The 119,175-nt window shown below is 26.3% G+C and overlaps 4 protein-coding genes across 7 annotated transcripts; 3 read left to right on the forward strand and 1 right to left on the reverse strand.

Annotated features, from left to right (window-relative positions):
* The first annotated feature begins 25,228 nt into the window (after positions 1-25,228).
* LOC145849748 (pancreatic secretory granule membrane major glycoprotein GP2-like) lies at positions 25,229-46,311 on the forward strand. 3 transcript variants are annotated; one of them, XM_082954795.1, is made up of 13 exons: positions 25,229-25,331; positions 29,174-29,212; positions 29,533-29,570; positions 31,127-31,191; positions 31,595-31,822; positions 35,279-35,484; positions 36,955-37,121; positions 40,276-40,402; positions 41,272-41,390; positions 43,069-43,131; positions 43,471-43,576; positions 44,980-45,163; positions 45,571-46,311. In XM_082954795.1, the coding sequence occupies exons 4-13, from the start codon at positions 31,128-31,130 to the stop codon at positions 45,750-45,752; spliced, it is 1,446 nt and encodes a 481-aa protein (XP_082810921.1). In that variant the 5' UTR covers positions 25,229-25,331; positions 29,174-29,212; positions 29,533-29,570; position 31,127; the 3' UTR covers positions 45,753-46,311. The 3 variants fall into 3 exon arrangements, with proteins under 3 accessions (XP_082810921.1, XP_082810920.1, XP_082810919.1); XM_082954794.1 differs by lacking the exon at positions 29,533-29,570; XM_082954793.1 differs by lacking the exons at positions 25,229-25,331; positions 29,533-29,570 and adding an exon at positions 28,842-29,053.
* Positions 46,312-57,563: 11,252 nt separating this feature from the next.
* LOC145829402 (uncharacterized) lies at positions 57,564-65,239 on the forward strand. Its single transcript, XM_082937182.1, has 7 exons — positions 57,564-57,746; positions 57,899-58,022; positions 61,642-61,868; positions 62,032-62,163; positions 62,691-62,816; positions 62,929-63,115; positions 64,674-65,239. Exons 1-7 carry the CDS (start codon positions 57,579-57,581, stop codon positions 64,817-64,819), a joined length of 1,110 nt encoding a protein of 369 aa, XP_082793308.1. The 5' UTR covers positions 57,564-57,578; the 3' UTR covers positions 64,820-65,239.
* A 12,595-nt stretch (positions 65,240-77,834) lies between these two features.
* Positions 77,835-91,804, reverse strand: LOC145830296 (adenylyl cyclase-associated protein 2-like). 2 transcript variants are annotated; one of them, XM_082938256.1, is made up of 11 exons: positions 91,679-91,804; positions 89,968-90,071; positions 89,639-89,713; positions 88,130-88,347; positions 85,888-86,005; positions 83,263-83,440; positions 82,026-82,207; positions 81,707-81,827; positions 79,914-79,996; positions 78,704-78,847; positions 77,835-78,299 (listed from the first exon to the last, which is right to left on the reverse strand). In XM_082938256.1, the coding sequence occupies exons 1-11, from the start codon at positions 91,785-91,787 to the stop codon at positions 78,210-78,212; spliced, it is 1,422 nt and encodes a 473-aa protein (XP_082794382.1). In that variant the 5' UTR covers positions 91,788-91,804; the 3' UTR covers positions 77,835-78,209. The 2 variants fall into 2 exon arrangements, with proteins under 2 accessions (XP_082794382.1, XP_082794381.1); XM_082938255.1 differs by lacking the exon at positions 83,263-83,440 and adding an exon at positions 84,767-84,947.
* A 15,670-nt stretch (positions 91,805-107,474) lies between these two features.
* On the forward strand, positions 107,475-115,045 carry LOC145829328 (gap junction delta-2 protein-like). Its single transcript, XM_082937093.1, has 8 exons — positions 107,475-107,623; positions 107,864-107,992; positions 108,534-108,670; positions 112,059-112,190; positions 112,653-112,833; positions 113,485-113,623; positions 113,780-114,045; positions 114,279-115,045. The coding sequence occupies exons 1-8, from the start codon at positions 107,529-107,531 to the stop codon at positions 114,424-114,426; spliced, it is 1,227 nt and encodes a 408-aa protein (XP_082793219.1). The 5' UTR covers positions 107,475-107,528; the 3' UTR covers positions 114,427-115,045.
* Positions 115,046-119,175: the final 4,130 nt, after the last annotated feature.

The raw sequence follows: 119,175 nt of genomic DNA on the forward strand, positions 1-119,175 counted from the left end.
TTAACAATTAGAAGGAAAACGTGCTCTGGATTCCCTCCTTGACGTGTCACTGGAGACGTGTCACTGGTCTCCGGTCGCTCAGTTTCTGGCACTCGACGTTGGTCCGTCTCGTTTACAGAATCTTGATGTACGTGGCTTGATCTTCTTCCGTTTCCTTCCCGTAATCGGAGCGTGGCGATAAAATACAATATAAATAGGCACGATGATATAAATATGTATAAATATTACAATACAAGTACAATAGTAATTAGATACGATAATATAAATATGTATAAATATTACGACAGAATTATTTAAAAGTGCGAAAACAACTTGTTCGTAGAAGTGTAGCTAAGGTTGACGCCACAATCTGTGTGGGCTTGCTCAATAAGATGAATGTTCAAGTTTGTTTCTTTGAACGCTGTGGACTCAATCGTGGAATTCAGTGTTCAAATTGATCCAAAGAAGTTGTCTGCTACAGTATGCGTAGGCTTATGATTATGGCACGTTAACAACTCAAATCGAGTTGTTCGCCCCGTCGACGTTGTTGTATAAGAAGGTTTTCTCGGGTGTCATCTAGCTTTTTCAAGATGGCGGCTAACGCTTAAATTTGCGAGCAGCAGAGTGTCGCTTCGTGCTTGTTTCGAGGTAAATGACCTGCTTCACGCTCTGATTGGGCGTATTTATAGTTTTTCGATTCTTTTTCTAGAATTTTCAATAATCACGCGATCTCTCATTTGATTCTCTCATTTTCCTCGACTTTGGACTGTAGATCACTTGATCTATCATTTGATTCTCTCATTTTCCCTTAGCCACACCCATAAACAAGCTATTTCCAGTTCAATCAAGAAATCAAAGACAAAAATCATTTTAACTAGCACTTATTTTGTTTGTGAAAAATAGTTTTTTTGGGAATTAGTTTTACTATATTTATTTGTTGTTTTTTTTAAAGGAAAAATATAATATCAAGTGATTAACATTAATTTCTTTAAGTTATCAAAATTTGGACACAAGGCAAAATAAGATTTTGCATAAGTGTCCTACATCGACTATTGTCTATTTTATTTTTCTTTTTTTACCAAAAATTTTTTTTTTTTTTTTTGTTTTTAAATTGTAGAAAAATAAAAAAATGAATGGATAAGAAAAAAATTATTAGGTAGACGAATATTAACTTATAAATTCCAAGTTTGAAACAGCTTGTGAAATAAATAAAAATAAAGCGATATCATGTTTAGAAGAAAAAAAAATAAATCGGAAGTTTTAACCAATCCAAAAATTAATTATACATAAATTCATCGACACATAAAAATGAAAATTACAGTTTAGTATATAGTGTAAATAAAAAGTCTAACGATATTTCTAATTTTTAGAGTTCAAAAAAAAAAAAATATTAATAGTTAATGAAAAACCAATAATTCAAACACTTAAATATCAAGATCCAAGACATCGCGTAAGAATAAAGCAAGAAAAAAAAATACAGGTTTACAACGACAATAGTAAAAACAATGTCAAAAGAAAACTAGAATTTGTTTTTAACTCTTACCTAATTATCCGTATACAAGACATGTACTTATCCAAAGAAAAAAAATTAAAAAAAGTTAATTCTAATTAGTATGACACGTTATCATATCAAAGTTATAATATTTTTTATGAATGAATTAGTTAAATTAAAAAAAAAATTAAGAACATCTGAAGTAAGAATTCGAAAAAGTCTAAATTGATAATTGGTTTGATTTTTTAATTTTTTAAGGTTAGAAGAGAAAAAATCGACTTTTACTTAATTGATATAAGATATTAATAAAAGTTTATTAAGTTTAAAGAAAACAAGAGAAAAAAATGTATATATAGATAAATAAATTAATAGAATGTGTTTTTTTTTTTGTTTTATAATTTTGTTTTTATTTTAGTTTTATTTTTTTTTTCGAAAAATATACATATTTTTGAAAAACTAACATGCTATAAACTCACTTCCACACTGTCAGTGAATAACTTGAAATTAGAGATAGGTGGAAAAGCGACATTTCAAACTATTTAGATTAAGCAATTTGATTGAAGGAACATTTTAATAAGTTTGTTTAGTGGCAAAAAAAGTTAGCTTAACAGCTGGAAGTTATTTATACTTCAAGTTTTTTGTGAACTGCAAAAGTGATAAAACAAAAATACGGGAAATTAATTTGATTGTCAGAAGCTTTTTATAAAGTTATTTAAGTTAGCTTAGCGCAATAGTTAAACTCTTGGGAGTTAATTTTGACTGCGCATATTTCGAACTTTAATAACACGTGTGTCGTAAAAAATTGAGGGTTGAAAACAAAATATCACCTGTTATATACGAACTTCATTGCTGCAAACTTCACGTGCCACTGTACGAGAGTGACTAACAGTTAAAGTTGTAAAAAGGCAAACCATTATCATCTTAGAGTTCAGTAAGTTTGCTGCATTCAGTTTAGTTGATTGTACTAGTCGGCAAAAAAATCATTTGAAAGGGAGAAGATTTGAGCAGTTTAATTTTATTTGAATAGATGTTCAAGAAAAACAATGTTTTCTTTTCAAAGATTTTTACTTAAAATAGACCAGCTTGTAATATAAAAAATACTTCTTTTTTGCTTCCAACATATAAGTTCAATAAGTATATAATTATTAATTTTTGGTTTCAGGTTAGTGAGTTTACGCACTCTTTTTAGAGCACGATTTAAATAATTAAATTCTTAAAGTTATAAAGAGAAAAAGACCAAGTGCTTATTTGGAATTGAATTCTTATTAATCTGGGGTCAAATTCATACCGGAAAAAAAATGTCAATGATTTAGAAAAATTATAATTTGAACGCTTCCGGAATTTAATTTAAAACGAACAGAAGAATCATTTATTCTCTTTTTTTTTATCGTACAGCTGCGCGAGAAAAAAAAAAAAAATTTGTAAAATTCCAAGAACAGATAATTTAATTATTAAATTGTAAACTTGCAGTATTTAGTTTGGTTATTGTGTAAGCGAAAAAAAAAAAAATGTTAGAAAGAGGGAAAAAAAGTGTGTTTTGTTTTAAGTCTCATGTTAGGAAAAGAATAAAATTAGTATATACACATGTATACATTACATATATAAATATATAAAAGAACTAGAATGAGTTTATAGCTCGTTATTCACTGATAAAAGAAACTTGAAAAAATGAACGTAGATGTGACAGAATTAAGAAATTATTCCAGTTGACAGAACTTATGTTGTCTTAATATCGTTAAGTGACGAGATGCGTGTAGTCTTTAAGGTCATTTTTTTTGTTGGAGATAAAAGTTGTCTCTTGTAATTTTCTTTGTTTCTATTAAACAACTAAGAGATCGATTACTATGTAAAGAAATTACTTTCTGAGTACTGTTCCACTTTTTAGAAAACAAAATTACAGCTTTAGTTAATTTAATTGTTTTGTTTACACACTTTTTGACGGTTGGTAAAAATGATATTGGGAGGTTATTTTTATCATTATCAATTGTTTTTGGAATGCTTCCTTTTGACAACTTGTTGAAGATGTTTTCTTTTGTTTTTGATATTATTGCAATCGGTGCTATAGCTTTTTTATGACGAGGCAAGACTTCGTTTTTGAGTTTCATATCAAGAACATGGTTATGTTGTGGTTTTTCTCTGTTACTTGATTCTTTTGCGATTACGGGAAAAGTTTCTAAATAATTTTTTACTTCTTTTCTAATGGTTTTTTTACGAGAAGGATCTGACAGTTCGAGTTTAAGTTTAACTCCTGTTTCTGTTTGTGTTATCGTTTTTTCCTTTGCATTGATTGTTAAATTTCTCTTTACTATAAAATTTGAGCCAAGAATAGCAAAAGGGTTGTTTGATTCTATTACATAAAACTTGTGAGGTAAACTTTGTTGTAAACCAATGTTGACCTTTAGAGTTGTATATCCTAGAGCTTTCATATCATTTCCCCCGACGTTCCAAATTTCAGGTACTAAATCATCTTCTTCATATGAACTAATTAATCCCTTAGAAATAATCGAATGTTGTGCATTGATATCAAACAAATAAGGTATTTTATTATATTTATCTGTAATAACTAGTAGTTTGGTACTTATATTTGACTTTGTTTCACAGAGTACTCTATTTTCTCGAAATTTGCTATATTTTCTTTTTGGTTCAGTTGACTTTTGTTTAAGTTTTTCGTTAAGTGTTTTATAGGTTGAGCACGAACTTGCTTCTTTGTTTCTTATTGATTTATCTTCACATATGCACTTCAATTTTTCTCTTTCCAACCTTTCTTCGATAAATAGTTCTTTTTTTACCATTGTTGATTTTTGCTTAAAATATTTTACTTTATTTTCTACAAATTTTTTGTACATTTTACATTGCGAGCCTTCACAATTTTTAGCTTTCTCACCAAAACGAACATGATAGCGACATCTGTTAAGTTTTTTATTACTAAAATTACTTTGATGTTGTCTATAGTCTTTTGAGTAGTTGTTTATGTTTTGATTAGGTTGCGAATAATTTTCATTTCGGTTTTGATGAAATGTCTTTTTAAATTTATTATTCAACTTATATTGGTTATTTGATTTTTTACTATTATAACTCATTTTCAAATCAGTTGGGCCTTGTTCGAGAATCCACATAAGACGGTTCTTAAACTTCTTGATAGGAAGTTCAAGGTCTTTTATTAGAATTTTACTCGCCCATTTGGGACTATAATTAATAGTAAGATGTTTGTAGAGGTCATCTGGAGAGCAAGTAAGACTTTTCGATACCAACTGATGAATGTCTTTAAAAGTTGGGGTATGACTCCAAATAGGTGGAGGTTTGTGTATATCCGGTAAGCATGGTGTCAAGCTTAAGATTTCTTGTTTGAAACAGACATAGCTAGATGGTTTACCAATTTTTACATAGTAAAGTATATCATCAATTGGCCATATTCTGATTATAATTTCAAACTGAGTTGTATCATCAAAAATGCCCTGGCTTTCACACTGAAGCTCAAACAATTTGAACTCCTCTCTCGGATTTTTTCCTTTAATTTTCCTAAACATTCGCTCGGGAAAACGCCTTGAATTTGTTGCTTTGTGGAAGTTTTGATTCTCGGGCGAAGATTCTTGATTGAAAGAGATATGATTGCCATTAGTCTGATTCGAATCTGTATAACAATTAAGAATTTTGTTCACTTTATTTTGTAGAATGTCGAACTGTCGTTTAAGCTGCTCGATATTTGAATTACTGCCGTAAAAGTGACTTAAACTTTTCTCATTTGATTGATCAAACTTTAGGTTAGAATTTAGTTTTTCTTGATGGGAATGTGGTCGTGAAAAACTGTCTAACGAATTTGTTGGACTCATGGATGTAGTAGGGAGTGTTTGTGTTACAGCTGTGACTTGGTAACTGGATATTTGTGATGTTCTTGTGTTTAGGGAGTCTTGAAGGAACGTAGGATTGTTGGCAGCCGTTGTTTTGGTCATCATATATTTACTGGCTGAGGGCGAGTCTGTCAAGTTTATATGTGAATTAAAACAACTAACTGAACTTACCACACTTCTTGCAGGGGTGTTGATTGATTGAGAATTCTGTAAAGAAATTGTTTTTAAAATAGTACTAAATCTATTTTCTATTAGTTTGTTATTATTTTCTACTAATTTAGTTAATTCGCTTATTTTTTTAGTGTTGTCTTCAGTGGTTGGCAGATGGTTGCTGCGGAGGACGCCATTATTGTTACCCAGACTAGGAGCCTCACTGATTTCCTTCGAAATTGCCTCGGTCTCAGGCTCGACAATCTCATCAGATTCCAGGTTAGCAGTAGTCTCGGAACAACTCATTTCGGTGCACGTTTGTGTGCGTGGCACTTTCAAGACTAATGTCTTTTTTAGGGGTTTTAAGAACATAACTATATAATCTATATAACCAAATATAATAAAACTAAGTAATGTTGTTTTATTATGTACAAATAAACGCAATGACAGCTCACAATAAGTCTAAACACTTAAAATTAACAATTAGAAGGAAAACGTGCTCTGGATTCCCTCCTTGACGTGTCACTGGAGACGTGTCACTGGTCTCCGGTCGCTCAGTTTCTGGCACTCGACGTTGGTCCGTCTCGTTTACAGAATCTTGATGTACGTGGCTTGATCTTCTTCCGTTTCCTTCCCGTAATCGGAGCGTGGCGATAAAATACAATATAAATAGGCACGATGATATAAATATGTATAAATATTACAATACAAGTACAATAGTAATTAGATACGATAATATAAATATGTATAAATATTACGACAGAATTATTTAAAAGTGCGAAAACAACTTGTTCGTAGAAGTGTAGCTAAGGTTGACGCCACAATCTGTGTGGGCTTGCTCAATAAGATGAATGTTCAAGTTTGTTTCTTTGAACGCTGTGGACTCAATCGTGGAATTCAGTGTTCAAATTGATCCAAAGAAGTTGTCTGCTACAGTATGCGTAGGCTTATGATTATGGCACGTTAACAACTCAAATCGAGTTGTTCGCCCCGTCGACGTTGTTGTATAAGAAGGTTTTCTCGGGTGTCATCTAGCTTTTTCAAGATGGCGGCTAACGCTTAAATTTGCGAGCAGCAGAGTGTCGCTTCGTGCTTGTTTCGAGGTAAATGACCTGCTTCACGCTCTGATTGGGCGTATTTATAGTTTTTCGATTCTTTTTCTAGAATTTTCAATAATCACGCGATCTCTCATTTGATTCTCTCATTTTCCTCGACTTTGGACTGTAGATCACTTGATCTATCATTTGATTCTCTCATTTTCCCTTAGCCACACCCATAAACAAGCTATTTCCAGTTCAATCAAGAAATCAAAGACAAAAATCATTTTAACTAGCACTTATTTTGTTTGTGAAAAATAGTTTTTTTGGGAATTAGTTTTACTATATTTATTTGTTGTTTTTTTTAAAGGAAAAATATAATATCAAGTGATTAACATTAATTTCTTTAAGTTATCAAAATTTGGACACAAGGCAAAATAAGATTTTGCATAAGTGTCCTACACAAGGACTATTGTAAGCTTGGGCATTGTTAGAGAGAGTAGTCTGAGTTCTGAGGAAAGAATTGGAGTGAAGTTTATTGTCTTCCAGTAGAATCACCTTTTCCAGTGTGCTAGTGACTAATTTTATTGACTTTTTTTATAAGCAAGATACTTAAATTGTTTTTAGACAAATTTAAGTATTTTCTTGAATTTTGTTAACATTGTATAAAATTTTATAACAGTTTATAAAATTTTATTGATTTTTTCATACCTGAGTTTTTTTATTGTAATTTTTGCCTAATTTTAACTACTTTATTCATTTTAAGTTTTTATATTTTGTTACAAATTGGTTTACTATTAAGTTTTTAGTATATAAATTTATCTCAACTGCTTTGTATTTTATATTATTAAATAATTTTTATAAAAGTAAATTTAAACTATGTCACGGGTCAGTCCAAATCCAGAGTGTCTTCCAGACACTAGGATTCAAACTCGGGCTAAGAGTGCTCGCATTCAGAGCCAAAGATCTCTTAGCCATGAGTCAACCATTGACCCTCCTACCCTCCTAAACAAACCCTTGGAAGTTGGCATACCAACCTCCTCTGGTTTCATTGGCGTCCTCGAGAACAAGAATAACGACCTTTCGGTCAGTTAAACACATCAGCCTAACATAAGTTTAAGTGGGTCTTACCATACCAGTCAAATTGATCCATGTTTTTCACCAAATTCAGATTTGGCCATCACAACTCAGAACAATTTGTTATTTACTAAAAATGATATTAACAATGTACAAACAATAGTAGGGGAAAGTAAGTCACATCTGACACAAAAAGACAACTTACCAAACCCCAGCATAAGTTGTAAAGACCCTCAACATTTTCACACAGATCATACCATGGCTAGCTTTATGCATGATACCCATAATGATTATATACCACATACCATTAATAGTAATACTAAAATAAATCACAATCAAAATTACAGTCAACAAGCCACAGTGGGCCAGTTTCAGCCTGACATCAAGGTTAATTCAAGCATGCATAATATAGGTGGGTATCACAACACATCTAATTCTCCCCACTTAGGTACTAAGGTCTGTCTACCCTACCAAGTGTCCAGTGAGGTACGAGACAGTAGTCACGCCTGAACTCAGACAACTTAGCATCTGCAACAACTGAGCAAGAATTACAGATGGTTGAGTTAGAAATTGAGCGTCAAGCTAAACGTCTCAAAGAGTTAAAGTTACAAAAAAGAAGAAAAAATTTACTGTCAATAAACAAAGAAGCACATGAACTTGAGCTTGACATGCAAGCCAGTTGCAGAGATCCTCTACAGCAGACCTGTCCTAGTAGAACTAAAATAATCAATGGGTTAATGAATGCCAGGGGTGAATATAATCATATTGATAATAACTCAATGAGGACAACTTCCAAGCCTGACTCAAATTACAATAACATTGTTGACTTTAACTTGCCAGGGGGTGGTTATAGGGGATTCAATTTAAGCAATAGGATCTCTGAACTTAAATCTATTATTAAGATAGATATTACCGCTAACCCTAGAGATGAAATAAGCTATTTTGAAGATATGTGCCGAAGTCTTGAAATTTTTGACTCTCAATTGCGCTACCAAATTTTGACTTCAGTCTGGCCACATAAAGATATAAGAAATTTTTACACTACTGTCGAGTATGGGAGACGTTGTTACAAGAGTCTTATTGATTACTTGTCAAATAGGGATGGTCAGCTTGGTAGAGTTCTTCTGCCTAGACCTGATTTCAACAATCTAAACGGCCAAGCTTTGGAACTAGAAGTCACGAAGTGGGAGGCAGAAATGAAAGACTCTAACACTTTAAGAAAGTTTTTATACATTCACCTAGCTCCTGAACACTTAAAAGGTAAAATGAGAGAAATCTTAAGCTTAGATATAGAACATTTTAAGCGTCGTTGTAGGGACATTTGTGATGCAAACCACCAACGTAGTATAGAGGCATCAAGAAATATTAATTACAATGTTAATAGACCAAGTCAAAGAAAGAGTAAATCTAACTATCACATGAATAGCTATAGACATATAGACCGAAACTCTGGTTACCAAAATAATGCAAACAACTATTTTGGCCATCAAGATTGTAATTTTATTCCTGATACTAGAGTCATTGGCCAACCTATAGATAATTTCCAGGGTCGGACACACCAAAACAATACCCCTGTTGCCAATGGGTATCAAGGCAGACAAAATAGCAATCACAACAATACAGGCAACAATGGGACTTTAAGTACTCTCTGTCACAGACATAGAAAGTTTGGGAATAACGCCTATGAATGCGCTGCCCCGGGGACGTGTGAAATGGCAGGTATCAGAGCTCAACGTCCAACAAAAAACGACTTCCCGTCTTCGTCGCAGTGAGAGGATCAGATGGCGGGATTAAAAGTCCTCTTACAGAGACTGTTAAACAGTCTCCCGAGCGTCCATTGCGCTGGAATTTCAAATTGGTCAAAAACTCTTTTGTTGACCCTAATAATTTGCCACAAAATCTTCAGTTTGTTGCAGACTTGAATACTAATGTTTTATTTTTAATTGATTCTGGAAGTGAGATATCACTTTTACCGAAATCTTTAACTAATGGTATTAACAAATATTTTCTCCCTAATAGCAAGAGTATCCAAGCAATAGGCGACTCAGTAATTCACCCAGTTGGGAGTGCAGATATAGAAGTTAATGTTAGTGAACTAGGTAATTTCACACATACCTTTTGGATAACTCCAGAGTCAAGGGGTTATGGTATCATTGGACTTGATTTTCTAAAAGCGAATGAATTAGAAATACTGCCAGCCAAGTCACAATTACGCTCAGCAATTTCAGGCCAGAAGACAAAACTCCTTGTGGCTTCAGACTTTCCCAGCCCTGTAGTTGCATCAATCAACAGTGTCGAACTGATAAACTCAGGCAAAAATTCTTTAGAAGAAAGATGTAAGGCCTTACTTGCTAAATTTCCAGAAATTACTAAGAAACCTGACTATACTGTACCACCAAAGCACAATCATTCCCTAGAGATAATAGTCGATAATTATTGTCCTAAAATGACCAAGGCCAGGAGATGCGGTGGTACAAGAGAAGTAATTAAAGATCATTTCTTTGATCTATTAGAGAGAGGTGCTGTAGTCCGGGGTAGTGGGGATACATGTGCTTCTCCAGTTACTTGTGTACCCAAGAAAGATAAGACTTATCGTGTCTGCATTGACTACACTATTCTAAATTCACATACACGTCCTTTATCTTATCCGCTACCTCGTATAGACGAACTGTCTGAAATCATTCCAGGAGGTACATGTGTTTTCTCTACCCTGGATCTAAAAGAAGCTTATTACAGCTTGCCAATAGAAATAAGTTCTCAAAAGTATGCTGCAATAATCACGCATAAAGGAGTTTTCATTCCAAAACGTTGCACGTTTGGCTTGAAAAATGCCCCTACCAGATTTCAGCAGATGATGGAAAGTATTTTTATTTCTTGTCAAACTTTTACATTTATTTATCTGGATGACATATTGATTTTTTCCAAAACTGAGGAAGATCATATCTCTCATTTGAAGACAGTTTTTAAGATATTGTCTGACAATGGATTATATCTAAATACAAACAAATGCAATCTTGCTAAAACAAAACTAGATTTTTTAGGTCATTCTGTTAGCATTGAAGGACTTAATGTCTTAGACTCAAAGGTTGAGGCTATTCGGGAATACCCTATTCCCACCACACGAAGAGACCTAAAACGTTTTTTAGGTCTTGCGAATTACTATCATCGTTTTGTTCCAAAGATTGCTGAAATAACTGCACCTCTCAATGAGTTATCTGGAGGTCCAAAATCTACTAATCGTGCTAAAATTAACCTTAAAGATAGGCATATTCAAGCCTTTGAAAACACAAAGGCTATTTTAGCACATACGACTACCTTGTCTTATGAAGATCATAACAAACCACTTATGCTATTTTCAGATGCATCTGATACCCATGTTGGCGCAGTCCTCGAGCAGGAAGGCAAGAATGGGGAGATGCGTCCTTTGGCATTTTTTTCAAAGAAATTGCCACCACTTAAGACTGTTAGGTCAACTTTTTATAAGGAACTTCGTGCCCTTTATTTAAGCTTGAAACACTTTCAATATAGAATTCTTGGCAGGAGGTTGTTGATAAGGACGGATAACAAGGCATTGGTTGGGGCCATTAACAATAATCTAAAAGATCAGTCACCTATGGAACAACGGTACATCATGCTGATAAAAGAGTTTGATCCAGAAGTAGCACACATAGCCGGATCCAACAACACAGTTGCAGATGCTCTAAGCAGGCCGCCTCAGATTACAGCCATGCATGTTAGAGCACACCAAGAGGATCCGGATTACTTGTGTAGTTCGGAATCTGATTCTAGTGACAGTGAGCTGGACATAGATGATTTTGATAACAGTGAGCAATTAATAACTCCAGAAGTTTATGATTTGGATATTTCAAGCTCAGATGTAGAATCTGTTAGCCCTAAAACTTTGGATAGGGAGGCAATTGCAATTTTCCAAAGGAGGGAGCCAGGCCTTATTGACCAAGCACGCCTCTTAAAGAAAGAAGTCCAGTTCACAACAAACGAAAACATGGCTTTCTTTATAGAAGATGGAATTAAACGTGTCATATTGCCTGAGTCGTTGCGTCTGACTGCGTACAACGCAGCCCATAACAGGCTTCACTTGGGTATTGAGAAGTCCATAGAAGCCATAGCAAGAACTTTCTGGTGGCCTAAGTTAAGGAATGACATCAGTCACTGGGTTAATAACTGCGCCACGTGTCAGCAGACAAAAGTTTCTAGACATAACAGGCCAAACATAGGTTTTTTTCCAATAACACGCAACGTTTCCAATTTTTACATTTAGACCTTATAGGTCCATTGGATAAGTCAGTTGACTATCAATATGTTCTAATGATAAAAGATAGAGCAACTGGGTTATTGGTAACGGCTCCCATACCAGATAAAACAGCAATAACTGTTAGGAATGCCTTTATACAAAACTGGGTAGGGCATTATGGAGTACCTCAGGTTGTTCTTTCAGATAACGGTAAAGAATTTAAAAAATTTTTATTGCAAGAGGCGTGTAAACAATTGGGAATTGAGCAAAGGTTTACCTCTTCAAGAACGCCTCAGACAAATGGTTATGTTGAAAGACAGAATAGAACAATCAATGTGGCTTTTCGTTCACTTGAAGACAAAACAAATTGGGCTCTTCACCTCCCATTAATTACTTGCACCATTAACAACTCATTTATTGAAGGTTCCCCTTACACCCCGGCCCAGTATGCATTTGGATGCTCTTTAAATTTAAGTGGCCGACTTCTTTTTGATGAAGTCGATGAAATTCATCAAATCACCAGACCATCTCCTTTTGAATGTGCGGTCTTTGTAAATTCCATGGCAGATGTCAGCCGCAAGTTCAGAAAAACTAAAAATGATGCACCTTTTTATCAGCCAGGCCTTTTTAATTGTAGATATGTTTGGTTGAAAAAGAATAACAGAAAGAAATTAGATAAGTTGTATGAAGGACCATACAAAGTGGTAAGAAATAAATCAACAGAACATTCTTTGTACATAATAAAAAATTCTCAGGTTGTGAAAGTATCAATTGGAAATACTAAAGCTTATGTTGGTCCGTTAAATCTTACTGATGAATTGGAAGGTATTAATAGTTATAATTTAAGACCACATGGGCCAGTTAATTATGCAGAGACCCATAGTTCAGAGGAGTAGGACATGGTCAATGGTATGGTGGATTATTTTGGGTTTGGACTGTAACAATTATTTTTTTTTATTTAATATCCAAAATTATTAATATTTCTTTTTGAGCTATTTTATCCTTATAATTATTTTAAAAATTTTAAACTAGTTATATGTAATTTGGGATAAAAAAATTTCTGTGTTTTAAATGTGCTTTGTTTTTGAGTTGATTTGTTTATCTAAATATAAACTAACTTATAACAAGATAATAAGATTTTTTTACTTTTATTTTATTTATTCTTACTTTTTTGTATCTAAGTTGAACTATTAAATACAATTATTGCTTGTTAAATTTATGACAATTTTTGAAACAAAATCTTAAATTTTGGCTTTAAGATTATTTTATTAACACACAAAAAAAAAAACATATCAAAAATAAAGATTTTTTTCTAACATTTTATTTTATAAAAAAACTAATTTTTTGTTTGCTTTTATTGTGTTGGGAAGTTTTAATAAATAATGAAATCTTGCTTGTGTAACTTACAGTAACCAAGCAAATTTAACAACAACTGTAAACATTGAAAAAATTCCCTAAAAAACAACAAAAAAAAATGAAAACTTTATTAATTGCTGTTCTATGGAATTTATTGATTTATGTTCAGAAGTTTGACATTTTACATGACCGTAATGTTATGTGTAACTGTATTTGATTTTATGGGTTTTGTCGCCATGATTGTTATTTTGGTTTATTTATTTTGTCGATAATCTTAGTATGACGTTATTTATACATATTTTGTTTTTTGTTACCTATGTATTCTTTTCTTTTCTTAAAGAGAGTGAGGAAGGAAAGCGGGATGTTACTGCACATCTTTACTAGCGTGTTTTTATATGTTTTACTGTTTTGAGAACAATACTTCATTAGATAGGTGCAAAGCTAAAAACAACAACAAATGAGATGTTGACAAGTGATAGTATAAGAAATTTGAAATTGTTGCTATAACAATAGGCTTTTTAGTCAAGGCAAGGACTATTGTAAGCTTGGGCATTGTTAGAGAGAGTAGTCTGAGTTCTGAGGAAAGAATTGGAGTGAAGTTTATTGTCTTCCAGTAGAATCACCTTTTCCAGTGTGCTAGTGACTAATTTTATTGACTTTTTTTATAAGCAAGATACTTAAATTGTTTTTAGACAAATTTAAGTATTTTCTTGAATTTTGTTAACATTGTATAAAATTTTATAACAGTTTATAAAATTTTATTGATTTTTTCATACCTGAGTTTTTTTATTGTAATTTTTGCCTAATTTTAACTACTTTATTCATTTTAAGTTTTTTATATTTTGTTACAAATTGGTTTACTATTAAATTTTTAGTATATAAATTTATCTCAACTGCTTTGTATTTTATATTATTAAATAATTTTTATAAAAGTAAATTTAAACTATGTCACGGGTCAGTCCAAATCCAGAGTGTCTTCCAGACACTAGGATTCAAACTCGGGCTAAGAGTGCTCGCATTCAGAGCCAAAGATCTCTTAGCCATGAGTCAACCATTGACCCTCCTACCCTCCTAAACAAACCCTTGGAAGTTGGCATGCCAACCTCCTCTGGTTTCAGTACAACCATATTAGTGACTTTAAAAAGTATAAAGAGAACGGAACAGAAATATCGAAGTATATATGGAAGCTTAAAAATAAGAACATTGAATACAAAATAGATTGGGAAATTATCCACCACATTGGCAAAGCAAAAAACCCACAAAGCATTTGCAGTACTTGCATATTAGAAAAGGTCGCGATCGCTAAAGCAGACAGAAGGGATAATGTAAACAAACGGTACGAACTCTTTTATTCCTGCCCGCACTTCCGAAAACTCCACTTCAAAACTTAAATTACTCGTAATACAGGTTTTATGCATGCTTTTTAATTTTTGTAACTATAATTTTCTTAAAGTTAAAAGTTTTTTTTTTTCTAAATTATTCAAGCACAATTTTCAAATTTTGGTAACTATTACAAGCACAAAATTACTTAAATTTACAATATTCAAGTCACAATAAAATTTAGCTTGATTAAAATGCATCTTAACTTAAGCCCACTTATTATTATTAACCTTATTCTTATTTATTTGTGTTGTTCTTTGATTTTTAAATTTAACTAGAATTTAAACTTTGCCAAAAATTCAAACTTAGTACCATAATTTAACTTGTTTTGTTTTAAGGTAAAAATTTGTTTTAACTGTAAGCTTTCATATAAAGCATTTGAGCGGAAATTTAAATTTTAATAACGATTAAAAGCACAAGATTGTTCAAATTTTCAATAATTACGTCACAATTAAAATAAGCTACACCAATTTCAATTAAATTTTAAGCTCATTTCATTAATTACACTTTTACTTAAGCAATGTTTAGTCTGTAAATTATCTAGAAGAAAAAAGAAAGCTACATACAGCTTTGATTATTATTATTATTGTTGTTATATTGATTTTGAAATTTAGCTAAAAATTTAAACTTCTACTAAAACTCAGTCTTAATATTAAAATTTGATTTGTTTAGTTTCTTAAGTAAAAATTTTCAGTAATAATTTGTTTTTAATTTAATTGTCTAAATGCTATTTTCCATGACTGTCACATATCTTTTTTTTTTAGATTTATTTAAGCACTGACGAGGTCTTTGACCGAAACTTAGTTTGCAAAATAAATTTTTGAAAGAATAAATATATTACTTCTCCTCCAGCAGTTGAGACCTCTCTATTTGTTTTCTTAAAACCAAAGCATATAATAAAATCAAGTACAACTAATTCAATACTTCAAAGTAAAATATAATTTAAAACATAAATATCCATAGAAATTTCCCGAAAAATATGCATTTTGCACCGTGCTCTGCACAGTAAAGTGTATCTATTTCAAAATAATGTGCGTCTTTGCACAAGTTTTGGGAATTATTTTTTTTTAGTATGCTTTTTATAAACTTGTACAAAAACCAAAACATTGTATCTAAATTGTTTTAATTTTTTATAAGAGTTTAAGGTTAAACTTTTAAACTCATTAGCAGTTTATTTACTCAATTTAACTATATACTTCGTATACATTTATGTACAGTTATTAAAACAAACAAAATGTAAAGAAAATTATGTTTTTGTTCAAAAATACTTACACTTTTTTCTTTTCAGCTTAACAGTTTTCGGAAAACAACATTTTATTTTTTATTATCAGAACCTGTTGTAACCTTATGTTGTTACATAACTATCACAAGTTTTATTAATAAAAACTTGATGAAAAAACTTAAAAAAAAAAAAGCTAAAAAAAAAAACTCCGACCAAGGGTAAGGGTTAGGGGTAACAGTGATAGTAAAAATAAAATAAATAAAATATCAGAAATAAAATTCTTGAAAAAATAAAAAACCGATCAAGGGTTAGGGATAGAAAAAAAAGTGCTAACAATAAAAATTACCGATTAAAGGTAAATGTTAGGGGATAATAGTGATAGCTTAGAAAAAATAAATATAAAAAAATAAATATAAAACACAAAGAAAAAACAAATTACTAACCAAGGGTATGGGCTAGGCGTAAAAGGTTAAGTTCATATAGCAAAAGAAATGGTATATTTCTGCCCATGTACTGACAGGTTTTTTCTTTCAACAAATGCCGGCATAAAACTTGGTATAATAAGGCGTGATTTTCCTCGCATTGGTGCGACCATTGAGTTTTGCACTGTTCATGAAGAATTTCAAACTTGTGATAGTATACCTAGAACTAGGTTCAATGAGCGTATCATTGCAAGTAATCAAGTAGGTGACGATTTTCAAGCTGTGACTTTTGACTGAGTTGAAGAAGAAACCTTGAAAGATAAACAATTAATGAAGCTTATTCATTATACTCAAGCTTGTTTTCCAGAGACCAAAAACCACCTACCATTAGAATTGCATGAATTTTGGATAGTTAGCTATTCTTTTTTTATGATGGATGAGGTCATCATGTGTGGTGATTGTAAAAGAGAACTTGATCATAATAGGCTTCTATCATAGCAGTGTATTTTAGGATGATGTGTGTAGAATTGTTATTCCTCCATCATTAAAAATAGAGGTTTTTAGAGTGCTGCATTCTGCTCATCAAGGGGTCACTGCAATGAACGAGCGAGTAAAATCAATTGTTTATTGGCCGGGAATAACAAATAACATTCAAGGTTGTCGGGAAAATTGCTATAGTTGTAACTTAATTGCACCAAGCAATCCTCGCCTACCTCTAATTGAACCATTGGTTCTAAAGGTTTCTTTTGAATCAATTGTTTGTGATATTTTCATTTCAAGGGGTGGTATTATTTTTTAGCTGATGACAGACTTTCAGGTTGGACAGAACAACAAAGAATCAAATTAGGTACAAATTATTCTGCTTCAAAAAGGCTATGTAAAGTTTTGCGTCGTTTTTTTGTCACTTTTGGTGTTCCAGTTGAAGTATTTTTAGATGGAGGTCCAGATTTTTTTGCAAAAGTTACCTATGTTTTTCTAAAACGATGGGGTACACACCATCATATGTCATCTGCATATCATCCTATGTCAAACGGTAGGGTGAAATTAGTAGTAAAGGCCACTAAGCGATTGTTAATGGAAAATTTTGGTTTAAATGTTGAACTAAATAACGACAAAATGGTACAAGCTTTACTTACGCAGAGAAATACACCTGATTTAGTATGCAAAGTATCCCCTGCACAGATTCTTTTATGACGAAATTTAAAGGACTCCTTATCTTGCATTAGAAAGAGTGTTATGGCTTACAATAACCCGCAGATCTTAAATATGTGGCGTAACACACGGAGTAAATAGGAAGAAGCTCTTAGGTCTCGTTATGTTAAGTTTATCGAAAATTTAAGTGAGCACACAAAACCTTTGCCACCACTGAATTGCGGTGATCATGTCATGATACAAAACCAAACAGGTCACTTTCCTAACAAGTGGGGGAAAAGTGGAAATAAAAGACTATCATCAATATGTTGTCAAGATTGATGGATCAGGTCGCTTAACTGTACGAAATCGCAAGTTTCTAAGAAAATTCAATCCTCCTGGTTACAAATCTCGAAGTGGTATCTCTTATCTGAGAAAAGCAAACATACCACTGCAGAAGTTTGTCTTTTCTGGTAATGATGAGAAAAGAGATTCTAAAGAAAATTTTGATGTCGTGCGCTCCCAGAAAGTAATATGTTTCAAAGCTTGAGATAACTTTGAAAAAATTTGCAACGCAAAACCAGCTACCTTCCTTTCACCTGAGGACTTAATTTGCATGGATGAATGTCAATCTTCTACAAAGCATAGAAATAGTGTATTGTCTCGTTTAGATCCTAATAATAAATCTAGGTTATCTGAAAGAAATTTTGTTGACGATGGAGTGTCGCCAGATAATGAACTGCGTCGTTCCGGTCGTGTAAGAACCCGGAATAGGATTTACGATGCCGAAAGTAGTACATATAAACCTGTTTAAACTGCAGTTTAAATTAATTATTTATTCAATCATAAAAAAGTTAATTGTAACATTTTAGTGGTTTGTGTTCTTTTTGAGTTTAACTTCGTTGATTTTACCACTTAAAACTGTATTTAAGTTTACAGTTTTTGTAAATGATTTATTTTGCTAGCTAAATGTGTCGTCTCATCTGCTTTATGGATAAAATCTGGGAGGAGATGTATAAGTATTTACCTAGCTTTCATTATTTTTTGTTGTACAGGTTTTATCATTCTTGTAATTAGTTCGTTTAAAAACTCAACCAAGAAAGATATTTATAGAAATTTGAAAAAATAAAAAGGAAGAACCAAATGCTTAAACATACGCAAAACTTCTGACTCAAAAACGTTTAAAGTTATAATTTTTTTTTTCTGGAGCAGCCTCCGGGAGACCAGTGTAAAATTACTCCAAAAGTAAAGCAATAAAAAACGCTAGATCAAACAGTTACAGTTAGAGGGATTTTATTTCTGTTTAGTATGGTTTTTGGTTGCCGTAGTGGCGATGTGTATGTAGAAAAAGTTACTCGAGTATGATGTTAAAAATTAAATCAAACAAAAACTTTCAAGTACTCAAAGGTTCTGAGTATGTACATAAAACTTTTTTTTTTTAATTTTGGCTGCCTTGGGTGGTGCTTAGCTCGAATGCTCGAATACCAAAGGTTTTTATATCCATCTTCTAGGTCTTTTGACCAGATTTTTGAGCGCTTGCTTAGGGCAATATAAGTACTCTGTATACATAATATTTTTTTTAACTTAAAGCTTCACTCTAGAGTTGAATTAAGCGTTTTAGCGAATTTTGCTACGTTAAACTAAATTTTATTAACTAGATTATTCTGCCAATATTGCGAGTATTCAAGAATACTTAACGAAAGGTCACTTAAAATGACAGACTTGAGTAATTTTTTGAAACCAAACAAATTCAAAAAGCTACGGCCCAAAATTCAAAATGCTAAGGACAAAGTTTTAAATCATCTGTCTAGTCGACTAAACATGTTGCGCACCCCTATCTTAAACAAATTTAGTCGATGTTTGTTTTATAAGTTTTTCAAAAAGAAAGTTAATTAAGTAGACCGTAATAAGCTTGTATTTCAAATATACTAATATCATCTACAAGCTGTTAGATACAAAAATAACTAAAAATTGTTCAATATACTTAAATATTTAGTATACAAACAGTAACATGTTAATATAAAAAGTAAAAAGTAAACGTTTTGTAGAAAGATACTGCTTTAAGTCTGACATCTATTTTTGTTCTATATTTATAGTTTTTGATAATTTTTTTTTAAATTTAGGCTACACTAAATTTTATCAAAGTTATTAAATTAATTTTCTAGATCAACGCGAATTAGGTCCACTGTGTAATTAGCAGTCTGTTTTTTTTAAATAAAAGTGTGCGATAATATTTCTATAAATCCTTATGTTTCATATAAGCTTCACATAGTTGAATTTTTTTTAAGTGTTATTAAACTGCAAATTGTTAATACCACATGATTTGTTTGATCGTAATTACTAGTTTTTTGAATTTAATATTAATTTGTTTATTAAGTTTCAAATGCTATTTCTTGATGTTTTAAATTTAATCAGCTAGTTTGTGATGGTTACTAATTTGCTAATTCATTATTATTCCAACTAGTATTTGATTTATTGTTTATAGGTTTTATTTTGTATTTTGATTTAAAGTTATTTTATAGACTGAAACCGATTATTTCCAGCTTTTTAGTTTATTCTAATCAGTTCCACAAACGAACTTATTAGAAATTTTATTGCAATTTTTTTAATGTTAAATTATTATGCTTATAAGATTAAGTTTAAATAGAGTTTTTATGTAGTTTCATCAAAAAAAACTTAACAAGTACAGTAAGCTCTCGCTTATTTACGCACATTGTGTCCATAGAAAAAATGCGTAAAGATACGAAAGATCGTAAATATACGAGAGGTACCAAATATCCTTACTATAATGGCTGTTTTTTAATATTGCTTCTAGTAAAATTAGACTGGGGATTTTCCCACTTTAAACAAATTGTTTACTTTATTTATAAGTATGAAAACAAAAGATAAAACTATACATGTATTGAAAAAAAGGACTTAAATTATATAAGATAATAATACGAGTAGAAAAATTTTACAACTTTTAATACAAAGTAGATTTTATCTTTATCTTTATTTATATGTGACTTACTTGATACTTAACATTTATATTCTACTTAGCAAATTTAATTTAATTAACAATAATATAGATATGATAAACCATTATATAGGGCAAGAGACCTGTATTATTTATTTGTGTATAAACTCTCATAATTTCATTATACTTTCATTATTTAACACAGTCGTATTTCTTTCATAAATTTAATTTAATCTCTTATTGTTAACAAAATTTCTGATATACTGAGGTATAAGTAAATGTTTATAAATTAGTCAAGAAACATAAGTTTACAAAGTCTCAAGATATAGAGAGGTGAGTTAGCATTTAAAAACATATTTTAAATAAAAATATACAATAAACCTAAATTGTGCAATATTAAGAAAAATTAAAATTCTCTTTTTTAGAATTCTAAAATGCGTAACTAAACGAGAGTGCGTAACGTCACGAGTGCGTAAAGATGCGAGAGGTTACTGTAGTTGTGAGTTAGTATTACTTAAAAGAACATGTTTACTTACACACCCTCCAATTACATTCTTTCTAAAACCTCTAATAATGAGTATGTCAAGTTTTTACATATAAAATAGTAAAATTTTCTGTCTAATATAAAAAGTTTGTCACGTACTGTCAGTCTTGCACTAAATTCTAATAAAAATAAAGTAATCATTAGCGTAAAGTTAAGAGTCGCAAAATTTTTATAGCTTAACTCAGGCTGACTCAGATTGGCAAGTACTAGCCAAGCTTTGTTTGTTCCTCAAACGCGATACCCCTGTATTTAATGACTTTCATATGAAGCAAAGTATGAATAAAATAGTCAAATTCTTGGCCTTAGATAGGAAATGCGTACAAGGATAATCGTTATGAAGGGCGTTTAAAAATACTCTAAATAAACTCAAATAAAAATCAAACTAAAACAAACTCAGCGTTAATGTCGTAGTGTTTTTAAAAACTACTTTTAAAAAATCACGATCGTGGTAAAGAAAAATTAGTTAGACAGTATTTAGCGACGTCTTAATCATTTTTACATTTGGTTTTAGAGCTAAAACAATAAGTATATATATACATAAAAAATATGTCTAGACTTACATAACTGATTTTAGTACAAGAATATTATTAATATAAAATACATCATTAAGTTTACTAATTTGTTTTATACGAAGTATATTCCATATTAAATTTTTGTTTTAATAGACCTGTACTGGTTAAAAAGTTTGTACCTGAATTGTTTAGCATCGGCTCTAAGTAATTTCCTTACAGTGTTGCAAACTTTTAGGATTATAAAAATAATTTAAGAATGCTTCCTCTAAAGTCGTTATTGAATAAAGAGCTTGATTTACAACTTTACAAAAGCTTTTTTACTGTACAGTTAACGTTCGAAATTATTTTTTTTAATCGAGCAATTTTCTATAACTAGTTAAAAACTTTTACCACCTAGAAAAAGAAGCTTGAAACTTTTTGATTTAAATTGCTTACGTATTAAAGTAAATATTTTTTAAAGCTGTACCAGTAAATCAAAAATAAATTAAACACTTTAGTATAAAAACTACAAAAGTTGAACATTACTTTCAACTAAAATAAAAAAAAAATTATAAAAATCGCTAGTCTTGCTTTTTTTCTTTAACTATAAAAAAATCAGAACGTTTTTATCGAGAGAAATGAGTTAAATAAGCATTTTATTACACTTTTTAAAAATAAAAATAAGATACTATTTAAAAATGTACGCTTTTTACATATTTAACTGCATTTTGTTAGAAAAACTACAAGATAGTTTTAGAAAAAGAATCCTCCAAAAGTTTTCGTAAAAATTTTAGTGCTAAAGGTCAACACTATAAATATATTTCGTTTGGATTTTTTCGTTATTGATCAGAATGTCAAAAAAGTATTTTAATTTTATTTAATAACATATTTTATGTGAAAAATGTACAAGTCATAGCCTGGACTTTAAGGTGTGTAAAAGATTAAAAACAAAATCAAAGAAACATCAAGTAAATAAAAATAAAGTATCAAGGTTGAAAATTTTTTCCCAGTGTTCTCATTCTATAAATTAAAAATCTTTTCGGAAAAATGTCTTTTTTAAAGTTTGTTATACTTTATTAAAAAAAAGACTTACAAAAATAATACATAAGGGAATATTTCAGCATTACTACTTACTAAGCATCATCGCTTTTAAACTAATTGATACTATTTAAAATCAAAAACAACATACAAAATACAGGCGCATTAAGTAATTAATTAAATAAACAAGGACTTTTGCACGCATAAAAATAGTTTACACAAAGTAAATAATAGAAAATATGTTAATGTTTATTGAATGGAAAGTTGAACTTGCCCCGCGGCGCAACTTCAAATTTCACACTGAAGTAGAAAGCGGCAGTTCAACTTTCATGGAAGTTATCAGGTTACCTGGTGATGGTTGCTGGAATTTAAAAAGTTTTGTTCAACAAGATAATAGTTTTCCACACTGATATGATGTAATGTGTGCATTGAAATAATTAGTGATTTTACACAGGTTTTAGATAGACTTGTTTTCGATTAGTTTTGGTTATACTACATATATTTTCCAGTGTTATCTTTTTAAGCTTTTTTCGTTTTCAAAAAAATTAAAGTAAACTTTTGCGTACCAGCTCTAATCAATTTCAGTTGATGCAACTGTAGTTGTTTTTTATTTGAGCCTATAGTCAATACAAGCAGTGTTGTATTCAATTAATATAAACATTTTGTGTATGAGCTTTAATTTTTATTTTTTATTTTTAGCCAGTAGTAAAATCATTAAAGAAAATTGGGTACGATATCAGACTTTGTAGCAAAAAAAAACTTTCGCAGATAAGTTTTTTACGGAAATTCTTTTTTTCGATTCTATGATAGTTCTTGTACGTTTTTAACTAAAATAAGGATAAAATAAAAATGGTTGATCATAGATGTAGTTTATATAACTTTTATACAAATTGCATGTATACAAGTTTTTTCTATAGTTAAAATTTTATTAATGTTGTTTTTATACAAGTTGCTTATACTTTTATTAGAAAATTAACTTATACTAAAGTTTAACATCCAGTTAAGTTTTTTTTTAACGTTTGTTGAACAACTTGTTTGTTAATAACTTATCAAAAGTTCGTAACTATAACCAATCACATATACCGACAGTAGTATGAATTTCACTTAAAGATAGTGCATAGAAACTTTTTTTCAAATAAAAAGAAAACTAAAAAGCACATTAGAGTGTAGGTCAATTAAGCCACAAAAATGAAACTAAATATCTCAACACGGGTATGAATTATCAAGTTTCATGCTGATGGAAATTTAATTCTCAATTCCTTACAAGTTTGTGTATCAAATTAATCGGGTCGTGGTTTCCTTGAAATTACTCTTGTTTTAAACGGCCAGGTCAAAATTTGTTCTTTTAAAAGTTTTGAATAAAATTAGTCACATGGATAAACGTTGGATTAGTGACCTCTTAGTTTTTATTCGTCCTTTTTTACTAAGCAAATCATAAAGTAAGATTTCTTCGAATTACTATAAGCTTATATACAGTAAACTTAAAAAAATTAAATAGTATTAAAACTTTTTTTAAGTTAGAATAAATGTTGTTTATACCTAGGCTGTTAAAATTACAATAAGCTAATGAAATTTAAGCTTAAATATCTTTATAGATTTTATAAGTAAATAACAATGTTCATAAAAGGTTTTTAGGTAACAACACTATAATCTTAAGCTAAAAAATAAGAAAGATAAATAAAAAAAAAAGTTTTTTAATAACTATTGACTATTAGATTTTTATTATTCGTAATCTAGCTAATATCATGATAATTTAGTTTACTCAAATCTTCACAAATAAAATTCTTTTTTTTAATGTTTATATGAGATCATAGTTTACATATAAATTTGCCAAGTTTAATCTTAACTTTTATTTGTATTAGTTTGACTTACTTGTCATAATAGCTCACTTTTATAAACTTGTTACAACAAAGTTTACTTGCAGCAACTTTTGTGTGACTGATTTTTTCCAAATCGCAGTAGTTATCAAAAAAAAAGTGAAGTAGTAAGGAATGCCATACTTAAAAAACTAGTACAGGATTAAAATATCAAAGGTCATCATTTAATAATTGTCACTAAATTATAAGCACACTATTTAATATGTTTCAAAAATACTCATATTCATCAAGTATAAAGATATAAAATACTTTTAAGGTTGATTGTATTAAAATAAAACCTTTTGAGTTTTAGCCATATGAAGTAGCTCATTGCGTAGAATTCACAGAACGTTGCAACACTGAATATTTCTTTAAGCTAAAAAATATTATCATGTAGAAAACGAAAATATTAAAAATCTATCTCACAAAGAATTCATTGTGTTAGCCACAAAATACGTCAAAACTATCGTAAAAGTTATTATAGATTAAAGTTTGTTCGCTCTTAAATATCATCATCATTCAAAAATTTTGAAATATTAATATTTTTTCCGATAATTAATGTAATTATTTACACATTCTTCAAGATTAAAACCACGTTTAAATGTATGCTTGTATGTATAAAGAGTAAAAAAAATATTTTGTAAGTATTAATTTCAGAAAGCTCTTTTTTAACATATACCGTTTAAATATAGAAAATATTAAAAACCAAAGAATATAAAAAATTCAAAAACACACTTTTGAAATACATAACAACTAAACGTATCTAGTAATGTTTGGTAAAAGTACAATGTTTTCCAAAGATTGTTTGTAAGTTTTAGTAGCTAAGTAAAATGTTTTTAGTTTTGTGAAGTGTTGTTAGACGTATCTTATGCTGTTTAAAAAGATTTAACTAACGTATTCGTAGTGTTTTTTTTCATTTAAAACTTATTATTTCAAATTAAGAGGCTGTTTGTTTGCTTCTACTCTGTGTAAAATAAGAGCCTGATGAAATTTTTATAGATATAATTAACAATGAACTAACTGTTGCACAATGAAAATTACCCAACATTTTGTTCAATATTCGATATTCAAAGATTCATTAAACTTGTAGACGAGAGGAGGTTAGTTTCATTGATCGTTTAACACTTTTAAATGTTTGTTAGTAAAGTAGATTAATATTTTTTAAATAAACTTGAATATGTACGGACGTATTATTTACGTTAGGCGCAAAAATATTTAATTAAAAATACTCTATTTGTAAATAAATATACACTTAAATAAAATATTTTACAACGTATAGTTACAACATTTGTACCAGTCTAAAGTCAACGAACTTATTAATAAATTTTGTTTAGCTTTTGGCAATGCTTTGATATTTTTTACTAAACAAAAAGATTTAACAAGTTAGTAGTGCTTTAAAAATTACTTGTAAATTTATTAAGGTAAATAATATTTATGCTATCATTATCAAAATGTAAAACTATTGAAACTAATAGACGCAACTTTTATGTTTGTAGTCGAAACAACATAATAAACCTTAAAACCAAAGTTTGTTGTAGCTCACGCTTATAATGTTGCTATAATAGTGTGATAAGCATTTTCTAATCAGCTTAAATATAGTTTTTATGTAGTTTTGGCAAGCTTTAAAGTTCTTCAAAAACAAAAAAAAAATCAGTTAAGATACCAATATATACGGAAACACAGTAATTTGTTATTATTTATTACCTAATAGAGTTGATGGTTCAACTTTAAATTTTGTTTGAGAGTGTTAAAATGCTTTGTAAAAGTAGTAAGGTAGCAACAAAAACTTAAGTTCAAAAACTTGATTAGTGATTTTTTGAATGTAAAACTTTTCAAGTAAATAAAAACATTAAAAAAAAATTATCACCACAATTTTACTTTTTTTTTTTGCAAAAAACTGTTCCAAAGAGTCTATATTTTGACTAAGATTTATTTTTTAACAGCTTTTGTAAAATAATTATTTTAATAACCGATAAGTGAAAAACAAAAAGTATTTTTAGTTTTTGAATATTTAGATGTAGACGTCTTAGTTTGAAATATTTGCTGTATTTATTTTGTATCTGTTTTAAAGGTTTAAAAAAAAATAACGCTTTGATTTAACTTTTCTTGCAAGTAAAAAAATGATAAGGTATAAACTTTTATAACTGATTATAAATATAATCAATTATCCAGAGAAAAACTTGTCTTTTTTTATAATTATATTTTTTAAGCACGCTAAATGTGTCGCTAAAATATAAACTTACCTCTTGTATTGACTAGTTTTTATTAAGAAGGAACTTGCCTAGCAGCACAAAATAAACGAAAACAAGTAAACATTTGATGCTGTATTGCTAAAGTTCAGCCTAAAGCTCAAACTAAAGTTAATAAAAAAGAGATATTTTATCAATTATTTTTCTCTATAATAGGTAGTAAAATATGAAATCTATAGTTACGTTTTAAGCGTTTAAGATAAATATTCTTAAACTTGAAACAATTTGTTTCTAAAACTGTTTCAAATTATAAATATAATGACAAAAAAATTAATAGAATTCATGTCACGCTTATTTAAAAAAATTCTGAAAAATTAGGTTTCAAAACATCAAAGTAGTGACTTAGACTATTCAACTAATAACCAATTTTTCTTGTGGTTTTAAGTTACGTAGAATATTAAATAACAAGTTCTAGAAACGTTCTCGTCCATAAGTGTTGCATGGAATTTATCAATAAATTGGAAAGTGACATTTATTAATCTTTAATTTTTCATGATTAATTGTTTTAATACAGAGACAAGCTACTTACAAATAACTAGCAGTTCAACAAATTGTTGTTTTTCCCGAAGGCTAAATTTTTGTGGGAACGTTTTGCCTTGTTTATTTTGATTAACGGCTTAAACAATTTTCTACTTTTATGTAGCTAGCAAACATAACGTATTTATGTTGTTTTCACTTTTGCTACTATAATTATAATACTACTAAAGAAAAAAAAAGTATTATTACAATTATTATTATTGTTTATTTAACGAACAAAATCACTAAAAAGTTTGGTTCAAACAACTGGTGTACAAAAAAAAAACTTTTGTTTATCAAGTCATACACCATGGATACAGTTTAATGTCTTGTCCAGGACTTTATTAGTAACAACTAATAAATTCTAACTAAAACAACTTTTTTAGTTTAAAAAAATGGTCTTCAAAGTATTTAAAAAAGTATAAATATGCATTTGTTTATTGAAGGACAAATAAAGTCCCAGGACCTCGTGCACAAAAAAAACTTTCTGTTATCGAGTTGTACACCACTTGGATATCTTAAAAGGTCTTGTCCAGGACATAAATTGGTCATTTAAAGTAACAAATATGTATTGTACGCACTAGACTAGACTGTTCATAAGTTACATTTACTGTAACTCATACTGGTGTGTTAAAAAGTTTAAAACTATTAAAACACTTGAAAAAATATGGAAAATATCAAAATGTAACAATCTATAATATGTATATATATATATTTGTATATGATTCCAATATTCTTCCAGTTTTTTGTGCTCACAACAATGCAAACTTTGAAATAAAACAACTAGTTTAAAAGGATGAACAGACAGTTGTATAAAGTTGTATAGAGTAAAAATTTAGATTTATAAATTTGTTAATTACACTGGTTGATAAAAATATTAAAAAACTTACGAGAATTTACAAAATAACTAAAAACTACAAAAGTTTGTAAAAATAATATATAACGTAATTATAACAGTTTTAAAACTTAAGTTTGAAAGATTATATTTTAGGTGAGGTTAGTACAAGTTGTCACTTGTAAATTGTTTACAAACTCGTATCAGTGTTTGACACTAAAACTTGCTCGATTGCTTTCCATCTAAATTTGATTAACGCGTTTTCGTGAAAACTTTTCTATTAGTTTGAAGTGATTTTTATTGTTATTTTTGAACCACAAGGAATTTTTCGGAGTTGTTTTAATTTTGTGTGACTTAAGAAAACTTGTTCGATACAAAAAAATGTTTTAAATGCTTTATTAAGCTAAGATACGTAGTAGATAAAACTTTAAAATAATCATTGTTTGAAAGTTTTGTGTTCGGTTTCATTGTATCATTAAAAAAATTACAAAATGATACAATTTCATAATTTTGTAACGTTATTTGTTAAAGCTGTAAGAAAATGTAAACAAGAATTTAAGTACGACATTTTTTAAAACTACAAAGTAAACTAAGCAATTTCTGATCTTTTTACTGCGTTTAAGTTTAATTTTTAAAATTAATTTCAATTATTTCTTACAGATATGAAAATGGGAAAAAAAATAACAAAATATATCACAGACTTAAGATTTAATTAAGTTTTTTTTCAATTGGACCGGGTAAAATTGTATATTGCACAATTTAAATTTAGGCATGTTGAATGGTTGCGGTAAAATTGTGTATTAAGATTATATCAGCTGTTTTAAGTGTCAGCTAGCGGTTTACTCTGACAACACATAAAAATAAAGAAGTTTAATTTTCTTTTGTTTATTCTACTGTACTCATTGTTTTTAATTACCACTTGGGTTCCGTATCTTAAATTTTTTTTAAATACTCAAAGTTTAGAAAAAGTTGCAACTTTGAATTAAATTTCTAATCATGGTAGACTTTGGGTGAATGTAGTGATAGAAGTTTTTTAATAAGTAATTTATAAAAAAGTTGATTATTAAACGTTTATACTTTTATATTCTTTTAAAAAAGAAAAAGCTGTTTGATTCTTTAAATAAAGTTATTAGAAAACTAAAAGGATATACTGGTAAAAGATAACAGATTACAAAGAAGTACAATATATATTTTTGATTCTAACAATGTATTCAAACCAAAGGTTTTTAGTTTGTTTGTTAGTCTACTACCTTAAACTTAGAAAATTTTTTTGTTTTTTGTTCTAAAATTTATCTAAAGCTAAAAAATATAAGAACTTAAACTTTTTACTAATAAACAACAGAACTCTACCAACTCGCTACGAAAAAGCTGAATTTCAAAGGTTAGTGTAAATTTTAAAACTTTAGTAAAACTATTTAACAGTTTACTAATATTAAAAAAAAAGTTAAACTAAGTTTTTGACATTCTTTTTAAACTTTTTGTAAAAGTTAGTTTAACGAAATAAAATATCTTTAATCAACATAATTTAAGATTGATCTTTACTAAGTACTCCAAAATACTTTCTTAATAGTTTTTAAACTGTTTTGAATTTGATAAAAAATCCTATACTTATAAAAACAGCCTTATTTTGCAAAGTTTTAACTTTTAGTAATAACAACAAACTTGTTTATTTGTTATTAATTTTTTGCTTTTTACTTACAGATATACGCCATTTTGGATTTAAACACATATATTTAAAAGTAAATTGTTAGTTTTAATTAACCTTAAATTTAGAAATTTTGTACAGCTAACTGAAGTTTAATTTTTTCCACTTGTTTTAAGTCTCTTGACAACCTTGTAGTCACGTTTTAAATATGTTAAAAAATTTATATGAAGCATTTAACAACAAGTTCTGTCTAAAACAAAATTTTATCAACTTTTGTTACAATAAATAGAACTATAAGTCTAGTTTCGGTTAAAGTTTCAGTAAAACATAAAAAGTTACACCAAGAAAAAATTCGTTTTAAAGTATTGGTATACCCTCGAAAAATGATATAATTTTATGTTCTAGAATATTTTTAGAAGGTAAGGATTAAGATTAAACTAGAACATCAGTTTTCGTATAAAACTAGGCAAAAGTTTACTTTAAAAATAGTTTTATGCAAAACGGACACTTATTTATACATGTAATTTTGGTTGACAAAACTACGACTACCTTTTTATTCTTTATGATTTAACAAACTATTTTCTGCAAATAGTACATTGTTTTATTTTTGTATTTGCGAAATAAAAAGTACTTTATATCGTTTATTGATTTAAATAAATTCTTTCAAACTATATAAATGAGACTCAATTTTTAGAACAAGATATATTTCATGCTTCTTTCATCAGTTGTATACTAAGCAATAAAAATAAAGTTTGAAATTTAACTTATATAGTGGAAATGCAATCAACGTAATTAATAATAATAAAGCAAAGAGTAATTAACAATACATAAGTACTTATAATTACAATGCAACTAAAAAAATAATAATAAAACAGAGCAACAACTTATAAAACAATTTAAGAAAACAACGAAACAGTATAATCAAAATCTTTATGTTTACATAACTTAGGTTTTCTTAATAAAATACAAATAGCCTCAAGTTTAATTAAATCCGAAATGTGAAAACAATTTTTTAACAATTTTAAATCTTTTTAAATTATAATTACTAGCACAATCAAGGTTATTTACTAAGGTTATTTATTTTTATTGCTTAGTATACAACTGATGAAAGAAGCATGAAATATATCTTGTTCTAAAAATTGAGTCTCATTTATATAGTTTGAAAGAAATTATTCTAATGTCAAATAATGTTTGATTTAAATAAAGTAAAAATCTTTTTCTAAGCTTATAAAAAGAAATTTGTTAAAAAAGTAAGAATGCAACACTAGAATAACAAAAATTATACTGATCAAAATATTTGAAAACGTACTGGTTTTTATGAATTTTCAATCTTAGTATCGATAACTGATTAAAAAGTTACAATTCTGGTTAGTAAAACGTTTGCATATAATAATAATTTTGTACAAAACTTTAGTGATAGCAAAAATGTACCTTTAAATTGAAAATAGGTATGTAGTACTCTAACATACAAAAAAAAAACCGTTTAGTCTAAGAAAATTGTTTCACGTTCTGAATATTTTCAAAACAAATACCAACAATTACACTTATCATCTTTCATTCATTTATTCCCATAAAATGTAACAACTGTTAAAGACGATTTGTGTTTTGATTATACTTAATGCAAATTTATTAATGGATTTGTTTTTACAGAATGATAAGAGGATCCTTTCTGGTTATATTTTGTTTTTCCTTTTTGTTCACTTCAACCACAACAGGTATGTTTGATTTTTGTAAAGTTATTTATTTCTATTTATTATTCTACTATTTAGTTTTTTTTACTTAATTGATTAAGTACACATTTTTTAATTTTATATTTGTTTATAAAAAAGTAAACATTTACAGGCTACGATTGTACTTTAGTTTTTTAACTTTTATCTTCTACTAATTTCAAAAATATTTATACGACAAACTAAACAGAGGCTTATATTACTAAATCAAATATTTGAATTAAAAAACATAAAAGTATGCTTTGATAAATTTTAATTTATAATTGCAGACTATTTGTCTAACTTCTATAAAAGATAAACTACTTTTTAAAAAGAACATTTTCATTTAAGTACTTTTAAGTATAAAAAATATTTTAAACTCAGTGACCTTAAAACCCACTTCTACAAACAGCACAAAATTCACTGGTAAAAAACGACCATCTCGGGTTCGAGGACATCGAAATCAGGCCGTTAGACGAGACCAACTTCAACCAGCCGTCCACGGAGAGGGAGCCGGACGAGGACGCATGCTTGGGAGTTTCTTGTTCGAACAGGGGACTGTGCATCGTCAACAACATTTACTCCAGGGGTTACTGGTGCGAGTGCGACGAAGGGTGGGCCGGTCAGGACTGCCTCCATGGTTTGTAAACTTTTAAGAACTGAAATGAAACTTTTTTTTTTAATTTATAAAACCTAATGAAATTATTAACTTAACACGCTCGATTGAGTTACTTTAGTGTCATGACGTTTAGTTTTGACTTTGTTCTAAAATCTAAAAGTATGTTTTTCAATATGTTTTGTACAGGCTTTTTTATAATTAAGTATATGACTGACTATTTTGTATGGCCCTTACTTCAAGTAAAACACGTTTGAAGGTTATTTTCGAGTAAGCGAATGCTTTCAAAACTTAAAGGCTATGACGATAAAAAAAATTACTACTTTAGTTGGCGTTGATAATAATGTAGATTTTTTTTTCAAAGATTGCGCTATACTTGAATAAGCTTGCTTTACTTTATCACGACAGTTAAAATACAAAGGGCAAATGTACTCCTTTGTAACAAGTCCTAATAGTTTGTCTAATAATGTTAATTTTGATTATTATTTTTTAAACAATTTTTAACGTAAACTAAATGAAAATGAATCTAATTAAAATCACGCTAAGCATTAGACCTAAAAACTATAGCGTAACTTCACAGTTTTGCACAAATTTAAACTCTCTGAATACATATACGATTATTTCGGTATTTATGCAAGGGAAGCAAATCTAAAAAAAATAATTTACCATAAAGCCATAATTATTCTAAACATTTTAATTGTTTATGAAAATGTGATGGAATTTTTGGTGTTTATCAATTGTAATTGTTACAAAAAATGGTAAGTTTACATTTAGGTAGTAAATTTTTGAAAAACGATTAACTTTATAGAAGTTTTTATTAATTAAACATGCTCATTAAAATAAAAACTGAAAGAAGCTTAAGTTTTAAAGGACGACCTAAAGTCATAAGGCTGCTCTGAATAGTTTCAAATAGTCACAAGTGCAATGTAGTCATGATCAATTTAAGACTTTTTTTCAAAAAATTTTTTTTAACTGTTTAATAACAGCACGTAAAGTTTTTAACGTCTAAATCGGATTTCATAAACAACTTTAAAACTTAATTAGAATTTCAAATAAAGATATTTGAAGTAAGCAATAGTTTCTAAATAAAAAACTTACCTTGGAAGTTTTAAAAATTATTTTGTTAACATGAACAACGTATTAACTCAAAACACAATCAGTAGCATCTAACGCCACAGCAAAGTTTTTTAGAATGCCTTGTGCTTGAAATAATTGTAAGTGTTACCAACTAACTATCAAATTACTTGTTTATGATAAAATTAAAATCATGTAAAAAATATTTGTAGTCAACTCCAGGATTTTTAATAAAATGTTATTTTCTAATAGTAAAACATTATTTCGTTTTCTACGCTTTTTACAGATAAACTCATTGATACAATAAGTCTTTTGTGTTTAGTCAATAATTTTTCATAATTTTATGTACTTTGTTCTATATTACATAAAAATAATTGAAGTTTTTAATTTTTTATAGTACTCTTATCAATACTGACTTTAAGCTTATCTAAATAAAGGGGTTTGAGAAAAAATATGTAATTTTGTATGTTTTTATATGAAAACAGTAATACCAGTGGTTTCTGTCACACCTATTCGGCTTCTTATTAAAATAGCCTTAAGCTTACGATTTTAACAAAAACTTAATTCATCATTTGTTTTAATATCCGCTCAAAATAACAAAGTTATGTTTTTATCTAATTATATATTTGTACCGTCTGAAGAAATGCTACATTACTCAGAGAAAATTAAAGACTTTAACCTTATGGTAGTCAAAATTAAATACAGCTAAAACTATAAAAGTTATAAAAAAGTGTTCAAAGTGGTATTCAAAGAAGCTAACTAAATCTAGCCTAAACCTGTTGGTGTATATGTGTTTATAATTATTTTTTTACAACTTTAAGTTTTGTAAGCATAAGCTAATAAAAGAAAAAAAAACCTTTTTGCTTTTATTTTTGAAAACTTGATGATTAAAAATAAATTACAAAGTTTAAGCTTAAATAAAACTGTTAAGTATTTATAATTAAAAAAATACTCTTAATAATGCTTTAAAAGCAATTTATAACAAACAAAGATGTAAAAACAAACGGTATATTACTATTAAAAAAATTGACAAAGCACATTTTATAAAAAACTTGAATTTTTTGCTTTTAAGTACATTTTAGTTGCTGAGATCTGAGTTTTTTGTCTATACCAATGAAAATAACCAAAAATTTTAAAATTAATCAATTTTCTGATATATTTTTTATTATCATACAGAACATTAATTCTTATATTTAAAATCTTAAAAAAAGATATAAATTTAATCTAAAACATTTTTATTTTAAAATTACTTTTTTGTTTAGTTTAAAAGTATTAAATATAGTATGCGTGATCTTAACACATTTATAGGTCTTTACTATGTGGTAAGTAACCAACTTACTTTGAAAAACTCATCTGGCACTAGATATTACATATTGGTTATTTTTTGTTATAAGCTATTACGCGGAAATTTGAATATTGAAATTTAATGCAATTAATAAAAAAAAAGGTTTATGTTTCAAGCTAAGCAAAATTAAAGTTTAACAAATTTTAGATATAACTATGAAGGTATTTTTTAAACAAAGTAGTTTTACACATACATTACAAACAGTGTAATAAAAGTAATTTAACTATAAAAAAAATCTAACTTTTTTATTTCAGAAGTTTTAAAAGGTTGTAACATCAAAGCAAAAAAGAAAAACTTATGAACAAAACAGAAAATACATCTTTAAGAAATTTAAATTATAAATAGTTAAATAAATAAATAATTTCTAAAAATATTAGCTAAAGTTTCATACTGTTATAGTTTCAATATTATCAACAACATTTTTAATATATAACTATAAGTTATAATATTAATAACAAAATTTCAAAAAGTCTAAGTTTTAGATCAATCTAAAAAAAAATACTTTGGTATATATATTTTGTTGTTGTTTATAATTAAGATATAAAAGGATTTTAACAATATTGATAAAAATGTTATACAAGTAACTTATCTGAGCATACTTGATGTTTATCATCTATGCTTTTGACTGTAAAAATTTTAATTTGCGAAAAAAATTACAAAGATAAATTTTAACAAAAATTAGTTTTTCTTATATAGATCAAAAATTTAAAGAATGAACCTTATTGATTTATAGTATAAACTGTTAAGCTCATGGTCGGTTCTTCAATTAACAATCAACTAATCTTATAAATATTACATATGAGTTAATTTACGAATAAACTAAACTTGGTCAAAATGATAAAATAACAGATTACTACAACAGTACCTAACTTGTATATAAATTAAAAAATACTAATTATTAAAAACTCTTGGTAATGTTAACACTATAGTATCATTGAAAACAAGACTAAATGTAATAACTCAAAAATCAGAGTTCATAGAATGTTTGTATAAATCTATTTGAGAATGAAATTCAAAAGTAATTTAATAAAATGTATATCTCAATAAAAAATAATAATCAGCTGAACCAACTGTTGAATGCGGTGACCGGCGCATTGATGTGGTGATCGACAAAGGGTTGGTGCAGGAGCTGGGCATCGAAGACGATGTTGACTTTGTCTTCTTCGGAAGATCTACCGCAGGAGCGAATTGCAGGGCGGAGGAGGAGGACAACTTGTACAAGCTGTCGATACAAGCTCCATTTTCAAACTGTGGCACCAAAGTTGTGGTTAGTTTGAAATTTGTCTACGAGCAGTTTATTAACTTATTAAAAAGTGATTTGAAATCTAAACGTCTGCAACTTTTAAGCGTACATTCAGATGTACAACTACTTTGTCCTTTTTGAAGTTTATATTAGAAAAAACTACTAAGAAAATTCTTTGTTCGTAACTTATACTGTATATGAACCGAATAAGCATAAAAACTATTACACATATCGAAGTAAAAATTTTAGATGCTTGTCTACGTTTCCTTTCCTTAGAACTAGCAAACTAATTAATTATTTTAATATTTTGATAAATTTAGTCTGTTATTAAATTTGTTCAATTAACTTAAAAAATAAATTTTATCCTAATTATTGTTTATGAAAAAATCTAATATTTATAGTAATATATGAAACTATGTTTTACAAATTCGCAAACTTAAAAAGTTTTTGTGTTCTAAAGATAGTTTTATAAAAAAATCTTGTAAGCTTTTAGTTGATGTGATAAAAGTTTCGTTTCTCTTCTAAATTTTACAAGCGAGAGTATTGAACTTTAGTTTAAGATGAAAAAAATAACACAAGTTTATCTTAGTTAAATTCTATAATTTCAAAGTCTTAAAAAAACTATTTATTTCTGTTTTGAAATTTAACTATTAATTTTTTTACTGAGGCCTTTTATTTCATACTCACAAAATAGTTTACACTTTTTACAGACTTTGTTATCTTTTTCTTTAAATATATATAAAGAAAATATGTATATGTTATATATTCAACTTATTAAAATAAGTGTCAATTTCTCTAAAAATATCTTACGTTTTTATGTTTCTATAGAAAGTTAAGTATTACACACATTTTTCTTTTTAAGATAAACAAATAAACGAAAACTGTGAAAGTGTTTAAAATTGAAATAAAAAAGATAGCTTTGCATTTATCATTTCTATACACAAAACGGTTTAAAAACAAATACAGTTATTGCTATACAGTTTTTTTTTCTAACCTAAATTACATATAATTTATTAAAACGCATCACAGTATATTAATAGTTGCTTACAATATTAATACAAAGTTATTTTTAAACATTTGTTGATGCGATAAGTTTAAATGTTCAAAGAAATTTATATAGTTAAGTAGTTTTTTATCAATGTTCTAAAAATTTTACCTACAGTAAGTTTTTCAATGGGAAAGATTTATTATTTTATTATTTTTTCATAAAGTTCTCGTGATTAAAATGTTGTGTGTTTTATTAACAACAAAGAAACGTGTCATATGTTTAAAATTTTGTGTTTGAATTTTTTTTTTTTTAATCATGACTGAAATGTATTATTTTATTACTGTTTTTTGTACTAAACACTTTAATTAAAAAACCATTACATACGTGTTAACTCTAATCTCCAAAAATTTATTTCTGTCGTGTTTGAAATAAGTTTACAACTCTAACAGGAATGCTTAGCATTTTAAGCCGACAAAATTTGTTTTAATTATTAACATTTTAAACAGCAAGAGCAAGCAGGGGATGACTACACATTTTCAAACACTGTAGTTTGGAACAGAGAAGTGAACAATACGAAGAACTTGATAGACAGGGAGCTTGTACTGCTGGATTTCAAGTGCATATACGAAGACACTTATACGGTGTCTGGTCCCTCAATATCTCCTACTATTAAGTATGTTGCTTCAATTAATTTTGTTAAAATTATTGAACTTTATTTGAAATTATTATGTAAATAGTATGTAGATTTTTATTACAAATAACCATGTTTTACATATTTCTATCTATTTCCAAGCATCATAAAAATCAAAACTGCTTTGTGTCTGTAAATATGTATTGTTTTAAAATATTAGCATATCAAATTGAAATCTAAGACAATTATTCAAAATCAATATTACTAATATAAAAAATAATTAAAACTATCAACTAAATTAAAACAATCAAATATATATCACAAAACCAAACATCTTATTATTATTTTAGATGAGCTGCTTGTAATGATTATACATTAAAGACGGAGTATATTTGTTTTTCTTTATTTAATCAAAACTCTTTTTAAAATATTTGGTTATAATTTTAATAAATACCAAATTTATTAAAATAAAAACTATTTAATTTCATAAAATGTGTTCGGAACTTTGCAATAGACCAAACTCTTAATTTGCAGAAATATTTTAAAACGTCAATTTTTAAATGATTTTATAGTCGTGCAAAAATTTAATTCAAGATTAAAATTTTGTAATCTAACAAGTCTGCCGCAACGTTAAATTTTTAAATAAGCTTACAGCTGATGTCAAACAAGTTTAATCTTGGTGTAAAGGCTACTAGAAAAAAGCTCAAACTTGTTTACTTAAACAGTTTTTTATGAAACAATATATGTTTAATTAATTTGCATTATAACTAAAATCATCGACGTTTCATTAAGGCATCGGTGTTATTTTTACACTAAGCTTACTTAATGTTCCATATAAGTAACTTTACACGTTGAAATTAAGTTTGTACACTAGTCAACTTAAAAAGAGTAAAAAAAAAACACTTTTTAGAGATTATAGTTCGACGTTTTTACTTTGAAATTTTTATTTCTTGCCTATAAAAACGTTGTTTGAAAACTCAAAAGTTTATAATTTTACCGACAATCTTTACTTCGGAATGCAGAATTTCAGGCATAATAAAGTTTTTTTTTGTTTTTGCTAGATAATTTTGAGTTTTTTATACTAAACATTAAACATTTTAAACATTTTAAGATTTTGATGTGTAGCCAACTAATGCTTTAATAGTTGTATAAAATACATACAAACTTTTATTTTAAATACATTTTTAATTCTAACATAAAAGCTTATTGTTTTTGATATTCAATAATGAAATGGAGTGGTTTTATCTTTATTTAAATTTAAAGTATTCCTTTTTTAGTTTTTTTTTTTAATTAATTTTGTTATAGCTTATATTGTTTTTTGTTTAAATTAAACTTTTCAAATTTAATTTTTACTGTTTTTTAAACAAGCGAATATTGAAATTAAAAAAAAAACTAATTCATCGATTTTTTGTTTTGTAGAATGACATATGAAAATATTATTAGCATCTAAAGAAATAAACTTATTTACCAAAAACAATTTGGAAGTACCGTTTTACTTACTATAACAAAAAAAAAAGAGTTTCATGCTGTTATGACTTCTATAAGTTTTAATCTGTTTTAGTCACAAGTCACTAATACAATTGTATAAAAAGTAATTTAATCAACTATTTTTTAATATGTTTTTTTTATTGTTTTTTCATTTGCATATTTGTTAGCATAACGAAAAATGTTTTATCCTTTATTTTATAAAAAGCTATAAAAATCTTAAAATTCTATGAAAAGTACCGATACAAATACTGACATTGATCCTTCTAGTACTAAGATGTTGTGTGGTTTTACTCAACAACGAACTGTTTGTATGTTGAAATATCTAAGCTTTTTAAATCTTGTTTTAAATTTCAAAATAAAACGCATGGCTTTTATAAAACAATGCCTGCCAATAGTGATGTTTTTATAGCACCAGTAAAAATTATCTTTGTTATTAAGTCTAAAAGTATGTAAATTTTAGATATATAAAAGGTAAAAATTTCAATTAATTTACATCAAAAGTTTTGATTAAAAATAGAGTATGATTAAATAAATTTTCAAGACCAATTATACATAATTAAAGCCTTATGTTATATCTTAACACATACTATTTAAATAATTTTTTGACTTACTGTACGTATACTAACTGTTACTGTAGCTTTTGTACCAAAGTTATTTTGACGACAATAAATTTCTAAAACAATTTATTTTCATGCTTAATTATAACGGTTTCATGACTTAACACAATACATTTTTTTAAAGATTTAAGTTTTGTTAATATTTAGGTTTGAAAAAACCTGTTTGATTTTATGATTAAGCTAAAGAACTTTATGTAAAGACTTGTTACAAAAAAAAAGAAAACTAATTTAAGACTCATCGGATATTATACTGTCACTAGTCTATTTGTAAGCGGATGAGCGACTGAGAATTTATGACTAGCTGGAATATAAACGCGATTAGCGACAAATTTTGTGTTTTATCTCGAACTTCATCGGTACATTTAACTTAAAATAAAGTAGTCTTATCTGTCTATGATTGTCAAAATAACTGAGATAAAAATTTGGCTACGACGCAACACTTTTTAAAGATTGTTTAAAAACGGTTATAGTTATAAATTATAATTCGTACATTCTAACATATTTAGATTTTAGTTATCAAATGTTTTTATTTATACTTTCAAAAGACGTTGTTATTTTTTACCGATTTACAAATTCTATAAGTTGAATTTACTTTTTGTATTTGTTTATAAACACCAATTTTAACCTAAGGTCTTCGTATCAAAAAAATCTTTTATTTTATTACTTTTAGTAAAAAATTAAAGTTAGAGCTGTATATAACAAAATTATTAACCTTTAAATAAAAAACCACAATAAAACATTTTTATAAGGAAAGTTAAAAAAAAACAAAAGCTTAGTTTTATTTTGTACTTTAGAAGCTACATATCGAACTTCAGTTTCTAACTTGAAAAATATTTTAGTCTTTTTGTATGACTGAAGGTTTTAAGTATACTTTTTGTGTCGAACTTTTTGATACTTAAAAAAAATATTGCAATTTTATGCAAAACAAATGGTTCTGTTTTGTTAAAACTACTCGTGATATCTTTCAAAGTGTTAATTTTTTCAAAAATCAAAACAGAACTAGTTTTAAGATACCTAATAAACTATGATGAATAGAGTTTATAATGTTGCTTATTTTTATAAGATAGTTGCTTTAATGAAACAAATAACAGCGTGATAAAATTTGCGAACGAGAAAGGACAATTCGAGGTTTCAATGCAGTTGTTCAGAGATGACCAGTTTAACAAACAATACTCATCAAGTCCCACCGTCATAGTCGGCGCTTATGTCTATGTCCAGGTAAGTCTGAAACTGTATTTTGTACTCCTGAAGCTGATTTTCAAATAAGATTTTTTATACTTTATGTGATTATTCCTTACTTATAGAGGGTACATTTTTACATTATTTTACTTAGTTTTCTTAAACAAGTCTATATAAAAAGTTTTCAAACGAAGTAGAATTATATTATTTAACCTATATAAACGAAAAGAAGACACTATAACATTTTTTCAATGATAGTTAATCAGATAACTAAAGTCGGTGCAAATGATATTTTAAAGAACGAGCGTTAGAATTTATAAAAAATATTTCTTTTCTAGATAATGCTTTGTAAAACTCCGTAAATGCGGCTCATAACAAAATGTTGACTTGTTTGTTTATGTTTATACAAAAGCGTAAAAGTAAAATTAGCCACGGTCAAATTCTATATTTAAAAAACCCTCGAGTTTTAGTTTTCTTAAGTATAGATAGCAGTAAAAATTAGTTAAATAACCTAAATTCAGTAGTAACTTAATGTGATTATTATCGTTTTTGGTTTTAATTAAAATTAACTTTAGTTTTTTCAAATATATTTCTAATGATATCTTAATTATTTTTACTGCATTAATATACCAAAATTAATATTTTTTTAACATTTGAGTTTAACTTATATTTATAACAAACTTGTTTTAAGTGATTATGCACAACTTATCTGGTTTAATATTTATATCTAAGCTACAATTTATTTAGAGAACTTAACTATTTTAAGGGAAAAAAAGGTTTAATATTTAAAAAAAAAATTTTAACCACAATTGAAGTGTAAAGTTAAAAAAATAGCTGGAAAATTAAAGTATAGACGATGTTATTTATTTTCTCACCTGAATACTTTTTAACTTTACTTAATTTACTAGGTTGAGCTGGCACACATCCAAGGGGCATATTTAGCTGTTTCCTTGGACAAATGCTTCGCATCACAGTCGAGCGATCCTAGTGACCCAGTATCTACAAAACACGTGTTAATCGATAACAGGTGTTTTGAAATTAAATGATTGAAAATAAATATTCCTTTAAGTAATAAACATCAAACAGCTGTCTTTATGGTTCGAAATTATTAAGACTCTGTTTATAAAACTATGCAGTCATCATGTTCAGTAAATTAGTTCAAAATATACACTGTATAAAACAGACACTAATTAAAACGTGTTTCGGACTTGATGTTTTATGCTCTAAATTTTCTTTGTGTTAAAACAAAAACATATAGTTTGTTGTATTGTCAAAAAACTTAATTTTTTTTGTAAGTGGAAAGAAAGTATAAATTATCTATTTTATGTATTTTTACTTTGGTTTTGTTGTTTTTTTGCGTACTATACAAAAACTTCTGCACTTTTAATAGTGATCGATTCTAAATCTTTATCTGATAAATCTCCATTAAGTTTAAGTTGGCTATGGCTTAGGTTTTGATTAACCAAATTTAATTTACACAGTTATGTTTTTTTATAAAATATTTATTGTTATAATACTTATCTAAATATCGTTTGTAATGTTTGAATTTCTGATTTTCCGGGACTTTAAAAAGTTTATAGAAACTTTGGATTCTTTGAAAAAGTATCAAAATTTTACTTATAGCTTAACATATAATGTGTTTTTGTTATAAATTTTATTGTTTTTATCTAACTTAGATATTTTATTAATTACAAAGTTTTTAATAAAAATAGTTTTAATTTATTATAAGATCTACATAAAACAATAAGAAAACTTTGAAACTACTAACTTTTGTTTATATTAAAAGCTACTGTATTTTTTCTATTTAGTATTTATTTTTTGCTTTGTAAGACTAAACTATAAGCCGATTGTGGGAGATGTTTGGTAAAAACGGTAGGGTTTTAATTTTATTGCGTTCATGCTTCTTTTGGTATTTGTTTAATTGTTAGAGCTTCATTAGCTATAATAATTTGTGGTTTTGTCTAGTGCAATTTTAATTAAATTAGTGTCTGATATATTATGTAATCAACAGAAATTGGGTATTTTGTTTTAAATATTAAAATATGAGTACAACTTGAGTTTTTAATGAGACCTTTATTTTTAATTACGGTATGAAGTACAAGGTCATAAATAAGCAGCAAACTACGTGTTTTAAAAATATTCTTCAGTATTTATTGTGGTTAAATGACAATTCATATTTCAACAACTCAAATTATTAAATATATGCTTAATAACATATCTCTAAAAGTATTAAGTTTTTTTTTAAATAAAAAAAGCAGTTGTAAATATCTTAAATAAAACTATGATATTGAGAAACAAACTGAAAATACAAACTATTAGAAAATAAATATAAAAATTACTAAAAATAAGTATGTTTTAAAACTTATTGTAGCCATATCTTTAAAAATATTCAAAACTTTGCAAAATAAAAAAAATGGTGAGTAGGTATTAACTCTACCTACATACGTTTTTTTTTTATAAGTCTTATTTTATAAGTTGTTTCCTTTTATGAAAGAATTTAAGAACTTGAACTGTCAGAATTTGAATCGTCGTGCACCTACTTAATAGTGTATCTTCTAATTTAACAACTACTTTTACTAATTTAAACAATTTGTAGTTTTCTTTGGTTAATTAACAAAATAATTTTTTTTTTTAATTTTTAGGACTTTTTAAAAAGTTATCTAAGAACAGAATGATGTCAGTATATGCATAAAATAAATAAACAGGTGTGTCAATGAAAACGATACTACTATACGAATCATTACGAATGGAGTAAACGAAAAATCTAGGTAGCTTCTTAAGTAAAAATAAATATTTTTTTAATTCAAAACTGAAAACTTTTTGATAGACTGTTTTATTGTATGTGTTTTTTAAGTTTTGTGAGGTTTAAAATGAAATAAAATACTTCAAAATTGTTTGCTTTTTTAAATAGGCTAAGTAAAAGACATTGAAAAAAAAATTTTGTTTTAAAAGTAAATTTTTTTTGTAGGGAAAAAATTTGTTTTTAAAATTAAAATATTTCTTTTGGATACCTTTTAGAATTTTAAACTTCTTACTGTATATATTTTTGTTTATCGTAGACTACTTAAGAAAAGGCACATAAAGTATAAAAAGTGAAAATTATTCAGGTTTATGTTCCAGATGTTTAGATGGAGGTACTCTGCTGATGACGTGTACATACATTGTGACGTAGACATATGTAACTTAAATACCGAAGTCTGCACTGGTGAAGCTGTATGTTTTTTATGATATTGACTAAATTTATCAATTTTTTTATAAGACTATTATATTGAAATAAAAAAAAAGTTATTTTGTTTTTATTTATTGACAATTTTAGTCTAATATATTTTTTATTACTTTAACTTAAAAACATATTATTATCTAAAACCTTGAACTAAAACTCTAAAATATATTTCGAACATTATTATTTTAAATCTAAATAAGTGAAGTAGTCTTCTAAATGGCGGTTTTTTATATCTACTAAGATATCATAATTATTCCCGTTCACCGCATGTGTTGAGCATTTTAAATTTTTGTTCAGTTAGATACTTTTATTGTCTACTAAGATACCTAAGCTTTTATTTTTTGAAATTACTTTCTAAGTTTTAAAACTGTGATTCATTTTATAAACTCTATTTTAATTTCTAATCTTTATACAAAAGTTTATTAATACTTACTACATGTTCTAATACAAAAAAAAACTTTTGATTTATAAAATCACAGTAGAATATATAAGAAAAACAAAATGATAGAATCCGAAAAGAATTCTTTTTTTAAACATAGTTACTAATCTATTTTAAAAGTGTTTCTGAATGTAGAACTAGTGTTTTATTCAGCGATAGTTGAGCTAACCGCGATCTATATGATGAAGATGTAAAGTAGTTAATTTTTTGGTTTTTTGGTTTATTTAGTAAATAAGTATTTAGAATAAAACTATTTGTAGTATTCAAAAGTTTAAAAGAGTGCACGTTTAAAAGTATTTGGTACTTCTGAAATATATCTAAAAACTTTATAACATTTTGCAAATTGTTTGACTAAACAAACCAAATTTAACTTAAATTGAGAATTTCAAAGTGTGCTATAATGCTTTACTGTACTTTTGATTTAATAATTACAATAAGTTACAATTGTAGTTTTTGATACTTCAATTCAGTTATAAAAATTTTAATTTTTTTTGTAAATATTTTTGCTTAGTTCTACTTTGTTTAAAGTTTTTGTTAAGTGTAAATAACAACTACATTTGTTAACCATATTTAAATAAACAAACAACTAAACAAATTATTATTTTTTAGTTACGTTACTGATTAAATAATTGATAAGATTAAGCCTTTGTAATTTGTTACTTCTTAAATAGCGTTACAAAATTAATTAGCTTTTTAAGTAACTTTTTTATAAAAAATACTAACATAAATACTTACCTTACAAAAAAAGTTATATAATAACAACAAATATTTACAAAAAATACAGATATAAAAATTAATAAAAGCTAAAAACTATACAAATCACATATAAAATCATATTAATAAACCTTAATTTTTTTTAAAGTAAAAGAGTATGTTATAACTTGTAAAAATTTATTTGAGAATTTATTTTTGTGTAATTTTGTGATTTTATTAAATTTTTATACAAAAATATAGGACGGATGCAACGGGGACATTTCAAACCGTGTGAGAAGAAGTGTCGTTGACAACACAAGAGAAGGTGCGTATGAAGCAGGAGGAAATCAGCATTTCAGTCACGTGGTGTCGCAAGGACCAATTAGAGTCAGTGTTGATCATTCAAATAAAAACATATCAGATGAAGATGAAGAGCTTATAATTGGTAAATTTAGTTCCTATTTTCTTATAAATAACACTCTTTTTTTTAAACTTTGTGTTCAAAAAATGCATTGTGATAATCTGTTAATTTAGATAAATTTGAATTTATTTGTTTTACAAATAAGTAATTTCAAAATTCTTCTAAACGTTTCCTAGAACGATGAAGGATCTTTACATTTGATTTATATTGCAAAGATTTATGAATGTATTAAAAGTTTCGCTAAGCTTTATTTTTACGAATACTTTAATTAAGTGAACTATGTTATAAATCTTAATAAGCTAAGATAAAGTTTACAGTTTAAAGAAATTATAATACTAACCTTTTAAATAGAATTTTTTTATTTAAAGATAAATAAAATAAATTAGGTATATAAAGAACGGTTTTAACAAAAACTTATACTTTATTAACAGAGGACAAATTAGTAATAGCTGGCCTTATCGGTACTTTTATAGTCGTAGTCATCCTCGGTATTGTTGGAGGAGCATTTGGAAGAAAGAAATTAAAAATGAAGAAAAAGATGAAAGATATACAAGAACAGGAAATAAGAAGGAAACACTTAACTTCTCTTAGTTTTAATAAGATAAATTTATAAAAAAAAACTCGAACTTTAGATAATATTTTACGAAAAGCTTCTTCAACTTAAGTTTTTATTGAAATTTGATACTATGATAAAAGTTGTTGATCTGAAAAATTTATTTAATGGTGATTGTACAACAGTGAATCATTCTGAAAAGACATATATCAAATAATTCTTTTTATATCACTTTTTCTTTCAACTATTTTATCTAATTTAACAAAAAAAAAAGTTATATTTTTAGTTCCTGTTGTTCTTGAAACACAAAAAAGTAGCAGTAATAAGCGATGTGTAATCAGCACTTAAAAATTGATATAATTTCAAAATATTACTTTTTATATTTATATTTTCATATTTTTTCTTTCATATTAATAAGCTATAAGAACTAAAGGACTCTTACACACGCCTTGAAATTTTTAAACCTCAATTTTCTTACACGGTTATCCACAATAGTATAACTTCAAAAAATAAATTTTGTTTAATTAAGTTTAAAAAAAATATTACTGAATTGTTAAGATTTCTTGGTGGCTTTTAACTTTGAATTACGCTGAATAAATGCTACATTCTGTTTTTGTTACGTAACTAAACCATTTTTATCAATAAAGTAGTTAAGGTTTATGCACTAATTTAACTAAAGAACAATTACATTGAGTCTACTCAACAAAAATGATGCATTCTTTTTTCAGAAGTTTTTTCAAAAAAAAAAGTTTTAACCTACAAAGAATAAAATACTACAAAAAACTAACTGAATTGTATTTTCCGAAATAAAGATTAGAGCATAAAAATTTCAAACTTCACAAGGCTAGATAATTCCATTGAAAATACTGCCGGAGACTTATGTAAAACATTAGAAACGAAATTATTACGCATTGGATTTTTTAAATGTATTAAAACTACCAAAAAAGTACTTATAAAGTTATTTATTTGCAAAGTTTGAGGTTCTAGTGAAATAGCTCTTTTTTTAACTTATTGACTATAACCGGTACATTAAACGCATATAACATTTTAGTATTTGATATATTTTTATTGATCGTTTATGCTGAGTATGTTTGAATATGGCTTGTTTTACAAAAATAAAATGCTTGAAACAAAACATTAAGAGTGTGCCAGAGTTTTACGGCTTATAAAATACAGCTTAGCATCATCAGTTGTCGTCTCAGCGTTGGTTACGTTACAATTTAAGTTCGGACATTTCTAATTCTTGAAAATTTTTATGAGACCATATCTAAAAACATATATTAAAAAAAAGCGGTTGTAGATCTAACTCATAAGATTATGACAGCAAAAAAAAAAATAAAATAAAAGAGAATTCTAAAAACTATTAAAAATTAATACACGTAGCTATATATCAAGAATCATTTTAAAAAATTCAAAAAAAAAAGTCTGTAGGTATAAATTAGACCTATAAAAAATGTTTATTTATTTTTCACAAACATACTTTATACTTTGTTTTGAGGACTTTTAAAAAACTTTTTGAAATTTGAATTATTGTGCACCTTAATGTTAAGGTTAGAGATATATTTATTAAAAGAAAACTACAAATAGTGAAAGGCTAACCTTATACCAAAATAATAAAATTATCTATTATATTCAAATGTCGAAATCAGATGTGACAGCCTTTAATAAGTAACAAGTAAAGCTCATTAAAAAAATTGTGCAGACCTAACCTATTGGAAATAAGTATTTTCTTGTGGCTACAACTTTCAAAATTTGGAAATACGTTTAAAACAAATTACTTTTTAATTGATATTGTAAATATTCTCACTTAATAAGCTTTAGTTTAGTTCAATATCAAACTAGGGGCCCATTTTTAAATAACAGTCATTAAAGTATCAATTTTTCATGTTTTACACAAAGACACGTTGGGGAATATAACTGCTTTTATTTATTATTAAACAAAAAAAATTGGTCCTTTGACCTGGTGCACGAAAAACTTTTTAGTTATCGAGTCGCACTTTACTTGGATATCTTTTAACGTCTCGTCCAGGACAACTTGGCTAACAACTTGCTTTTCTAACTGCATTTGTCTAACTAGTCGTAATAACCCGACCTCTGCTTCAGTTCAAAGAACTAATACTTAGTGATATTTAAAAACAAATATCAAGCTAACAAAATAGCAGTTTTTATCAAACAAATAAAAAAAAAATTTTTCAGTATGATTTTCTACTATGAATTTATTTTTAACAAACAATTTGAATTAAGTTTATATCTTTATTCAATTAATAAAAATAAGATATGTAGAATAATATATAATCTAAAAGTATATATTTAATTTTTTTTTAAGTGTACAATATTGATTTTATAAATTTATAGGTTTTGTAAGTTAAAAAACTAATTTGTCAATACCTTTTTGTGAATATTTTTTTTTATCGAGTTTTTATTAACATACAGGGTTGCCACTCGGTCAGGAAAAGTCAGGAAATCAGGAAAAATTTTTTAAAATGACAAAAGTCAGGAAAAGTCAGGAAAAAATTGGGGGTTTTGAAAAAAAGTCAGGAAAAGTCAGGAAATTTGATAAAATTTAAAAAAAAATTCAGATTTTATCAGATTAAATTTACAAAATTCCTTGTTTTCCAAAGCCTTTAAATGGTAAAAATTAATTAAAGGTGCTTTAAAGTCAGAAAAAAATTCCAAAATTTTCCTAGAAATTTAAAAAAATATTTAATTTTATTTCCAATGCCTTCATCTGGTATAAATTAGTAAAATATCCTTTATAAAACTGCAAAAATTTTCTATTAACATATTGAACAAGTACCCTACTTGAACAAGAAGGTTTTGTAAGCTTTTTAGTATTGATGATCTGTAGCAAGGACACTTCCATAGTGAAACTGTGATATATAAACAAAAGTTTATCTAGCATAATTTTAGAATCAAAGTGTTTTTTGTTTAAGTAAATAATTGAGTTCTTTATAACTAAGCAGTTAGTTTAGTATTTTATGTAACAAGTTAATGTGTACACTGAACCGGAATGCAGACCTAATGAAGGAAACCATATCTTCATTAGATGAAGAGGTTGAAGTGCTAATAAAAAAACGAAGAAAATAAATTTTAGTACATACATAAAAAAAAACAGTATTTGATTAAGATCTTAATTGTTTTAATGTTTTAACTGTAAAAGTTCGTTATTGTTTTAAGGTTTGTGTTGTAAAAGTTCGTTATTGATTTAAGGTTTTAATTGTAAAAGTTCCTTATATGTCGGTTGTTTTTTCTAGATACATTTATGCTAGGAAATGCTAAAAAATTGTGTCTTTTTTCAGACAGGCTGTGTTTATAAGGTAATAATACAAGTATTTTGCTGATAGAGCTGTTTATTACAAACATCAATCATACACAGATGGTTTAAGTGATGTACTGGAAATTTGATGATAGAATTCAGCAAAAAACTGTTGTTTTTAACCTGTATTAAAATTAGATTGAAAGCTTTATATAGTTTTAAGTGTTAGGTTATGTATTTTAGAATAAGTTTAGTTTAAGAGTTTGATGTAGAAAAGTCAGGAAAATTTTTGTAAAAAGTCAGGAAAAAGTCAGGAAATTTTTCTCAGCTTGAACAGTGGCAACCATGAACATGTCAAAGTTAATTTAATATCTAGTATAAGTAGTTTAATATGTTAAATTAATATAAAAACCTTTTATTTAATAATCAAAGTTTTCAGAAATAAAGTTTTAGCTTACTTAAGATATGTTAAAACACAGTTAGTCTTTAAAATATATTAATAGTTTATAACTGAACACTAGTTAAAACTAAGTAAAACTAGTTAGCTATTTATCTATTATACCTATTATTATTACTTTGATAATAATATTAACAATATTAAACTATTTTTTAAGTTACTATGTTTTGATATAATTTGTTATTCATTATTATATATTAACGTAACAAATATTTTGTTTACTGTTATATATAAAAAAATATTAACATATTATTACTTGGGTATTGGCATATATTGGTCAAAAATCTTAAATCTTATCTTTTTATTTTGTAAAAGCAGTTGAACTATTGTAAAAAAACTCTTAAAATAAAGCTAGAATAATTATTATTTAAACTGTATTTTAAACATTCCAAAATAAAATCTATACTTATTAAAATTTCCGCTTTTTATAAAAAAATTTTATTATTAAACTTTTATTTTTCATTAAAATTAAAAGTTTAGTACCATGTTTGCTCATAATTATAGTTGTCCTTTGTTATAAAACACTAGCACTAAATATACTTTAGGCTTATTGTACAATTTAATTTAATATTAAATTGTGTCAGTTTTCTCTACTTTTATTGATATTAGTAGGGTTCCGACTAAAATTTCAGAAAAAACTTATAGGGAAATCCATAAACTATAACAAATTTATAGGTAAATTATCAAAAAAAAAAAGAATTCTAAACGTTACGAACATATTTCAAAGGTGTATAAAGTAAAATATGTCATTAACCTTTTATAAGCACAGTCTTGATAAGAAATTTACGGAAGTTTGACGGCTTTGAGCTCTGATTTCCGTTAAATTAGCAAACTTTAGATTAATTGTATTTAATACAAATAATTAAAAAAATCCGCTAGGTGGTGCCATGGAGTCACAGCTTGGTACTGAGATTGCAAATATATAGATTTAAAAAAAAATAAAACTTTTTTTTTGTGTCACTTTCAAATTTCAATCACCAACCAAAAAAAAAAAAAACTTATGGGGATTTCTAGGGATTTTCACATATTTTTCAAATTTTTCTAGGGATTTATAGAGTTTTTTCAGAATAATGCAAACTTCTAGGGATTTATAGAGAAGTGGGAACCCTATAATAGTGTATCAACAAATTATTTCGTAGATTTTTATTACTAATTTTAGAAGATAGTTGAGTTCCTTTTCTAACCAATATTATAAGTCATATACTCGACTAATATAATCTTGTGTAGAGTAATGGATAATTTAGTAAATGAACTTTAGTCATTCCATTGAGTTTTCGAGATTTGATCATGTTACATAGATTTTAAAAGAACAATTTTCCCAGACTGAATTTTGTAGTGTATTTGTTACAGTAGCTTTTAATTTTTACAGTAGTAAGAAAATATAAATTCTTACATAGAAAAAAGTACTTCAACAAACAAATAAGGTGGCAATAGACTTGTATTTAGCACCACTTGATTGTGTTTAAGCAGGAAAACAGGATGTTTAAAACTGAAACCACAAGTCTAAAGTTTAATTTTAAGACATTTTCATGAAATTATCAAAAATTTGATTGTGAAATAAAATATAAAACGCTCTTCAAAAAATATATATATTGTGTAATAAAAACAAAAAAAGCAAAACACATGGACTTCTGCCTTTCATTTATGTGAAGGTTCAAAAAATAAATATAAACTTCTCACATAAATATATCGGAAGTAAACTAATAGCTACATGGTTGAAAAAGTTTAATTTAGCTGTATACCCACAATTGAGTGAAATTAAATGCAGTTAAAATTTTAAAGTCTATAAAAGTACTATATTGTCATTAAAGGTAAAAAAGTATAAAACAATTTTACTCAAATTTACATATGTTTACATTAGTATGCAACAAAAAATAATATTTTGTGCTAATGACACTAATTTAACAGAAAAAAATAGTAAAGTAAAAATAAAGATAGTTTGGACCAGAATTAATTGCACGAATACTTTTTGAATTTGAAAATGATCGAACAGAAAATATTTTTAATTGTAATTGATTTAATATAAACTAAGAATTTAAAATCAGTTAAGTTAAAAAAAATTATAATTAAAGATATTGACATTAAACCATTTTAAATAAAACTCTAAATGTGTACAAGTATTTTCAGTTAAAAATAAAACATAAAGGTAAACTATATATTTTGATCTAAACTTAATCTATTAAATATATTCAAACCAAAAAATTTTCTTTCAAACTATTACCCAACCAACCAACTAATTTCTATTCAAAGCAATCTAAATTACCTTCAAACAGTTTTTTTTACAATCTTACCTATTTTTTGTATGTTTAATAACTTTAAACTAGTAATCAATAAATAATTTCTCAAACAAATTAAAAAAAAAACTTAAAATAACTTGTTGTTTAATCAAGTGTATACTCTTAGGGTAAAAAAAAAACAACAAAGTTTTTCATGCTATGTTATTAAAAACAGTTTTAAAATACTCTTTAGAATTACGTCCTGGACAAGACGTTAAAAGGTATCCAAGCGGTTTACGACACGAGTCGTATCACATAATAACTGAAAGATTCCTTCGTGCACCAGGTAATAGGACTAAACTTTTTTAGCGCCTTTTTTGTCGTTAAATAAATATATATATATAGAAGTAATCTTTAAAAAACTCAATCAGAATTGTGTAACTTTTTCAATATAACCAATTGCATATAGTTGCTTTTAGTCCAATCAAAAATTGTTATTTTATTATCGTTTTTTTAATATTGATCAAGTAAATAGATTTAAATAGATTTATGCAAATTTTATATTTTATTCGCAACCGGTTTCGGTGGCAAGAGATTGCGACCTTTTCAAGAAAAAATAAAATATGAAACTGCATATAACAATGTTAGTTAATTATACTGTTGTTTAAAAACTTATTCATGCGTGAAGAATATAAACAAAAACAAAAATGTTGCATATTCGAAAATTCAAGCGTATCAGAGTATAATTAGGTAAAATTGGTACTAGTTTAAAAAAAAAAAAACAAAAAAAAAGATTGAATTAATATTGATATAATGAGTCAAATAAAAAACTGAATACAGAGCTTTTCTTTAAAAAAATAATAATAATAAAATATTTATACATTTTCTTAAAAAAAAAAAAAATAATAATATTGATCAAGAAAATACTTATGTTAAAAAAAAACTGTTTTAATTTTTTAACACTGAAAATTACAAAAGTTTTAGTTGTTATTATAATTAGCTATAGTTGCCAGATTTTAATGAGCGAAACGCTACACAAATCTTCGAGCTTAAAATTTCAAGTTAAAACAAAAAAATATATATTCAGTATTCAGAAACTTTATTTCTGTAAGTTTAAAAACTCTTTTAACTTTTTAGATATTGTAAACTGTTTAATTTACGTTCTTAAATCTTCAATTATAAATAAATTTGTACTATTAAAAAAACTTGGTTCTGTATTTTACTTATTTTTTATTTATTTTATAAATACTTCATACATAATTATTGAAGTAATAGTCGAATGTATACTGATAAACAATATATGTTTAATCAACTAACAAGTAATCATAAAGTTAGTTAAGTAAAAAATTAACAAAAATCACTTGTTTTTTCAACCAATTTTTCGTATATAATTTCTTTTTTATTATTTAGTTTAGATATTTTTTTCCTATCGCGTTTCTTCTTTTAATCCCTGTTATTTAATTTATGAAAATGAATATCTGCTTAGACTTGTGGTTGCTGTTTGGTCTCAGGTTTTTTAGATTAAACATTTTAGATTTAATCTAAAAAATAATTTTTATTTAAAAAGCTATATAAATACATAGTAAGAATAAAATTTATGATAAACTAAAATATCTAATCAACCTTATTTTCTAATATCGTAATCATTAATTTACTATTAATTAATTAATAATTAATATCGTTATTAGTTGTTGTGTTGATATAATCGCTTTATATTGTCAAATAGAAGCGATTAAATATTTAAGTTTTATCAATTTATGATAATTAAGTTTAATTTTATTTATGTATTTATAAAATATACATTTTTAACCCAAAAATATGATAAAACTTTGGCTTTACACATGAGTTGGGGCACAAATTATTTCATTTGTGTGTAAACCTTAACTATCTTTTGTCTAAAAAACTAAAATAAAACTCTATTATATTTTTATTTACTTTATTTATTTTAGTTTAATTTTTTTTATGATAAAAAACATCACCGTATTATAATTATGGTTAAAAAATACATCAAATATAGTATATTTTCAGTTTGATATTGGTGAGACATCATCCTAGGTAATTGCCAAATATTTAGTATTATAATAATACTGTAAGAGCACCATGTACTTTTAAATAGTTTCTAAAAATTTCTAGTATATGTGCTTGTAGGTAGGTAAAAATTTAAAATGTTTAAGTATTTGTTTAATTGTTTTATTGAATTGTAAACAATTCAGTTTTAATCAACAAAATCTAGCAATAGAAATTGATTAAACAATAAATAATAGCAATAAAACTAAATCACTTCTAATACAAAACAGCTAAACTTTAAAAAATAAAAATAAAACTTAACAAATATTCTGAAAAAAAAAAAAAAAAAAAAAAAATTTTAAGGGAGTTAAATAAACTGTACATAAACATAAACTAAAGTTTTTAACAAGTAAAATTAAACTAGCAAAATAACTAAAACATATGAAGTTTATACACCTAAATTTAGGATTTCTATCTTTTGAAACAGATATAACAATTAAGAAATAGTAAAACTAATTAAAAAAAAAACACTTACTTGTTTAATCACAGTGTCAATGAGGATGAAACAACACTAAAAAATTTTAGATACAAGATACAAAAAAAAATAACTTATACCGATCCAGTACTACTTACACCCAGTTTATGAGACCAACACAACAGCAATCAGTCCAAAAAAAAGTACAAACATAAATAACAGAGATATAAGTTTAAGTTATGGTATGTAAAGATTAAGCTTGTTACTTTTCTGATTGACTTTTAAGTAAATCATCTCTTAGTCCAAATTGAAATGCTCCAATATAGCTTTTAAGTTTTTGGCAATTCTTCCAATATTTTACAACTAAGATACAATAATGACTTAAACCATAAATACTATTTACTCTGGGAAAAAATAGCTTGTTACTGAAAATATTGTTAAATGAATATGCATTTTATTAATGTTTGTAATGTAAGGCTTAAAATTAACTAGTTTTAAAAATTCATTAAAACACCTTTATCTAAATAGACAAACTTAAATCTTTAAATAAAATCTTATATACTTTACAAAATGCTGTAAATTATTTGTTTTAATTTGGTTTTTTACAGAATCTAAATGAAAAACTTTTTAATTATATATTACTATAAGCAATATATATATATATATAAAGCTTTTTTGAGACTCCGTAGATCTGTTCTTAAATTTATTTGAGAGCAGTGAAACGCCGTTAGTCTGAATAAAGTTTTGACACAAAAACATCTGTGGTATATATATATAAATATATATTACTATAAGTAATTTGATCAAAAATCGGTGTAATTGCGCTAGTGGCTGCAAATATGATTTGAAAGGGGACAATTGACGTTTGGAGAACATTATTTACAAGGCAACAGTTAACTCTGACCTTGAAAAGAAGTTCTACTTCAGCTTATGCTCAACTCAGTTCAGATTTTGGTATGCTAACCATAAAAATTTTTTTAAGGGTGGTTTATACAAAAATGAGACAAAGCTTTCAAAGTATGTTTGGGGTCTAAAGCGCAAAAAATTGGTTTTAAATTAACTTGTAAAGTGATAAAAAGAGCACAACCAATAGCAGATGGGAATAACCCTGTTTGTCGGCTGTGCTTAAAAGAATCAACAGCAGTTTTGCATGCCTTAAAAAATGAAGGTTGTTTAAATGTTAGGAGTGAATTCATATCGTCTTGTCAACATATGAAAAAACTCCTCTTAAAATACAATAAATTTTAAAGTATTTTATAGTCACTTAACTGTGGTTTTTGTGAACTTTAGTTGTTTGTTTGGTTAGATGAATGATCAACTTTTGCACCGAATATTTGTAATGTACAATGTTCAATTCTTACGTCATATTGTTTTTGTATAACTTTTGCATCTCTGTTTACCAAAGTGCTTTTTATTTTAAATTGAACCAGCTGAAGATTAGGGACAACATTTTTTGTCTTTATGATTATGAAACGTATCTACTGGAATTTTTAAATTGAATATTCCTATTGAATTATATACTTCTATTGTTATGTAAATGCTGAAACAGAGAGGCTCTCTACATGTTCTGTTTGACAGAATAGTGAAACAATTGTGTTTGAAAACTTAGTGTTTTATATATATATACATATATAAGTTGTAAAGTATGCAAGCCATATAAATACTTTTAAATCAATTTAAAACTGCTGATTGGTTAGCAACATGTACAAAAGTTTTTATAAATTTAAATACTTAAGTGATTTTATTTGTAATTTTTGTTATTTTTTTATTCTTGAATTTTGGTACTTTTTTATTCTTTTAAAAGTTGTTATATTGTTTCTTTCTAATAAATTCTCAGAGAAGAAAAAGTTATATATAGTTAAATTAATATGTCTGAAGCAGATATAAGAAGTGTCCTTGATAACAGTAAAGTTAACAGAGCCACAAAAGAAAGCCTGATACAACTTGGAAGAAAAAATTATATTAAGTATGAATTATTGGAAAAATAAATCAGTAATTTGAAAAATGAGTATGAGAAGAAAATTAAAGAACTGGAAATTAGCATTAAAAAAACGCAGAAAAACCATATGGAGGTTTATATGAAACAAAAAGCAGAGAATTCTCCTGAACAGATAATTAATTTGCTACATAAAAGTCTAATGGAATTTAAAAATGTTTTACTAGCAAATTTCAGAATTTTGTAATGAAATGCTCAGTAGATCCAGAAAGATCAAATAACTCAATTACTATACAACCGGACATTGTTAATAACATCGACAGTAAATTGACATTAGTAACAGAAAAAATAAATGCTGAAAGTGAAAGAAAACTAATAAAAAAAAGCTTTAAATGTCATAATTTTTAATGTTCCTGAAAATTGTAACAGTCCATCAGTTTACACAATTGAAAATTCTAAAAAAAGACCTCAACTTCAAATAGTTTAAGTTCTAACTAGTTGACTGAAACTGAACTAAATACATTATACTGTGTGGGTAAATATAACATCAATAAAATAAGACTAGTTATTGTGAAACTAAGAACTCAATCTACTAGAAAAAGATTACTGAGTCTAAGAAACCTTCAAACATTACACCATGGAAGAGAAATTAACATATACATTAAGGTCACAGGGGCAGGGTAAATCATTTTTTTCACAATTTGATCTTATTTTTTAGAGTTTTAACTAAGCTACAAAATGCTTTTTACATATTTTAAAAGTTAATTTTTTTTTTGAGATATAGCATGTCAAAGTGGGAGGCAAAAATAGGTTCCTTATGGGAGGCGCAAACTAAAATTGCAAAAAAAGAATATTTCATTAAAAATCTATCTCTATTCCTACGTTAAAAAAAAATACCTTAAACTTTCAGGAATTGTTCCTTGCAATATTTAGAAAATTTAGTTCATTATTAATAATAAAATAATTTGATAATATTATTAAAGTTACGTTCAAATTTAAAATGGGTATTACTAATAAGTAGCTTTTAAACAGTCTTATGACAATATTTTTGAAAATTTTTAGTTTATAAATAATGTTAGTTGCAATCAACTGAAATGCATTTAAAGTAGCTATACTACAGTGTCTTCAGTAGTTTTTAACAGTTAAAAACTCTTTTCTTATCTCAAGTTTAATTACATACTGAAATGGGACAAGAAAACTTGTAATTTATAGACCAGAAATAACATCAGTACTGATATAAAAAAAAAAATCAGTAGCTACCCTAATGGTAACTGAAAGTTTAACTATTTTATACAGTTTTAGCTTAACTGTTTTTTATAAGTACTCATTAATTATTTCCATTTAACATCCATTATTAATGTCGTATAATGCAAGTGTTTAATTTTTAGGATAAATATTTAGTATTGTTTATCTTAAATAATTGTCTGTAAAAATAACACTTGTTACCTTATCAAATAATTTATCTTATTTTTCAAAATTAAGAAAGTTCAGTTTATAATATTGTACAAATGTTTTAGTTTTTAATACATTAATATAATCATGCCTATGAGAGAACTTCCAGTGTCATCAGAAGAAAATGACTTCATTTTAGGAGCATTGGCAAAAAATATCAGACTGGATAAGCGAGACATGCTTAGTTATAGGGAACTTTCTATCAATTTTGGCTGTGATCTTGGTTATTGCATGGTCAGTCTAGGTGATACAAAGGTAAGCAGTGTTTATTTACAAAAAAAATATAGGTAGATAATGGAATTAAAGAAAGTTGATATTTTTTAAAACTAATACTTGTATAGTTTTTTTTGAGGAATTAGATAGGTATAGCTAAAAGTTGTTGTCTTGTTCATTTAAACAATTAAAAGGTAATGGCACAAGTAATTGCTGAAGTTGACAGACCAAGGGAATCAAGACCCAGTGAAGGTAGATTGACTGTTCACTTGGAAATGTCCACACTTGCTGCTGGTTTTCTTGATCCATCTAAGCCTGGTTTGTTGTTTTGAAATATATTTGTAATTTAATTTCTTAAATTTCCAGTTAAAGTATTTTTTCTACTGTATGAGTGTAGTACTAGCTTAAGAATGTGTTTGTTTATCAAATACTTTAACTAATAGTTAAGCTTGTTTCAATTAATATCTAATAATTCTACCTGTCTGCCATTAGATCAGAAATTTTTGTAGATGTTTATTTATTAAGGGCATAGGGGAAGGCGGGGAGTCCACCTTGATTTTTACAAATTGTTCTTATTTTATAGAGTTTTATCTGAGCTATCAGACATTTTAACCTCTTAAAAAAGTTCAAAGTAATTTTTAAGATATAAGCGGTCTAAGTCAGTGACCTCAATAGGTTCTTAATGGAAGGCGCAAACTAAAAACGCAAAAAAGACCATTTCACAAAAAATGTATATCCTCCTTCATTTTTAAAGTAATATTCTTCAAATTTTCATAGTAAGTTTATTATTAAATTTTAAAAAGATTGAATGCAGGAATTTTTTTAATTTTAAAAAATTAAGTTTTAATTAAAAAAAAAAACCACCTATTTTTTTGTTTTTATAATCTAAAATATTTGTTTTTAAATATTTTCAAAATTTCAACGTTCAAAGTCTTTTAAACTATAAAAGAAACGTTTCCTGAAAGTTTGAGGTCTGTAGCTCAAAAAATGAAGGAGAAGATAGATTTTTAGTGATTTTTTAAATTTCCAAGAAAATTGACCTCAAAAAATTTGCGGTCCATATGTTTGTATTGGAAGTTCTTTATAAAAATTACCATATCTCAAAAGTTTGATAATATTTTTCAATTCTATAATAATAGGCTTGTAGTTTGTACTTCAAGCTTTCATATAAAATCAATGTTATTTTTAGTAAAAAAAATGTCAGACCCCCTTATGCCCTTAATTTAATAAAAAGTTTGTTTCTATTTTTCAAAGTAAAAATAAAGTCTTAATAAAAATGTGCTGCCTTGCACATTTTTGAACTCAAATTAATTTTTTAAATATAAGTGTGCAAAGTTGGAAAACTCAACAAGTTCTTTTTAAAATTATAATGTTAAAAATTAAAAATAAACGACAGGCTTTAAGGCATCATTCTCAAACTTTCTCAGTCTAATATTAATTTAATGAAACAATATTTTTCTCTTTTGGTCAAAAAATTCAAATTTTTAATTTAATTTATTTTTAAAACATTCTTTTCTTTTGATACAAAAAAAATTTAACAATAAAAAGAATTGTGCTTTAATGTTAGTGTACTAAAATTACATTATCTCTAAAGTTAACTAAAATGTTTGTATGTTATGAAAACTTACTTGTAGTTCATATTTTAAACTTTCAAATATAGCCAATGTTAATTTTTGTAAAAACATCTTACTACCACTATGCCTTTAAGATAACAGTCACCACTATGTCTTTCATTCGTTGTGTTTTTTTTGATAAAAATAACTAGTTCAACATTTTTATACTACAACTGTTTTTAGATTTTTTAAATCTTGTTATAATTCAAAGTGATTATCTTAAAAGCTGCCTTATGTGTTTTAAAGATTTAAAACAAATGTTATGTATCTTTATAGTAATAAATTTACATATATACTTAAAACATTATTCAATTTTAGTATTCAAATTCGAATTTATTAAATTTAAAAAGCATATATTAATTTATTTTAAGTTTTTATGACATTTAAAAAAATATTTATATGATTTTTGAATATTGCTGTAAATTTATGTATATAAGGTAACAATAAAACGATAAAGTACAAATTTATACTGCAACTCTATTTTCAAATCAATTGGTTTAACAATATGTTTTGTTACCTTTAAAAAATTGTTAAACCAATTGATTTGAAAAAAAATATAATCTACTTACAAAATCTGTCTTTTAAGTTCCATTTAAAGATGTTTGTTGCATTACATAAATAAACGCATCAATAAAAAAGTACAGTTACTTTGTTATGTTTTCCTAGTGTAATAAAAACATAGATTTAACTCTTTTTGAGAATAACATAGTAACTAATTTATTTGTTTTTACTTTGCATAAACATAATTGTAGTTTTCTACATAAGTTGTTGATAGCAGACGCTATCACACGATTTAGCAAGTTTGATGTTTGCTGATATCAGCAAGATTAAATACTTTTTAACAAATAGGTTATTTAATGAAATATACAAATATAAATATGTGTTTTATCATGTTAGAATGTTTAGAGTATTTCTAGGTGTTTACAAAGACTAAAAATTTGTTATCTTTTTAACTTAAAAAAATATTTTTACTTAGTTAGTATGACAAAAAAGTGTTCGATAGTCAGCCTTTAAATTTTATACTTTATTATAAGTTTTTGGTTTATTTTTATTTTTTATCTACTGCTATTGGTAAAATATTGTCTAATAAAAAATATATATTAAATAATTGTAATGCTAAGCTAGTTAATCATTATGTTGGTATATTTTTATGTAAAACTAGGTTAAGTTTTGATATATAATCATATTAGTAATTTTTTATAAGTTTTAACCTTTTTGAAATGTAGAGATGTTTTTAAAGTTGTCTAATTCTCTGTAGTTTTCAGTTTAATTAAAAAATTTTATTAAATATTATATATCATATAAAATATTTTTTTTTAAAGCTTATGAAAATTTTAAATGACTTAATAATAATTTTTGACAATTTAGTACATTTTTAGTTTCGGTATCTTTATTAATAAGCACTTGTACAATTCAGGGTTTAGCAAACTGCGGCCAACAAAGCAAATATCTGACTGCAAAAATGTGTGGTCTGCAATGTACTTTTCAGCTAAATGCATACCTTTAAAAAAAGTTTTTGTGGCAAAAACTTACAATTAGGCTTTCTGTTTAGTAATTAAAAATTAGTAGTGCTTTGTTACTGCTTATTTCTCTGCTTTCTTGGTTTAAAACAGTATTTTTGATGGTTACTACGATTATTTTATATAAATTTCACCTGCAAACAACTTTTTTCTTTACAGTGTGGTCCTCAAGCAATTTTTAATAGGAAAATTGACCTGTTACTTAAAAAATGTTACTTACAGCCCGTGATACAATAAAAAATTTTAAAACTTCTCCAATAAACAAAATTAATACTTTTGTTTGTTTGTAGCTTGTATGTTTTTTGTTTTATCAAAACTATAAAAAAACAAATACCATATTTTAAATATTTTATCAAAATTTTATTATAAATTTATAAGGAAACTGGTAAAAATTTAAATTGGTTTAAAGAATAATTTTAATGTTAAAATAGAATTTTTAATTACAGTTCACTGTTGCAGTTCGTCTTCAAATTGAATAAATTCTTATGTTTTAAGTTTTATTGTTTCAATGTTCTGAATTTTAATTTATAAATACGTTTTATTTGAATTTATTTTACTCTCTACAAATGAACATGTAGTACCCTTAGATTGAAATTTTAAATATAAGATAAATTTTACACCGTTAATTTGTAGAAAGTCCTTTTTCAAGAAAATTTAAATTACGTTGACACTGTTTCGTTGCTTATTACTAACATTTAATTAAATTACATTTTACTTGTTGTTATTTTATGAAGCTAAATTGTTGTATTTCTATTAAACCGACGGTTAAGTTAAACAAACCCACAACCGACTAGTTTCAAACAGGAACGGCGAACGTGGAAATCCAGCAGTTCCTGGAGAAGTCGCTGACGAAGTGCGACGCGGTGGACGTTGAGGAGCTGTGCCTGAGGAGCGGGGAGAAGTGCTGGAACGTCCACCTCCACCTCAACCTGATCAACCACGACGGCAACGTGCTCGATTGCGCCTCCATCGCCGCCATCACCGCGTTGAAACACTTCAAGCGGCCGTCGGTGCAGTTCAGCGGCACAGAGGTAAGATAAGTTGTCACACTTATTTTCAAATAGTATTTAAGTGCTACGCAGTTGTTTATCTGTGTGAAGAAAGTCCAGGCTTTTCATCTGAAATTCTGAGGTCATTATTTCAGTGTTTTACGTTTTTATGCTTCACAATAAATAGGAGCTGACAAATAAACAGGTGAAAGTACAATCGTTGGAAGAAAGCAATCCGGTTCCACTCACTGTCAACCACATGCCTCTGTGCTGCACGTTTTCATTTTTCAATGAAGGGAATGAAATGGTGTTAGATGCAAATTATAAAGAAGAAAAAGTTTGTTTATTTTGTTATGAAAATTTATTTTTAAAGTAATTTTTTCCATAAATGAGCTTTTTATTTACTGTTTTAGTGTTAAGTTGACGAAGGTCTTTTTATATAATTTTAAACTTTTTATAATAAAGTAGTTGTTTTTATGCCAGGTTTAAAATTACTTGTTTAGTGTATACTTATAAATTTGTAAGTATATAAATAAGTGTAAAATTATTAACATATTCAAGCAAAAAAGATAGAACAAAGATTTGGCTTAAAAAGTGGTGAGATATGTTACTTTATTATCACTAAAAAACGTTAGCATTTTTAGAATAAAGTTAAATCCTGCATTTTGCAACTGGTTCTTATATTTTTTATATTCTAGGTGCTTGTATGAAAAAAAGTCCTAATATTTAAGTTATATGACGAATTAAAAAAATAGCGTAAAGCTTATTAAACTGTTTTCAAATGTTTTTTTTTTTGCTAGTGTAAGCTTGTAAAGTTATAATGAAAGTCATCAACGTAGGAAACTGATAATAAATTACTGTTAGGTTCGAGATGGAAAGTTGATGGTAAGCATGAATCGACACAGGCAAATATGCAAGTTTCTCATGTACGGAAGCATACAGATCAACAAACAACAAGTTCTCAAGTGTAACAGTATAGCTGCTACTAAAGTTTGCTTTATAATTGATTTTATTAAGTATTAGTAATATATAAACTTTTATTTTTTTCTTAAAATTTATTTGTAGTTATCTAACCTTCAAATTAATGTTGAAACTATAATAGGTGAAAGATTTAACGGAGTTCATCAACAAAGCGTTGAAGGTAGACAGCGAAAGAAGAAGTGAGAAGAACTTCGACTTCACTCCGATCACCGCTCATTTCGGTAGAAAAGAAGAAGATGAACAGAAGGAGTTCGGGTACCGACAGAATGAAAGTGATACTTCTGGAGACTGCATTGAAGCCGATATTGGTGAGTAACAATTTAATTTTTCTAAACTATTTTCTTAGCTTTTGAGTGATGGAAACACTAAAGTATATACATTTTTAATTAGTCTGATTTTTTTTACTTTTTAACTTAAAAAAAATAATTTAGTTTTTAATTGACATGTTATTAAAACCATTTTAAGACTTCGTAATATTTTTGAATGATTATTATTTAAAGTATTTTCTTTATAACTAACAAAAAGTTGAAGTTGAGTTTATAATAAAAATTTTCCAATCTTTTATAAATGTAAAAATAAAGAACTTTACAGTATAGCATTGTATTATTCAGGGTTCGTGCGCGTCAGGCTAAGTCAGGCTAAATCAGGCTAAATCAGTTTTTTTGAAAAAAGTTGAAAAACGTCAGGCTAAATCAGTTTTTGTGTTTAAGTATTTGAGAATCTCAGTTTTTGTCAGTTCAAATGTATGAAATTTTTTTAATTAAGATCAAATTGAGATGTGAATTTATTTCTAAATAAAGATTTAGTTATTAAAGACAATATCAGTCAGTATTTGTAAAAATAAGTGCTTAAAACCTTTTGTTGAATCTCTAAAATAATTTTAAGAATCTTCATTATTTTATTTTTAGTAGATTATATACGTCATAATTATAAAAATTCATAAAAAAGTACAGTTTAAACATTACAGTTTAGTTCAACAACTTGACTGTTTGTTTGAATTTGTTTACATGAGCTTTGTTTTTCAGAGCTTATTTGGTTAATAATTTAATTTCTAATATAAAGGCTTTATACCAAATACTTTATAGATTAACACTCTTAGCAGTTTGTTCATATATTTTATTTTCTGTTTATTCAAAGTTATTAGAGATATTCACAAGACTAAAAAATTACTTGTGTAATATCATGGTTATTTTAATTACTTATTTTAAAAATTAAGATGCTTTAATGATAACATAAAGTTTTTGAGAGATGTGTTTAATTACATTTTGTTTTTCTTTTTCAGACTTATTCACATTTCTGTTTTAATTAATAAAAGCTTTTAATCCAGTCATGTAACTTATAATTGACGAATTCAAGTACTAATTGACACGAACCTTATATATGGGTGATAAGTGGTGGATGTAACTAAGCCCCAAAATTTAATAAAGGTATGAATTCATTGAAGCAGAAATTATAATGACCAGTTAAAAATATTCAAGTTGCTGGGTGAGGGATTGATAGATGTTGAAAAATAATTCATTTATATTTTTATTTTCTTTAAAAAGTAGTTTTGTGAATACTTTTATTGTGTTAATTTGCTATTTAAGACCCCCTGATACCCAAAATGCCTTCTGAAAGTGATTTTTTCTACTTTGAAAAAATGTCAGGCTAAATAGGTCTCTGTCAGGCTAAATGAAAAGGAATTTCGCGCACGAACCCTGATTATTATTATTAACGATTATTTACTATGTAATCGTTTATTAACTTATACTGACTTAAAAAATTGTCCATTTGTAAATAAAATACTTATATCTTTATAAATTGAATTGTTTAATTGGTAAAAAAAAGCTATACGTTTTTTAAAGAATTTGACATTGATTATTTTAGATACTGAAGCGATGGAAACAGAACCAATAAGCAAGCAGAACGGAGTGAATGGTGAAGTGAGTGCTAGTTGGTTCGAACAACCGGCCGGTAAGAAAGAACAACAAGTAGAAGACAGCGATGAAGAAGTTGTAGTGTTAGGAGATTAATTATTTGTTTCAAGTTTAGGAAAAAGTTGTGATTTAGATTAAGTAATTTTTTTTGTTTAGTATAATTTTTGAGATTCTTTCTGTTTTGATAGGAAATTCTTATGGTCTTTGTTTAAGCGTTTCTTAAAAAGTATTATTAAAACTAAAACTTTTTTAAGTGTGATTTAAAACTTTAAATTTGAAACTAATTCGGCCTTACAAGTTTTTATGTCAAATTTTTTTTTTTTTAGTATTGTGTTTAATTTTAAATGATTCAGTAGTAAACTCAATGAAAAACCTTACGCATTGGTATCAAAGTAATTTGAATTTCTTGAAACTACAGTATTTCTGTTAATTTTTTAGTTTGTAAACTACTTTATTTAAAAATATAGTTTTGAACAACTAAATGAAAGATAAAATTTTTGTCAGGGTTTTTAAAATTAAAAGTTTCCATCTTTTTTATGCTTTGGTTAAAGTGCGTTTCTTAAAATATTTTATATTTATTTTGTTTACTAAGAAGTTTAGAAACTATATAGTAAAATGCTGTTATAAATATTATATTCCATTTATTCTAGTATTGTCAAAGATTATACAGTAAGCCTGTTAATCTATTTTAAAAAGTAAATAGTTTTCTTTAACAAAAAGAATGTTTTTATGATACTAATAGTGTTGTTTGTTTAAAACTTTGTAAATTTTAGCTATTTGTATAAGAAACTTTATGTAAGTAGTTGTAATACTATTTAGATTAAATACTTTAAGGTGGTAATAAAATCAAAATGCTCGAGTTTAAATTATAAACGTCTCCACTCCAACAATTTTTTTAACTTATATCAGCAGTCGGCAAACTGTGGCCCACGGGTCAAGAATTTTTTTTGGCTCGTGACGTGCTTTTAACTAAAAACAAGTGATGCAAAGGAAGCAAGTTTCAGCTTTTTTATGTTTAAAGTTTACAAGTATACTATTTTTTTGCTTATGTGTAAACTGTATTTCTATTTTATATTCATTTCATTCCAAGTTTGCTGTTATTATTATTTTTTTTCTTAATTTACTATGGCTTGCGAAAACATTTTTTTGGTAAATCTGGCCAAATAATTTATAAAAGGATGCCCAGATTCATGACCAAAATATAAATAAAATTTAAAAAAAAGATCATTTAAGAGGGTTATGTTAAAAAATATTTCTAGGTATCTTTGAAATATACAAATAACTAACAAAAAAAAAACTGGTTTTGTTTTAAAAACTATACTAGTTTCATTCTCAAGTTGTAAGTAAATGTTAAATGACTTTGTAAAACAGTTTTAATTATGACGTATAAATAAATTAAAATAAATACAAGTTTTAGAGTTAAGCCAGCAAAGCTTAAGTAAGGGTATGTTAATTAATAAGTTGTTATTATTATTGCTTTTCAATTTAATGCGATTTGCGTATTTGACTTAGGTCGCTCTTCGTTTATCAGTATTGATTCCAGGCTGTAGAGTTCGCTTTGTTTACATCGTTTCAAAACTTTAAAGTTTTGAACTAAGTCAGAGTTTTGACAGCGTGTACAATTAAAAAGATGGTCGAATATTGCGCTGTTTTTATATGTTCCGCAGTGGTCTGTAATTCGTCAGAAGACTTGTGACGTTTCTCTAATTAAGAGATGGTCTTCAAATACTTCCGAGCTATTACTTTTATTGCTGAAGTGATCAGAAAATTTTATGCTCGTGTAGGCCGGTTTAATAACAATGTTGTGTTTTTGAAGTATAGATTGCGAAACATGAGCAGTATTCAGGGTTGCCACTTTACCTGGAAAAACATGGAATTAGACAATTTAGGCAAAAATAACCTGGAAAAACCTGGAATTTTAATCAAAAAACCTGGATATTTTAACAATTTTAACATTTGCAGTAGTAAAATTTCGATTTGACACAAAAAATCTATCATATAAATAAGATTTTTTTGTCATTATCAAAATATTTTTTATTAAAAATCACATTTAAAGTAACTTTACAGTATCTTTTCAATGTTTTTATACTATTTAACACAGTTTCTTATATAGAAATTTACTTAAAACTAACAATAAGCCCAAATATGTGTACTTTTAAACACCTGGAAGAAATTTGGAAAACCTGGAAAAAATTTGGAAAAAACGAGTGGCAACCCTGAGTATTCAATGTATGTTTTATTTTAATTTTTTGTACTAATCTTTTGGTCTTGTTTGAATTTTGAGTTGTCGATTTTATTAATTTCAAGGAATTTGTTGATTTTGGACTCTATAAGGTTTATTGAATACTGATTCTTATGTAATATTTTTTTAATTTTTGTATATTCATCTTTAAAAGCAGTAAAATTTGAGCATATATTAGGCGCTCTGTTTAGACAAATTTTAATAAACTAAGATTTCACTCTAGAAAGATCCGTTGACGGAAAGCTACTGTTTCTCGACACTGAAGTAAAGCATGTATCAAACCAACTACACATAAGTGTTTACAAAAAACCAACAGACACAGGTCTAGTAATGAAATACACTAGTATCTGACCAAAATCTTGGAAACTAAGTTTCATAAAATTTTATCAAAATAGAGCGCTAAATACATCCTTAAATTTAGAATGAAACTAGTATAGTTTTGAAGACGTTTGTGAAGTAAATATAAAATTATTAACCTCTACATACTTAAGTTGCAAATGGTATATAATAGTAATGATACTTACATGCTTCAACTGTTCGTAATGTTATTTAAGTTTATCTTATTTCTAGTTGATATTTAAAATTTATGTAGTTTTTCTGATCACCAGAATTAGATTAGAGTCGAACAGTAGACCTAAGAAATACTCATCCCAGGATTGCCACGAAGTCTGGAAAAACGAAAAAAAAAGAGAAAATTCAGGAAAAATAAAGGTTTTCGAAAAAAGTCAGGATATTTGATATAAACAAAGATTTGATCAGGGAATCCTTTCCTCAGAGACTTTGAATATGCATGTGTTGATGAAGCTCCAGCGGAAAGCTGAAAAAGTATTTCTAGACAATCATGATGGTTTTGGTGTATGCTAAAAATTAAAAAGTTTTGTTGTTAATGTACATTTTTAAGAATAAATTTAAATTTATTTCTCATTTTATTAATAAATATTTTCCTACCAAGCCCTGAAAAAAGTTAAGCAACTTTGAAAATTTCATTTCCCCTAAAAATAATGTGTCTCTTTTATTTAAATATCACAGATTTAACCTATATCAATTTTATTTTACCACAGATGTTCTTGTGCTAAAACTTTATTTCAACTAACGGCGTTTCACTGCTCTCAAATGAATTTAAGAACAGATCTACGGAGTCTCAATAAGCTCTAAGAATAGATAATATTCTATTCTTAGAGCTTATTGAGACTCCGTAGATCTGTTCTTAAATTCATTTGAGAGCAGTGAAACGCCGTTAGTTGAAATAAAGTTTTAGCACAAGAACATCTGTGGTATACATTCCGATAAGCTTAGCTTATCAGGATCTCCAGGATTTAACGCCTTATAACGTTACATCTTATCTCAATTTTATTTTATATTTTAATCTTACTATTGACTTAAATATTTTTTCCCAAAATATAAATATACGAATAGTAAAACTTATATTGAGTTCAAAAATGTCTTAAAAGTTTTATTTTACACAAAAATTTTACTATATCGATAAATTAAATTACAAAAATAAATTTTTCATTAAGTCCAAATTGATATTTATTTTTATAGGATTGTTCATTTAATACATTTCAGATTTGTAATGACTTAGGTAATTTCAAAGTATTATTAATGAAACTGAAGTATTATGTCTGCCTTTAAATTTATATAGTCGGGAAATAAATAGAAAAAATATATACTTATTTTAAAAATATGCAAAAAAAAATGTTAGTAAATGTTGTCTAACTTGAAACCGTAAAAGTCTTAGTTTTCATTTTAAGTACAAAAAAGCTTCATTCAAGTATAACTTTTTGTTTATAGCTTTATCAAGACTATTTAAATACTAGTAAATTAATTAGATTAAAAAAAAAATGAAGTACAGCATTATTTCAGTTTTAAGACTATTAATATAACTAGAAACTGTAGTTTGTAAAACATCAACATGTATTTTAGTATTGATAGTTTGTTTGGCTTTCTTAAAAAAGAAATTGCTTATAATACTGTTACACAGAATAGTTTTGTTCCAACAATACCTCACGTAAAACTACTTGGCGCTCCTACCGTGTGCAATCTTTGTCAGTTCCATTAAAATTATTAAATAAGACATTCTATGATTTATTAGAACTTAAACAATTTGACGACTATGAAAATTATCTCTGCCAATATAACACAAACATGCAAATATCCATTGCAAAAATTGCTAATGAAGTTACTGTCTTTCTAAAATTTAAAAAATATTTTGTTTACTTTAGTTTATATTTTATGTCGTACTTTAAGTTGTGATAAGATTAGAAAAGTATAAGAGTATTTAAAAGTTGTAATAAATATGTCATTAAAAAATGTTTATCTTAATATTAAAATGCACTTCTTTAGTTAATTTTTGTTTGAAGTATACTTGTCCTCTGTACATAAGTAAGTATTTTTACTAAAACCTTGAAAATAAATACGAGAAAAACTAAACACAGTAACACAGCCACTTGTAACTTATTTGGAACACAGCGCAAAAGTGCGCGCTTAACAAGAAGTGCGTACTCAAGAAACTCTCGTCTTTATTTACCTAAACTTAATACAAACATGTTAAATCTACAAAATTTTACAAATGGTTACCTCACATAAACCACTTAAAACAAACAAACTCACCTTAAAAGCAAAACATTTCATGTTGAATTAGTAAAGTTTACAGTGGATGTGCTTTTTATATATAATCAAATCATATAGTTTTTTTTACCTGTTTTGTGTTTCATTGTACTTTTATTGAAACAAACTTGCAAACAAAACAAAGTGCTTTTTAGACCTAAAAGACAAGCTACACTAACAGAAAGTTTTGAAGAGCATCTACTTCTAAATAATTTTAAATTGTGTTGTTTATTATTCTCATAAAATATCAAAATTTTAATACTACAGCATTTTTGTACGCTTTTTACAATGTGTTTTTTATTAGATATATAAATGTAAATTACATCGTTCTTTATTCTCGTTTATCTGAATTTTATTATTACTATGTTTTGTATTTAATATTTTATTCCTATGTCTAATCATCAGGTATGCAAAAGTCAATTGCGTTAAACAAACAAACTGTAATATGATTGTTTTAATTAATGGATTTGATATATAAATTAGTTTATAACTTTTTTCTTATTTTTTATCGTTTTTACTTAAACTTAATTTAACAAAATTTATTTTAAGTTATAATTACTTTGTATTATTGCTTTCAGTTAATTTTTATTTTAATTCGAAAGTAAAAAAATATTTTAACAGAGCATTTTATGGTTAAAAAAGCGTACTCAAGCAGCAGATTACTGTATTTGTTTGAATAATTAACCTTTTGCAACAACAATAGAAAACACTTAGTTAAAGTAATTTAAATACAATTTTTTAGATTAATTAAAATATGATAGTTTATCAGAGTAAAAAGAAAGTATGTAAATTTAAAAGTACTAATGCTAGAACTTGAGCTATTCATTTGATATACTTTAGAAAACTTACAATTTAAGTTTTTATTTAATACTAAAGAACTCTCAAAAGCAAAATTTAAGGTTTTATTAAGAAAACTTTTTATTTCGGTTTTAATTTAATAAAAAATTTCAAGTTGTGCAGTCTTTAAAGACGTTTTTTGTTATAATCTAGTGTGAATACTTTCTTCTTTAGACATTTAATTTCTTGACTTAAAGCTTTTATTTATGAATGGAATTTTTAAAGTAACTACACATTTTTCAGGTCCTAATGTCTTTATTCTATCCAAACTTTTCAAATGTAAATGAAATGTTTTGTTAAATAACTCTTGTGGGTAACTGTTTTTGTTTAATAGTAACTTGATCTGTTTGAATTCACTTAGTAGCAACTCTGGGGAACAAATTTTATGTGCACAATAACACAAAGTTCTGATTATATTTACTTTTTTCTATAAACTACAGTTGGATTGAAAATTCAAATAACAACCTGTAAAAGTTTTCTTTCTGAACACCAATGTTATAGATTTATTTTCTTCTCGTTTAACTTTTACATTTAAAAATGCAAGTTCACTATTGTTTTCTTTTTCCATTGTGAAACTGATAGAGTTATGAGCATTATTCAAATTTTTTTTTAATTTGTCCATAATTTTCTTGCTTTTAATAATTTATTTACATTTGAAAAATTTGGAAAGAATAAAGACCTAAGGAGCTGATAAATGTGTAGTTACTTTAAAAATTCCATTCATAAATAAAAGCTCAGAGATGTTCTAACAGAAAATTAGACAATTGATAAGAAATAATTATTATGCAGCAAACCCTAAAACCGTCTTCACCTATAAACCACTATTTAGACCAGATGGTAAAGATCCAATATCAAGCTTAAATAAAAGTATAGTAATTTACTAATACAGCTGCTGTTGTAAAGCAAGCTATGTTGTATTAACAACAAGATATATAAGAAAAAGGATAAAAGAGCATGTACCAAAGAGTGTAGAGAGCTTTTGCTTTTAAGATAAGTAAGATGGTATACCGGTCAAGGTTTTAAATGCATCTAAACGTTCATCCATTGCAGAACATTTGGTTAATAATTTGACTTGTGTAAACAGTTATAATCTAAATAGATTTAAAATTATTAAAACTTTTAGTAATGATTTGATTGATTTAGAAGCAACTTGTATCTTGTTAAGAAAACCTGTTTTATGTAAGCAAAAAGATTTTGGCGATACTGTTTCTTTATTTTCGTAATACTTTATAAATGTTGTTTTCATTTATTTATGTTAAATTTTACTGTAGATAAATTATAACGTAAGTAAACTTAAATGATTTCAATTGTTACTAATTGCAATTGTCTTTAATTAATCTCTTGATTACTTTATGATTACTTCGATTATGGTCACCATATAAGTTTGTAAAATCTTATCTCTTGTTAGCTTTGTACTCTACTGATGAGAATTTCTCGAAATATATCTAGTTTTATTGAAATTGTGTGTCTAAAAAGAAACAATTTTAATTAAATAACTTACTAATTTCCGTTTTATGTTTTACCTTTTTTTTTCTTATTTGCGATGCTTTAAATTATCAAAACTTATTTAGTAGTGAAAAGTTATAGTCTTGTAGGTAGAAAGTTGTAAGATGTTTTTTTAATTGTTTTTTAATAGTTTATCAGTGTATTGGTAAACAATTTCAAGCGATGCTATTAGCTTCACCAACTAATGTTATGATTGCTATTCGGTAAACTTAACATTAATTAGCTAATGGTCCATGTCACCACGTAGAGGTTAGCATCTCGACATGGTTTACCCTTTTTATAGTGGAGGTGTCACATAGATTCATGTTATTAACATCAACCTATGTAATAAAAACCACTTGCAAAAAATATAGACAACTAATAAATATTTTTATACATAAACTATATTAACAAAACAAGTGACACACATATGGGTATATTATGTATAAAAATATTTTATATAATTGTTTTTTTTTTCTGCTGAATTGATGTAAGCTAGTAAAAGCTAACCATTAATCTCTATTCTTTAGCAAGATTGATAGTCATTGTAAGTCCCTGACTCATTAAGCCTTTCAAAATTTCATCATTAACAACTATACTAATGTCAAAAATAATTGGAGTTTTAGCAGCATCACCGAACGTAACCGGAGCTGTTATACTTTTTGAAGGCATTGTAATGTTTTGAGAAACTGACAATTGGTTTTCAGTTTTTGGTGTGAGATTAATCGATTGGTCCTTGTTTGTCGTTTGTGGTGTCATCTTTGTAAAAGATTGTTTTGTAGTACCTTCTCCATGTGAAAAGGAATTTGTAGAAGTTGACTTCTTATTAGCTGCTTTTGGTTGTAGAGTTTCCTTTTTTGTAGGTTTTTTTGTGACAGGCTTGGATTTTGAAGAACAAACTTCTTTGGATGATTTCACTGAAGAGGTTTGTGTTTTTTTTGTAACAACTTTTTTAGTTTTTGTGGCGTCTTTCGACTCCTTAAGCGAAAAAGTTTTTGATTTTAATGTATCAACTTCAGGCGTCAACTCCTCATTGCGAATCTTGTCCAAAACACGGCGTCTTTTTTCTCTTTGAACTTTTTGTTTGATAGAACTTTTTCTACGGTAACTATCGATTTCACGTTCGAGGTCGTTATAAGTGTAATCGACGTAATACATAAGAAACCTCAGACCTTTCCAAATACCAGTCGGTCTGAATTTATTAAAACTGGTCGCCCTTGTGGTTACAACTTTAATCATCCCGTGCCATCTCCTTCTCACATCTCCCAGGCCAACAAGTCCCTTCAGTTCACTTTTCTTTAAAGATCCCTTCTCGCCATATCTGTTAAAAACAATAAGAAGGGACCTGAACCATATTCCTTCCATCTTCGCGAGGTTAGCTAAATTTTCCCGGTCCTTCTCGAAGTCGGTACTTTCCAACGAGCTAACCACATAAACCAACGCATGCGACTCTCCTACAAAATCTTCCCACTTAAGTTTACGATCCTGATTTCCCAGTTCGGTCAGGTTGCAATTGTATCTTCCTTTTTGGAAGAACCAGTTTTGAATTCCGTTTGTCGAAAGTGGATCGGATTCGGGCTTGATCCCTGCAAATGCAGACGCAACAGACGACAATCCCGATCCTTTCTGCCCAGTGATGAAGAAATTTGCGTGTCTTTCTTCCTTTTTTCTGCGAATTAAGCTAATGACTTTGCTCATTTTCATTTTGTACTTTTGTAGTAATCAAGTTTACTATATAAATTTGTAAAAAAACTAAAAAGTATAAAGATTTTACGTTCGTTAAGAAATGACGTAATTATCAAAGCATGTTTTCGTTGGTATGCAAGTAACACTGTTTTGAATAACTGTATAAAATTTTAGGGCATCTGCTGCAAATCAAAGACGCTTCTGATTGGCTAACATTTTACTTATTTTTATTTTAAGTTTTAAGTGACAAAGCTTTTTTTTATTTTTTTTATATTTCGGTAAGGTGGGTTAGGGATAAGGATGGTGACTTAATATACTGCTGAATCATAACTTAACCTCATTTGGATAATGTTGTTAAAGAAAAAAATTTAAAAACCTTACAACCAGAGCGAAAAATAATTTAGTTTTTGCACAATAAAAGTTTTAAGAACTTCCGAGTTATTCTATTTTTGAATAAACCTACAAAAATCATTTTAAGTTTTTAAATTTGAAAAAAAAAACGTTTTATACCTAAAAATACTTTTTTTTGTTCAAGTTGTTTTGTTTGAAAACTTTTCACAGAAATAAATCATTGTTTGCTTGTGTAAAGCGAATTTTTATTTAAGAACATTTGTTTTTAGTAAATGTGTTATAATAGTTAAATAAAATTTAATCTTTAAAACGTCAAAAAATATTATTAGTTCTTAGAATCTAATGTATAAGTTCACAAACTTAGGCAAAAAATTATTTAAAAAGATCTTATTATTACTAAAACCTATTCGATAAAGCTCAAATTGTATTTGAAGTAATGAGACACCTTAAAAAAACTCAGCTAGCTAAAATATTTATTTAAAAAACTAAAAATAAAACAAAGCTTTTTATAATTTTTTTCACTATTACATGCTTCATAAAAACAAATATTTTCAAAATATATTAGGTTAAGAATAAACACAATCTGGGAAATTTTAAAATCATTTAACTCTGTTCTTATCTATAACAAAAAAAAACTTACTTGAATAAGTTATAGTTTACCTACATAACTAATCGAACTGCTTGAGTTGTACAAATTTGCTGTTTTTTGGAAGGTCAACAGTTTTCACTTAACTCATGGTAGTCACGGGCAATAATTTAATTAATTAGTCACACATGTTTGGGACCAGGTATATATATTGTTTATTGAACGATAAAAAACGCTCAAAAGTTTGGTCCAAGGACCTAGTGCACCAAAAAAACCTTTCGTTTATCGAGTTATGCACCAGAACAGTTTAACGTCATGTCCAGGACTGTATGCAGAGTTTTAAAACTAACTGAGGTTTCGCCGATGGAATTAATGTTATTAAGTTAATGCACATTGAGCTTAAAAGGAGGGTCAAGCAGAAATTAATTATAGAAAAATTGGTTAGGTGTTAAATATGCACGAAAGGACAATTTTGCACGAAGGGTTACTTTTGAATAAAAAAATTTATGCACTGGTTGTAATTAATTTATATTATTTCTTTAGTTATTTACTTGTTTTTATTCTTACTTTCACTGTTATCCCTTACTCTTAGTCGTGAATATCTTTTTCTTATAACTGCTTTTTTAATTAATTTGTTTTTATTTTTTATTTTTTTTCAACTATCACTATGACTACTAAATCTTACCCTTGGTCGGTAACAATTTTTTCTTAATACTATTATCATTTTATTTTACTTTTGTTTTACTTTAACTTTCATCCCTTACCCTTAGTCGGTTATTATTATTATTTATTTTTTCCTTTTTATTTATTGTTTTTACTACCATTTTTACCCCTAAATCTTACCGTTGGTTGGAATTTTTTTCTTTTATTTTTTTTACTCTCGTTCAAATTTGACCCTTCCTTCAAAAGTGTCTTCGTGCATTTTTGACCCGTCCCCGTAAAAATTACTTTGATAACTATAGAATAAAACAAGAAGGTGTTGTAGAATGTTTTCAAGAACCATATTTCTTATATATTTTTTTTACTTTAAATATTTTAGTGTTTAAATTAATGTAAGTTTAAACTCAAACAGTTATTGCAATTTTTAGTTTAAGGATTACTACTAAAACGTATTCATAGTTTTTTTTTTAAGTTACTCGCAACAACTGCGGAAATTTTTTGTACACGTGTCAACAACTGGGTTTTGATCTATTCAACTCTTAGAGTTTTTAGAGCCTTCTGAAGGTCAGCTACACCATCAAGCAAATTAATTGAAACACTTATTTATTCCTTTTTTTTCGTAAAATACATTGTAGTGCCTATCAAAAACTACATTTTTATTTAACTCAAAGATTAGAGATTTTTTTGATGTTAAAGTTGCTTTCAAAAAAAAGCAAAAAGCCTAAAAAATATAGGTTGCAAAAACCTGAAAAAAATTTGTCACTCAAAAGTATATTTTATTTTAACTTCTATTTTAATCTAGCCTGTGAAAAAATTAATTGAGGTTTCCTAAAAACGTTTTTAATTTTTTGATCACAGTAAGTCCAAAAAAAAAACTTTTTAGAATTAAAAAAAAAACTTCCTTTATAAACCAAAAATAGTTTAAGAAAGTTTTAAGGTGTTTTTTGTAGTTGTAGTTATTAAAAACCTTAATTTTAACGTAAAATTAAGAAGTGCTTAGAGACAGTTTCAAACATAGAATCATTAAAAGTTGGCCGCCTTTAAACTTAAACAACTTCTGAAATACTTTAACCAAGAAAGCAACAAAACTAGTTTAAAAAAGAAGTAACTCAGTTGTATTCAACATAAGCTTAATTTTTTAGTCTGTAAAATAGTCAATTACTGATTACCAGCCTCACTGTGAGCCCTACAGTAAAGAGAGATGCTCTGAACGAAAGTTAAAAACTCATGTAAAAATATCAAACTTTAAGATACATATTTCTATAAACTCTTAGTAGATGCTTTATGCATCTAAAAAAATTATTTCAAGTAAAAAAATTATTTTAAACCAAAAAAGACTTCATCAGGTATAAAATATTTAGAATAAAAATTTTTAGTTTATACCAAAACCAATAATTGTACAAGAATGTTTTTTGAACTATGGAAGATATTTTTGTAAATATATAATTATCGTTTTATTTTTTGGTCGTCTAAGAACATTGTCAAATAGAAAGGTACATACAACATTATCATATTAGTAAAAATGGCCACTTTTTAAAAGTTAAAATGTAAGTTTTAGTGTAAATTAAATATAAAATGGAATATCTTACTTTTAAACGGTTAGAATGCAAGATTTGTGGATTTTTTTGTATTTAATCGACAAAAAAAACGTGTTAGATCTTGCGTATTTTTTAGTCAAGATTTGATTTATAAAGCAAAAACGTTTAAAATACAAGTTATTATTGAAATACGCGGTAGTTAAGTGTTTTTAGGGATGTAGAACATTCAAAACTGTTTTTTTATCTTCTACCCTTTAAGCTAAAAAAGCAATCACTGTTTTAAAATTCTAAAAAAGGTTTCTTAGATTGCATGCCGTCCTTGACATCATATTTTTTTACACAAAATAAAACGGTTTACATTAGAAAGTTTTATTGATGTTTTTGATGATAGGCAGACAGAAAATAAACCTAATTAAACACGATTACGAGTATTTAGTTTTAAAAATACTGCATTGCTAAAATATTTATATAATACAACGCAAATGTACTATCCAAGTCATAGCTGGATACATAAGAACTTTATATAAAACCTAAGCAATCACATAATAGTAATAAATTATTTTTACTTTGGTAAGATTAAATTTTTGAAGCATAAAAAGAAATTAGCTTTTTTCATGAACACAGCTTAATCTATTTTAAACAGATTGTTTCTATAAAAAATCTACAGAAAAAATTAGAGCAATTGTAGAGGCTAACAAATAACTCACTATAAAGTCCAACTTCACTCAACAGCTTGCCTGGTTATAAGACTATCATAAAATCAAAAATATTTTATCATTTTGATGTAGAAAATATTATGGCAAACTACTATTGTGAACTAGTTGTATAGTTTGTGTAATACTTTTTTACTAAATATTGTTGGTGTTTATCTTAAAGTTTAATCTAATTAGTCACTATTATACTTATATTCTAGGTAATCTTATGTTTTTAAACATCAAGTATAAACTTACATAATATTAATTACTAAAAATGAGGTAAACTACTATTATTTTTATCACCACCTTTATAAAATATTATTATTTTTATATAGGCTTATTTTATCAAGTACCATGTTTTCTAGAAATAAAATCATCACAAACTCGAACTAATCTATCTATGAAAATATTCAGGTTGTTTTTCTTTAATATTTATTATACAACATCAAATAGTCTGTTAAAACACTTATTGAAAGTAAAAATATAAAATACATAATTAATAATACGATTAAAAGCAGAAAAAAGTAACATTTTTTAAATTCAAGTATTCATAGATAACTATATGTACATGGAAAATATTCTTTAAAATAAGATAAAAATAATCGCTGAAAATACTTAACTTTGCGAGAAGACGAAATAACATTAATAAAATGTAAACTAAAAAAGGCACAGATAAAAGTCATGCCATAGAAACAAGAATTAAGTATGAACTGTATTTTTTGGATATCTTTTGTACTTTCGCTTCTATATAATTGGAATCTCAATTGTAAGGAAGAAGCGACACATTGTGACGTCATATTTAAGCGCAATTTTCGGCGCATTCAGTGACGAGTGCCTTCTTGACGGGATCGTAGTGAGTCCTGAACTGCTCAACTACAGGATGCTCATCCTGCAAATTTGTTTTCATACAGGTTATTATCATAATGGTGATCTTATATGTAGTTTTAATTGGAACAATAGCTACAGGGATACTAAATATATATTGTTTGACAAAAGAAAAAATATAAGAGATTTAAAATTTTAAATAGTTTATAATAACAAAAAAAAATATTAATACCTAACTCAGATTTCGTTTAAAACTAAATGACAAACCTTAAAAATATATAACGCAAGTTATTATTTATTGAACAGTTTGCAAATCTTTTACTGCTTCCAAGTTCTACATTTAAGTAAACTTACCTAAAACCTTAAAAGACAACATAATCTACTTATGCTCCCTTTTATTTTTACAAGGTTGGAAATAAAGAGCTGAAATTTAGTTCATATATCAAATAACCAAAAAAAAAAACTAACAAAGTCCCCGTCGTCCTTGGGAATGGAAATGTTCATTTCGCTGGACTTGGCAGTGACGACCTGACAGTCCATGCAGTCCTTGTGCAGGTATACGAGGCACCCGTCGGTTTTGTCGATCGATATTGTCGGGCACTGGCCTTGCATCTGAGGTGTATTTGATAATTTAAGTACAAGAATTGAATCAAAAAAAAGACTTTGTTAATAAAGATCAATTTGTATAAAACTTCTTAACAGAGCTCTCCTGTAAAACTTAAAATAGTTAAGTCACCCAAAAACACATTACAAATAAAATCTGAAGACTAAATCAACAATCAGGGTTGCCACTAGTTGTTGAGAAATTTCTTTCAGGTTTTTTGAATTTCTTCAAGGTTTTTGAAAGTACACGTTTTTGGGTCTATTTTAGGTTTAAAGTAAAGCTTAATGTTGAAAACTGTGTTAAGTAGTTTAAAAACATTGAAAAGATACTGTAAAGCTTTTTTAATTGTGATTTGTAAAATTTCTTTTTGATAATGACAAATCTTTAAATTATATAATAGATCTTTTATGTCAAATCAAAATTTTACTACTTAACATGTAATTTTTTTTTAATTCTAGGTTTTTCCAGATTTTTAGTGATTTTTTATCATAATTCCAGGTTTTAAAATTTCTCAGGATTTTTTGCCTAAATTGTCGAATTCTAGGTTTTTAGACAACCCTGAACACTATCATTGACATTTATTACTATAAAAATTTAGCAATACTTCATTTTATAAATTTAAAGAATGTGAATAAATATGGAATTTTTCTGTTAAAATAAACAACATTAAATTTTCATTTGAAGTATCGTAAGCAGTATTATGAAAATAAATAAACTATTTTATTACACAAGGAGTTACATTTTATGAAATGCTTACATTACAAAATTTATCGCAGTAGAAAAAGTGACAAGTTGAGTGTCAAAGTGTTGAATTCGGTTCGTATAAACTTTACGTTAGATTTTAATATAACATGTTTTGTTAAATTTAAAGATGTTTAATGTTCATTTGTTTTGATTCAATTTTTAGTTTAGCACTCTGTAGTATGCATTTATTCTTTGTGTATTTTAGTTTGTAAAAAAAAATATAATTTTAATCTGCTTTTAAATTTAATATAAAATGTTTTCTACATCCTTTCAATTCCTTATCCCCCTTAAGCAACCGCTTTACTGCGATATAATAATACAAATAAATACCTGAACTTTAACAGATTGTGAGTTGACAACTTCAACGCCGCTGATGACTGCATCGAGAACTAATCCGAACTTCTTGCAAGAATCTGTTAAAATAAAATATTCAAAAATACGCTGAAGGCAATAAGTAAAAGATATACTCTTCTAAGATAAATAATTGAATTAAATAAAAATAAAATACTTTTTTTATCAACAATTTCGACTCAAATTTAAAAATAAAAATTATTTTCTTCAACTTCAATATTATATTAAAGGTGATACTTTATTGAGTTGAAACATATGTTGTTGAAATTGACAAATATCATATTACATTTTTTACTTATAATTATACTTATTTTTTTACTAAAATAAATAAGTTATTAATATTTTTTTCTTAAATAAAAAGTAAATAATTTATTACAAATAACTTTGTGTACTTTAACTTTTGTTATACTGTGTTTGTTTACCTCCATTTTAAAGGGTAAATAGAAAAAGTAAAAAACAAATAAAAAATAGTAAATAACGAAATTGTTGACTTAAAAACAATTTTTTGATAGGATTTAAAAAATGTATAACATTTGTTTTATTTAATAATAAAGCTTTGACAATATTAATCTTAGTTTATAAGAAATTTTAAACCTTTTTACAAAAAAAAACCATTAGTTTACATGTATTTGTCTTACCTTTAAGTTTAAACAGATCATAAAGTAGTCAATTACTTATTTAAAAATAATAATTATGCAAGAAACAGGGTTGCCACTCGTTTTTTCAAAATTTTTTCCAGGTTTACCAGTATTTTTTTTCAAATTTTCAAAGTACACACTTTTGGGTCTATTTTTTGTTTAAAGTTAAGTTTAAGGTAAGACACTGTGTTAAATAGTATAAAAACATTGAAAAGATACTGTAAAGCTACTTTAAATATGTTTTTTAAGAAAAAAAATGTTTGATGATGACAAAAATTTTCATTTATATAACAGATTTTTTGTGTCAAATCGAAATTTTACTACCGAATAAGTTAAAATAGTTAAAAATTCCAGGTTTTTCCAGTTAAAGTGGCAACCATGAAGAAAATTTACAATGATTCGTACCATGTTCTAAAAATTTCTAACAAATTGCTTTTAATTATTTTTGCTTTTCGTTAACTTGTGTAACTGTTTTTGATTGAGAGTTATTTATATGGTCAGTTAAACCACAAGCTTGAATTAAAACAAAAAAAAGGAGTATTTTGGTAAAAGTATCTTTGAAATATGCTTGCAAAACTATTTTATTTTTATTTTTTAAGGAACACTATTATACACTACTGCTAGTCGTTTGTCTCTAGTTTTATCTAACTGATAACATGATTAACACAATTAATTATTTTTTACTGCGTAGAAATTTAAATTTAAATCTTAGCTATTTTAAGCAAAAATAAATTTCCTAAAAATTAAGCTACACTAGCAAAAACCATGTCACTAATTTTGTCGAAAAATAACAAAACTACTTTATGGATTAAAATTTAAGTATTTTTTTAAAATATAGAAAATGAAAAAAAATTTTAGGTTTAAATACATAACACAAACAACAAATGTTTTATCAAAAAAAAAATGTTTCTTGAGTTTTATATATGTTACTGATATAATTAACTATTGATGTTTTTAAAAATTTTAACTTACAACAGAACTAACTTTTTTGTTTATAGGGCTTTTATTAAGAAGCTGTTTTAGACTAATAAAGAGAGATCAAAAAGTTTAGAAACACACTTGAAAAATAACCAAATAATTTATATTAAATTTTCTATTAAAACTTGGTTTTCATCTAAAATTATGAAAACAAACCAATGATGATAGAGTTAACTTTTCCCTTGACAGTGAGCACAGACCCGGTACACTTGTACACGTAAACTACTTGCTTCATGTTTGTATCGTCTATCACCATGTTTGCGCTTTCTTGGTATTCCTGTAAAATTTCGCTGGTGAGCAAACAAAAAAAAAGTTTGCCTTTACTATCATTTAGTTGTCACAATAACAAATTATTGCTTTGTTCTTATTTCTTACTAACATATACGTAAGTAAGTATTATTATCAAGAAACTTACTCCAGTATTTCCAAATAAAATACTAAAAACTACTTTTTTAAAAGTCTATAATTAACTTACCACAACCCATTTCTTTCCATCTTCTAACTCCTTCTTTGGTGGCTTCTTGGCGACCTGATAGGGTTTCTTAGCAACCACGGGTTTGTAGGAAGAGGCATTCTTTTTGAACGGGACAGCAGTGTGAGCCTTGCGGAGTTCTGGGTTCTTGTGTGTCATCTGATCCTTACTTACTTTCTTTAAACCTAAATGCATTATAAAAACCATTGTAGTTATTCAATAAACTTTGAATGCTTTACAAAAAAAAACGCAAGGTTTAAACATTTGACAACTTATTTAAATACCATAACATAAAAACTTATTTTAAACACAATTTAGTACTACTTTAATTAATCAAACTGAAGTATATTAGTTGTAAAACAAAAAGCAACAGGTTACAATTGTGTCACACCTATTGTGGACTAAAGGTTAGATGTGAAACAGTTGTAATCTGTTGATTTTTTTTACAATAAATGTAATTCGCTCACATTGTATATAAAATATTGAGCATTGTATACCAGGTTTAAATAAAACAAGAAAATATCTAAACATTAAAATATATATGTAGGAAAATAATCTTTCAATTTACTTTGAAAAATATTAACACTATGCTAAATAGCAAAATATTTAGAAAGTAACTAATTCTATTAAATAAATAAATAAAAAATGATTAAAAATGTCAATACTAAAAAAGTTTATTAAGTTGTTTATAAACAAAAAAGAGTATTTTACTAGACTTCTTATTCAAAACTTATCCAATTTTTAATTTATTACAAGTTAATACTTTTTTGTGTACTAAAATATAACATAGCTTACATGAAATTGATTTAGTCCACAATAAATGAAAGTGAAGCTAATGGCTCAATGTTTTAAAACATGCAAAAAACTTTTTGGAGCAAAATCTTTTGATACAACGACAAATTGTTAACTATCATGAAAAGTTAATAAAAAAGTCACACATAAACACGTCAAACTATTTCCTGTTCAACTAGTTATGAAGTAACATCATGGCAGGCGCTTCATATATAAGTACTTGTAGCCAAAAGTTAAAATTGCTTCTAGTTAAACATACAGTTTTTTCTTAATTAAAAAAAGCGTAAAAAACTAAAACAAATTTAAACTTAATTTTACATACTTGTACATACGTCTTATTCAAATTAAATTTAAACAATTAATAAACTGTCGTGTGGTGTTGCTCACTAAAAAAACACTTTAAAAAAACAATAGTTTAGAGCAAGATATATCTTTATCTCATCCAAACCTTTAGTGACAGCCGATCCCTGGTTGAGTTGGCTGAGGAGGGCGGACATGTCGGGAGCAGGTTTGGTGGCGGGTTTCGGTGCAGATGTTGCGGAACACGGTGGTGGGGGTGGGGGAGGAACCGCGCAGGGTGCGGGTGGAAGAGGAACGCCCTTTGGTGTCGCAACTGCTGGTGTTCCCTGATCACGCAAGTTATTGATTAGGGGATTTTGTTCCAAAAAACTTATTTTTACATTTTGAAATGACTTAATAACTTTTTTCTTAAAGTTTTTTAATATAAAAACATCGCACACTAACATAAATAATATAATCGTGTTTTAATTAATTTTACTGTTTTATAATATTAAGTTTGGAGAGTTAATAATTCAGTATGAAAATAGTTAAACTTGGGATAGTTAAATATAAAACATATAAAATTTTTAATCAAAAGTAAAACTCAACAAACAATTGTTTTACTTAATAATACTGTTAAGTAAGTCATGTAAAAACACCATAAAAAGTTTGTAATCGGACTATTTCAAAACATTGTTGCTCTTAATGGTGTTTAATTAAAACTGACAGTAAAATAAATGTTTTAAATCAATGATTTTGAGTCTCTTATTTGCACTACATCAGAGTTTTTTTGATTGTTGTGGTTTTAATTTATATCTTAACAAATTAATTATTAATTTGGTAATAGTTTGTTTTTTCAGAACTTTATACTTTATATTATATTTCAAGGATATTCTCTAACAGAGCTATACAATACTACATGTAAGAATGTAGAAGCAAAAGTATTTGAATAGTTAATACCAATTAAAACATTATAGCTTAAGCATGGTTGCCACTGATCAAGCTGAGAAAATTTTCCTGACTTTTCCTGACTTTTTACCAAAATTTTCCTGACTTTTTTAAATCAAACTCTTAAATTAAACTTATTGTAAAATACATAATCTAACACTTGAAACTATATAAAGATGTTCAATATGTTAATAGAAATTTTTTGCAGTTTTATAAAGGATATTTTACTAATTCATACCAGATGAAGGCATTGGAAATTAAATTTAAAAAATTTGTAAATTTCTAGGAAAATTTTGGATTTTTCTCTGACTTTATAGAAATTTTAATTAATTTTTACCATTTGATGGCTTTGGAAAACAAGGAGTTTTGTAAATTTAAACTGATAAAATCTGACTTTTTTTTAAATGTTATCAAATTTCCTGACTTTTCCTGACTTTTTTTCAAAACCCCCCATTTTTTCCTGACTTTTGTCATTTTTTTAAATTTATCCTGACTTTTCCTGATTTCCTGACTTTTCCTGACCGAGTGGCAACCCTGCTTAAGTACTATTTCAAAATAATAAATTACTAAATTCTTGAAATAAACATACAAATAGCACAAACATGACAAAAACCACGCACAAAAGGTGAGGAAAGTTTTCAGTGCAAGCAATCAATAAAGGTGAAAAAACCCAAGCAGATGGGAAATATCAAACAACGCGTGTGATTTATGACGTCACAACTGACTGCTTGTTATGTCGAGTCCCTTGTTGAGGCTTTCCATCAGAGCGCGCTTCGCTCGATCGGCTGCTTGGAAGTCGAGAACAGACTCTGTGACGTCATCACCCTGTGCGTCACTGGGGCATGACACTGGTGGCGGGGGAGGTATCGAAGGAGGGAGAAATTGAGGATTTGACGTAATGGTGTTCTATGTGGGTTGACTTAGGTAAGAAGATATATTTGAAGACATTGAGTTGTTTTGCTCAAAGTTAATTAGAGAAAGAAATGAAAAAGAATAAACTAAGAATCCTGCGCTATAAACTTATACAGGAATTAAACTCGAAATTGCATTTAAAACATGAACTTAACTTGATATTATTTAAACAAAAATTCGAATAAAAAGCTTTTTCGAATTTTTAGCTTATGAAAAGCATAATATAAAACATTTAGTTAAGCCAGTTCATTGAATAAATTATTTGAAAATATTAGATTTTTCTAATTAAACTATTTTGCTTTTCTACAAACTTTGACATTTAGAACTAATTTAGACTTTAATTATTTACATTAACAAAATTACTTTATTAAAATTAAAATCAAATATATAAATAATTAAATTGAAAACTGTGTATATTTTTAATGCATTAATCTACAATATTTTCTTTAAACTTAGCTACCACTTTTGATTAACTTAAAATATCAAGAACAAACATAGATCAATTAACAGAATACTTTTGTTCATTTATTCTCTAACGTTCATTTTATTTAGTTAAAAAGTCAATAAAATTCATTCATTTTAATTAAGCGTAAAATCAAATAAAAATCTTTAAAGCTATTAATACAAAACAAACACGCTTATTTCAAACTAAGTTCAAACAAATTGTTTATAAACTTGAAAAAAGTAATAGTAATCTTAACTTAGTACAATAATTTATACAATAATTAGTACTTCGTATTTTATGCTCAATTTAGCAAAATATGTGCTGAATAGTAAATTTGTTATGTTAGTTAAAGATCATTCTTAGAAAATGATATACGTGCAATTTAAACAAAACTACTTAAGCCGATTTCCTTAGTAAAAAGCTTATATATTTTTATAATTCTTACTATCTATCGATAATATTACTCAACTTAGTAAATAGATAACATACTTTATAATTCCAGCTAGGTTCGGCTTTATGATGTGCTTTAATATAATCTCTCAAACCAACAAATATTTCTACAAGTGCGTTAGTCCATTCCCTATGAAGATCTCCGTCTTCCTTTGACCTGTTTAAAAGTCACTTGTAAAATAGATAATTTTAAAGTAAAATAGTATGAAGAAGCTTATACAAAAGTTTAAACAAACTATGAAAAAAATGGGATGATCAGAGTTGCCACAGATTAAACTGAGAAAAATTTCCTGACTTTTTACTAAAATTTTCCTGACTTTGACTTTAATATTAACTCTTAATTTAAACTTATTCTAAAATACATAATCAAACATTTGAAACTATATAATGCTTTCAATCTTATTTTATACAGATTAATGCGACAGTTTTTTTGATTAAATAGATTATCTAACTCCCATTACAACACTTGAACCATCTGTGTATGATTGATGCATTTGCAATAAACAGCTCTAACAGCAAAATACTTGGTACAGTTCTAGTTTGTATGCCACATATAATCTTTAATTCTTCTTCTGGATGTAATAGTTTCTCGTTTCATACTGTTTTCAAGCAGAGCTTAGTTAATAATAAACCCTCGTTCGACCTCAGCCTGGTCATTGTGCAACACAAATGTTGGTTGCAACAACTATCCAAGAGAAAATTTGGCAGGAACTTTCAATGTTGCAAAATAGAATTGGTCCAAGCAATTTTCACTCAAAATTACCAAAGTTTTAAATCAGGGGTCTGCAGGTCAAAATGGAACGTTTTTTTATTTGCTTTAAAAAACATATCTAAAGACAAATTTTTTGAACAAAAAAAAATTAGACGATAGAATATCCTTTAAATATAACACTAAAATTTTATTTTTGTGTTTTCGAAAATATTAGTATATTAAACTAGTTGAATAAAAATTTCAAAGTGGCCCGCGGGCCGCAGTTTGCCGGCCCTGTTCTAAATTGTTCAATGCTAGCATCACCTTCAGAGTTGGAGCACATTTTTTACTTTGTTATGGAGTGCACAATGTTGGCAAAACGCTTAACAACAATTGTGACTCCTAATTTTTCAATGCTATGCGGATTTAGGCATGAAATATTTTTAACGAATGTACTTCCAATAACCATTCTGCTCAAGAGATTTTCAACAGTTTTTATAACAAATACTCTACATTCTTTGTTGAAATTTAAGACCTTTTGTTCCTCAACTAGGTCTTTTTTCCTCAAATTTGCAAGTAAATTGGTTGCAGCACAACCAAGATAAAGGGTAGGTTTTAGGGAAGCTTGATCATTCAAAAAAACTTTGAATAACTGGTTAAGGCTGAGGTTCGTAACTATCACGTCTTTCATAATGATGGTCAGCAATTAAACTATTAAGCACGAAATGTCCTCATGCATAAAAGCAAGAAGAGGCTGGGTACTCTGGTACTATATCAAAAAGGGCTGCATGAGAGATATCACATAACTAAAGAAATGCATAAAAACTTTTGTGTATATAACACAGTTTAAGTATGGAAGTGTCCTTGCCACAGATCATCAATACTAAAAAGCATTAAAAAAAGGTTGTTCAAGTAGGGTAGTTGTTCATTATGTTAATAAAAATTTTTGCAGTTTTATAAATGATATTTTATTAATTTTTACCAGAATAAGGCATTGGAAGTTAAGTAATTTTGTAAATTTCTAGGAAAGTTTTGCAATTTTAGTCTGACTTAAACGGATTTTTAATTAATTTCTTACCACTTAAAGGCTTTGGAAAATAAGAAATTTTGTAAATTTGAACTGACAAAATCTGACTTTTTTTTTTTCAAATTTTGTCAAATTTCCTGACTTTTCTTTTTTCAAAAACTCCCATTTATTCCTGAGTTTTCCTGACCTTTGTCATTTTTTTAGTTTTTCCTGAGTTTTCCTGACCTTGTGGCAACCCTGGATGATACAATTGTTCAAAAAAACATTTAAGTGAATGTTCTAATGACAAAAAGTTTACATTTAACTATTTTTTTTAATTTAAAGATAAAAAATACGCAAAATATTTCATTAATGAACTGAAAAATAACATCATAAAATTTAAAGTAAAAAATTAAACAATAAACTTCTGAAAATTTTAAACTTAAATAAAAACTAAAATAAAAAAATCAGGTTTTCCTGTATTTAACTAATAAAAAAAAACTAAAATAATACAAAGTTAACAATATGTGATAAGTCTATAACATTACACTGTTAAGAAATCAACCTGAATAATTGAGACTTACATGCTCCTAGCTTCGACAAGAACTTTGTTAGTGTAGAACTGACAAGCATTCTTGATGTCATCAACGTAACTCGATGGTTTTGGATATGTCATCCAGCTGAAAGCCGTTGCCCCTTCAGCAACTGCCTTGCATTGGTTCATAAACTTTCTATCAGTTATTTTCATGACAGCTTGTCCTTGTTCGCCTATTGGTGTCAATATCTTTGGTAACTCAGCAGCCTGTAAATAAAGCAAAGCATTACTAATTTTCATTAACTTTTTTTAATTTGACTATTTTGAAGATATTAACTATTTTCAAAGAAACAATAACACTAAGGACTGCTAAAACTTAAGTTTTAAGAGGTCTGTAAGTATGTTTCTAGCTAAATTAAGTAAAAGATAGTTATAAAAACGAAAATAAAAATTAAAGCATTTATAATTATAAAAGGTGGAGATAAATTTTTACAACTTGTTCTTACTTTGTAGAGTGTTAACAGAGCTATAAATTCATTTTTACAGCTTTTTTATACTTATAATAACTTTTGAGATATAGCTGGTTAAAGTTAGAGAGTTGAACAGGTTTCTATGGGAGGAGACATTATGTATAAAAGAGCATGGTCATATGCGCTAGTAAATCATATCTTGTAGTCTTTTTTTCTAAACTTAAAAGACTATTTTTGTTAACTTTTAAAATTTTATGAATGAAAACTGAAAACTGTTTATCTTAAGAGCTTAAGAGTCTACCTTGATTTTTACAACTTATGGACTTATTTTATAGAGTTTTATCTGAGCTATCAGACATTTTTAACCGCTTTAAATAATTCAAAAAAAAATTTTGAGATATAAACGATCAAAGTTTGTGACCTCAATAGGTTCCTAATGGAAGGCACAAACTAAAAACGCAAAAAAAGACCATTTCACTAAAAATATATCTCCTTCTTCATTTCTTAACCAATTTTCTTCAAATTTTTACAGAAAGTGTATTATTAAATTTTAAAAGGATTTAATGCAGGAACTTTTTTAACTTTGAAAAATAAAATTTTTATTAATAAAATACCTATTTTATTGTTTTTTTTATCTAAAAACTTTATTTTTCAATATTTTTAAAATTCCAACATTTAAAGTCTTTTAAACTATAAAAGGAACGTTTCCTAAAATTTTGAGGTCTCTAGCTCAACAAAAGAAGAAGAAGATAGATTTTTAGTGATTTTTTAAATTTCCAAGAAAATTGACCCTGAAAAAAAATGAATCGGAAAATTTTTATAAAAATTACAATATTTCAAAAGTTAAATAAGATTTTAATTCTATAAAAACTGGCTTGTACATTGTACTTCAAGCTTTAATATAAGATCATATGTTATCTTTAGTGAAAAAAAATGTCGGATCCCCCCCCCCCCCCCCCTATGCCCTTAAAGTACAAAAGGGCTACTAAATTTTAAATAATATTTACTATCTATTTGAAACTGAAGTGTGTAATTAATTCTTACAGTTAAAATATTACTTAAATTATTAGTAATAAAAATTTACTAACCGTGGGTTTACTATGCTTTGAAACAAGCACAAGAAATTCAAGATGTTTTTCAGCCAAAGCTTTGAATGCTTTTGCCTGAAATAAATTGTATATAAGTATTTTTAGAACAACAAAACTAATTTCAATTTAATGTTTTAACTCATATTTTTAAGCTTAACATTTAAATTGAGAAGTTTAATCCTTTTTTTGAGGAGTATATATAACAATCTTACTTTTATAAATTAAAAAACAATCTAATTTATAGTAAGTTTGAAAAATCTAGGATAAAATCAGGTATTATACACAAATATAAATAAATTGCATTGAAAAACTAATGAATAATTTTTAACCTGTTCATCTACTTTTCCACCAATTTTGCTGGAAATTTCATACCATGGTTTGAATGTAGATTCAACAAGGTCATGATACTCAGTTATAAATTCTGGTACTTCAGCTGTTTTTAAAATATTAATAAAAACTTTTAGCTAACAGGGTTTATAACAAAACTTATAAAAAAGAAAAAGAATAATATGTCATTAGATCAAATACTAAGTTTAAAAAATCCTAAAACAACACAGAAAAAGTTAAAAAACTTAAGCTATGCAGGGACTCACCATATATTTTTAGAAATTAGTTATACTTTTTAGATTTTTTTTACCTAGGAAAAACCTTTTCCGGGTTAATAAATTTTGAAATAAATTTTAAGATCTAAAAGTTCAAAGTTAAAGCTCAACAGGTAACCTACCTTATATAAGGTAGAAACTTAAAAAACAAAATATTTTTTGTTACATTCACAGACATTTGGTTTAAAAATTTCAATAACCTTTAACTAATTTTGGGAGATTTGCTCAACATAATTTTTGGTGAACTACACACAGAAATTTTAATTATAAGGATATTTTTATCATTTTATAAACAGGAAGGTTTTATCAATAATGTTAAAAAATTATTTAATATTTTATTCAAAATAGCATGTATATAGTTACTTGCCAACTAAAAAAGAACTCTTTCTTATAATATAGCATGTAAAATTTCAAAGCTTTTTATACAATAATTTATAGTTTTATATGAAACTTATTATTTTCCATTACTTTAAAAAACATAACTGAAATAGACTGTTAGTTTTAAGGGCATAGGGGAGTAAATAATTTTTTATTTTAAATTATTGTTTTCTTTTATGTGCAAGCTTTAAGTATAAACTACAAACCAGTTTTTACAGAACTTAAAAACTTTATTTAACCTTTGAGATATAGTCATTGTTGTAAAAATTTTCCAATACAAACATATGAACTATAGTTTTTTCACTGTCAATTTACTAAGAATAAAAAAAATAGAAATCTATCATCTCCTTAATTTTAAAGCTATTGACCTCAAATTTTCAGAAAATGTTCCTTACGTAAAAAGAAAAAAAAACCTATTGTAAAGATTTTAAAAATATTAAAAATTGAAAATATAATGACTAAAGGAAATATATTTTTTAATCCTTCAATAAGGTTGTTTATTATTAAGTTAAGATTATACTGCGAAATTTTTAAGAAATATTGCTTTATAACTGTAGAAGATAGTTTTTTTTTTTGCCTTTTTAACTTCACCCTACCATAAGTATCCTACTGTTCTCTCCAACTCTGTCCCCTCATATCTCAAAAACTAATTTTAATTATAAAAAATGGTTAAAAGTAACTGTTGGCTAAATTGCAGATCTTTAAAATGAGATCAACATGTAAAAAATTGCCTACTCCCCTATGCCCTTAATGTACAAATATTAAAGAAATTATACAATTAAGAAAATATTTTGGATATATACAAAACTAACTTATACACTAAAAGTTAATCAAAACTATTTACTTACAACAAAAAAAAATTTAATAAAAGTCAATATTATTTTTTGTAAAAATATTGCTTGACAACGCATATATGGCCTTATTGTTATACTTTATAACAACAGAAAATATATTTTACAAAGTATCAGATTATAAGTAAGTATATTTATTTTAAAAATTAGTGAAAAATTTTACAATATTTATCAGTATAAAACTTATATAGTTTTAGAACAAGAACTACCTTCATCAGCATCACCAGCCGCATTAACACCAGTCAGGTTTAATTTTTCCAACCTTGCAGCTGCCTTCTCAAACCTACAGCATAATTGCTCCAACTGTGCCACACTCATGTTCAAATTCTTATTTACAAGCTAAAAATATTGTAATTGTTTTCAAACTTAAAAAAAAGAATAAATTGCTCACAACCATAAATACAAAACTGTTATTAAAATAAATATAAATCAGACTTAGTTTTGAAACATATTTTAAGCAGTTAATTAAAATTGCTTTAGTCTGAATGATAATTAAAAATCTAATATTACTTTACATATAGTTTTCAATACAAATAAAATAAATACAATTTAATTAAGATAAAAGAAATAATTTGTAATAATAAGTTAAGTAGGAGTGTTAATTTAATTAACAACTTCATTTTTGTAAAAGAAAATTAGTCTAACAGTTTATTTAATTAGAAATAAACTTCTAATTAGCTTACAAATAAGAATTTTAAAAAGTATTTTTTAATTTAGGTATACTATTTAAGATTTGTAATAAAACTAAAAAAGATATTAGGTAAACATTAAATTTACAAAATTTAACAGAATATTACATTTTTAAATAAAAGTTCAGTTTAAAAATTATTTTTATAAAAATCACCAATATAAAATTATTATTTGTTAAATTTGAGACTTAAATTTACGGATGCAAAACCATTCAAATTCTGACAATTTTGAGTTTTTATAAATTAAGTCATTTATTAATAAATTTATCAAAATTTATACTTTTATCATAATTTTTATTAAATGGAACTTATAGTATACTTCTTTTTTTTCTTTAATATGTTTATAGAACTATTGTAATTTAAATTGCATTTTTTTTTTAGTTTGCGCTTTCTTTAAAATCTTATCTGGTTACTTCTTGAAATGGTATTTTGTTACTTCTTTAAAGTTATTATGAAGTTTAAAAGCAACTGGTAATAACTTGGTTAAAAATCTGCACTATAAGTTCTAAACAAACCAGTTTTACCCTATTTAGCTTTAAATCCATGAGGGCTTACAAGCTGGTTAATTTTTTTACATACTAGATGCTTTAGATTATAAGTACCTAAAATAAAATTTGTTGTTTACGTTACTCACAATGTTTGTCTACACAATTTTGTTGATTTACATGGCATGTCATGATTTAGACTACAATTTTACTGAAAATAACCCTTCTTGATTTGCATCCAGTTCGGCTTATAAAAGATGAAATGATTTAGCTTATTAAGTTAGGTTTAATGCTGTAGCCTATCATTAACAGAACTTTTTGATATGTTTATTATTTATTTATTTTTATATATAATCCTTTGAAAATATTTGAAAATTTTAATAGTCAGAAATTGAATTGTCATGTAATTGCTACAGACATATCTAACATTTCATTTTTGTAGTGCTAGCTCACCAATCTTGAATAATAACTTAATCTACAGCAGCATCAATGCTTTTTTTTATGATACTCTCCTCTTACTGTTAGATTTACTAACAGTTACCTCTTTGGAAATTATGATTTAATACAACGACTGATAAGTGTATCACTGGTAAGGAAGTTAATGTTTAATACTAAAACCCAATCTTATCTAAGTCTGCAAAATGAAAAACTTCCTGTCTATATCTCTAGGAACACCTTTTCATCATTCATATCATAACTCATAATACAAATAAAACTATAAAAGCATTTTGAATTTTACGTGAAAATAGTATTTAACATGGTTTGTACTCAATCTCTAAGTTTTTAACCTGAAATGCCTCAATTTAAACTGAATATGAGCTAAAAAACTTTTAAGCATTACTGTCAAACAAATCATTAAATTTTTCAATAGTTACATACTTACTGGTCTATCTTGACACATAAAAACCATGTGCTCAGTGTGCCTACTATTGGAAATAATCAAAAAAATGATTTTTTGAATATTATAAATTGGAATGCCAAGACTCTTACAAACTTAAATAAAACTTAAGTTCCATCTATGAACTTGTGCAAGTTAGTGAACATCATTTTAAAAGTTTTAAAAAATAGTTAATACTTTATATGTATTAATATGTATTAATATAAAATTGTAAACTGAACATTAAAACTATAACTACGAGTATAAAGCAATAAGGATGGCATTGTAATAAATGTAAGATTGAAAGTCTCAATATATATACAGGAAAAAAGTAGTATTTGAAACTTTTCTTATAACCTTTTTCTTTTATTTTTAATTACATAGAAAAGACTAAACTTAAATAGTTTAATTTCAAGAGAAATAAACATTGAATTTGTTTTTGGAGAAATATGGTTAGATATTATTGTGACAATAAACATATCTAGCCACATTTTCTCTTTAAATATCAAAAAAATTATATTATTTCATAAAATGAAGCAACAGATTGTATAGGTGACTTTTAAGTGTTCTGCATATTTTTAACTACTTCACTGGAATATAATATATGTTTTTTAATATGTTCAAAACTAAGTACTATTCTAAAAATGTATAGCTTGTGACAACTTTAAGCACTAATTTTCCAAGTATTCAAAATAAGTAACAAAACTATTTGTACACAAATATAAATCCTTTAAAATTTCCATAAGAAATGCCAAAAGTTCTATAACTTTTGAAGCAACAGCTGACACCATATTTGGAAGTGTAATGAATCAACATTGCAACCATCTGCAGACACAGCCCTATTATAGGAGAAATAACCCTGTAAGCAACCTGCTTCCGCAAACTTTAAATAAAGCAAAAGCCAATTTTGAATAAGTTTGTATTTTATGAGATTAGTGCACTTTAAGTAACCGAAAAAAAACTATATCGATTATCAAGCCTATAAACAAGCATATTTTGTATAATATAGAATATAAACATTTCAATCAGGTTACTTAAAATTTTGAATATTAATGTAATATTTCCTCGATTTAAAAAAACTTCTGTTAAAACTCAAAATAAAAGTTTCTATATACATCAGGGGCGTGTCTAGTCTTTTTTCAGTGGGGTAGCACTTTTTTTTTTGTTAAAAAACAAAAAGTTTTTTGTGGTGGCTTTTAATAAACACGTTAAAAGTTTTCATGAATGTCTACTAGAAAATTTTTTATAATTATAATAGCTACTTTTTTTTTTAATACTTACCAAACAGAATGCATAATCCTGATAAGTGATACAGTCTTTAAATTTTACTAAGAAAATATTGACTATTTGAAAATTTTGCCCTACATTGTAAAGCTAACATGAATAACGAAATCCTTTATAAATAAGAAACTGAACACGGGGACTAATCAAAATTAGTAAACAACTTGTCTTATTATTAGTAAAACATACTCAATGATATGTAAATAAATTGATATGTCAAACAGTTGCAGTTAAAATAATTTAGCTTAATATCAAATTTTAGTCAAAAATTAGTTATGTTTTTGAAAACGAAATATAAATAAAAGTGAATGTTTCGAAATTTAAAAATTAAACCTTTTAATTTTTAATAAAATACAAAAATTGTTTTTTTGAACAAATTTGATTGGCTTATTTTGTATCAAAAGTTTAATTATTCATATGTGCAATTATAAAAATTTTATACAGTTTTTTTTCGGTAGGACTTTTTATGGGTAGTTTTAGATATTGGGTACTTTTGATTGCAGCAATTTTGCAAAAAAAGTACCCAATATTTTGATGACGTCATTAACTTAACTTTGGTTAGTTTTGAAGCGTAAACTTTGTAAACAAAGCAAAATTGCTGTCCAGGCCTATGATAAATTCACATTGTTTATTTTTTTAAATATGAAAATGCATAAATCTGAATAAAAACAATGAAATAGTACAAAACATTTCCCTTTGTTATTAAAGTTATAGAAATATAATTTCTAACTCTGATATTTTTTGTGTAAGTTACAATTTCAAACTCAAAACAAATTAAGCTATTATCTTTTTAATTTTTCCTTTTTAGTTTATTATTGATGACTTTAAGTCATTGAAAAAAATTAAACTAGTTATACATAAGTTTTGTAATTCAATAAAACCTAGCACTTTTTTAGTTTGAAATAAAGCTAAAATGATGGTCATCAAACCTAGATATTTATTGGAATCTTGGAATGTTGTATAAAATCCTAGAATAACTTAAAATTCTGATGACTTTTTTTTATAGAAAAATAAATAATACTTGTAATTAAAAAAGAATGTTAAATTAGAAAAAAGTTAAACGAAATTTTAAAAAAATCTTAGTGTAGTTACAGGAAGGGTGTAGATCAGCTTTATTACAACTTGATGTTATTTTACAGATTTTTAAGTAAACCACAAGTAGCCTTATACATATTTTTAATACTAAAACAAATTTTTGAGATAAAAAATTATATAAGTGAGTACAATAGGTTTTTATTGTCATCTTTTATTTTGTTTTCTTTCTTTTTATAAATATTCAAAGATATATATATTTTCAACATAAAAACTTACAAAACTACGTCACATTAGTTCAACATTATTCAAAAGTTTAGCAAAAAAGCACAACTAAATCTTCTTAAATACGTAAAGTATCCGGTTAGATAATATTTTAGTTGAACAATCTAAGCTTTTTTTCCTTATACTTCTTTTTTCAGCGGGTGCACAGGAAAGCAGTCAAAACACGCCCCTGATATACATTATTTTTTGCCTGAGCACACAACTTTTACAAAAAAAAAAAAGTTTTTTAACTTGCAAATTTTTAAATATTATGCATTATTTTTTTTAGTTATTAATATAATGAATATTTTTTCAAAGTGTTATTTAGAATAAATATCTAAATTTTTTACTAGGATTTGACAAATAATGATTGCGTGAAGCTTTAGGTAGACACTTCTAATTAACAAAAATTAAAACATCAATGATGATGTTCAGGTTTTTAAAGATATGTTTATAAATTAGAAACTGAGCTCGAAAAAAACTTTTTACTCTATTTTAAAATCAAACATATATCTAATTAAATAGTCTTTGCTGTTTTCTGTTGTTATTTTGATTTAATTTTTTAGTATATTTTCAGCATATCTAATTCTTTTCAAATTAAGAAACTAAACATAACTCACCACACGAAGCTGCTTTTGTTCACTAATAAAATCTCAAAAACTTAGTGTTAGTTTATATATAAAGCTTACAAATATTAAAATCTACTAAGAAATAGTTTTTTTTAAATAGATCGTAACAAAGCAAGTTTGTTGGAAGATAAAATGATAAAAACAATTTGCATTGTACTTTTATTTATTCAAATGACATATACTTCTCAGTAAAGTACTATAGTTTAATTAATTAATTATTATTGATTTTTTTTCAGTGTGAGTGATTAAGATATATCGTCTCTACTTTCAGTTATTAACTTATAATAGTTATGGCCTGTATTTTAGTAAATACACATGTCCAATTTCTTGTCTTCTATTCTTTTCAGCAGCACTTATTTTTTACAAAGTTTCGTGTGACTGTGTTAGTTGTTTAACACAGACAAATATATATCAATGAAATATAGAAAAGGATAGTGCAAGGGGTTTTTATTTTTATATAAAGGTGGCAACGCTTCCAGTCGGCGGGAATAATTTAGAAAAGTCTAGTCTTTGGCGGGCCGGAGTATTTTAATTTCATCAGACTCACGAAATTACTCAAAAACCAATTCGTTTCGACAAAAAACTATTTTAATATGAATCTATTTTACATATAATATTTTTCGGTATGAATAAGTTCTAAATACATTAAATCTAACTAAAAACTATCATTTTATTAAGTTAATATCCAGCTATATTTTAAAATCTTAAAAATAAAAAAGTCATTAAAAAAAAATATTAACATTACAAAAAATTATTAATAAGGCTGATTTTCCTCAGACCTAGCCCTGTAGAATCTAATTTTGTGGACAAAAAGTATTTTTAGTAAAAGGTAGATTATACTATTGACAAAAAAAAGTAAAACTAAAATAAATACAATGAGTTTATATAAAAATTGTTTAAATTAAAGTTAAAGTTAATTTAGTAAATACTTTAACTTTGTAACTTCGATGTTTTAAATTTTTAAGTAAACATTGAGGTAGTAATAACTTTGCAAAGTATCCAAAAATAAAATTAATTTTTACACCTATAAAAAAGTGAACGTCGAAATCAAGTTTGACAGAAAATTAAAACAGTAATAGAAAAATATCTTAAATATGGTTTATTATTTGTATTTAAAAAAAATTAAGATAGCAGCGATAGATATGATAAATTTTATTTTGAATTTCTTCTGTATCATCTAAAACAGGGCCAGGTAGCCATTTTTAGGTGAAGGGCCAATTTTCCTACAATAATTTACGCTTGCGGGTCGCACTGTTTAAAAAATCGTCTTTTACTGGCCGCAGTTGTATAGTACATATAGTAAAAACTATTATAAAAATCCAAAAACATTATAAAATAAGCATTAATAAAATATCAGTATTTAGTAACTTTCAAGTTAAGAGCCTAGTCTAAACTTTATACCAAAAAAACTTCTTTTTTAATGTTTCAAAAAGATCATTAGCTAAAAGTACATCAAGGGCCGTACATTTTTTTTTCTAGCCCCATATTGTCGATCCCAGATCTGATGAAACAATTGTTTTCACAAAGTTTGAAAAAGTAATCAAAACTAAGTTATTAAAAAAGTTTGTATTAGTATATAAGAAATTGTAGTTTAATTAAATAGAGCTCTAAAGTTTATAAGCAATAAATAAAAAAAAATTCTTAAATCTAAGATATGATTCAAAACTTTTATTTAGTATACTATTAATCAGTGTTAGAATTATTATAAACAAGATAGCTTTGACAGAAATTTTCCTTATTTACTTGCTTGTAAAATAAACGTATCATGTTTTACGACTTACTATTTTAACTAAAAAACTCTTTATAATACTACTTTTTTATATTAAGTAAGTTGGTTGTGTTCTAATCGCATTGACCCAGTCTAAACTGTAGCAACTACTTTTATATTTTTATTAAATTAAGACTATTACTAAAACTTCATTAAACAAGTTAGAATTTATTTTGTATAAGTATAAATGCTAAGTCTTTGATATAAAAGTAAAATAAATCACTAAAATTACTTTAAGAATGTAAAGTCGAATATAGCTCAGCTAATTTTTTTTCTTACAATCAAATTATTATAGTAAACAGTTTAAGTGTACCTATCTTTAATAACAGTTTACGTGGTTAATTTTATTATAGTTAAATCTATAGATATAAAAGTTTTTCACAGTTTTTATTATTTATAGCATAAAATAAATGAAAATAGTGTTTTTAAAAGCACATAGAATTTAACTTTTACTAATTAAGTGATTTTAGGCTAATAGGCCTAATATTTTTATTCTAGAAAACAATTTTCTAAAGTTTATTTTTCCGTGTTAAACTCTTATTCTTAGTTGATGTTATAAAACATTTTTCTTTCAATGTAACTCATTTTTATTATGTGGAATCATAATAAAATATAAAGTTTTTAATGTTTTGGAGTTCAAGACAGTCCAAGTAAATAAAAAAAGATATGTAACTCGATGAACGAAAATTTTTTCTATACATCGGATCCTTCGAACATATATTTAAGCGCAAATTTCTTAATAGTTTTCTATAAACAACCTATAATGACTTAAAACTAACTAAAAAAGTATCTATACGTAATGAAAAACATTTAAAGTTTAATTTTAACTTTACAGTATATTTTTTAGTTTGCGTATGTACAAAACTAACATTTTTAATATACATGGCTTGTTTTAAGTGCTTACTACTGCTATTATTTTCTACTGACCATGAAAGTTGCAACTTTTACGGTTGAAATTTCAATTTTTTTTTTTGTTATATGCTTCAACGTAGTATCTTTGTCCTTTACAAAGAAAAACACTTAGTTCTGTAAAAATAACAACGCAAATAAAATATAAGTTTAACACTCAACCTTTTGTAACTTTTTAGATTTATTCAACTGTAGTAACTTTGAATAGTATCCTATCTCTTTCTCATGATGTTTCGTAGGATGACACTACACAAATCAATGTTGATATTAATGTGCTTTTGAAAAACTTTTAGCTGCTGTTTTTCTACTTTATTAAGTTTATAACGATATAAAAAAACTAATACGATATAAAAAAACTTACAACATAAAACTATAAAAATGTTTATATTTTACATAGCTAATCTTTAAACAAATTGATGCAAGAGTTAAATTTTTTAATTATTGGTAAAAAATTTTAACAAATAGTTAATGTAGCAAAGTTTTTATTTTTGTGAGTTTTCAAAAATTACAGTAAAAAAACAATACTTGTTGTTTTCTAGAAGTTTTGTTAGAAAAGATACAGATTTTGTATGTCGAGTAAGTAATTAAGATGAATAGAAAAATTAAACTCTTTACATTAAGTGAAATATCTATAGACTGAGCTTTTGATGATTAGTTTTGTAGTCATATGCGTTTAATTATGTTTGTATAAATATGATAAATACATTTGTTATTATAATTTTTTTTAAAACAAACTACAAAATAAACGATACATGTTTGACTAAATAACTCGTAGAGTTTTTTTTGTTATATGACAATTCCGAAAACTAAATTGTTATAAACTAAGGACCACATACCACAAAACGTAACTTGAAAATCAAAAAATTATAAAGTTTGTCTGAAGGTTAAATTTATAAGACTATAATGGTTAAAAAATGATGTTTATAAAAAATAATACTTATAGTTAACTAAAAGCAGAATTTTAGTAAGTTTTAATTTTTTTAGCTACAACTTATGAAATAATTTTATTAAAAAAACGCTACTAAAAGAACAATTAAGATTGTGAATTTAGTTATTTTAAATAGTTAAAGGGGATATAAACAATAATTAAAATTTCTAAACTTTTAAACTGTTTTTTAGAATAATTTGAATTATCGTATACCATTTTTTTAGTGCAATTTTTTTTATTTTGTTTTTAATGTTTAAGTGTACTGTTCGTAATTTTAGTATTATGTTATTTAGGCATACTGTGATAATATAACAAATATTTTTTTTAAGTGATCTTATTAAAGTACGACGACAGACGACTTAATTTAATTATGATAACATTTTATTACATCTATTACTGTCGTTAATAGGTTCTTTCAGTGACTTTTAGATATCAATTTATTTCTCATGAGAGTTTAGTATAAATTTACTACAGAACATTAAAAAAGTTTCTAAGTCAGTTGAAACATTACAAAACAAAAAAAAAGTTGTATAAAGATTTTTTTTTGAATAAATAAGGTTTATCAAATCAATAAGGTTTAAAAATTCAAAAAATTTGTCAGCATGTTTTACAAATTTTTAATAAAAACCTACAAATAAACTTTGTAAATATGAAGAACTATGATTAACTAATATAGTTTTTAGTAGTTTAAAAAATAAGCAAAAACTTAAAGCAAAAACGACAAAAAAAAAACTGTACTTTGTTTGATTCTCGATAAAATGTTTAATATTATTGCCTACCGAATGGTAAAAAAATAATTAGAGTGAAGTGTATTTTATTTTTACTTATCAGGCAGTTTAATGTTCTAAACGTACGTAGCAACCAGTTTTTTTCAATACAAACTAAATACTTGTTCATTAAACGAAGGTTACATTTTCATTTGCGGTAAGAAATCTTCACAAACACGATTAATATCGACGTTGTAGCAATACCGAAACTTTATAGATATTCGCTCGCAATTGGCATGACATGAGTCGATCAAACCAAGCCACTGGTGTCGTCGAGCTTGGCCGAGTAACCTCGGGTCAATCGCGAGGTCTCGTCACAAATATATATTGTCACATAAGTTAAATTGAATAATTCGGCTCGGTATGCTGGGTTACGCTGCCGACTTGTTTATTAAATTTGAACTTGGCATTTTAATGAGAAGCGTTTAATAATGTTTGTTTGCGAGGGGAGTTTGTAAAAAATAAAAAGATAAGAATTTAAATTGTAAAAGTTTCTAAACAAATTGGCAACAAAGTATACGTGATAGACTGACTTTTGAAGCAGTAGGTATACTTGTTTTATATAATCTAACTGTTATTATTCATTTAGAACGCAACGGTTATTTATTTTATTTTAGAAAACTTGCTAAATTAGATTATATTTTATTTGATATTTATTTTTAGTAAGTTTGCTGCACTAAAACTTAATTTACTGCTACTCTACTTTAGTTTATTCGAGATTAACGTTTGTTTAAAAGTTTATATTTTATATGCTTTTGTTATTTCTATGTTATAAAACTTCAATTTTATTAAAAATAAGTTCTGTATAAAATATAAACAGTATTGTTTTTCTATAAGTAGTTTTATTTTGAAACAAGAGAAAAAAAAAAAAAGTTATAACACAATACATATATGTTAGTTTTTTGAATAAAAAGTAAATTAAAATTATAAATGTCTAGCTTTTTTAAAATTGAAAACATGCCTAAGGCTAAATGCACTTCCTTACAAGAAGCTTGTAAAATGCTTAAACTTATTTCATCGTTGTTTGGAAAATATCTTATAACTTGTAATACTTTAAAAATATGTATGTTACATTTGAATATATTTTGTTATTTCTATATGAAATATTTTTACTTATATAGGATAATTTTAGTAAGAAAATAGTTATATCAAAAATTAGAGTTTTCAGTAACAAAACTTGAGATATTTTTTGTTAACTTAAGTGGTGAAAGTTTATCAAGATATTTATTAAAAATAATTAACGTTTTACTCAAGTATTAACATTGAAAATAAATAACTTAAAATTTGATCGTTACTGCCTTTTTTTTTGTTGCTTTACTATGTTTTGGTTGCTAATTTTTTCAAATCTAAAAAAGAACTTTCTGATTTTTTAAAAACTGAGAACATTAAAACCGTCAAAAGAAGTTCTGACCAAACCTGATTGATAAAAAATAATGAGTTAATAGACACGGTAGACACTTAAGTTTGCAATTTCAAAGTACTCGTGACGTTCGGGAGCACTTTCGTGGCAAAAATGAAAGCCCAAAGCATCACAAAAACTTTCTTGACAACTTTTGTTGGTATTGCACTTTCCCCTTGAAAAATTACGAAGCTAAATCCGTGTTATTTGTTGCTCTCGCCACTTTTTGTTGTTGTTTTTGCTGTTTTTGTTAGCGTCGTGAGTGTTACAACTTGTGAGTGCCGACTGAAGTTTTTTAAGAACTTATGCGTACTCGAGAGAAAGAATAAATGAAGTAGTAATTTTGCAGTATTTTATTTAGATTTGTTATCAGCTTTTTGTTCCCTATGTCCTATGTATGATAAATTATATTTCTTTGTAAAAGTTTGTTTACCCTTGAAACTTTTATAAATCTTGACAAATAGTAGTCTTATAGATTAGAATTAAGTTTTGTTGAGATTGATAGACTTTTGAAAGGTTAAACTTTAAATTAACAAAACAATATATTAAAAGAGAATAAAGGTTTTGTAATTTAGTAGTAAGTAAATAAATAAAAGTATATAAGAAATAATAAATATTTTATAATTTTAAAAAATTGTATAAATAATAATACACCGATAAATTAAACTTACTAAAAATTAAAAAAGAACTATCTGAACTTCCCGAAACGCAATTCATTATTTAAATATAAATCAAAATTATACAACTAAACTTTATAGTTAAAACTTTACAGTGTACGTACTACAAGTATAGAAATGTAAATTATTGTTAGATATTTCATTATTTTGTGGTGAGTGTAAACAAATACTCAGAAAAATTAGTAATCTCTATCTAGTTGCTGACATCAATCTTTTAATGAATGTGAAAAGCACTCCACATAACTTGTAAGAGGCATCTTGAGAATTTTTGAAAAGGTTTAGGAGAAAGTAAGGTGTTAGTTGGATTATTTTTAAGTACATTATCAGAAAAACAACAAGTTCTTTGAAGGCAGGCGCTTTTCAATCACTAGAGCGTAAAATTTGTTGCATACAAATGTAACTTGATATATAGTATAAAAATTACAAGTAAATATTTTAAGTCGGTTATTCATGGTATTTATAACGAATAATTCTTGTTTTTGTTTGGTAGTAAAATCTTGTAAACGTAAGGTTTTTAATATGAGTATCCTTTTATGTAGTATTAGGTATTAAGTTGTTTTTTTTGTTCAGATTTTAATTTATTTTACAAGTTTCAAAATTTATCGTTAAACTTAATTAATAATAGAGTAAATAAACTACAAACTATTTTTTTAGTTTGTTAATACTGGTATATTAATACTTGTGTAATCGTAATGTTTAGTCTAACTGATAATGATGTTTATTGAAAACGACAAACTCTGTTTAATAATTAAATTTCTTTTTAAGGCTTTAAGTGAGTTTTTTTTTACTTTAACATGAAACTAGTTTATGAGAATAACTGAAAATTTTCTTATTTCTATTAAGGTTAAACAAAGGCATACTATTTTAGCATCATGTAATTAAACATAAAACAAAAGGAACAGTTGAAAATTGAAGATGTTTTCGAGTTTATACCTTTGGAAAACTGTTATAGCTATATAATCATTTAAGTTTTGAGTAAAGTAAAAATAAGGTAGTAAAAATGATTTAACACCCTGAAGATTTCTGCTTGATTACACATTTTAATTATCAACAAGCTTTTCATTCCAGTTGACTGGTTTGTTTTTAAAAATTAAATTAGCTGGGTTTTGGCTTATGATTTTTTCGTTTATGCTATTGAAATTTGTATGATATTAATTTTATGTTATATTACTTTTAAATATATAATACATGTAACTTACTTTATGAATCTGTTTTGTTTCAAATTGAATATAAAAATAGTTTTAAGTTTTTGAACCTTTTATACTTAAAAACTGGTTTTCAAACTTGATCGGTTAAATAAAAACTTAAATTCAGCTATTTTATTTTGATAACTAAAATTACTTATTAATGAAAAATATAGTATTTAGCCTAAAATTTAATGTTAACATTTTAGTCAAATTGGATATTTAAAGATTTTTTGTTGAAGAAAAAGGTGGCAAACATATTGCATTGTAATTTAATTTGCTGTGCATTTAACGTAAATTCGTTTGTCATCAGAATCGACCATTTCTTGCTATTTTCAATTTACTTGATTTATCATTTGAGAATTCTTCGAATGCGCATTTTAAGACAAAAAATAAAGGTTGTTCAGTACTAACAAAATATATCTAAATAGTTTTTTTTGTTAACGAAAAATTTACTGTGTTTTAGTTTTAAATTTATTATATATTTAAAGATAAAAACTAACTTTTATGTATAAAGTTTGTTCCATTAAAACGAAGCTATTAGGATTTAGTACATTTTAGGTTTATAACAAGCAATAGTAGTAAAAAATGTTTTACTATGCACTAATTGCATTTCTATTAAATAAAATTAAGTTTATCAGAAAAATAAAAAAGAATAATATTTTAACTTTGTTTTTTTTTTTGCCAAAACTAGTCTTGCGACTAAAATAGTATGTTTATCATTTTAAAGCAAAGCTAATATAGTTGAGGTTAGGTGAAGCATCATAATTTAATTCATGCTTAATGAATTCTTACGAGCCAGTAAGTATTTATCACTTGTTAAAGTCTTATTGTGACTTAATGACATTTCGAAAACTTAACTTTAAGAAAACACTACAAAAGTTTTTAGTGTTTTAAACAATAATTTTTTAACTTTTCAATACAGCGTTTAAAATAATTTTTAAAACCGTAAGTTGTTTGATTATTTATAGCTTTCGATCGTAAATTGTTAGCTTGAAATCTTTCTTAATATTACATAAACGAATAACTAAAAAATAAAAGACATTACATTTTTATAATAATTTTATGTTTCATAGATTACATTTAGATAAAAATATCTGTTTTATTAACAAAATAAATGCTTTTCTTAAGTTCGTAAGTATAAAGATTTGTAAATGGTTATTCCTAATGTGTTTGTTACATCAAGCAGTAAATCTTTTGATAGCTTAATGTTCAGAATTTAAACGACATTGCTTTGCATCATATATCACATTTAAAAAGTAGTACACTGTAGTTAGTTTTGGATATTTCAAAAATTACTTCAGAAATAGCTTGATTAAGTAGACTTTAAGTAAACTAATTGTTTTTAATCTTATACATTGTTATGATATTTATCTAAACTAAAAACAATTGTATATTTTTTGGTTTCGGATATTGGTAACTTTAAACATTCTATTTTTCTTAAAAAAATACCAGTGAAGAAGTTTAACTACGTAGCATACAGTTTAGATACCTGCTTTATATATATGTTTATAACTGTGTATTATTAGTATGTAAAAACTGAATATATTTATAAATATAAGTTTTTTGAAAAAGAAGTTTAATCATATAATTGTTCAAATTTTCAAAAAGGTATACGGTATATGTCATACACTATAATACTATATGACAAGTTTAAAATTCTAAACAACTAATTTCTTTTCAAAAACTGATTAAATTGATTTAGAAATATTTTGTGAACTTTCAAATGCTGTACTTAAAGCTTCAAGTAGCGTTAACTTAAAAAGCTTCTAAAAGGAAGTTAATATTTAGCACCTAAAGTGTTTGAAATAATAATTCATAATAACTAATAATTTTGGTAGTGTACGTAAAAAGTAATTTAAACTATTTATTATTCTTAAACAATTTAAAACACTTTTACACATTTGTTGAACCAAAGTATAATTCTTTTTACTAGACTTTTCCTATTTGTTCTACGGCTCGTTAGCTTAAGTTTTATGTTTTTATAAATAAAAACTCGCTAATTTTAGTATGTATGGAATTTTTAAGACAATCAAAAACTCATAATGATAATTGCGTTTTGTACAAGCAAATACAATTATCATTAAACTTAAAAAAACATTCAAAATTCTACATTGAGTTTTAAAGTTATGGTAGCAAAAAATTTGTAACGACCAAACAAGATTATAATATAGTTTAGCACTAAATATTTTATTGAAATACGATACCGATCAAAATATAAAGTAAATATTATTGTATAGAGTTTCTAGTTTTTTTATTTGGTTTACTATTTTTGAAAAGAAAAGTTATGTTGGTACAATTTTTTTTTGAATCTTTGTTAGATATAATCTAATATGAAAAGTTATTCTAAACGATCATCAGTCCTTAGATATTTTAATAAATTAATTGCAATTTTTTTTTGAATTACTACAAATAAAATCTTTTTAAAATATAGTTAGTGATAACATGCCTGTTAGCTTATACAATAAAATAAATAGATAAAACTGCTTTATTGTGTCAAAAATTTGTAAAGAAGTAGTTAAATAACTTTATAGTCTAAAATTAAATATTAATTCTAATTTCAAGAACGGAATTGAATACGTAGCATTTAACGTAATTTGAGGGAAAATTTACTTAGTTTTGTAATTAAACTATTAAAAGTCTACCTAATCGAAAATGGAATTAATTTTTTTTTGTAATCAGGATAAATTTAAAGGTTTCTAATCTAGTTAAATATTTTGAAAGAAATGGAAAAAATTTACCTTAGGCTATTAAATGAGAGAAATTGACTAAGGTTAAGAGAAAAAAAAACATAAGAAAGCCATTTCAGAAGGTTTTGCGTGAATTTATTTCAGATCAATTTTTGTATACTTGTAGACACTACGAAAAAATTAAGTGCAAGACTACTGGTTTTTAAAACTTTTATAACTATACTTTTATACATTGAATTAATATATTAACCAGTATTAAAAGTAAATATGTTTTTAAAAGAAGTAATAGTAATAGTTAACAAATTGTTCTAAATTAGGTATTTTGTTAGTCTATTTTAGACATAAAAAACAGAAATGCTTTTTTTTAAATATAACTTATAACTAAAAAATGAATGATCGAACAGCATTGTTATTTTTTGCAGATACCTTATTCTTAAGCTTTAGCACTTATAAATTTTAAAATAAACACAAGTTCATCCTATGGGGTGGCATATTTACGAAAAACTACTAGAAAAAGTTGCTAACTACTCACCCTTTGCTGGTAAAGTATGGATTGTCTTTATATTCATTTTTAGGTTAGTATACTTTAGTGCTAGCTAATTTGTTTTCTTTAACATATTTTACAACTTTCTTTTTTGTAGTAATATATATATATATATATATATATATATAAGAACTATGTTTTTTAACTATATTCGCGAGTTAATTAAAAACTGTTTTCAAACCTGAAGGGTGTAGTTTCAAAATTTAAAATTACTTTCGACCACAGCTTAAAATATTTCAAATTTTCAAAAACAAAAAATGTATACAAACAGGTTGATAATAGTAACAAGTGTAGGCGACACAATATACGATGATGAACAAGCTGAATTTGAGTGTAACACAAACGATCCAGGTTGCAAACAATATTGCTTTTCACAATTTACTCCTCTGTCACAAATCAGGTTGGATTTAGTAAAATTACTCAGTTAAAAATCTATTGCAATATTTGGTAATTTTAAATGACTTCTTTTTTTAAAGGTGATCGTGTTTAATAAACGACTAAAAAAAAAGAAATAAAAAATGTTGTTAGTTTAACACCCATGACAACTTGTAAATATATACATGACCTTTTTGAAATTTCAGTTTAGGTTTTCAATTAATCTATCTTTTAAAACTTAAAAAAATAACTGATAAAATAAAATTTATAAAATTTAACATACCAACTAACTCTCGGTTAATTTAACACTGCCATTTTAATTGCGTTTTTTATAGTATTTGTTAGAGTTAGAGTCTAACTAAAATTATTAAAACTAAACAAAGCTTTTGACATTAAGATATTAAAATAATTATATTTAGGTAAGAACTAATGTAAAATATAAAAAAAAGTTTTCTAGTTATTATAGTGCATACACGAAAATTTTTAAATTTTTAATACTAAAAAGATACTTTCAAACTTTAGTTTTAGCATGTAATTTTAGTCTAAATGTTAGTAATATTTTTTAGATTTTTCGCTCTTCAACTGCTGCTAGTAGGAACTCCATCGATGATCTTCATTGTTTATGCTCTCCATAAGATAACTCTTCTTCCCATACAGGATCAAGGAGACCAGCCGCCAGAGCAAACTCTCACTTCTGAAGACTGTAAGTATTTATATTCTAATAAATGAACTATTAGGAAAATAAAATACTAAAAGTTATGGATTAATTAATCTGTTTAATTTTTTTATAACTTTTTGACATAAGTTCAATAATTATTTTCACTAGTATAAAATACTTACCTGAGAATTCATTCTTGTACACTGAAAACCTTTTCAACTATATATATATATATTAGTCTTGAAAACTAAAGTTGAAAGAAAGTTATAAATGTCAAAACTTAGATTTAAAACAGAGAATGTTTGAAAACCACTTTTTATTTGTTTAATAAAGTTTATACGTGAAAAATGTATTAAAAAGTTTTAAACTTTTAGTATTCTTTTTAAAGAAATAAAACCATTTGTTTTAATTATAAATAAATGTACGTGATAAGGTTTCATTTCTTCTAATTTTGTTTTTAATTTTGTACGCTTGAAAGACTCTAATAATTTTAATTAAAGGTTTGTATTGTGTAAAACTTAAAAAAAAAATGTGTAAGAAACTTCCATTCCAATAAAATTACAGCATATATGATAATAATTAGTTGTTTTAATTCTAAATTTAAATATTTCTAAGATAAATACATTCTTATAGTATAATACATTATTTACTGATTATCAAAAATAATTCAGATTACAAAAAATATATAAATAACTTTTTAAAACCTTTTGATAATTTTTACTAAACTTGCTTAAAGCTTGTTAGTTTTATTAAAACTTTAAGCTATATTTTGAGCACAGTAAATGCAAAATATTTTAAGGTTATAAGGTAAAAATTTAACTTGCTTTTAAAAAGTGTTTCTGTTTGAAATAAAGGATGTTTATCAAGCTGATACTCTTCTTTTAAAAGATAAAATTAAAAAGCTTGTGATAGTTTAAACAATATAGTTTAATTAAAAAAGTAGAAAAGAATACAAAATGTTCTATTACACAAAAGTTTTTTCTAAGTGTTTTGTTTTAAGATTTGAGATAATTATTTCAATAGTTTGTTATCGATTTAAACTTTCTAATTAGACTAGTTTAAAGTATTGAAGAACAGCGAGGTTTTATAGGATAGAAAATTTGAGCTGGAAAAAGTTAATCAAAACAAATAAATAGTCTATAAAAATGTTCTTCATTTTAAACGAGTATTATGTTTTTTTTTCTATCAACTTTAACTTAAAACACTGATAGAACTTATAGCTTATAAGGTTGATATAAATATTCAAATGCTAGAAAAAGTTTATTATTCTAAAAAATATTGAAAAATTTGTTCCATTAGTTGTTTTCTTAATGTTCTGAACTTTTATAGAAAACTATTTGGTCTTATTAGAAGTATATATTTTTAAGTGATGTTTGAGTCTATGAACTTTTTATAATTACTCTAATTTTTCTTTCGTGTTGTCTTAGAATTACTTATTTAAAAAGCAATTAATTACAAAATTTTCTAGCTATCAATTTAAAATTTTGCTTTGTTTAAACATACAACTTTTTTAATATATTTTGTAATTCTGTATTAAACTGTATGTTTTAATTTTTATAAATTGTTCGTAAATTTAGATTTAATTAGAATTTTTAAAGATACTTTAATGTTTTTGTGTTGAAATTGACCAGTTTTGACTAAATATTTGTACAAAGTTTATAAAATCAAGCTTATATGTTGTTGTACTTACACCTGACTGCTCTATAAGTACGTTTTTTACTTTTGTGTAATATGAATTTTAATATTTTAGTTAAGTAACAACAGTTTCATAAAAAGCAGTTTTAAAAAACTGGAAAAGCTAAAAATATACAAAATGCTATCTTAAATGTTTTTATATAAAGCGTTATTAACTGATGTATAACTATAGGTTATAATTGAGTAAATTAAATGTTTTTAGAATACTGTAATTAAAGACGAAGTAGTTTGAAACAAATTTTACGCTCAAGTTTTTGTAAGAAAATTTTAAGAAAACTACTAACTGTTAAAAATGTTGTGACTCTTAAAAAGATAAATACTAATAATTTTACTAAAATTAAAGGGTATACATTTCTGTTTTAGGTGGTGTTCATTAAAAAAATGTTTTATTTAATATAAACTACTATAAATGTATTTGGTTTAACAAAAAAGTTTACACTATTAAAAAAAGATAAAAAACAAAGGATACAAGAAGAATATTAAACACTTTAAAGCCTATCTAAATTTGATGTATATACGTTTTTATAAAGTAAGCTTTTATAAATTTTAACAAAATTATTACTAATTTAATAAATAAGAAACTAAAAACTGCTCTATATATTTTTTTTGGCTTTTTTTTTGCATTATGTATTTTAAAATTAAATACATTTTTTTTTTTTATATATCTTAAAAAAATAATTAAACATTTTTTCATTGCAATAGTTTTAATACAACAATTCCTGTCGAAAAATATCTTAATAAAACTAATATTTGAAAAAAAACCAATCTTTTTAGAACTAATTTTATTAGAAAATAAAGTAAAATACAATAAAAATACCATCAACTTAGAAAAAATTATAGTTCATACCAACGGTATTTTTATAAGTCATGCTTTGAAAATTTTTAACTTGTTTTTATAGAAAATATTGTTTATTTATAACATTAAAGTTATTTAGTAGTATTAAAATAAGTTGTTTTCCAAAGCTGTTAAGTAGGCTATTTGAAATTGAACTTTTTTTTTTGGTTTTAATATGCACGCAATGTTTAGGTTTTAAAATAGTTTTAATTATAAAGTCACGTATATAAGATATATTAAACATAATCGTATTAAAATGAAATTTCGGTATTTTGAATGTCAATCAGAATGCGTTTTAAATACAATCATACACATTGTTTTAAAATGAACTTCATTGTCGAAAATACTTGACAAAAGTTTATTATTAAACAAGTTTTTAAGTTGCGTGAAAAATATTTTCTTTGAAATATATGGTACTGTTATAACTACTAGTAATAAAAACATTTTTTCTTGATCATTCGATATCTTTAATGATTCTATACAATAATATTTAACGACTTACGTTAAAGTTATAATGAAAGCTTTCTCTTTTAAGTAATTACAATGGCTATGTAGTAAAAACTTATTCATAGACAAGACGTTAAAAGGTATCTGTTGTGTGCGACTCTATAACCGAAAGGTTTTTTCGTGCACTGGGTCCTACGACCAAATATTTTGAGCATATTTTTTGTCGTGCAATAAACTATATGTATATATTCATATATTCTAAAAAATCATTATGCATTGCACAGAAAATCTACAAAACAACTGTATTTTTGGCAACGGATAGTATAGTAAATTGAAAGAGAAAGCTTAAAAGTAGTACAAACTTTATAAAAAAATCTTTCACAGCAAAAAAAATAACTCAAAAGTTACTACAATGAAAAAAACAGTTTAACCACTTTTTTAAATAAAACAAATCAGATTCAAGGTACAAGCGAAGGAGGCGTAAAAAGAGGAAAAGAAGGAGGAGAGAGAGGAGGTTGAAATATATGCAGCATGAATACGACGATGGGAGGGAACTCCCCCGATACAATGACGTCATCCCCCATCCCAGTTGGTTCTATTTTTGTTTAAACATTAAGTAACCAGAATGAGTAAAATATCAGTTATAATTAGAATATAGATTCAAGAACTAAACATTCTAAAAGTATAGAGGTTTAGTTTTTTTTAAAATAACTGTAAGGTTTGCATAAAATATTATAAAATATCTATTTTACACTTTTTACCTTATACTAGTTGCATAACTAAATATTATAAGTGTTGAAATTTGTTATACAAAAAAGACAGAAAATATAACTTGAGTTTCATTAAACAAATACCTTTAAAAAAATCAATAAAATATTATATCATCAGTTCAAATATATTTTTTGTCTTTAAACAAACTTTTTACACATATGTAAAACAATACATAGACTAAAAATGACAGTTTTAAGTACATTTTAGTCTACGAAACTACAGTTAACCTTGTTTTAAAAGTTTATAAACCTTGACTAACACTTTAAATGATTTTTCTAGATAACCAAGACCCATTAAAGGCTGATCTACTCTTGGTAAAAAATGGCAAGTTATTGAGACCGAGTAAGGACAAGCTGTTGATTTCAAGTACAACAGATACAACTTCAACTGACTCAGCTACAACTTCAGATGAGCGCAGTGGCAAAAAGAAAAAAAGTGAAAGTATCGACGAAGTAGAAAGGTGGTATTAAAAGCTGTTTAATTAAAAAAAAGTCTTTTTTTATACCTTTCATTTTTATAAGCTTGTTTAGATAAAACTATTGAAAATAAACTTTACGTAGTGCATAGATTTTTTTATATTAATAAATTATCCAATGAAGTAAATTGTGTATGTATTAAGTATGTTTTAAACAACATAATTATAGTTTTTTCTATGTTATTTCATTGTATACAGATAAAAGGTTAAAATTTGATAAAAAATATGTGAATAGTATAATGTTTTATATTAAAAATAAAATCAAAAAACTTTTTATCTTTTGACTTTTATAACAGTTCATAAAACAGGGTTTCCCAAAGTGGGCCATTTCATAAATTTAGGGGGCCAAAATCTGCAAAGGGGCCAAAAGGGCTATAATAGTAATTAGTAAAGGAGCTATAATTTGAAACTTACACTAGATTTTCTGGAGTTGATGATGAAGAGCAAAAATAAAAGTCTTACGCGTAAATAACACTAGTTTTTTGAGATAGGGGGCTGTAGCTTTTTCAATTACTTCAAAGTGGGCATTTAAAAAAAAAAGTTAGGGAAACCTTGAAGTAAAACTATACAACTTTCACTATAACAAAAAATAAATTTTTTTTGTATTATTTGTGAATATATAATTAATTTTTTTAGTACGAAAAAATTCAAAACAAAGACGGTATATCACGCAGATGGTAGCGATGATATTTATCAAACAAGATCCATCAACAGAGCCTATTTTATACAAGCAGTTTTAAGATTAGTATTTGAAGCTGTGCTTATTTGGTTTCAAGTTAGTTGCGATAATTTTTAGTTATGGCCAAACTTTCCTAATAACTTTCATTAATAGTATAGTTTATCTAAGTTGTCGTTACTACCAACACAAAGAGAAGTAATTTAAAAAAATACCATTGCACTTTGCAAGTATAAAATAATAGCTACAAAACAGCACAAAATGTACGGTCTGGACGTCCAATGGTTCCACGATTGTGAAGGACCTCCCTGCACTAAAGTGATCAGGTGCTATCCGTCGAGGTACATCGAAAAAACTTATCTGCTTCTGTTCATGTACGTCTTCGCCATCATATCTTGCGTGCTCTCTCTATTTGAGATCTTGTCGCTGGTGTACAATTATGTGAAGAAGAGAAACAGAAAAGGCGGTGACGATGAAAATGGAATGACTGATATGCCTCTACAGAGAGTCGTTGACCAAAAGTTTGTAGTTTTTGATTTACATTCTTATTCATTTATTAGAAAAATTTGTACTAACACTTATAATTTTAATGGTTATTTTATTCGGTTTTTACGAGCATTGATTTAGTATTTGATTACTATTATATAACGATATAATAAAAAACTTTATTTTATATATAAATAAAAAAAGGTATTCTTAAAGTTTACGTTTCAATTTCGTCAATTAAATAACTGTAAATAAACATTTAAAACAGTCGACGTAATCCTGCAAACTTTCACCGAAGAGTTGTTGGACTCAACACATTCCCCGACCTTGGTCCATATCCGCTTGTGAGGGACAACCAAGTTGGTGGATCGAGAAACGAGGTGATTCAATCAAATCACGCTGGATACCACTATTAACTTTGTATCTAATGATTAAAACTACGTATAAGTTTTAGTTTATGAAAGTTTTTAGGCACAATTTAAAGCACAACAGTTAGAAGATTTGTTACTATTTTAAAATACTTTATAACGTTTTTCTGATAGAAACAAAGATATTGATAGATGAAATTACTTTTGTAAAATATGAAACTATACTGCTTATTATGTTAATTTTTGTCTTCCTTTTTTTTACTACATTTCCCATGCTATGACACTGTCGTGTATATATAAATATTTTATTTTTATTCTGGTGCCAACTTTCAAGGCCTTTGTTGTATATATTGTTAAAAAAGAAAATAAAACGTTTATTGTTTTAAAAGTTTTTTTTTAAGTTTTAATTTTGCTTGTATTGTAATTAGTCACTGATTGAATACGTATTTACAATTTACTATTTATTTTTATAAAATACTACGTAATTTAGAAAAAGTCGTCTTTATTTGAATACTATTAAAAATTGTACAGTGTATTAAAATTTTTATGTTTAGTCAACTGTTAAAGCTGTTTAGTTTGTTTCAATGACTTTAATAACATCATTTTGTTTCTGAATTTTACACAATGCTTGCTCTACATAGAACAGCTTTAACTTTAAAAGTTAGTTTTACTAATTGTTAATATATGAAGTTTTTAAAACCTATAAAGACATACATTTGACTTTTTTTATATAATGAAATAAATTTTGAAACTATTTTTTGTTATGTTGTTTAGTACTACGTGTTAAGAAAACGAACTATACTTATTTAACGAGCTCTTAACTCTTTTAAAGATAAAGTAGATTTTTGTTTAAAGATGCATTAAAACTTTTATTTTAATAAACGAACATTTGTACTTTTTACTTATAAAAACTACTTAATAAGTGTATAATTTTAAAGAAACCAAGAGTTTATGTATACGCAAACATTTTTGTACAAAATTATTCAAAAAAAAACATAGTCTATTTAAGTACATAATCTAAGTTAAGGTAAGTAATTCATTCCCGATGATCTTTAGTTAAGCTAAATTTTGTTTTTATCATGTTGCAGGTTCGTTTTTTTTGTTGTTGAATATATTATTTTTTCTTCTGTTCGCAGAATACTTTCTTTTTCAAAAATTTATTAGCAATGAAGATTGTTTGTAAAATGACGACCCTACGAGATACTTATTTTTTTTTAATCCGGTTCTAAAAAATAGTAATTAATTTTGTAAATCTTTTAGATGCATGAACAAGTCTGTAATTTATGAAAGTATTACACCCATGTTTTAAAACTTTTTGTATTGTGAATCTTTTTTGAAACTAAAAAACAACTTCAACTTAAGCAAACTTTTATTTTTTTAAATAAACATTACGTTTTTGTTTTTTACATGTTTCTGAAACTAATAAAATTTTTTTTTTTAAGAACAGATAATGCCATTTTGAAAAATTGAGAAAACATACATGCTGTAAAATGTGCTGATTTTCGATTAAAAAATAAATATATAAGATAAAAAAGCAATAAATTTAACGAGATAATAATTTATCACTATTTTTTTACCCACAAACTTATAAAAAAGTTGTGAAAAGCTTAATTTTAACCAATTACAAAAAAAGTAAGATCTTGAAACTTTAAATTTAAAAAGTAAAATACTTTTCTATGACTAAGTTGGCACTGTATGAGCTTATGAGCTTAGTATAAGTTGAATTCACTGAATGAATTTAGTAGTAAAACTTATTGTACAACAGCTAAAATGTATTCATTCATAAAGTTATTGCTATAAGAACTGAAACTCGAAAATTATCAGTACAAAGTTGATCTATGTAATTTACTTTAAAATGCCATCTTCAGTAACTTGTGAAAAACTTCAACATTATGATTTTATAAAACTAAATTCTTCTAGAATAACTAATAGTCACACACTCAATGTTCAAATAAAAAACTGTTTATGTTTGTAAAAAAATCACAGAACAATTAATAGCTTAGACTGGTGCAAAATTTTCAGATTGTTTTCAAACTTAGAGGAAAAACTTATGATACACTAGCCCAAAAAACTATTTTAACAAGAGATCTAATGGAGTTTTAGAACGGAATCAAGTTTAATAAACTGAACTTATTTAAAAATAAGCTAGATAAGTTAAACAAGTACCAACGAAATAAAGTTACTTAAACCTTGTTAAAGTTAATATTTGAGTTAAGATTTGTTTGTAGAAAAAATTTAGTTTGTATAATTAAAAGCAGTTTTGACATTCAGAGTTTTCAATATATTCTTTAAGTGACTCTCGCTGTTTTAAAATTCACAACATTTTAATGTACTACTTTAGAACTGTTTTGTCAATAAGTACGATTTGATAAAAGTTCTTTTTAAACTATAGTAGTTGAGTATAAATGGTTTTAAGTTTCATAAATTTATATATAAACTTATTTTTTTTGGTCAAGATTAGTTTTCCGTTTTTGTGCATGTATTTTGAAACAATCTTGAAAAACTTTTATACTTTAAAGATTAAAACCATTATACTTTTTTGCAGTTTTGTAAAAGTCTTCACAGTCTACTAGGTGAAAAATTTAATTTCAACATAAAAAACTATTGTATTTGTTTAATTAAAGCATTAAGATGTTTTAAGAGGTCCTGGACAAGGCGTTAAAAGGTGTCTAAGTGGTGTTCGACTCGATAACCGATAGGTTTTTTATTGCACTATGTCTTAGGACGAAACATTTTGAGGGCCTTTATTTGTCGTTTAAAAAACTATATAAATACACAAAACACGTTTAAACATTTACATTTAAGTTTGTAAATACTAAGTTGTTTATCTGAACAAGAACATAATTCATTCTTCTAATAGGTTCTTTTGTTTTTTTAGGTTAAGAAAATATTTATATTACTTAATTAATTTTGCGAGTTTAACAACTTAACTTTATTTCGTACATTATTTATTCAAAACGAAATTATTTAATTTAACTATAAGATACAGCAACTAAATAAAAAAACACTTAAATATTTTAAATGAAACTTTTTACAAGTATTAGACATTGTGAAACCCCTAATTAATTAATTTCTGATTAATATTTATTGTTTTGAATTTTAAATTATATTTAAACAAATACTTAAGTGGTTCATACCAGTGGCGTCGCGTGGTATTTTTCTTAGGTGGTGCATAAAAAAAAATCGAGTTGAAGGTGATCGATTTGCCCCTGCTCGAGTTGCTTCTTCTCGAGTTGCATCTTCTCGAGTTGCCTCTTCTCAATTTGCTTCTTCTCGAGTTGCTTCTTCTCGAGTTGCCTCTTCTCAATTTGCTTCTTCTCGAGTTGCTTCTTCTCGAGTTACTTCTTCTCGAGTTGCCTATTCTCGAGTGGCTTCTTCTCGAGTTGCTTCTTCTCGAGTTGCCTCTTCTCGAGTTGACTCTTCTCGAGTTGCTTCTTCTCGAATTGCCTCTGCTTGAATTACCTGTGCTATGCTTAGCTTTGTTTTCATTTTTTGTTTACAATCGCTTGCGGATTGATACTTAAGCCTATACTGTTACAGGGAATTTTTAACTTAGCTTACTTACCGCAAGATATTGATTTTGAGGTAATTCTTGAAGAAATTTTGCTGTTTTGAATTCATTTGCGGCAGTCAGCTATGAGTTTGCGGCAGTGAAATGAGCAAAATGGTCGTTTTCTAAATTGGAGTTTTATAAGCGATTTTGTTCTGAAAAATAACGAAAACGTTATAGAAACTTAATTTTTCTTAAAAAATTTTAAGGTGGGTCAGTTGCGGCAGTGCAACACCCCACGCGACGCCCCTGGTTCATACGTTACTGCTCTAATTCGAATTTTTTTAGTCTAAAAAACTTTTATATTTTAAGTTACATCGTCCTGGACAAGACATTAAAAGGTATCCGTGGAATGCGACTCAGTAACCGAAAAAGTTTTTTCGTGCACCAGGTCCTAAGACCAAATATTTTGAGCAAAAATATTTTTTTTGGTACCTATTTAAAATATATCTACAAGTGATCTCTTAATATAATTATTAGTAAATTTTAGTGTCTACTTTTAGATAATCCTATTACAATTTTAGAATATAACTTTTTACTTTTAGTTTAGTTTATAAAATTACTTTGACTCGCAAAGGATCTTTATCACACCTAGTTTACATAAATAACTTTTTTAACTTTTTATACAATTATATCAAATACTTTTACTTGCATACCGACGAAAATGTACTTACATTATTACGTCATTTCAAAACGAAAGTAAATTTTTTTTTTTTTTCATGTTTTACAAATTTGTTTAGTAAGTTTGATTACTACAAAAGTACAAAATGAAAATGAGCAAAGTCATTAGCTTAATTCGCAGAAAAAAGGAAGAAAGACACGCAAATTTCTTCATAACTGGGCAGAAAGGATCAGGATTGTCGTCTGTTGCGTCTGCATTTGCAGGGATCAAGCCCGAATCCGATCCACTTTCGACAAACGGAATTCAAAACTGGTTCTTCCAAAAAGGAAGATACAATTGCAACCTGACCGAGCTGGGAAATCAGGATCGCAAACTAAAGTGGGAAGATTTTGTAGGAGAGTCGCATGCGTTGGTTTATGTGGTTAGCTCGTTGGAAAGTACCGACTTCGAGAAGGACCGGGAAAACTTGACTAATCTCGCGATGATGGAAGGAATATGGTTCAGGTCCCTTATTATCGTTTTTAACAGATATGGCGAGAAGGGATCTTTGAAGAAAAGTGAACTGAAGGGACTTGTTGGCCTGGGAGATGTGAGAAGGAGATGGCACGGGATGATTAAAGTTGTA

This window comes from Thalia democratica, chromosome 2, assembly GCF_965202585.1.
Source record: "Thalia democratica chromosome 2, ktThaDemo2.hap1.1, whole genome shotgun sequence".
NCBI classification, from domain to species: Eukaryota; Metazoa; Chordata; class Thaliacea; order Salpida; family Salpidae; genus Thalia; species Thalia democratica.

What these genes read in the sequence shown, in the direction of transcription:
- LOC145849748 (XM_082954793.1), top strand. An exon ending in CGGTCAGGACTGCCTCCATG is followed by an intron (nt 31,823 to 35,278) that starts GTTTGTAAACTT and finishes AATAATAATCAG; the next exon opens with CTGAACCAACTGTTGAATGC. An exon ending in TCAATATCTCCTACTATTAA is followed by an intron (nt 37,122 to 40,275) that starts GTATGTTGCTTC and finishes AACAAATAACAG; the next exon opens with CGTGATAAAATTTGCGAACG.
- LOC145829402 (XM_082937182.1), top strand. Translation starts at nt 57,579, where the DNA reads ATGCCTATGAGAGAACTTCCAGTGTCATCAGAAGAAAATGACTTCATT. An exon ending in TCTTGATCCATCTAAGCCTG is followed by an intron (nt 58,023 to 61,641) that starts GTTTGTTGTTTT and finishes AGTTTCAAACAG; the next exon opens with GAACGGCGAACGTGGAAATC. An exon ending in CAAATTATAAAGAAGAAAAA is followed by an intron (nt 62,164 to 62,690) that starts GTTTGTTTATTT and finishes AATTACTGTTAG; the next exon opens with GTTCGAGATGGAAAGTTGAT.
- LOC145830296 (XM_082938255.1), bottom strand. Translation starts at nt 91,787, where the DNA reads ATGAGTGTGGCACAGTTGGAGCAATTATGCTGTAGGTTTGAGAAGGCA. An exon ending in CTTGTCGAAGCTAGGAGCAT is followed by an intron (nt 86,006 to 88,129) that starts GTAAGTCTCAAT and finishes ACTTTTAAACAG; the next exon opens with GTCAAAGGAAGACGGAGATC. An exon ending in CCAAGGACGACGGGGACTTT is followed by an intron (nt 78,300 to 78,703) that starts GTTAGTTTTTTT and finishes ACAAATTTGCAG; the next exon opens with GATGAGCATCCTGTAGTTGA.
- LOC145829328 (XM_082937093.1), top strand. Translation starts at nt 107,529, where the DNA reads ATGGGGTGGCATATTTACGAAAAACTACTAGAAAAAGTTGCTAACTAC. An exon ending in GTCTTTATATTCATTTTTAG is followed by an intron (nt 107,624 to 107,863) that starts GTTAGTATACTT and finishes GTATACAAACAG; the next exon opens with GTTGATAATAGTAACAAGTG. An exon ending in ACTCCTCTGTCACAAATCAG is followed by an intron (nt 107,993 to 108,533) that starts GTTGGATTTAGT and finishes AATATTTTTTAG; the next exon opens with ATTTTTCGCTCTTCAACTGC.